The sequence below is a fragment of the Peromyscus californicus genome, unplaced genomic scaffold (genome assembly GCF_007827085.1).
Source record: "Peromyscus californicus insignis strain IS unplaced genomic scaffold, ASM782708v3 Scaffold_4__1_contigs__length_199733344, whole genome shotgun sequence".
In the NCBI taxonomy this organism is placed as follows: domain Eukaryota; kingdom Metazoa; phylum Chordata; class Mammalia; order Rodentia; family Cricetidae; genus Peromyscus; species Peromyscus californicus.
This window is the reverse complement of record NW_026294562.1, coordinates 104,219,331-104,363,509: the sequence shown is the minus strand read 5'-3', so window position 1 is coordinate 104,363,509 and position 144,179 is coordinate 104,219,331. Positions and strand designations below refer to the sequence as shown.

The window sequence follows — 144,179 nt, the reverse complement described above, 5'->3', positions numbered from 1 at the left end:
CAATGACTCCTTGGACCACTCCCAGACATGACCAACTTGCCAAGCCTTTCAGGGCCAGAGGGGACATGATGACCCCTTCCTGCATGCCTCTGACTAACAGACCCTTGGGTCTTTGAAGCATCACAACACAGCCTGTTGCTAGAGCAACCTGCAGACCTAACAGACCTGAGGTTTCTGATACCCCTCACCGATTGCTCAAAGGGCAGCTCTCCCTGGCTCAGCTGGGCTGAGGGGAAAGTGAGTCAGGGGGAGGTGGTTATGTACATTTTAATGCTGAGGAAGGAGCAGAGAGGGTGTTGTGCTCCTCTCTCTGCCTCTCACTCTGTGTGTGTGTGTGTGTGTGTGTGTGTGTGTGTGTGTGTGTGTGTGTGTGTATGTGTCTTCCCTCATCTGCCAATTTTTCTATCTGTGGCCCTAGGGATACAGATTTAAACTGAACTGCCCCTAAACCACCTGTCCCCCATTGTCCAGGGCATCCCTATCACAGATAGGACACAGCCACCAAGCTGGGGCAATGCCAGGAAGAACATGGCACCTCCCATGTTCTCCCCAAGCCCTCAGAGTCAAGTTGAGAGCTTCAGGAGTTGTTCTGAGTAGCCCACCAGGAGACCACAGACCCTTTCAGGCCACCAGTGAGAGGCACCAACAGGACTTGGACTCAGCCCTGCAAACAGGCTTCCTTGGGAAGCAGGCCCCCTTGGGAAACTACTATACTTATACCAGCGAAAGAGCCAAGGGTCCTACCCAGGGCTCCTTGCGGGGGATGTCTCAAACCCTGGTGGAAGGACCACACCCTTCCCATCTGGCTGCCATATTCTAGTGTACTCTGAGGTAGACAATTGCCTTTTGAGGGGGCCCTAGCCTCCCCATTGTGTATCTACAGGTCGCCCAGATGGTCTCCTATTTCCCCAATCCAGGCCCCTCCTCATAGGCCTGAGGAAGCAGTGGCTCTCTGGCCCAAGGACTTGCCTGGGAGCCTCCTCCAGGGCTTTTTTTCTTCCAAGGGCTACAGTGTGGCTGATTCTCAGGTCCTCCCGAGCTGACTGGAGCAGGCCTGAGCCTCTGGAGTCCAGTCTTCATCCAGGGATCTCCCAGGTCCTTCAGAAATTTCACTTTCCTAAATCCCAACTGCCCCTTGTGGTCCTGTGGTCCTGCCCAAGCCACTCCCTCTATCTGGGCCACCTTCCCCAGTTGTTCTAGGCTCAGCCTCTGCCCCTAAAGTGATCCAGGTGCCTCACTGGATAGGCCTTCCTCTGTTCTTGCAGGCATTCCCTTAAAGATGCGGAATAAGAATCCCACCTCAGAGGACAGGTGGCAGTGGCGCACGCCTTTAATCCCAGCACTTGGGAGGCAGAGCCAGGTGGATCTCTGTGAGTTCAAGGCCAGCCTGGTCTACAGAGTGAGATCCAGGACATGCACCAAAGCTACACAGAGAAGCCCTGTCTCGAAATAACAAAACAAAACAAAACAAACAAAATAAAAGAATCCTGCCTCAGAAGAAAGACAGTCCGGCCTGCCTGAAGGCATTCAAGGGCCTGCCTGGCGCCTCACGGCACAGGTAAGTGCCATTATAGTGAGGAAGTGTACTGTGAAGAAATGAGAGAGAGAAGCAGACACAGCTGTGGAAAGAGGCAGAACTGAAGAAGGGAAGGTGATGAGGGATAGACTGATGTGGGTGGCCCAGGGTGACATCCGGGCCTGGCTGCTACCTAGAATCATGTCTGGGTCTGTGGTCATACCACAGCTGGGGTCTATGTTGATGTCCATGACCTTTGTTGCCACCAAGGCCGTGGTGATGCCGGGGGATCTGGACAGCCACCTGAGATCGTGTTGGTGTCTGAGGGCCTTGCTGTCGCTGGGCCATACTGATCTGGGTGGCCCGCACTACCACTGGAACCATGGTGATGTACAGGCCCGAGCAGCTGCCTGGGTCCATGTTCCTCCTGCAGCTGGGGTGTGTAATGATGTCCATGGCCTGTGTTGCCACAGGGGGTCATAGGAACCATGTATGTTGAAATCTGAGAGTTCAGATTGAGTCAGCCTCAATACACTCAGAACCAGGGGCCCAGCCTGCCACACACTTCCTGGTTTTCCTCTTTGTCAGGTGAGGAAACTGAGCCTCAGGACGGCGTACTAACTTGTCCCCAGTAATTTGCAGGCCTAGGATTGCAGGCAATGTGACAGCAAAGCCTGTACCTCTCATTCCACCCATCAAATGGCATTCCACCTCCTTTTGTCCCTTACGGCAAGTGAAGTTCAGACCCCAGCGTTCACCCAGCAGTTGCCATAGCCCATACCTCCCCCTTACAGAATGCCTCTGGAGTCCACATGACTCCTCCCTGCCTTCAGCTCAGGCCCACCTCGGGCCTTTCCTGAGTCTGGCCTGGATCGCTGACTAGCTCCACAGTCTCCAGAAGTAGCTCTGGTAGACACTTCCTTCCTGTTGCTTTTCTCCATATCACTCTTGGCCACAGATGAATCTTATCCTCCTAATGCTAAAGAAAAAGTATGTGCTGTCAACTACTCACATTATCTATTTATGAAAAAATTATATGGCAGACACATGACACACACTTATCCATTCAGGAGGCTGAGGCAGGAGGATTCAAGTAAGTTTAAAGCTAGTCTGAGCTACCAGAAGAAGAAGAAGAAGAAGAAGAAGAAGAAGAAGAAGAAGAAGAAGAAGAAGAAGAAGAAGAAGAAGCAATAAATGCTGTACATATACTGCCAGGCAGACATGTTGAATAAAGTATAAAATACCTGTATGCATAAAAAATAGGCATGAGTGAGAGAATAAATAGTATTTTGGTTTTATTTTCATTTGGTTCAGTGGTAATAGATTCGTCCTAGGTTGGGCTTTTGAGGCAAAGTTATTTCCCTTCTGAGCTACCTCATCACCACCTGCCCTGCCCCCCATGCTTCATTTTTAAATATGATCTTGGTTGAAAGATGTCATTCACTCATTTGAACGTCTAGTACTAAGTTCCATCTGTCTTTTCATTTGCTTTCGTTGGTCTGTGTTTTCTTTCTTTTGAGACAAGATCTCACTATGTAGCCCAGATTGGCCTTGAGCTTTCCATCCTCCAGTAGTAGGCTGCTGTGTGCTGGTATGACCGGTGTGTGCTACTAAGCATGTCTTAACACCTGGTTTAGTGCTATTATGTTAGGAAAAAGGTACATCCCGAAGGGCTATAATGCTGGGAGACGTGTGTTCATAGTTCAAATATTTTATATAGTTGATGTCAATCAGTTGTTACTGGATACTTATCAGAAGGTATAGCATCTTAAATATTTTTGAAAAATTTATTCAAAAGACACTGAAACTCTTCGATTTCAAATAGTCTGCTGGGAACTGGAAAGGTGACTCAGCAGTTAAGAGCACCTACTGTTCCTGGTTTGGGTTCCTAGCAGCCATGTTGGATGGTTCATAGCCATCTACTGTAATTCTAGCTCCAGGGGATCTGATGCCCTCTTCTGAATTCACATGCACACACACATACACACACAAAATAAAAAATAGTAAAAATTACATGCAGGGTGTGGTGGCACATACCTTTAATCCCAGCATGTGGGAGGCAGAGGCAGGAGGATCGCTGTGAGTTTGAGGCCAGCCTGGTCTACATAGAGAGATCCTGTCTCAATATAGAGGTATAGCTATATATTAAATACACAATTAAAATAAAATTGGGCTGCAGAGATGGCTCAGTGGGTTAGAGCACTGGTTGATCTTCCAGAAGACCCAAGTTCAATTCCCAGCATCCACAACACAGTTCACAACTGTCTGTAACTCTAGCCCAAGGGAAGTCAACGCCCTCTTCTGGCCTCTGTGGACACTGACGTACATTCAGGCAAACATTCATAGACATTAAACAAACAAATAAATCTTCAAAAAAAGCTATAAAGGTCTATTTCCCTATTTGCCTGTGTGCTGCTGTGACGGAGTAACAGGTCACCACTTCAACCACAGAATCACCAAAGCGGCCTTGCGAAGCTCAGCTTGACAAGATGCTCCTGGAGTCGTGTGGATTTCTTACCCAGGCATCTGTGTCCTTACCAAAAGATGCCGAGTTTGTATTTGTCTTAATGACTGCTACACAGCGTCCTCTGTCCCCACTGAAGGAGCCAGTGTAGAGGTATCCTCACCGTCAAGGTGGTCAGTCTGTGAAGCTCTTTGCTGTGAGACAGTCAGAGTGTGCTTTTGTGGCTAGGTTTCTGCCAATAATAAGTTCTACAGAGATTCTACCGTTTGTCTTTATAAAATTAGTGCCTCTGTGACGTCTTACGTCAGGCGTATCAGTGGAGGTGTCACAGAAAAGCCAAGCTTTGATGCTTGAGAGAGGGGCCATGTGGTCAACTACCACACGGATAAGATGAGGTTACCAGTGTTGACAGATATCTTAAATATGAGTAGAGCTTAAATAGTTCCTTTTTAAGAAGGTAAATACAAGTAAAAGTTTTAGAACTTTTATCTAAAATAGTTGTGGCTGGGTGTAGTGGTATAGGCCTTTAATCCCAGCGCTCAGGAGGCAGAGGCAGGCAGTTCTCTGAGTCTGAGGCCTGCTCTACATAGTGAATCCAGCCCAGTCAGGGATACACATAGTGAAAGCTTCTCTCCAAGAAGAAGAATGGATTGTACGCTCATCCTTTTAGATGTTTCCAGGCTGTTCATCAGAGTCCTTGGCCATGTCCCTAGCCCTATTTGATCTCTGCCAGCCTTTCTCACACGTGGCTTCCTGTCATTTAGATTCAAGATCTCTCTGAACCCATCACATATTGTTGAATCTTTACCTGACATATCATCCTCCAGTGGTTTGGCTCTGGTTCTCTCCGTTCTTTGATAGCCAGCCCCAGGGTTTCCTTGCACAAAGCCTGATTTGATTCTCTGAGTAATGCATTCTGATCTGCAGTGAACACGTACACTAGGCCAGACTCTGACTCATAGACCCCTGGGGATATAGCAATGAGCCAACAGGTAACTCGCCTTCTCCGGGACCTTGGAGGCGAGTGGAGAAGACACTGATGTTCTGGGCGGAGCCTCATTGCATTACCCACAGGCTGTCCAACACTGACAATGTGCCTCCCAGAGAAACCATCTGACTCTCTGAGGTTGGACACACCTCCAACCTGAACTCTAAACCTAGGCTGGACAGAGCAAAGAGTAGGAACCACACACAGTGGTCATAGTCATCCCAGCCATGATTTCAGACCCAGGTCCTCTAGGTATCTGGTCTAGCCCAAGACAATGTGGCACTTGGAGATCCACCCACCCTGGTCCCCAGCATCCTGGTCCCGCCCCTAGGAGAAGGAACTGGATGGCCCCCTGCTGCTGGCAGGAACCATTTCCATCTCCTGGTGTCCCTATATTTAGCCAGCTGCTGTGACCCTGCAGCCCTCTCATCCCTTCTCCATGGCTAGTTAAATGGCCAGGCAGCTTTGATGGCCTGTTTTCCCAGGCCCTGTGCCTGCTTCCCATTCCCCAGCATCCCCAAAGGGGACTCACTCAACTGGGAGCTTCTGCATCCTAAAATAGCATCATATACATATGTATGTATGTAGGTATGTGATATTATGTATATATGAGTGTGTGCATGTGTGTATATATACATTTGCATACATACATACACACACACACACACACGCACGTGTGCATGTATGCATGCCTGCATGTGTGTGTGTGTGTGTGTGTGTGTGTGTGTGTGTGTGTGTGTGTGTGTTCTAGATGAAGTGGTTGGACACTTACACATGTATCTCCCAGAGAAAGCATTTGGTTTTCAGAGTTTGGATAGATGGACTAGATAGATAGATAGATAGATAGATAGATAGATAGATAGATAGATATCCAACAACACACACACACACACACACACACACACACACACACACACACACACAATATTGTCTGTGTGTAGGGACAGGATTGCCTATGCACTGTATGTCCAAGAAGGGTGAAGACCTGGACATAAATTTCCCAGGTTGCACTGGGGCTGCCCGAAAAAAGCCTATTCTCTCCCATTTCTCAGAGCATATCGGCTATACTGTTGTTTCCCCCAACAAATTGGAAACAACCCATCCTTCCCTCCCCACCTCAAAGTCTGTCTGCACTTGTAGATATCCAGCCAGTCTGAACTTGCAGGGTTCCTCAAATGCAGCCTTGGCTTCAAAGGCACCACCCTCCCTGCCTTGTGCCTAGGGTACCTGCCAGGCTCCAGTTCTCTGGCCTGGCCTAGGCCTGCTCAGGTGGCCTCTGCTGGCTTCCAAAGGCTCCTCCAGGCTGCTGGGTGGAGGTTGTGGGCTGAAGCCCCAGCATGCTATATGACTTCAGGGGTTACTCCTGCCTGGTCCTCAGTGCCCAGTCTGGGGAATGGAGCTGTCATTCATGATCTTCATGAACTCTCCCAGCGGTCTGAGCCTGGGGAATCAGGGCTGGAATAGTCACTTTTGCAAAGACTTCATCTCTTCCTGGTCCTTACACACTCAAATCAGTGGCAGTCGAGTAGGTGTGGATTCACAGGTGGGTGTCTCTCTACACAATAAGAAAGAGGTCCTGGCAAGGCTGACTTCCCAACCAGGGCAGCCTCCACGCAGCCAGCTCCATCTTCTGCCGTAGGGAGCCATCAACCATGTGGCTGTGCTGTTTTGCCACAACTGGACCCGCAAAGCATCTCAGCCTGGCCACTGCAGCAGGGTATGGGCCTGCAGCTCTATGGGGGTCATCAGAGTCCCCAGAGGGAATAGGGGCTCCATGGGGGCAGTCTTCTAGAGTATGGAAAAACCACTTGGGAGGGATTCCAGAGATCAGCAGGTTCCAGGGGAACAATAGGCTTCACCAGGTCCATGAGGCCCCGTGAGCCCTCAGCAAACACCTGACGTGGCTGCCAGCACTCCAACATCTACAGAGTCACGCAAGAGGCAGTCCCAGCCAGGCTGCATGGCCCCTGAAGACAAGGACAGCACACATCCAACTGTGTGTAAACATTGTGGCACCAGGGTGCAACAGCAAATAAAACCAACACAGTCCTTACCACATGCGGCTTGCATTCCAGTGTAGGGAAGTGAACAGATAAACAAACACATCATGGAGAGCCAGGAGCATTGAGGAGAAAACAGAAAGTGAGGCGGAGATCCGGGGGAGCTGGGAGCAGATATTTTTTAGCATGCCAGTCAGGAAAGCCTCTCCCCTCCCGAGGAACTGACATGTGAGACAAGAAGTAAAGGAAGTGAGGAAGGAAGAATGTTCCCAGCAGAAGTGCAGAGGCCTGGGGCAGGAGAATGCCAGGGATGGGACAGCAGTTGTAAGCACTAAGGAAGGCTGCAGCAGGGCAGAGTCACAGGCACGGGATAACAGAGGTGGGGACAGCCCATGCCCAGCAGTGGCCTTGCATTTTCGTTTGCTTGTTTTGGCTGTCTTGGAACTCACTCTGTAGACCGGGCTGGCCTCGAACTCAGAGAGCCACCTGCCTCTGCCTTCCAAGTGCTGGGATTAAAGTCGTGCACCACCACACCTGGATAGTCTTGAATTCTGATTTGTTTCAACCCACTGTAGGAAAAGTTTTATTCTGCAACTGAGAGCCAGCATACATGTATAAAGTAAAAGTGAAGGAAACCATGAAAATATACACTTGTGTATTTTACTTAAGTGAAAGATAGCGCCTGTGCCATCCCAGCACTTGGGCGTTAGAGGCAGGCAGAGCTCTCCAGTTCCAGGCCAGCCAGAGCTACATAGTGGATTCCAGTCTCACTTATCCTGTCTCGATGATGGTGGTGGTGGTGGTGGTGGTGGTGGTGGTGGTGACAAGTGTGTTGCTCATGCATGTGATTTTCAGCAGTCAAATTGAGTTAGGGCCAGCCTGGGCTACAGAGTAAGTAAGACCCGGTCACAAACCAACACAATAATAATGCTGGCAATGACCTTGAAGCCAGGTGTGGTGAAAGCCGTGTAATCACAATACTGGGGCAAGAGGATTGTTGTAAAGCCTGGCTTTACAGCAAGACCCTGAATCAATAGTAAAATAAAACAAAAAAATAAAATAAGACGGCGTTGGCTCTGATTTCCCGTTCCTTTCCTGACCTACTGAGAGGTCGCAGCCAGTCTGAGGAGAGCTGATGGAGAGGCCTCCATGCAGGTTTGTAAGGAAGAGGGATGGAGTTTTTGTTTCCTTTTTTAAAAAAAATTAAACTATAATTTATACAGGGAAAATTACATTTCTAGTGGGTTTTTGACAAATGTATACAGTCCTGTAAAAATTACATTTTGCTTTGCTCTTGTTGGTCTTGTGTGTCTGCTTTTGAGACAGAATTTTCTGTAGCCCAGGCTAGCCTCAAACTTACTACATATCAAGGGTGGCCTTGAACTTCTGGCCCTCCTGCCTCCCCCTCCTGAATTCTGGGGTTGCATACCTGCACCATCACACCTGGTTGATGCAGCCCTGGGGATGGATCCCAGGGCCTTCTGCGTGCTAGACTCTCCCAACTGAGCTGCACCCATAGCACAGATCGTTTTTAAGGGAGTCTGTGGAGGGAGCAGTAGCAGCCAGGGACGGGCCACAGCTGCTGCAAAGGTGGCCAGTTAACAACATGCGTGGTCCATGAAGCTTCGGGTCTATTTCTGAAGGTGGAGCTGACAAGATTTGCTGACATTTTGGATGTGGGTATGAGAGAGAACTCCGGAGTGGCTGACGAGTTCTTGGTGTGAACAATGTGTGTGTGTGTGGGGGGGAGTTGGGGGGAGATCAGGGGTGTGTGTGGCTAGGGCGGGGAGTGGGAGGAAGGACTGGAGAGACTCCAGAAGGAGAAAATCGCAAGCTTGGACCAGTTAACTCTGACACTCAAGAGCTGACTGGGCATGAGGAGAAGCCAGGGAGAGGCCAAACTAGAGATTCAAACCTGGGCCTCAGAGTACCTGTGATGCTAGAGCTGAGCGCCTGCCTGAGGGAGCCCCAGGGGGTTTCTCAAGGACACAGATGTATTAAAGGGTGGATGAAGAAGAAGGCCTGCAATCCAAGCTGCTCAGGTGGCTGAGGCAGGAGGATAGAAATGGTTCAAGGCCATCTTGAACAGCTCAGTGAGACCCTATTTCAATTACACAAAGAAACCAACCAACATTTTTTAAGGGTTGGGATGCATCTCGGTGGTAAAGATCCTGCCTGACATGCACAAGCTCCTGAATTCAAGCCTTGGTACTTCAAAGACTCAGTAACTAAGTAGGCAAAGGTGTGAACTTGGAAGAGCTGGCAGGAGAGTAAGAAGGAGCCTGTGGTGGAGTGGGCGGTGACCCAGGGGCCAGGAAGCCAAGTAGGCAGTTGCAGAGGGAGCACTGCTCTGCTAAGTCCTGTGACTCAGAGGGAGCACTGCTCTGCTAAGTCCTGTGACTCAGAGGGAGCACTGCTCTGCTAAGTTGAGCTGGATAAGGACAGAAAATTGGCCACTTGAGCCTGCTTAGACTTTACTTGTCAGGCAGCGGGGAGCCATGGAGACTCCTGAGAAGGAACAGCTTGAGGTAAACGGTACTTTAAAAAGAATTAGTAACAATTATTTATTATTATTATTTATTATCATTGCCTAAGCACTCTGCCAGGTCCTATGCCAGTTTCACACACGGTAATAAGTGAATCTTCTCCATCATCCCCAATGGATGCTGCTGTTATTTCTGATCTCCAGGTCCTATGCCAGCTTCACACACGGTAATAAGAGAATCTTCTCCATCATCCCCAATGGATGCTGCTGTTATTTCTGATCTCCAGGTGAAGACACCGAGGAGTGCAGTGACCAGCTCAATGTCACATAGATCACACAGCCAGAAGCAGAGCTGGTCTGGAACTCAGGCTGCTGCCTCTCACTCATAAGATCAGAGCCTGGACTCAGACTCAAGCCTTCTGGACTGTTTCCCACTCACTGATGACCTTCAGAAGGCCGTGGGCGGAGCACGGTGATGAGTGCAGACAGTGAACTTGGGCCTGAAGTCTTGGTTTCCAGGAAGCCTTCTCCTCTGTCTCTAGCCAGCCCTGGCTGGCCCTGGGAAGCTAACCCAGCCCTAGGTCTTGGTTCTATTGGTGGATGTGGGTCTGTGCTCTTGAGTGGGCTATGCCCTCTCCAGGTGTGCCCCTCCTGACTCCCATGACCAGTGTCTAGTTTTTTGAGGATTTTGCATGCCATATGGTTCCCATGTGCTGCTCCTGGGTCTGTCTGGGCCCTAAAAGATTTCATTCTAACCTGGAGTAATTGCTACCAGAGGCAGGCATGGGGGGGGGGGGGACCATGGGCCTGTGGCATTGGAGGGAGGGAGGGAGGGAGGGGGCAAGAAGGGAGTGTGATACAGCAGCCCAGAGAAGAACACAGACACTGAGACCCAGTAGAACAAGTGAGGAGATCCCGAAAGCAAGATAGATGAGGCTGAAGCCAGTCCAGGAGGCCCCATCAGACTGCGTGACATCCATGAGAGCAAGACAGGGACAGCAATGGGGTCAGATGGTCAGATGGTTCATTGTATGTAATCCCAGCACTCAGGAGATGGAGACAAGTGAGCCAAAGCTTTGGGATCATCCTTGGCTACATAGCAAGTTCAAGGCCATCTCAGCATAGAGAGAGAGAGAGAGCAAGGAGAAGGGGGGGGGGACAGGGCGGGGGGAGCATGAGCTGAGAAGCGGCCTCCAGGGGAGGAAGACTGAGCTAGCAAAGTGGCATGCACAGACCTGGCACACCAAAGCCTTGTTTCATCACAGCCAGCCGTCCTGGGCGGGCACAGCTATAACCCAGGAGGTGGCTTTTGTCCACCGGCCCAGCCCAGATTCAGACGGCATCTTTCAGAGCCCCCCCTGGCTCCTGAAGTCCCTCCTGTTCTGCAGCCCCTGGCCTCTTCCCTGGCAGTGTGCAGCTCCCAGGTACGTACCGCCTGGTTCTCGGAAAGCAGGTCTCCAAGGGTACCCTGGAGGGAAACCGCGCTGACCCCATGAGCGAGGAGAACCAGCCGTGGTCCTGTCCGCCTCTGTTCTCCCTGCATGCAGCCTGGGCTCTCTGCCCTCTCCAGGGCAGGCCCTTCATCTGCAGCAGGGCTGGAATGGAGAGCACGAGGCCTGTCCAGCCTGCCCAGCTGCATGCCTTGAGTCAGGGGCAAAAGCGGGCCTCACAGGAGACTGGCTGCCCACTGTCCACTCAGCCCCTTGTCTACTCCTCACTCTCTGGGCTCATCCCTAGATCAGAGAAACTCAATTAAGAATGTTGCCTCCACCTGTTCCCATGCTGAAACCCCAACCCTCAAGGAGATGGGCGGTCATGGTGGGGTGTGTCCTTTAGAAGACGGTTAGATTCTGTTGTATGTGTGCCCTTATTTTTAAAAATCCCAGAGCTAGCGGCCACACCAGCCCCTGTGAGAAGGCAGGCTCTCCCCAGACACCTGCCAGCACCTTGGTCTGAGACTGGCAACCTCAGGACTATGAGAGGAAATGGCTGTTTATGAGCTCTTCCAGTTCCGATGCGGTGTTATAGCGTGGCCACGCATTTACCGTGTCAGGGCTAGCGGAAGTCAGAGGCTCAGAGAGGAGAGAGCCTTGCTCAAGGTAGCACAGCTCCTAGATACTGGGTGGGTCGAACCCGTGTAAATCTCACACTCACAGTGAGGCACTCCTGCCAAGCCAGGGAAGATCTGGTAGATGGCTAGTTCGATTTGGTCACTGATGGAGTGAGTCCATGTGCTCCTCCTCATCCCAGACCCAAGAGGCTTAGGAGGAGAGAAGGGAGGGGCTGTGCTGTGTCAATCTAAGACCTACGCCCAGGGGTGATGAGACCTTCGGAGAGAAGCAGCCCCTGCCCAGGTCATTTACTTCTGCTGGCTTAGGGGAAGCTCCAGGTGTGCCTCAGACTATGAGGTACCAGCTAGCTGTACCAGATGTGTAAGCTCGGCTCTGTGGCCCAGGGCAAGCATATACCCTGCACCAGAGGGAGCCTTGTTACCAGCATCTGGGCAGCATCCTCATAGACCACCCAGAGTGTCACTCTGTATGTCAGCTCCACTCACCCGCAGTCCTCAGCCATCATCAAACACGGGGCCAGCGGCTGCTGTGACAGCATTGGCTGACCCAGAGTCCAGCTCAACTGCTAAAGTAAGGAGACTTCCTGGCATTCTAGGTGGTCCTGGATACTACAGTGAAGGTTGACGTAAAAGCAGAGCTGAGGGACTAGGGAGAGGGATCAGCTGACACAGTACTTGCCGTGCAAACGTGAAAACCTAAGTTCTGATCCTTCACACCCATGTCAAAAGCTTGGACACTGTGGCATGCACATGTAATCTCAGCACTGGCACTGTGGGGGGCAGGCAGAGATAGGCAGATCGTTGGACCCTGCTGGCCAACCAAGCTGGCCAAATCCATGAGCTCTAGGTTCAGTGAGAGATACTCCCTTCCTGTCTTTAAAAAAAAAAAAAATTGGAGAATGACTGTGGAAGACAGCCAGCATTGACTTCAGCATTTACACACACCGCCCCACTCCCTGCACATGCACCTGTGCATACACACACACACATACACACACACACACACACACACATACACACACACACACACACACACAGATATGCCCACATATAGACATATATCCCACATGCAGGTGCATACACACACACACACACACACACACACACACACACACACACACACACACACACAGATATGCCTACGTACAGACATATATCCCACATGCATGTGCATGCACACACACACACACATCCCCAACATTCACACACATATACATGCATACCAAAGTAATACTAATAAGAGCAGACCTAAAGCCTCTTCAGAGAAGACACACTGCCACCTCCCGCGGACAGCAGCTCCCATACTCCTGAGGTCAAGTCGATGGGTTGGCACACACCTATTTCCACCAGGACTTGGTCTGTCCGTACATCTCTCAACACGCACTCTGCTCTGGAGGAGGCCCATGGCCATGGCCTCTGTGGCAGAGCTCATGTGCATAGGCCACGCTAACATTCCTTCCTCAGCCCTTCCCTGGCGCCGCAGGGTCTTCGCTGGGGGCTGTAGAATGCTCCGTATCTTGATGCACCATAATTTACTAAGTGAATTCCCTCTTGCTGTACTTTTTGGTTACTTCTAAATTTAGACTTAGTAAAGGCTGTAATGAACACACACCCTTGCATGGTTTCGTTTTTCTCAAGAGCACTTCCCAAGAGTCAAGCTGAGGCAGTCCCCACAGATGTCCTGCTGCACTCACTCGCCTCAAATCCACCTGTCTCTCTCTACCCAAGGGCTCTCCGGCATCAAGAGACCTTGCCTTGTGCAGGGAAGGGCCAGAATTTCTGACACATCTGACAGTCCTCAGTTGGCCATCACCCAACTCACAGGTTCCCAGGGTGCAAAGATGAAGTATGTCTACACACAACCCAGCTGGCTGGAGCCCAGGTGTCAGAGCAGACACCCCCTCAGCAAGTCCCACCCTCACCCCGGGGATGGCTCCCTCCCTGTCTGCTCCCGAGAGTTTCTTGGTATCCCCTCCTGAGTGAACTGCCTGCCCTGCACCCATGCCCTTGGCTCAGGGTCTTCTTTGGGAGAGCGGGCTCAAGCCAAGAGCTATGGATTTCTTTCTTTCTTTCTTTCCATTTTTTGAGATAGAGTCTCACTATGTAGCTGAGGTTGGCCTTGAACTCATGGCAATCCCTTTACCTCAGCCTCTTGAATGCTGGGATTTTAGGCATAAAAGCCACCATGCCTGTCCGGACACACACACACACACACACACACACACAGAGAGAGAGAGAGAGAGAGAGAGAGAGAGAGAGAGAGAGAGAGAGAGAGAGAGAGAGAGAGATTTTAAGGCTCAAGACTTCCCGTTTCTTCCTGGAGCCCTCTTAGTGTTGGCGGTAGAGAGAACACAGCTCTGGGGATGGAAATCAACCCCTCTTGGAGGCTCCAGACTCCAACCAGTCACTTCACCTGAAGGCACCTCAGTGTCCCCATCTGAAAAGGGCCATCAGGCTACAAGAAGGCCATGCACAGTCCAAAGCCTGAAAGAGAGCTGCAAGCCAACTTGGCCTGTGCACCCCGACTCTGCTTCTCCTCCAAGACTGACTGACTGACAGCAGCCAGAGCCAACAAGGGTCTTCCAACCACTGACTCCTTCTGCACGAGACTGTGCAGAGGGCCACACCTCCACAACATCGTTCTATCCCCTGGACTCTGACATAAGCTAGATGAGGCTTATGCCAGATGTACAGGTGAGGGAATTGGGATGCTGCTGGGTGGGGCTGGGGAAGCCTCATGGCTAGTGCGAGGCTGAGCCTCCATCTACAGTGCTGAGCCTAGATCCTACCCTGCATTTCTGATGCTCAGTGTCTATGGCCTGCCTGTCACCCGGACCCTCCTGAGAAGAGAGAGGATTCCTTACATCTGACTCAGACCCTGGGGCCAGGAAGCCACATCCCTTGGGGTGGTTGGGAGGGAGAAAGTGAGGCCAGGGACATTCCCACACAGCTTTGAGATCCCCACCAGCTGGGAGCTGGTTCTATACTCATCTCGGGGGAGGGCAGCTCCCCGACCCTGGCCTGAGTCTGAGGCTCTGAGAGAGTGAGAGGCGGGGATAGGGAGGGAAGGAAGCCACAGGGAGCAGATATCCAGGCTGCTGCAAGCCCCAAAGCCACTTCTCCTGGGACAGGAGGCAAGGTGCCCTAAAGATGACCTCTCCAAGTTCAAGTACTGCTCAGCCGAAGTTCACACTTGCATCTTGTTTTCCAGTAGCCACAGTCTGAAAATAAGAAAAAGATGAACTTAATTAATTTAAATTTATTTTATTTAGCTTAATACATAAAGACATCATTCCAGCGTGTGGTCTGTATTAAAAGTGACACACGACAAATTCCATTCTTCTTCTGCATTGTGTGGTCATCCCGTGCGCATCTTATAATTTCAGGACTTCCCCTTCAGACTGACTATTTTTCAAACACACACCAGCCACTCATGGCTCCTGCACTGGATGACAGGATTATGACAACCCAGGTCGATCTGAGGATTCTGGCTTCCCAGGAAGACAGATATAGGATCTATGGAACTCTGTGCCAGGAGTTTCCTGGGCTGGACACCCGGAGGCAGCAGGCCTCCCAACAAGCCCGTGAGGCAACTATTATCTTATTTGGGAAGAAGGCAAGAGAGCCAGCTCTGAGAAGACAAGAAACTCTCACAAAGTCACGCAACAAGATGGGCGTTTGTTACACGGCTCCCAGCTTGGAGATGGAGCCCATTCCACCTGGCGTGGCTGAATTTACTGACCTCACCGATGCCCAGCCTTGCCAAGCCAGGCATGGCACACAAAGGGAGGGGCCTTCATCCACCTATCCTTCACAGAGAAGTGGGAGACTGAGAAGTGGTGGGCTCAGAGGGCTCGGAGGCAATTCTCCCCCTCAACTTCCCCATCAAAGGCTGCTACAGGTGGTGTCCGTCAGGTGCCACCCCCACCCCAGTGTCAGGTGCCACCCACCCCGTCCTGGCAGCTGCTGGGATGGGGCTTTTCTTACCTCTGCTAGACAAGAGCGTAATAACAGTGAGACTAGAGAGCATTCCATTTAGATTCTCCTCCGTCCCCACCAAGACTCCAGTGTCCCAAAGCCACCACCCTGACTCTGGCAGACCCACCCCTCTGTAGCTCAGCTGGTAGAATGGAAGGGCTACATGGCCGTGTGACTTCCTGAGAGACCGAGGTGTCAGTCAGAACCTGCCCCTGAGGTACATGGAAGTCTACATGCTGTGTTTATCTTCCCAGGACCAAAGACACTCTCCTATGGGGTCCACTTCATTCATCTGGCCACCACCACCCCCAGCCCAGCCCTTCACCTGTGGTCCTGCTCCATCTATCCATGGAGTCAGCCAAGAAAACTCAAGAGGCTGGCCTGCAGGCCTTTATGTCCATGATTCAGATGGGGCACTAGGGTCCAGGAGGGGATGGGACTTGGTACTCACATCACTGCCTGGGCGTTGGTCCTGGAAATGTGTAGCTTTTTCTTCGCTCTCAGGGACAAGTCAGGGCAAGGCCCCTGGAGGACCACAGCACTTGCTGGGCACAGAAGAGGTGGATTCACAAAGCTCATGGCCCAGCCATGTCCCCAGAGCTGGAGTCATAAGTGGCGACGGCAGGGTCCACATGATTGTTTAGAAATGGTGCCTGGGCATCTTCCAGACCTGAGGGGAATGAGCTGGTACAGGGAAGATGGAGTGGAAGCATGGGTGGGGGAGGGGAGGACTAGCGAGCATTTGGCTTTTTCTGGGGCCCCTGGTTTGAGTGACTGTGGGGCAGGATGGGGGTGCCACTTGCTGGAATCTGAGCAGGGCTGGTAGAGTACCAGGAAAGGCAGTGTGGCCAGGCAGGGTGAACCCAAGTTGAGAACTGTGTAAGGTGTGTGCCACCACTACCTGGCTAAGATTTATTACGTTTTCATCTTTGTGAATGTGTATAATCCTTTGTGAGTTTTATATGCACCATGTGCATGCAGGAGCCCCAGGAGGCCAGAAAAGGGTGTCAAATCTCCCAGAACTGGAGTTCATGGTGGTTGTGAGCTGCAGTGTGGGTGCTGGGAACTGAACCCCAGCTGTCTACAAGAGCAGTAAGTTCTCGTCACTGCCGAGCTGTCTCTGCAGCCCCAGCCCTGTGACCCTAAGGCACATGTGAAAGAGGTGAAAGAATAAGGTGCCAGACGGAAGGAGGACAGGACAGGTAGGCAGAAGGGAGTGGGTTATGAGTCAAGGAAGTGTGATGGTAGCCCCCCCGCCCCCTCCCCGCCGCGCCCCCCGCCCCCCGCCCCAGTCACCTGCACCAGCAGCCAACTCCCAACCAGTCACCTATCAGCCATGTGATCTTAGGCAAGTGACCTCACTTTCCACATCTGTGAAATGGGAATTGTATTCTAATACCAGGGTCGTCCCTGTGCCTGTGCATATTTTTGTATGTGGGGTGTAGTGGGGTGACCAGTGAGAACAACATCGGGGCTGGACAGCACGGCATCATCCTTCAGCTTCCATCCATCATCCACAAGATGAGTCCATCTGCTCCCCGTCTCCTTCAGCCCTGCTGGGGCTATACACAATACACTCCTGCCCCAGACTAGCCCACTCGGAGCCTTGCACCTGCCTTCTGTCCCCTAGATAGAGGACCTGGAGGGAGGGGCCTGGCCTCCAGGGTTTGCACAGACTCCAGCTGTAGGCCCTTTCCGAGAAGCACCGCCAGGCAAAGATAAGCATCTCAGGGGTTCTCAAGAAGTCCCTCACACAGCCGAGCCGCTGAGGCACGCTTTGTTCCAACAGGTGCTAGGAAGTGCGTGGCTGAGGGACAGACAGGCTCCCAGTGCAGCACGTCCCACAGCGGTCCACACACACCATCATGAGGTGTTCACTATCAACCCATCGCTTCCTTAAGGATCAGCGCTTCCCCATAGGCCTCACTGCACCTCACAGGCCAGCTCCTCTCCCTCCCTCATTTCACAGAAGGACAGAAAGCTTGTTGTGGCATGCCTTCACTACAGCCACCCCCACCACACACACACACACACACACACACACACACACACACACACACACACACACGCATACACACACGCACACACACACACGCACACACACACACGCATACACACACACACACACACACACACACACACACACTTTCTCCAGGGCTGAGGACACGGGATGTCATCTCATCCTTGTTTTCACACCTATGCCTGGCTCTGATCTCCCACAGACTGGGAAACCATGGCAAGTAGGCACCAAGTCCCATGCATCTCTGGGACCCTCCACCCAGCCCAGTACAAAGTCTGGCCCAGACAATGGTTAATTAAACGTATGGGTGAGTGAGCGAGCACATGGCTGAAAGAATGCCTGAGTGTGTGAAAGCAAACCAGAACCCCAGCCCTCAAGAGACATATGCCAGCAGACAAGTACACAATAGCACTCACGGGGCAGCAGCCCCCGGAGGCACCAGGATCCCTCATCCATCCACACCCAGCCTCTCTGCCCAGGTGAGTTCAGGAGGCCAGTCAGTGACAGAGACCGCCTTAGGGCACTGTGAAGAAAGTCCCCTTTGGACGCTTTCTATACACCAGAAAGAAAGTGGCACAGGAGAAACAGGGAAGGAAGGGGCTGGCCAAAGCCACGCAGCACTTAGTGTGGCGTGGCAGCCTGGTGCTCAAGTCTCTTGCTCTCTGGCCACCAGGGACCTGCCTTCACGGCCAGCTTGTTCCGGCTTCTGAGGGAAGGAAGCAGAGGGTTCTGGGAACAGTAACCAGGGAGGATGGTTGGGGAGCTGGGATACAGGGTGATGATCTGCAGAAAACACCAGAGGGTCTATGTATGCCTTCCTTCCTTTATTCATTCATTCATTCAAAATTCATTTATTGGACAGCCTCTGAGAAGTCTTCCCAGATCACACCTGGGGCAGGGCACCAGGGGTGCAGTGCTGAACCTGACCTGCCTGCACCTGCCCTGGAGAAGCGCCCAGAAATAGAGGGCAGAACTGTTGCCAAGCCATTTTGCTGTGAGTGGGGCTGAGGTGGGCAGAGCAAAGAGTCTGGGGGCAGTTGTGGAGACACGCCTTATTGATTATGACAGAGCTGCTGGGCACCTAGAACCAACACGGAGAGCTGTGGGCTCCAGGAACACAGTGAGGAGCATAGACAAGGCAATGCCAGGGTTCATTTGGAGACCTGGGGATAGAGCTCAGTTCACAGAGTGCCTGCCTAGTGTGCATGAAGCATGGGCTCCAGACTCAGCAACCCAAGAGCCACGTGTGGTATCACACAACTGCAGTGCTTGCCCTCAGAAGGCGGAGGAAGTTCGGAGTCACCCTTGGCTACCCAGTCAGTCTGAGGTGGGCCTAGGCTACATAAGACCCTGTTTCTATCAACCCAACATAATATAATTTAATGAAAAGAAAGTCCATCTAGGACCTAAGGGGCCTGAAGTGCTGGTCAGACATCCAGGAGACTCCAGGCCAGGGAGGGAGCCTGGAAAGTGTCAAGGTAGAGAGTGGTAATGTCTCAGTGCCACTGTGCCTGCTGGGGAGCGGGGGATAGGACAGATAGGACAGTAAGGGCTGACAACCCTGATGGAGAGGAAGTTCCTCCCTAGGGGAGCCCAAGCCACTTCCGCCCCCCACTTGGAGCTGGGCAGTGGATAACAGCTGGCCTCAGGCCTTGAAGCCATGGGGCCTTCCTGCTCAGTCACACAGCACACGAAGGAAATAACTTTATTGGTTAGTGGGTGAAAAACAGGAAATGTACACTGTGACTCGGGCACCAGCCAGGTTTCACTCACATCTAGTTTCTAGGAAACAGACATGTGCCTCAGACAAGGTTGGTTTTTCTCAGCCAGATCTTTCTGGAAACATCAGGCTTTTCTCGGGGGAAAAACATGTCCTGTAGGTCCACCAGACAGTGGGGTGATAATGTAGGTCCTCCAGACAGTGGGGGTGATAATGTAGGTCCTCCAGACAGTGGGGTGATAATGTAGGTCCTCCGGACAGTGAGGGTGATAATATAGGTCCTCCGGACAGTGGGGGTGATAATGTAGGTCCCCCGGACAGTGGGGGTGATAATGTAGGTCCTCCAGACAGTGGGGTGATAATGTAGGTCCTCCGGACAGTGGGGTGATAATGTAGGTCCTCCAGACAGTGGGGTGATAATGTAGGTCCTCCGGACAGTGGGGTGATAATGACACACATTCCACACTCCAGCAGAGGACTTACACTCCCTCACAGCACACCCTGGCAGAACTCTGTGGGGCACAGGGTTAACAATGGCTCTCTGCCTGAGTCCCTACTACATGCTGTATGGTAGAAACAAATTGGATCCATCACTCACCACAATAACGAGAGTAAGACTGTCAAAGTGCCCCCCCCAAAAAAAAATCAACTTGAAGAACTTAGGACAGTTCAAAGAATAAAACAAAGTGCTCTAGATAGATACTAACTGGAAGATTATTATTAGGTAAACAGGTGGAAACATTGCTACAATGTCTATATAAAGTGACCCCATTAAGGATTCCGTCAACCATGAAGAAATAAAACTGTTGAATTCCTATCAGACAGGGCAAGAAGGTTTGATGGACCAAATGACAAAATGTCACCTGTGAGATCTTAACAACCGCAGAAAGAAATGGCCAAATGTGTGGACGCTGAACCAGACTGCAGTGCCTGGAAAACGTAGCCAAACTGAAAGACTTTAAAGTAATTATTATTATTATTTGTGTGTGTGTGTGTGTGTGTGTGTGTGTGTGTGTGTGTGTGTGTGTGTGTTTATGTGCACCAGAGTGTGGATGCCCACAGAATCCAGAAGATGGTGTTGGATCCCCTGGAGTCTGATCCTAACTCAAGTTAAAAGCATGAACAGTAAGCACATGCTTTTAACAGCTGAGGAGTATCACCAGCTCTAGGTAGCCAAATTTATATGAAACACACACAGGCCTCCTCAGCACACCGTAAGCTGCACAGCAAACCTAAGAGACCCCAAAGACCCAGTGTCAAGTGAATCATGCTCTCTGTCAAAAGAATTCAAGAGTAGGAAAATCTAAAAATGAATTGTTTTTGTATTAGGAGAGTAAGGGGCAAAATTATGAATTATGTTAAAAACTGATTTTAAATTAATATCTGTCTATGATTAGTTAAAATTCCCAGCAAGTAAGTAACATTAGAAACTCGAAATTTGATATCTAACATCCCCACCCCCCATAAAAACCCTGTAGCAAACATTTACAATTCTGAGAGTTGTTTGTATCTGTTTCTTTGATTTGTTTGTTTATTGTATATAGCTCAGGCAGGCCTTGAACATGAGATCCTCCTGCTTCAGTCCTCTAGGTGACGGAATTGCAGGTGTGAATCACAGTGTCTGGTTAGTAGTATTGCTTTCAAAAACAGGAATGAGAGCTGTCAAGATACCACAGGGGCCAGAGGTGCTTGATTCCCAGGGCCCACAAGGTAGAGGAGAGAACCAGTTCCTGATGTCTCTGATGTCCACATGCACGGTGGCAGGCACATCCGCACACAGACACATGGACAGATGGATGGATGGATGGGTGGATGGATGGATGGATGGGTGGATGGATGGATGGATGGGTGGATGGATGGATGGATAGATGGGTGGATGGATGGATGGATAGATGGGTGGATGGATGGATGGGTGGATGGATGGATGAATGGATGGATGGATGGATGGATGGATGGATGGATGGATGGATGGATGGATAGATGGGTGGATGGATGGATGGGTAGATGGATGGATGGATGGATAGATGTAATTCAATTTAGTAATGAGAGAAGTAAGTATGACTGGGATTACCATTTCAATTCAACATCATATATCAGAAACTCCAGGAAATTATTAAGGAGAGAGAAAAAAATTGTAAAGATTAAAAACCAAAAGAAAGCTAGCAGTCATTTTCCGGATTATATGTTTTTCTACATAGAAAAACAAAATTACTTTAAGCCAGACTTAATAAGAGTTTAACAATCTGCCCAGTGTAAAATCAACATACAAAAGTCAATTTGCTCCTTAACAATACAGTTTTTACTAAAAAGGATATTTTAAGAAGGATATATGATTCCCCTGTCAATAAAAGTATGTATCTTGGAATAAATCCAATAAAAATTCTAAGACCCTGATCAAAACTTCACTGGAGACTTTGAAGTTATCCTAAATAAACTGTGACATATACCATGTTCATGAATAGTTTGCCTTATGCTATGAAGACATCCTTTCTCCCTGTGGAGACACACAGAGTCTATGCAATTCTCAGGAGATTGCCAGAGAATCTTGTATTGGGAGAAAAACTGACTGTGGGTTTGTTCCTTCAGGATCTGTATAGAAGAGCAAACGTCCAAAGCAGGTTTCCCTGGCCAAGGACCAGGCAATCTGAACATCAATAGGAATGATGGCAAACAGATTGGCATGAAGATAGTGTGTCATAGTGCTGAAGAGAAATCCTTCATCGGTCATCTTTGGAGAAGGCCAGAAACTACCCTATGACTATCTCAAAACTGATGAGTCAAGAGAAAGACACATTCATTCTGACTTGCTATTTAAAGTAAACCTCAAGGAAATGAACTAGTAGTTGTGGAAAGGAAGTTGTTGTTTTCTTTAATAAAGGAACTGTAGCTAATAAATAAAGAACAATATAATCAGAAATCACCGTCTTTGCATTTCCTTAGAGAATGCCTGATTACAGGATGGGGACAGGAAAAGGACAAAACTAGCTTGGAACAGCTTGTAATGCCCAGAGTAAGGACATTCTCAGAGAGTGATGGGGATTTCTTCAAGGAATGCAGAAGCCAGTTTGAAGGCCCCACCCCCACACCAGGCCAAAGTGGAGAGGCTCAGTGCATCCCAACAATAACAGCGAGAGATGACAGACAACCCACTGAGTAAGGCAGAAAGAGTCCATCCCCGAAAAACCAAGGAACGCTCTGGAAACCTGATGAGAAAGAGCTGTTGCCGACCGACTGAAGTTTTCTGCCTTCTGACATCTTCTCTCCAATCTTATCAACCGTTATTTAAAAGGCAGCCAAGGGCATTTGATATATTAGATGTGTGATTCTATTAGATAACCACCATTTATCTATCTGGGGGTGTTGAAGAGCCTGTATCTTTTGGAAAGACTTGGTGAAGTAGTTATGTGTGAAATGAGACGAGATGGTTAATATCATTTGTCTCCAAATATTTCAGGGCTGGGGGTCTAGCCCTGAGCATGAGAGTCAACGTGATTGCTGACAGTATACCCTGGTTTGTTATGCCATTCATCCCAGTGTGTCTCGAAAGCACACAGAGACCTGCTTGGCGCACTCATAATGAACTAAGCCGTAAAGCAAATCTGAACAAAATCCAGTGACACAGTATCATATCAACCATGCTCTCCGACAAAAGAATTTGACAGCAGGAAAGTCTGAAAATGAACTGTTTTCATTAGCAGATTAAGGGGCTAGCACAGGAGAGCTAACAGTAAGGACGTGGGAAACACGCTCGGTTCACTCTTTGCTGTACCTTTAACTGCGCGTGTTCAGCTGCTTCATTCAGTGCATGACAGTCTGCGCCTGTGTCTGTGTGGTCAGTGCGACACAATGCCAGGGGGTGGACGAATAAGCACAACATTTTGGGGGGCATCGGAAACAAAATTTATCTTTAAAATGGGCCATTAGAAATTCTACCAAAGCATCTCATCAGGAATTGGTTGAGTGTGAGTGAGGATCTATCTAAGGTGTGGATCTTTGCAAATATCATTTTAAAAACTAAGCTGTTCTCTTTTTCCACCACGCAAATAGTGTTCTGTTTGCGATGTAGCCCAGGCTGGCCTTGAATTTGCTATGATCTTGAACTCCAGATCCTCTTGCCTCTACCTCCTGAGTGCTGGGATCATAAGTATGCACAATTTAAGATGGATTCATAAGTGAAAAAGTTAAAATAGTATGTGAAGCAAGACAACATCATAATTACTTATAAATACATTGTATATATTGCTGTCTACACTGAATGAGAGCTTCTCACAGAAGACATGCCAAACTATGGATCTTCTCTTTGTTATGGTTTACAAATTTCAAAGTAAATCATTCAAATTAATAGTGATATTAATATTGAGAGACCTTTTATGTAAGGAAACTGTTAAGAAATTGTAAGAAACTGGGATGTAGCTCAGTGGTAGAGCACTTGCCTGGTGTGTGTGAGGCCCTGGGTGTGATCCTCAGAATGAAGGAAAGAAGTGGGGGAGAAAAATGACTGTGTGTGTGTGTGTGTGTGTGTGTGTGTGTGTGTGTGTGTGTGTGTGTGTGTGTGTGTGTGTTTGTGTGTATCCATATAGGTCATATATGTGACATCCCAGAACAGCAGGATGAAGACGGGAGGGCTTTGTTCTGCCAGCTTTTAAGATGTAACCTGGTAACGTGACCGAAGCTCCAGCAACACAGACTGCAAGGAAGCCACGTGCTTGTGCTCATCTGTGATCCCAGGCTTGGGATAAGGCAGAAGTACGGAAAACTCCAGGCCAGTCTGGGCCTACAGAGACACCTTACCGCAGCAAACAAATAGACTTAAACCTACACAAAAATCAATTAGAGATGAATAAAAGATACTTGCAAAAAGTAGTATTAGAATTTTTTTAACAAAAAAGATGGGTGCCTTTCTTTTAGTGCTGTGATTAAAAACAAAACATTATTTTCAAAAACAAAAACAGAAGTTCGCAGCATGCACACATCCCAGGAAGTGCCCTGCACTCACTTTGGGGCAGAGCAGCCGGACTGAGCTGAGAGTCTCCCAGCTCAGCCTGCTTCCAGAGAGGCTGGGGGCAGCAGGAGGCATCCCACCCTGTGGGCTCCCTAGTGTAACAAAGTTCCACACACTGGGATGCTCAAAGCAACAAAATGTGTGGTCTCTCTTCTTTGTTCTCTGTGATTTTGAGATAGGCTCTCACTGTAACAGCCCAGGCTGTCCTTGAACTTACAGAGAGATCCATCCACCACAGCCTCCTTGAGTGAGTCCTGGGATCCCAGGTCTGTGCTGCCTGCCATATACTCATGCACTAGGCTTCCCTCTTACACAAGAGCATCAGTCACTGGGCCTGAGGTGGGTGGGGTGGGGTCGGATGAGGGGTAGGGATGATTCAGTTGGCCAAGTGTTTATCTTGACTTCAAGGATCTGAGTTGGTAAAGCTCTTGCCTTAAAACATAAGGATCCGAATTCAATCCCAGAACCTACATAGAAGTGTCAAGGCCACAGTGGACTGTGCTCATAATCCTGGAGCAGGGGAGGCAGAGACAGACAGATGCCTGAAAGTCATTCACCAACTACTCTAGGCTCCTTAATGAGCTCCAGGCCAGTGAGAGCCACTGTCTCCAAAAAACAAGAGAGATGGGGCCAGAGGAGGAGCAACTGACTCTGGCCTCCACACACACATATACATGTGTGTGCAAAAACAACACCAGTCATCTTGGGCTAGGGCCCTCCCTCATGACCTTAACTTGCTTACCTCTGCAAAGACCTTGTTTCCAGGTAAGATCACATTCGTGAGTACCAGAGTGCACAAGACTCAAATATGTCTTTTGGAGAGACCCAGTTCAACCTATACCTCCAGCTTCATCTTTCTCTTATCAACACTGAGTTGCTGTACACAAGTAGCCCTGGGCTCATTTAATCTACCTATCAGTCTCCAAGTGGGCTTTGGGAAGCCAGTAAGGCCTTTGAGCTAAGAATGGAAAATTGGTCCTGATGGCAAAACCCTGAACAGATCATGTCCAGATACCTCAACGGCTTAGTTTGAGGGCCAAGGGGATGACAGTCTGTGAAAGTGGCTGGTGTGAGCCCAGCTTTCTGTGAAGGAGACACCTCTCACTTCCCAGGGTTCTAGGAGTTTCTTGGGGATAGAGGAAGCTCAGCAGGCCTCCCTGTGGCTGGGAAGCCCCTCCAAGGCAGAACTGTGTTGTATTTTTCCTAATTCCCCCCCATGCATGGTCCCTTCCATTGTCCCATCAGCGTCATGATGTCTGAAGAATATGACCCTGAGGGAAAGGGCAGCCTGACCCCAAGAACAAGTCAGTGGCCTCGGGGAAACCAGCATGAGTTTCCATACTCACGTCAGGAAGCAAAGTCTTGACCCCTAGAAAGGAACTAACGATAAAACCTGGGCTTCTCAGTAGGCGGTCAGCCATGCCCCGGTCCCTCTTCCCCCTCTCTAGAGTCTGGCCCCATTGAGATGTAGGGATGTTTATTTGTGTGTGTGCGTGCATGCAGGGAAAACAGAACGGGATGAAATATGTCCTTGCATCTGGAAAGCTATTTTGAGCCAGGCTGGCTGGGCGGTGCTCCTGATAATGAACCCCGGCTGACCCAGGCTGGGCCCTGGCCTTCTGGCCTTTCTCCCCACCAGGACCCAGAGTTCTAACAACTACACAGCTTACAGGATTGTGGGTTCCAGACCCAACCAGTGGCCTATTCAGGGGTGGTCTTGGGGAAGCCTCTGATGCTCCCTAGACCTGATCTTCCAAAGGGGAGACTGAGGTTTCTGCTGCCCCCTCCTGGGGATCTTGACAGGGGACGTTGGCAGTATGAATGTTGTCAACTCTGTGTGAGACAAACAAGCCACATAGCCTTCCACCCAGAGGTGGAAGGAGGCTCTCTGGGACCCTCTGACCCCCACCAGTGTGCTCCCTCCTTTTCCACTCAAGGGACACACTGCATTTCTGGACACAGCTAACATGCCTTGATTCCAAGCTCACCTGACCCTTTGCCTGTCTGCCACTGCTCTCAGAAATAGGTCAAGCTCCACCCCCACTCCCCCAGTCGGTTGGCCCTTCTTAACCGGACCCCCACCCCAGTCTCCTTCTCAGTGCTCTGAAGCCAGGCTGGCTGGCCTCTGTCCACTCCTCATACTGCTGATGAGTCAGTCGCCCAGGAGCTGAACACGCCCCGTCTGCTTCATCCCCACCACGTGGGGTGCTTCAAGGGCACCTCACAGGGCCCAGGCCTGGCTGGAAGTGATGTTTTCCAATGTGCCTGTCACACAATGGACCCTTAATGCTAGCTTCTTCCTTCCTTATGCACACACACCCTCTTTCCTTTACACAACTCCAATGGCACCCGCATAAATCTCACTCCAGCAGCTGCTGGGGACAGGCACGGTGGGAGGAGCAGGAAGCAAGAGAGCCAGGCTCTGAGCTAGAGACACCAAAGTGAGCCATACCACTCTCTCAGGAGCCTATCTGCACGTGAGGCAGGAAGCTGCATGCTGAGCTCCCATAAGCTCAGTAGAGATGGGGACATGTCTCCTACCAGAAGCAGTTCTGGAAGGGGGTGGTTGGGGAGTGGGGATGATTGCTCAGTCAGTAACGTGCAAACATAAAGACTTGAATTCAACCCCCAGAACCCACATTTAAAAGCCAGGCATGGAGGAGAATGCTTATAATCCCAATGCCAGTGAGGAGGGGACAGGTGGATCCTTGGGACATGGTGGCCAGCCAGCCTAGTACTCCAGCCAATGAGAGACTCTGTCTCAAAAACCATGGTGGATGGCTTCTGAGGAACAAGACCCAAAAGTTATCTCTGGCCTCCACATATGCAGGCTTACACAGGTGCACCTACATGTATACACACACACACACACACACACACACACACACACACACACACACACACACACACACACAATACTAGCAACAACAACAACAAAAATAATCAAAGCAGAAGGCTGGCCCCCTTGAAGCAAGAAGTTCACACAGACTTCTGGATCCTAAAAGAGAGGCAGGAAGGACAGAGATTCCTGGAGAATGGAGGCCACGCTCCCAGTGAGTTTTGTGAACTTCAGAACAAAAATGGGGGCTGGGAGGAGGAAGGGGGGCATTTCAGAATCCCAAAGCCACCAAATGTCTGCTCTGGTGGCTGGTTCAGGGCCAGCACATCAGCAGTTTTGGAGCTTGTTGGAGATACAGGCTCAAGCCCCACCCTAGCCTGCGAGGGAGAAGCTGCACATTGGCAGGGCCTGTGAGTTCACAGTGTGTTATCACAGTCAGAAGAGCTCCACTCTCAGGGATTGCTCCATCGTGGGAGAAAGGCTGAGAAAGGAGAATCCTCTGTCCTGTTTGCCACTGTGTTAGTGACAGCCCTGAGCCTGGATGCCCCATCCAGGGGTCCTTGAACTAGCATAGCCATATCCTGGCCTCCCCCATGCAGGAAGCCATCCTTCTTCATAGGGGGGGTGGAGGGAGTTGTTCACTACAGAAAAGGGTCTGGAGCCTGGTAGTGGTGCTCTTGCCAACTTGAGGATACAGTGTGTTCCTGGAGCCTCAGATCCCCCTGAGACGGGGTGAGGTAGGCAATACAGTCCGGAAGTGCAATAATGGTTTTCTCATCGATGCCTGGCGATAATCTAAAGGGTCCAGGTGCTATGATTTGCCCCTCAACCCAGCCCTCCTTTTTAATGGTGTGTCAGCTTCTGTCGGCTATCAGGGGCCCCAGCTCGACTGGCTGCTGGTGCCTGGAAGCCCACATTCCTGGGCTGTGATGGAGTGTATACTAGAGGCCCAGGCTGGGGATACCCCGAGGTGTGCTTGGCTGTGAGCCCTGAGGCCTGGCTGCCTGAGGAACATCAGAAAGCTAAGAGCTTTCTCTCTTCGTTGATGGGGCCAGGGGGTATGATTAGAGGCTAATGTGGCAGAGTTCGGCAGGACAGAGATCCAGCCAGACCTGGAGACAGGGCCTATCCCTGGTATTGGGGAAGAGAGGGTTGGGGTGAACTGAGGTTCAGTGGCTGACCGGGGGACAGTTGTTGAGCAGAAATACTAAAAATTCTTGAGCTAAAGTCAGACTTGGCTGGGTTTTAATACAAGCTTTGTCACTTTTTAGGTATGTGGTGTGGGGACAAGTCACTGCTGTGTCTGGTCTCAGTGCTCCACAGGAAACTGGTGGTGTAACCCTCCTGAGGCCATGATGACACGCATAGACCTCATAACAGCAATGGACTTAAAAGTACACCCAAATGAAGCCATTAAAACAGGACATTCTTTTGAAAAGGAAAAATGCATGCAAGCACACAGCCCATGCAACACTCCAAGAACCCCCTTCTCCCACCCACTTCTGCTCTTTGCCTGTTGGTTTCTCTCTCAACCCCCTGGAAAATTCCATTCCCAAACTATGCAACCCCTTGTCATCCTCTCCCCAATTCCCCTCTCCTGTGGTGCTTTATGCTGTGACTTTCCTCTAGCAATAAGGAAAGCAGAGAGAAAGTTGCAGAGAATCCTGTATGAGCAGCCATGTCTTACCCGGCTGCTACTGTTATTTAAAAGGCATATTGTTACGATTTTATGTTGTGTGTGTTTGTGTGTCTGTGTGAGAGAGAAAGGGCGGGGGGAGAGAAAGAGAGAGAAGAGAGAGGAGAGAGAAGAAAAAGGAGAGACAGGAGAGAGAGAGAGAGAGAGAGAGAGAGAGAGAGAGAGAGAGAGAGAGAATGAGAATGTGGAAGAGGGCACCAGATCCCCTGGAGCTAGAGTAACTAGTGAGCCATCGTGTGGGTGCTGGGAGCCAAACCCGGGCCCTCCGGAAGAAGAGTAAGTGCTCTTCACTACTGAGTCATCCCTCCACCCCCTAAAGGGCAAAATCTGACCCAACACAAGAGGTGTCCTGGCCTGGAACAGCTCTTTCCTCACGGTTCCATCCTTTCCCTATGGCGGGCATTGCAATGGCAAAGGCATCTTTCCCTTTGAGGATGGAGAACTGAATTGGAGAGTGGGCAGAGAGGAGCCTACCAGAGGGGGGCAGAAGGGGAAGGACCTGGCAAAAGAGGGTAGATGGGTTTCTAAGAACACAGGAAGGGGTTAGCTACTGCTCAGGATGTCGATGCAGAAAGCTGCCCTTCTAACAAGAAGAGCCAGTGCTACACCCTGAAACTTAAATATCTCCCCAGGACTCATGTGGTCAGGAGTTGCCCCCTGGCTGATGGGCCACTGGGAGGCAATGGACTAAAGGACATGGAGCCAAGTTGAAGGAGGTAGGCCACTGGAGGTACACCCTTCAGGGGTGAGTTCTCCCCTCCCTCCCCCACCCTCCCTTTTCCCTCCATCCTTCCTAGCCTCTAGGAGGTGAACAGCTTTGTTCCACCTCACCACAAGATGACAAGACCAGGTGACCATGGACTGAAACCTCTGAACCCATAAGTTAAAATAAACACTCCCAAGTTGATGTCAGTCGTTTGTTTATTTATTTATTTATTGTTTTTTCTTTGTTGTTTTTCAAGACAGGGTTTCTCTGTGAAGCCCTTTCCTGAACTCGCTCTGTAGACCAGGCAGACATCGAACTTGGAGATCCACCTGCCTCTGCCTTCCAAGGGCTGAGAATAAAGGCATGAGTCATCACCACCCAGCTGATGTCTGTTATTTTGTCACAGTCAGATAAACTCCAATTGTAGGCTGCCTTTTCCTTTTTTTGGGGGGGGGGGTGTGTGTGTTCATGTGTGTGCACATGCACGTGTGTGCATGCATGCATGAGTACGTGTGTGTGTGTGTTGGGGATTAAACCCAGGGCCTTGTGCATGCTAAATACATACTCTACATCTGAGTTACATACACCCTCAGCCCCTTGCAGAAGGGTATCGATGGCAGAAGCCTGACCAGGGATTACTGAGAACCCACTCCCAACATCAGCATCCAGTTTGAATCTTAATGACAGATAGATAAACTAACGCTCAAGGAACAGCAAGTCTGTACTCCATTGAAGATGACCACAGTAACTCACGTCCTCACTGAACTGATTCCTCTACACCAAGGGTCTGCCTGAATGGGAGACCCACTTGCATCCCTATTTCAGTCTCTACTGTTCTACAGCCAGTGTTTGACAACCAATCAAAAATAAAAGACAGTTGCCAGGGCTGGAGAGATGGCTCCACGGTTAAGAGTGTTTGCTGCTCTTCCAGAGGACCTGGGTTTGGTTCACAACTACAATTGGTAAACCCAATTCCAGGGAATCCCACACTCCCTCTGGCCTCCACAGGCACACGGTGCACACATGTACATGCAGGCAATACACTCATACATACAAAATAAAGATAAACATTTTTCAAAAAGACAATTGCCAATAGCTCCTCAGACAGAAGGGACTTCATGAGCCCTTTCCATCCCTGCTGGGATTTCAGCTGGCTTAGCCTTGTGGAGATCTTGGGCATGCCATCACAGCCGCAGTGAGTTCATGTGTGCAACAAGCCTGTCCCTTCTGGTGAAACACTGTTTTGCTTCAGTCAGCCACTGTCACTGGCTCTCTTAACCCTTCTGCCCCCTCTTCCTTCATGATCCCTGAGCCTGGTGAGGAAGGGGTGTGATAGGTAGAGCTGAGCACTCTGAAGTCTCTTATGATCAATTGGGGGTCTCAGTATTAGTGACCATCTACACAAATAGAAGCTTCTCTGATGAGGTAAAGAGATGCAGTCATTTATAGGGATGAAGACAAGAACTTAAGGGGCAGTTCAATACTGTGTCCATTTAGCAAAGTAACAGTACTAGGTTTTCTCCTAGGACCTAGGACCTAGCCAGCCATGAGGGTTGGGCTCAGTGGCTAAAGTGAATCAGAAAAGACAAATGGGGGAAAAAAATCTAACAAAATGGGCAGGCTTAAATCCAACCACATCAATAACTACATTAAATATAGGTAGTTTAAATACATAATCAAAACAGAGATTGTCATATTGGATGAAAAAGCAAGATTCAACCCTGTGTTATGTGCAAGAAACTCATTTAGACATAAAGATATAGACAGGGTTGAGTGCAAGAAACTCATTTAGCCATAAAGATATAGATAGGTTAAAAGCAAAAGAATAGAAGGCTGGGGGTGTAGTTCAGTTGGTAGAATGTTTGCCTAGCATGCACAAAGCCCTGGGTTCTATTGCCAGCACCCCCATAAACTGGGTGTGGTGGTGCTACATGCCTGTAATCCTGGCAACCAGGAGGTGTAGGGAAAAGGATAAGGAATTCAAGGTCATCCTTGGCTATATATCAAGTTCAAGGCCAATCTGAGCAACAGGAGACTGTCTCAAACTAACAAACAAAAAGTAAAAGAATAGAAACAGTATGTCATAAAACATTAACCAAAAGAAAATTCAAATGCTTTTAAGATTTTTCTCTCTTTATCATTTGCCTTGAGCTGACTGACTATGAAGTATCTTGGTATAATTTACCAAATCCTTTATTTACCTAATATACCAATAACACATATGCCAGATTGCTTGATATTGTCTCCCAGTTAACTGATGCTCCATTCATTTAAAAGTATATTCTTCAGGCTAGAGAGATGGCTTGGTAGTTAAGAGGACTGACTGCTCTTCTAGAGGACCTGGGTTCAGTTCCCAGCACCCACGTGGCAGCTCACAACTGTCTGTAACGCCAGATCCAGGAGACCTGACATCCATGGCAAAACACCAATACTCATAAAATAAAAAATAAATATTCTTACACTGTCTCATTTTGGATAGTTCTTGTTATGCTGGCTGGACTAGAGCAGCAAGACTCTGGGCCCTCTAGCCCTTGGCCCTGTGAAACAGGAAGCTTTCCAGGTGACTGGCAGGAACAGGCACCATCCTGACCAGCTGAGATTTCCTCTAATCCATCATGCTGCTTCTTTTCTGAGCCTTGGGACCTCCTCGTACGGATGCACAGGTCCCTGCTGACCTTTTAAGGAGTCTGCAGATCTCAGCACAGGTCCTTGCATATCCTTGCTCCCTTGGGTCTCTCCGCACTGTTTCCTGTTTCACTGATGGAGCCCACTAGGCTCTGCCTAGGTTCTGCTCCCTGTGCTGTGCAGTGAAGCTTTCTCCTATGCTGATGCAATTATGGGTGTCAAGAATTCTGGCCTTTGGTGCTTGATGTCCAGCGTCTTGAAAACCATTGTGCCACTCATTGTTGGCCCAGAAGAAAAAATCCATAACCTATTGCTCTGCACTGATCAGAATTAAATGGCAAAGGCCCAGGGGATTATGTTGAGGCATGTTTATAAGTCAGGATGATCAGGAAAGGAGATGGAGAGGGAAAAGAGTGGGACAGAGAGAGGGAAGAGGAGGAGAAAAAAAGAGCAAAGGGAGATCATACTGGATCGTTTGGTGCTGGAGAGATGGCTCAGTGGTTACAAGCATTTGGGGCTCTTGCAGAAGGCCTAGGTTCAGTTTCCAGCATCCAAATGGTAACTCATAAGTATCCTTAGTCCCTGGTGATTTGACAGCTTCTTCTGGCCTGTGTGGGTACTGTATGCACATGGTGCAGGGCACATATGCAGGCAAAACACTCATATACATGAAAGTAATATATCTTTGTTAAAAGAAAAGGAATGATTTCGGGAGGAAATCCTTGAGCAAGCTGGAGGGACGCGGTGGTAGAGAGTGTGACTTTAACAGACACTCTTCCACTGTGACGAACATTAGGCATGTGAGTTCAGCTGTAGGTAGGTCAGAGAAATGGCACAATGGTTGGAAGAAGTGGCTTAACTTGGTTTCCCCAGCAAAACTCCAGACAAGCTTAGGAAGAGCCCCCAGGAAAGATAGTAGGGTCACGACAGAGAGAAGGCAGCAAACAAGGAAACACTTCCAGGAGTTACTGCTGGGTACCGGGGCCTGGTGCACAGGAGGACTCAGCAGGAGCCCCAAGGGGACTTCTGACCAGCTTCCAATAGCTCTCAGTTGAAAGAGGGCATGCCTGTCCCAGCACTTGGAATCCCTGTACTACGGAGATGAAGACTGGTAGATCCCAGGGCTCTCAGGCCAGCCAGTTAAGTCTAGTGGGTAAGCCCCGATTCCCACTAGGAAACCCTGCCTCAAAACACAAAGGGAGACAGATCAGTCAGTAAAGTGTCTGCCTCTCAAGTATAAGGACCATGTTCAATCCTCAGAACCCACATAACAATGCTGCATGTGGTGGTACACCCTGAAATCCCAGCATTGGGAAAAGGCAGGATCTCTGGGGTTCACTGGCCAGGTTAGTCCAGCCTAACTAGAGAGTTCCCAAGCCAATGAAAGACCCTGCCCCCAAGGAAGTGGATGAAGATGACACTCAAGGTTGTCCCCGGTTGTCCCCACATGCATGTGTGCCTCCCATAAAGCATGCATGTGTAGCCCACAGAAACACACATAAATAAGAAATCAACACTGGGTTGTGAGGAACAATGTCTGAGGCTGACCACTGGCCTCCACACACTGGAACACGTGGTATACCCACACAAACACACACCGATGCAGAAAAAAGATTAAAGGGTACAGTGCTTGTCACTGCTTGACTGCAGATGCAGACTGACCTGCCACCTCACACCTGTGCTCACACCTGTCCTCACACTCCTCTCCTTACACCTGTCCTAACATTCCTGTCCCCACATCTGTCCTCACACCTGTGCTCACATCCTGCCACCTCACACCTGTCCTCACACTCCTGCCACCTCACACCTGTCCTAACATTCCTGTCCCCACATCTGTCCTCACACCCCTGTCCTCACACCCCTGTCCTCACTCCTCTGACCAGGAAGGCCTGACCTCACACTAAGCCATAAGAAACCCTCCTTACTAGTTCCTTTTGTCGGATGTTGTCACCGGGTGACTCCATGGTGGCCCATGCCTGTAATCCCAGCACTTGGGAGGCTGACGAAGCAGGAGGAATGTCTCCAGTTTGAGGCAAACCTGGCTAAATAGTGAGACTGAAGCTAGCCTGAGTTACTGTACAATACCCCATCTCAAAACACAGCAGGAGCTGCACACTGAAGCAGGGGTCGGGCTCAACCTCTCCCTCACTCCTGAAATCTCTAGGGCAGGCCAGCTGTCTACTTTAGGTTTGCACTCTAGTCCAGATCTCCTCCAGACTCAGAGGCCTCCTAGTGACAGCACTGAACCCTACTTCTTTTATTCCTCCTCCAAGGCTGCGTTCTCAATGCCGAGCTGGGAAGTTGTTAGAACTATGCTCAGCATAACGGTCTCACAGCAAGAGATCACGAGAGTGCATTTCTGGAAGTTATGTACCATGGTTCAAATGAACAATAACAACATCAACAACGTCCTGTGGCTTCATTTATTTGTGCTGTAGTCACCGGAAAAGTCGTCAACCCCCAAATGACTCATTCCCTGAGGTTCTGAATATGATCCTAAAATCACCACCCATGGTCTTCCTGTCCTTTGAAGTGACAGAACAAATGACAGCAGAGATGGGCACTGTCCCCCGAGTCCAGAATGGATGCTACATAAACATCATCTCAACAATAACATCTCACAACAATAACATCCTCATCTAAAAACAACCCGAACTAAGGATGTTGTTTCTGCTGTTTGCTTGTGCCCTTCAGTTAGGAAGCACTGCACCTGTGTGCAGAGACCAAAGACCAAGATGGTTTGTGGGGTTTGTATAGTCAATTAATGAACTTGCTGGTGCTTCCTTTATGCAGGCCCTGCTCTAAGGGCAGGAAAGTGAATTGGATTCTCAGAGTGAAAGTTGTGGTCCCAGGTGAAAACATCCAGAAAGAAGATGTGGATGAGAAGGCTAAGGGGTGGAATAGGAAGTGTCCTGGGAGGTGACCTGAGATAGAAGATTAAAGAGGGCTTCATAAACAGTTACGGGTCAAGGGCTGGGACATGGCTCAGTCTGCCAAGTGCTTGCCATGTAAGCATGCGAACCTGTTACATCTCCAGCACCCATGTAGAAAACCCAAGCGTGGTGGCATGCATTTGTAATCCCAGCACTGGGGTGCAGAGAAAGGAGGAGGATCCTTGGAGTTCACTGGCTGGCTAGTCTAGCCTAGTCAGAGATCCTGCTTCAAGAAACAAGGTGGGTGCACTGGATGAAGAAGAAGCAAGTGGGGGAAAGGGCCTGTCAGATTCTTCTAGCTAGACAACGATAGCACTATGAAATTAAAACCCAAAACAAGCAGCCCTTTCAATCACGTTGCTAAGTCCAGAGATTCTGACAATACTTTGTAGGTAGGTGGGAGTGTGACAGTCTTTATCTAGGTGGCTTCTTAACTATTCTGAGGCCATTGCTCACGGGCACCCCACATCTGTTTCATTCTACCTTTGGATGCTCTGGCTGTAGCATACCCCACACCTCTACCCACATAGGGAATATCAACCTCATCTGCTACCTCAGCACCAGGGGGTCGCCTTCTTGTAGTTTCTCCTGACTCAAAATACTGCCCCTTCTTCCCAGCACAGACAAGATGCTATGGTCAGGGGGTAGCAAGCAGGAGTCATATGGAACAGCAGGTGTTGATCTTGGTTGGGACAGCTTAAGGCTGAAGTACTTTTAGGAAATCAACTGTGAATAGCCAAGGCAATGAGTTTGCTCACAGAAGAGAGCATACAGGTACATACTTGAGTCACTAGAGAATTGGAGCCAATGCATCTACTCAGCAATGTGCTAACCTGTACAGCTTCCTTTTTGGGAACCCAGCACCAGCCAGACCCTTCTCCTGTCATCCAAGGCCAGTGCACTGGCAGTACTCCCTCATATTAGAAATCCTCCTTAGAGGAATCTCACCAGGAACAATTCCTTACACCGAAACAAAGCCAAGTAAAATGATAGAACCAGGTACAGTGCACAGCTTAGTTCCAGCTATCTAGAAAGGCTGAGGCAAGAGAATCAATTGAGCCCAAGAGTTCACAACTAGGCTGGACAAGAGTGAGATCTCTCACCTCAAAATAAACAAGCAAACATCCCCAAAGCAGCTATGTATGGTGTGACATATGCCTTCAATCCCAGCCCTTGAGAGGCGGTGATGGGAGGACTATGGGTTTGAGACTAGCCTGGGCCACAGAGTGAAACTCTCAATAAATTTGTTTTCTAAAATCTGTTGACTACACTTACCCTTACAACAACGACCTATTTTGTTTGTTTATAGTGACTCACGGGACTGTCTGTGTTCTCCAATTCTCTCCATTCTCCTATAGCTTTTCAGAATTTCATCATTTTCCCAAGGTCATCAATGACTTCCTTGGGGCCAACCTCAAGGACATTGTATTTGATGAACTGCAGAAATTCTTTTTAGGACTGTGAGATGGCTCAGCCACTGGTAAAAGGTCACCAAGCTTGATGGTCTATTTGACACCTAGAACCCACATGGTAGAGGAAGAGAACTGACTCCTGAAAGTTGTTCTCTCTTTGGCTCCCTCTAAATGTAAAAATAACCTGAAAATGAATTGCTTCTTTATTTGTGTCTAGGACACCAGTGTCCAGTTTCACCTCCCACCCTTCTGGCCATCCCTTCCATCTTCTTTCTGGTTCCATCATCCTGACCCCATGTACTGCACTGTCCTAGGGCTCACCCACTCAACCTCTGTCCTTCTGATCACTGGCCTTTCCATTTGATGTCTAGTAAGCATCTTCAACTTAATGGGTGCCTAACTCAGTCCTGCTCTCACTCCCTGATATGAGAACTCCAGGCTTTCCCGTTTCAATGGCCATTCTACTCTTCCAAGGTGCCTGGTTCAAATAAATACCTTGGTGTTGAGTGACATCATTAAAATGTTCTATGCTCCCATCCCCCAACAAGCATCGGAAACCAAGCAGAAACTGTGAGAAGCAGCCTCATCAGAGTTCTGGAAAACAGTTACAGCAATAGCAAATACTCAGTAAAGAAAAAAGGTAACTTCAAAACGTCAGGGTACTTACCAGGAACTGGTGGAGGCAGGCAAGGGAAGCAAGCCGCTGTGTAAAGGGGACCGTTTCAGTTGGGTTGGTGGAATAATTCTAGTGACGGACAGTGATGATGGCTGAACATTGTGAATGCACTAAATGCCACCGAGTTATATTCTTAAAACAGTTAAAATGGTAATCTCAGGTTATGTATATTTTGACATGAGAGAGAGGGGGGACAACTGATGGCACTCTGTGATACCACCCAGCTCATGTCTGCACTGTGGGAGCCTGGTCCCTAGCTCTAGAAACAGCAGAACAGAGGTGCCAGGTACACTCTCCTGTTTTGCCCTTCCTAGGGTTGACAGTGTCCTAAAGACTGTGGATAGCCCACAGATGCCGAGGGTAAGACTTGCTTGGGTCTAACACAGGTAACTCACCCTGAGCCCTGGAGGAAAAGGTGGAGGACAGTTTGCTGGGGAGGCAGACATTCAAAAGCACCTCTTGGGAGAGGGAACTTGAAAACACTCATCCCAAAAGACCTGAAACTGTCACCTCCACTGGGTCCCTAGGATCTCTGGACGTCTAAGTAAGGCTGAACGGCCAGATGAGAAAAGCAATTTACAAAGATTTTTGTCTGTTTGTTTAGCTCCTGGGATCCAAGAAAATCTGTCAAATGTTAGTTGAACACCAGCTAGGAATACAGACTTCAGTAACCACGTGTGAGGAAGAAATCAATCCATGACAAGTACAGGAATAGGCACTAAACAAATGGATTGCTACAGCCTTGAACAGCTAGCCAGGAAAAAACAAAAATCTGGGCTCGGTGTGCATGCCCTTCATCCCAGCAGAGGCAAGCAGATCTCTGTGAATTTGAGGCCAACCTGGTCTACACAGTGAGTCCCAGGCCAGCCAGAACTACATACAGAGACCCTGTTTCCAGAACGAACAAACACCACCACCCAGAGAAACCTGAGAATGTTTAAAAGACATTGATTTACATGACTTAAAAGACAAATGTATAAAAATGATTATAAATCTGTTATTGGGTACATAAAAATATACTTTGTGATAACATGAAAAGAGAGAAGCTACACAGGAACATGAGTTTTGAAGTTGGTATTGATTCAAACTGGATTGCTACATATTTAGAACATTCACTATAATTCCCACAGTAGCCACAAGGGAAACATTTAAATATCCTAGAAGAATGTGGGTAAAGGTACTTCTCTCCAGGCCTTACGTGAGTTCAATCCATGGGTCTCACACAGTGAAAGGGAGGAGAGTCTTTTTAAGTTGTCTTCTGATCTCTACAGGTGCACCATGGCACATGCCCCTCCCTCCTCCTTCCAAATAAATGTCATTTTAAAAGTTAAAAAAATCCCTAATATGTACACCCAAAAATGAGTGAGGAAAGAAGACTATTTTAGGGAACCACTGAAGAGGTTTTTAAAATGCTGCAAGGAACTGAGAGTGACATCAGGAAATGCAGTTTTGTTCTTATGCACCAATACAACTAGATAGTGTGACCAAATTAGTTCACTATGCCTGCCAGCTCTGGTAGCTTAGGAGTCTTTTGACTTCCCCCCCAACACACACACCCCCTTTGCTGTAACTCCACTCTCTGTTCCCACCACCCTGTCTTAGGAGTCTTTTGACTTCACACACACACACACACACACACACACACACACACACACACACACACACACCCTTTGCTCTAAGTCCACTCTCTGCTCCCACCCCCGTCTTAGGAGTCTTTTGACTCCCCCCCACACACACACACCCACCCCCTTTGCTCTAAGTCCACTCTCTGCTCCCACCCCCGTCTTAGGAGTCTTTTGACTCCCCCCCCACACACACACACCCTTTGCTCTAAGTCCACTCTCTGCTCCCACCCCCCTGTCTTAGGAGTCTTTTGACTCCCCCCCCCCCACACCCTTTGCTGTAACTCCACTCTCTGCTCCCACCCCCCGTCTTAGGAGTCTTTTGACTTCACACACACACACACACACACACACACACACCCTTTGCTGTAACTCCACTCTCTGCTCCCACCCCCCTGTCTTAGGAGTCTTTTGACTCCCCCCACACACACACCCACACCCTTTGCTCTAAGTCCACTCTCTGCTCCCACCCCCCTGTCTCTGAGTTGGGTTGTCCCTGGACAGCTAGCTTGCCTCCTCCTCCTCTTTGCCTAAACTCTCGTTTTTCCTTTAGACTATAGCTCACATTTCTCTGAGGGACACTTTCTGTAGGAGCCCCGTTTACAGCCTTCCTAAACACTCAGTATTTCCACCATCATTCTTACTATTTATTGCTAGTTGTAGTTCTTTGATTCAAACGCATTCTTACTAGCTTAAAACTTCCCCAGTATGGGACTCCTCCTCCCTCGACTGATGTTTCCAAGTTCAACCTCTGCAGATGTACTCCAAAGATGCATGGAAGAGAAAGAAGAGGAGGACCCTACAAAGAACCATGGTGGTTGGGTGTGGATTTGCATAGGTAGCAAAAGTCTTCTTGAAACAATCAGGTAATGCAGGGCAAGAACTTCAACCTCTGTTGTCTTCAGCCTTTTGGAACTTATGCTCAAGTAGCATACTGGGCCTCAAGGCCAGACTTGCCTACCTTACAGAAAAACCCTCGACTTGTAAGCATGGAAGACAGAGCGAGCCTTCTCACAAGTCCAAATCTGTGCCCGTTTCTTTTCTTGGTCTAGTACACAGGTTAACTCAGAAGCTTGCAAACCCACAGCACAGAGGCAGCCAACTTCTCACTAGCCTTTCTGGAAAAGGCCTTCCATATATTTCCTCTTACTGATTTGTGAAACACTAAAACAGAAACAAACAAACAACCAACCTGAATTAAGGAGCTCTGTGAGAAGCTGCCTAAGGATGATGAATGTTACACAGTCAAGTTCCTCTGCCCTTCCAGAGGCCAGTCCTCTTGCATGGCACAAACATGCCCTTCTAGAGAAAGCAGTAAGGCATGCCTCAGAGCAATTCCATTTGCAGTGTCTGTGAACTCTTTCCTTTAACTTCTCAAGCCCTTGTTATCTGTGTATAAAATGGAATGGTGTGACTACTCAAAACACATCCAATACCTAACTCCTTGCCTGGCATTTTTACATTACTGTTGGTCCAGCCTTTAGAGTCCCAAGGTTAGATTTTATGTTATGGGAAGTGCAGAGAAAATGCAACTGACTCAAGTTCACATAAGCAATAACCAAAGGAGCCAGGGACTCAAACCCAGGCCACTATTCCTTTGTACCCTGTCTCTTGCCACCCTCTGCCCAAGCAGCCTATTGTGGGAGCCTTAGAAAGCAATGCATTCAAAGAACAAGCTTTCAATTCTAAGACACAGTTTAAAAATATTAAGTAATGCTACATCAGAGAGGAAGAACTAGAGCTGACTCAAAAGATTTTAATGGTGAAGAATTACTTTCCTCCTAATAGTAGTAATGCTTCTTATACATCACAAATTCTCAATTGTAGTAATACCACTGAAAAGAAGCAAAGGGACCAAAGAGATACTTCTCCAGAGATAAACCAGTGACTAAGACACATATGAAAAGTGTTCATCATTAGCTGTAAGGGAAATGAAAGTCACAACCACAAGGAGGTAGCACTGTAGATACTAGGCTGGCTACATTAAAAGAGCCAATAGCAAGTGTTGGCAAGAAGCCCTCATGCACAGGTAGAGTAAATGCAAAAACACCTGGTCTCTGTGGCAAACAATCTTGCCAGTTCCTTAAAAGATCAAAGGTAGTTACTCAAGAGAATTGAACCTTAAAGATAATTTGTGCATTAGCATTTGCAGCAACACTGCTCATAGTAGTCACAAAGTAAAAACGCATGTGCCCATCAGCTGATCATTTTTACAGTGTGACACATCCATGTACTGGAACAGCCATAAGGAAAGAAGCACTGATACATGCTTGTTGCAACATGGAAAAGTCTTGAGTTATGATACCACATGAAAGCCATCACAAAGACCATTTACTGTATTCTATTCATATGAGGTATCCAGAGCAGGAAGTCCATAGGGACAGAAAGATGAGCAGCCCTCTAGGGCTAGAGAGGTGACTGGTGATGCTGTTTGGGGTACTTTTGTTGATTGATGAAACTGTTCTAAAACTGACTTTGGTAATGGGTGTTCTATCTGAAAAATCCTAGAAACCATTGAGCCACACACATTATATGTTTAAGTATATGGCATGAATACTCAATAAAACTGGATCTCTTTGAGTTCAAGACCAGTATGGTCGACATAGTGACTTCCAGGTCAGTCAGAGCTACATAGTGAGACTCATCTCAAAAATAATAAATAAAAATGAAAACTATAAAGTCTTCTAAATTCACCATAAGTTATACCTGTAACAGTAGGTACTTTTTTAAAGTTTACTTTAAACCAAATCTTTTGAAATTAGTAAGTTTGCCCTCAGACATATTATGTAGCAGAGAATAACTGTGATTTCTCATTTTCCTGCCTCTCCCTCCCAAGTACTGGTATTATAGGCATCCACCACCGTGCCTAGTTTTTCTGCGGTGCTAAGGATTGCACTCAGGGCTCTGTGCATTCTAGGCAAGCACTCTACCAACTGAGCTACATCTCCAACTCCAAACCAAATTAGATTTCTAATGGTTTTGTAGAAGTGCATCATTATCTCTAAATATCCTTCAGAGACAGCTTACAATTACTTTTAATTTATGGACTTAAACATGAAACAAAATAATGCTATCAATTTCAGCAAAAGCATATCTGGTGATAGATCCATACATGTTATCATCATTCCACTTAAGAAACGTAGAGAAAGTGGCTGAAGTGATGGCTCAGCGGTTAAGAACCATCTAGAGCCATGGTTGCTATTCTAAGAGAGCCTGGGTTCACTTTCCAGCACTCATGTGGTGGCATACAACTGTCTGTAACTCCAGTCCCAGGGGATCCATGGGCACTGCATGTACATGGTGCACCACACACATAGGCAAAACACTCACATATGTCAAATAAAGGGGAGGGGGTGGAGACCTGGGGAATATGGTCAAAGAACATATACATATATATATATATATATATATATATATACACACACACACACACACACACACACACACACACACACACACACACACACATATATATATATATATATGTATGTATATACACTTACATGCTGGGGCTGAGGAGATAGGTCAGTAAAGTGCTTGCCACACAAACATGAAAACTGGCACTCACAGGAAGAGCCAGGCCATGACTTGTGCTTATAACCCCAGCACTGGGGAAGTGGAGACAGGCAGCCAGTCTAGACTAGTGAGTAAGCTCCAGATCCTTGTTTCAAAGAATAAGGTGGGGGCCAGATGTCTCAGTGGGTAAAGTCATCTGCTGCCAGGCCTGGCTACCTAAGTCAGATTCCCAGGACCAAGATGGTAGGAGAGCCAATTCCCACAAGCTGTGTCCTTCAGCCTCCTTAAAAAAACCAGGAACCAAGAAGATGGTTTCTGAGCAACAACCTCACGGTTAATCTCTGCTGAGTATGTGCCAACTAAAAGAAGAGAAAGAACCCCAGAATCATTGGAGCTCCCCGCTTCCTTCCCAAGCAGGAAGCCCCGTCTGTGAGCTCCAGATGGGTAGGGTTTACCATTTGCTCACTGTAATATCCTTGGTGGTTAGATTATCCTTTATGGACCTGGCACATAAAAAAGGAATGAATAATACCTGCTCAGAAATTCATGCTCTAATTGGAATTAGAACTGTTAAAAGGAAAAAAAATCAATCTTACTTGATAATTCATGTGTGTGTATTATGTGTGGGTGCATATAACTTTTGAAATGTAGATTAAATGAGACTCATTTGGCATTTCAGCTGCTGGAACACAGTAAGGTTAAATTCTGAGAGGGACATGGGTATGCTATCCTGATAGAAGATATGAAACATAACTTACTCAAGTTTGTTCTTGTTTCCTGATCCATGTGTATTCAAAAGATATTTTATTTTATAAAAACTTATACCTGCAAGTAATGGATTGACCATAACAGGGCTTACCCTGGAATACATGGATGCTCTTGGGAGCCCACAAGCCCCTAATATTGTATGCAAAATCTAACATGTGTACTGGCATGTGTACATTTTTGGTGATTGAGTTCATAGTTTAGTCAAATTCTTGAAGACATCTATGACCCAAGAGAGGTTAAATTATTTCTTAGCTAGGAACAGTCACAAAGTGGTTGAAACAAATCTGTACAATAAAATGCTATCCAACAGCTCCATCTATTGGTGAGTAATTATCACCTAGTAGAAATGGGGACAACCACCAAGAGCAAGCTTGTCTCAGGGATGCTCCTGCTGAGACGTTCAGTGTCACTCTAGTGTGAGTTTATTAACTACAGCATCACAGCTTCTTCTTCCCAGGTGTAGACGCAAAAATTAGGAGGTGGGTGATAAATTCTACTTACAGTACTTCAGCACCAAAAAATTGGGCAGTTATGCTGATAAATGTATATACAGTTCAACATTTGTCAGTCTTAAAATGCTTATTTATAGTGAAATTCATATAAAACCGTTAAAAATTTTTCTATTTACACTTTTTAAAAATGAAAAGTATAGTTTCTTCTGCCACAGCTTGTCAAAATTCGTACCCTCCCATCCCTTACCCTTCACTCAACTTGTGATAGACAGCAATCACAAGAACAAAACAGCACGTAAACAACTGCTCCCTAAAAAAGTAAAAACTTAAAAACATTACATTTAGAACTGTAGGTGAACTTTTTCATACATTTCAAAGGGGCTTAAAGAAAAGTAGTAAAAGTTATTCTCAAAGTCTTATCAGTCCCACATAGGTGTGCAACTTCGGTATCAAGAGAGCATCAGTGAACAGAGTTCATTTTCCTTAACACAACTCAACATTTCCTTTGGGCTAGAAAGGTCTTTTCTTCTGCTTCCCACCAAACCTTCTCTAATCCATCTTCTTAAAGGGGGGGAGGGGAGGTGGGAAGGCCAGGCGATCCAGCTTCCTAGGACATGTAGGAAAAGGGATTCAGCCTGCTTGGAAACATTTACATTAAATAAATAAGCAAGTGTGGAACACCACAATAAATTAGTATACAACCACAGAGCATATACAAGCCACCCCAAACACTTCCTGGTTAGTGATCTAATGTTTACCCTCCAGCAAGGACTCTCTAATGCCAGAACTTTCCTAGGTATTCATAAACTAACCATGAACTGAGCAAATGTAAAATGTTAACCAAAGCAACACTTCCAGGGATATGCAAAAACAAACACAATTTTAAAAAATGTTCAGATACATCATTTCAAAAATACAAACTCTTCACATTCTCCTTTCTTTTCCTTTTAATATTCTCTGGTGGCATTTGCGCAGTGAAAAGCAGCTGAGAACCACTCACAGGAAAGTCTCTTTCCACTGCCAGACAAACTTGGCACTGCCTAGCTCCAGTAAGCTGCCAGGTCTCCATGGGTGTGCATCTTTTCCTCTGCTTGCTTTCTTGCTTTCTTTTTCCTCTCCATTTTTTTTAAGTACATTCCTCTGTGAGTTTTATCTTGTTAAAATGCTGCTCCTGCAGCAACATCTCATTGAAACACCGTGTTTCTAGGTCCATAGCCTAAATATAAGCAAAGTGCTTTTTTTAGACAACAAATCATAGGTTTCCCTGGACACTTGGTAACCAAGCAGGCTTTAAAGTGCACTCTGGTGTCTGAACACTAGGACCGCTCAGCAGAGCTCTGAGAGGGGCTGGGCTCAGTTCCATCCTCCGTGCTACTGTCTACATCCTGCTCCATCGCTGTCTCATCGTCATCCAGCTGCTGACTGGTGAAGTTGTTCAGTTCAAGAAGCCCACTGGGCTCCACTACCACGTTGGAGCTGGAGTGACAAGGAATAGCGTACTGGGGAATGGCCTGGAAGAGAAGATGCAGCAGAGTATGTTTATAGTGAAAAAAGGACACGGGAGAATGCCCCCGAACTAAGCATAGAAAACAGAAAGTTTGGCATGGACCAGACAACCTCCACAACAAGCACTGCACTAGCTCTCCCACATGGCAGTCTACCGCATCCCGTGGCAATGTTGTATGGAAACTATCACTCTCTTGGTACAAGTGAGCAAACGTGAGGTGAGAGACATCCGCAAGGTCACACAGCTGCCAAGGTCAATGCTGGATTCAACCTCAACTTCTGTACAACTCAAAGTGGTCTTTGTACTCCTGTATGGGGCCTCTTCCAACAAAGAAGGCTAATGGCCCCTGGAAATTTCGAAGGCAGGCTTTAAAGAATGCTTTCATCTTACCTGAATTTTACCAGGTTTGTTTTCTTTTCTGAGACAAGATCTTACTATGAAGTCCTGGCTGGCTTAAAACCACTATATATCTAAGGCTGGCCTCAAATTCACAGAGATCCACCTGCCTCTCCCTCTCAAGTTCTGGGAATAAAAGCATGCTCCATCACACACAGCCTGAATTATACAATATTTTTGTTCTTCATCTGAATGACTAGTTGCTGACACACAATAAATTTTAAGCCTCTTTGGTGGTTCAAAGAGGAAACCAATTTGTTTAGTCATAGCACAAACACCTTTACTGCAGTTAAGTAGTGAAGGTATTCAAATATAAGAGAATGCCAAAAATCTGCCATTTAAACAGCTAAAAAAAATTACTAAGTGAACACTGGTGGGGCCCCTTGCTAAGTACTTATTGGTGACTTAGGGTCCTACCAGATTCTTTTTTCTTCCTAACTTTTTTTTTGGGGGGGGTTCGGGGAGGGTCCTCATGTATCCCAAGCTGGCCTTGAATAGATTATGTAGCTGAGATGGCCTTAAACTTCTGATCCTCCTGCCTCTACCTCCCAAGTGTGGAGATTGCAAGCATGCATCACCATGCCTGGCTATAGATACCTTTTAACAAGGAATATCAGTTATATCACACCTCTGCTCCTAATCCTGGGCAGGAATGAACTGCATTTTCATTCCTGCTAATACAACGCAGAAAAATCATTTTCAACTAAACCACCCAAATGAGTATGCAATCTAAGCCCCAGCTGTCACAATCCATTTTAGTAAAATCAGTAGCAGTTACCATCTGTTGGACAAACACTGAGGCAGTCCCTGTGCTAGATGCTTAATTTTATTAACCCTTACACAGAGTCTATAAATTAGGCATTACTTATTCCCACTACCAATGAGGAAACTGAGACAAGAGTCACCTTAGCAGTCCAGCCCAAAGTAGTAAATGGCAAAATCAGAAACCCATCCCTTTCCCAAAACAGCCTATCTCTTCAGGTAAAAAACCAGCAGCAACAAAACCTTTTGTTAAGAAATATGTAATTCACTAAATTCATTGTTACAGATGAAAAAATATTTGAATAATTTTGGCTACTTTGACTCATCTTAATTATCAAGTATTTAATTATGTCTCATTTGGTTTAACAATGGTCAATTTGTGTTCTCTCATAGCTTAACATCATTGCAAATGGAAAGCTTATTGTATGAACTTTGAAGCACACAACAGTGGCTCTGTGCCAATTTTAAATTATCCACAGGTCTGTAAATGGGAATTCTCAATGAACTAAAATGGGCTGCTCTGATACTTGGTAAACTATGTACCAGTTTGGAGGAAATAAGAACTGCCAATATCAAGGGAAAAAACCTTAATATCTTGCATTGAGAGATGGAAATCAAACACAACTCCTAAGGACTCTAGTCTGGCCTAGTTTTAGTCATCAATCTTAACCTGTAACACAGAATGACTGATGGCTTTTCGAACAAAGAGGATGAACGGAGACGGTAGCCTGCCGGTGAACTGTCCACTGTGGTGACAACACCTTAACAAGATGATCAAACAATAACTGACACAAGAAGCTGAAGCAAGTGTATGGTTAATGCAAGTTAGATGTAAAAGCAGTCAGAAACACACACGGGGAATGTGTTTCCGCAGACATTCCAGTCAGCTCAAGAGGATTATTCTAGGAACCACAAATTCAGATGAGGAACAAGAAATGTTTACAAAGTGTCCCTGAAATTCAGCTGAACAGAAGTGCAAACAGTCCTATTCCAGTTTGTCAGACCAAGCAGCCCAAAATGTGAGCCCAGGAAATTATTGACCTTTTGAGTGAACTAAGTCAACACACTGCAAGAATGATGTGGACATCAAATCAAGCTAACACACAGGCACAGTCCTCATGGTCACACAGTATGCTGTTTGACCACATATACCAAGTTTCTATGATTATTTTCAAAACAAATAACAACAACAACAAAATTAAATATAAATTTGTATACTGTAATAGTTTCTAAACCAACTCAAAAATAATCTCTGCATTTTGTTACCACCTTGGAGTGACTAGTCTTGTGACATCCCAAAAATGTATCAAACCAACAACCTCCCATCTACCCAAGACGTCTCATTTTCCTTCCGGGTCTTACCTGGATGATAATTTCTGTTGGGCTCTCTTCAGCTTTCTTTTGGCCTACATTCTGAATACGCATGAACTGGCCTGCCGCAGGCACTCCTGCTGCTTCGATCTTTCTGGTCGTTAGGGGAGGGCCAACAGCAGATGGACTTGAACAGGACTCTCTACATTTCGCCATCCCTGCCACCACCACGTGGGTGGAGGGTAAAGCTCCTGCCTCACCGGTGAGCACACTGGTGGCTAGAGCCTTCTTTGGGGGATCCACTACCATATGTTCTACATTTGTATCAATCTGAGCTTCCATCAAAGACATCTGCAAAATGTCTGACACTGCTGTCTTCTCAGAGGCCTGAATGGGAGATATGCTTGTAACTGGTGACGTCAGCTTAGGAACAGAACTGCCACCAGTTATCTTTGTAACTGTGGGAGGCTGGCGCCCCTCAAATGTTATCTTTGTAACAGAGGATCCTTGGGTTATAATTGGCTGCTCCACCTGAAAACAAATTGGGGTTGTGTGTATTATAGCTACATCTCTTTGAGGAAAAACTAATCAAACACTCCAGAAAATATGGTAAAAGAAACATTCGTGCGGTATACTAGGAAGACATTTTGAAGCTCGATGTTTTAGTAAGAGGGCTGGATGGGAAGGATCTGTTTTCTTTTAAGGAACCTAGGGAAAGAGGAGGGGTTGAAAGAACCTTTGTTCAGCCAGCCAAGCTTTGAGGCAGTAAAGGAAAAATAAAAAAAAATCACAGTAGCCTAGTTTTCCTGAGATTTACATCCCGAGATACCTTCAACCCGGTCAAATGATTTCATATAATCTGCTTTTAAAATTAAAAGTGAGTTGAATTTTTTCAATCTTTTCCTTCGAAGTACAATTGTACAAACATATTCTATATATGTATATATATACATATATATATATATACACATACATACACACACACATCAGTCCCATCAATTAGTGCTAATGAAAATTTTCTTTTGATTATCCATATATTTCCTCTGTTATCTAGATGATAAATCTAGAGGGTAAATTCAACATCTAGATGGTAATGATATAAACTAGAAAGGAAGACAGATGGTCAATTACGTTCCTTAAAAGACTGCAGTTCACTTAGCATTACTGCCACAAAAGTAAGCATTTATAAGCATGGAGGTATGGAGCTATCATTTCCATGCACTGCTGATTACTGCTGAAGTGATTTCTTTAGAAACTGCCTAGGAAAGCATACTCTGAGAGTTGTGTTTTCCTCTCTATCAGTAGGTGCGCTTTCCCCCAATACCAATACCAGCATAATGAGGATTTTGGGTTCCCCTTATTTGGAGAAAGCACTGCTGGCTGTGATGACAACCATAAAAAACCTCACCTACCCCCAGCCCCCGTGAACAGAGAAGTAACTTTGCAAGCTATCAAAATTCTGTTACCTGGCTTGCCGGCTGTTTCTCTGATGAAGTGGGGAGAGCCATTTGGCTCTGGGGAGTTTGGGGTTGCACGTAGATTTTTGGTTGGGTTGGAGCTTGCTGCAGTTTAGGAAGCTGCTGCGTGGTTTTTACAGCAAGCACCTGTACCACAGTTTGCGGGGGCTGTGCCATTAAGGTAGGAAGCTGCCTGTCTTTGGCCACCACGGGATGCTGTGTGTGCTGTGCATCTGGCTTGGGCTGTGCTTGTTCCTGCTGGAGAGGAGTCAGTTTCTGATGCCTGATGGAGAGCTGGGGCATCTGTGTGAGTTTGTGCTGGAGTTGGTCTGCCTGCAGGTGGATGGTCTGCTTCTGTTTGGTCTGAAAGCACTGCAGAGTTTTCACTTGCAGCTGAGTCTGTTCCAGCTGGGGCTGGCTAAGTTTCTGCTGCTTAGTTGACTGTGACTGAGTCAGGGCAGACCGGTAAAACAGACCTGTCTGAGGATCCAATGTGTCCATCTCTTCAACCTCACCTTCCTCAGTTCCAAGTTCCTCACTGTGTTTGGTAAAAGCAGTATGACTGCTTAATGCCTACGTAAAAGAGACACAAAGTAAGAATGAAATAAAAAAAAACACATGCAGAGTCACATTTTTCCTGAACTGGAAAATATTAGAGATTCATTCCAATACTTTTCGAGGAGCTCCCAGCTCAGGAGTCATGCTGCAGCCTGTGTGTGAGGGATGCTCACCTGTCTAAAGACAGAAGGCAGCAACTGAGTAGAGAGGCATCCAGAGAAAAACCAAGGCGCGGGAAAGCCCACTTAGGTCACATTATGCGTAGTCCCAAAGGTCAGCTGTACTATCTAGGAGATGTGTCCACCCCGATCCCCACAGCAAGCCTCTCTGAGGAGAGGATGTACCACCAAGGTCTGTGAGTCTCAGAGTCCAGACTCACTAGGCCACAGCTTCCTAGAGACCTGTTTCCTGGAAGGGAGTGAGCCAGGGGACAAGTCATTCCTCTTCATGGGAAAAGAGATTGACTGCCTATGGTCAGCTAAGACAGCACTGGGGGAGAAATCATTCTGAGTGACACTGTTAGAGCCAGCCTATCTGACCTCTGTGTGTCTTAAGAAAGATCAATGTCAGGACCTACCAGTGAAGAACAGGCTAAGATCTGCTACCCACTGAAATCTGAGACAAGTTGCTTTCCTTTGGGACACAACAAAATCCACCTTATCCCTAACTCTCCTGCTGCCTATACCACTATGCCACTATTAACTTCAAAATTGGAACTTGCTCTTAGATCAAGGCTTGATACACACACAGTTTTGATTCAACACCTCTTTACTGTCTTTCAGGTAGGCCACAAACAGTCAGGTTGAACTGCTGGCAGCCAAGTGACAAGGATTGAAGGGAATACTAAGGAGAGACATGGTTGAACCTGATACCCACAATGAAGCTATGTGGCATAAATGTCACTATGGGTTTAAATCATGGTTCTGCCACCTGGAGCAAGTTACATGACTTTGGCTAGTAAGAGGTATGATATGATACACCCATCTTTCAGAATGGTAGTGAGGTGTACTTACAGTTCAAAGCATGGTGCCACATAAAAATCAACTGAACGACATAGCTTTCTTTTTCCTGCCTAGCCTTAATACCAGGGGTTTTTATCTGCTATGAGTTCATTCCTTTCCTGTTGAGTCTTCTTTTATTGGTCACATATAATTAAAGGAGTGAAATATTTCTTTCCCTTCTTGTTCATAATGGTCTTGTAAGGATTCATTATAAAGTATAAAATAAAAGCAAAAATAAACTTAGCATCAAACAGCTAAACAAGCCAAATGCTATTTTGTTCTGAAAAATCTTACTAATACCATTAGTAAATACATCTGTAATAGTAAGAGACACAGGAACAGTGATCAGTTCTGATGTTAGGAGACTCACCTAGACAGCCCAACCCTCCTGAAATCCTAAGAGTCTCTAGAATGTCAAAAAATACTGCTTTCTAATTATTTCCTGGTGTTTAGACCCTCAATTTAGACTATTCATTCCTCACAGATGGATGAGTTACACATACATCATACATTCTACAATTCAGATATGTCTCCTTTTTCAAATAGAAAATAAAATTGAACCTGATATCAGGAATAAAGTGGTTACAGAAGGTAAGAAGAAAAAGAAGAGATACAACCTGTTGCATAATGTGGGTGATTGCTCCAGGGGAAGACGCTGGGATGGACTTTACCACCACTGAAGTCTGTGTCGCAGTCTGTGACTGAGCCACATGTTGGAGCAGGGTCCGCTGGGGCTGGGAAGGCTGTTGGGGCTGGGAGCGATGGCTGACTGAAAACAGAGGAGGTGGTGATGTTTCTCCAGAAATCACCACAGCAACTACAAGCAGTGATCATTTAAAACATGAGTATGAGCTTGTATCCCACAGGGTGGTACTGCAAACTAAAAGGCAGAAGACCAGAACCTGCCCGTCTAGGAATCGGGTGACCCTAAGAGCCTCTTATGAAACTGTTTCCTCATCGGCAAAATGGCAACAACAGAGCTACTGTATGACAGGGAATGTGTAGAGAGGCACTGTGAAAACGTGCCTTTCAAGTGGCACCCTCTTGTGAACTGTTGGGTTTTCTCCAATGACTCTTAGCCCACTGAGGTCACAGGGAAACGATGTATTTCCACAACCCCAGACACATCATTAAGGAAAGTGGGAAAAGAATGCAATCCAAACACTAGCATTGCTCCTTTATATGAAGAGAGACTGCTTCACAGCTTTATAGTTCCTGACAATGTCAGAGGACAAAATGATGCTGCACAAGGAATCCTGTCCGACTCTGTTCCAACCACTCCTGTGAACTTGAAGCCACTTGTTTTCTAGTAAAGCACCAAAACTCAGAGCCTGACTCTGCCTGTGTTTGAATGGGATAATAAAACCTTGCTGTTTTTTCTTACAAGAGGCAAATGAAAAAATGGATTGAAAGCAGCCCTTAAATAAATAAAGGGTCAACAGGAAAAACAGGTTGTTCTGCCACTCCAGTTTTAGCTCAAATAGACCGGCAAGAGTGAAGTTGTAGGAACCAACCCCATTTCCTCCTCTCTCGTCACAGGGCTCATTCAAACTACCCATCCACATAGGTACCAGTCTGCATCATCATTTACCAGCCTCAATTTCTTCTTTTTTTTATTTATTTTTATTTTATATGCACTGGTGTTTTGCCATGGGTGTTGAGTCTCCAGGATCTGGAGTTTCAGAGAGTTGTGAGCTGCCATGTGGGTGCTGGGAATTGAACCCGGGTCCTCTGGAAGAGCAGTCAGTGCTCTTAACCACTGAGCCATCTCTAGTCTCCTACCAGCCTCAACTTCAAGTTTTAACAGTATAGACAACTTGCCACATCCAAACACATACAACACTCAAATGCCTTTAGCTACTGGGAAGGAACCCTTGAACCAAGAATAGGTAAAAAAACAAATCTGTAAATAAGCTAAGGGTTTTGAGAGTATGAAAACTCCTCCAATAAGCCATAACTGTAAGGTTATGTAGCTTATCCCTGCTCCATGCTTAGAAACAGCTGAATGCCCAAGAGTGAGCTCCACCTACAGATCAAAGTATCTGTGGTGGTTTAAGAACTAAACTCCAGCTACAACTATGATCACAAGGCTCTTTTCTGTATACATTCACAAGTGCAGCGCTTCGCTGTAACTATAAATATAGCTATATGTACCATGAGATTACAGACAGGATCACCTGGACTCCTTTTACACTGCACTCTACTACTTCATTGCATTTCATAGTATGCTTTATGTATATTTTAAATTATATGACTTAATATAAAGACCCTATAAAGACCCAGGACTTACATTTAAACAACCACTGAAATCATTTACAACAGGAATAAATAGGAGAAAAATAAATTATGACATTAAACTCAAGAAAGTAAATCAATGAAAATTTTAAATGAAAGCATTCTCAAAAATGAATGACATCTGAAAGATAATAATAAATTTCTGATGAAATTGTCAGATTATATAGACAATTTTGATACCCATACTAGTTTTCATAATTATTACAGTAAGTTTTTCTTAGATTTATTTATTCATTTAATTCATTTATTTGGGTGTATGTGTGTATGTGCACATCACATATATCTAGGTGCCTATAGGGGCTAAAGGAAGGTATTTGATAACCTGGAGCTTGAGTGACAGGTGATTGTGAACCACCCAATATGGGTACAGGGAACCAAACTCAGGTCCTCTGGAAAAGCAGCATCCACTCTTAACTGCTGAGCCATTTCTCCAGCCCCAACAGTAAGACTTTTTAAATTAAAGAAACAAATTGGACTTAACAAAAGATCAAATAACACTATGTAAAACGAATTCTCCTTCAAGAGCCTATAAGTTTTTTCATACCAAATGCCACAAGTGTAGGTTACTAAAGTTCAGTGAAACCCAAGAAAACTAACACCCACCATAGAATAAAACAGGGCCTAGAGCAGCTGGCTTTAAAGTCAAAGCAAATGCTTGGGATACTGTTATGTGTCTAAGAGGTGGCAACAACGGAAGGAGGTCACAGAAAGAACATTTGTGAAACAGATCACACAACCTTAGCTGGCCCACAGGAGCCCCATTAACAGTCATTTATTTCTTTAAACAATTCTTCTTTTTGTTCCCCACCAAAGTGCTCGTTTTCCCATTATTTTGCAGATAACATTTCCTTCCCTTAGTGGAGCTTACCTTCCCTCTACCAGAGCAGAGCAGAGCGCATCCATTTAAGTAGTTCCCCAAATTAATCATCATCTACCTTTCATTATACTACAAATGGATGCACACCACTTACCTAGAAGGGGAAAAGCAACCTCTGTCCCCTCATCAGTGCGTTCTGAAAAGGATAAGTAAGGGAAGAAATCACAGGTCTTTCATCTATTTACTACTTGCTAGTCTAGGCTACTGGAGAGGCTAACATTCAGTTCCCCAGCATACCAGCCTCTGCACCAAATGGCTTTCTGCTAAGTGTCTGTGAAGTTGATAGTTTTCTGTTATCTTCACTGGATTTTCTTTCTGGGCAGTTTTAACCCATCAGTCCTAGTATCTCCTCAATAATGCTGAAGAACTCCCTTTTCTCTATGGTATCTGGAACCTTCAAATACCTGAAACTTGACATTCTCCTTTAATCACTGCTTATACAAACACATGCCAGGAGCTTGCCTCATAGATCTACTCTCCTCACCCCTAGATCATTCACATCCATCAGATCTCAAGCTAATGAAATATCCAAAACAGAAAGCAATATTCCAGGTGTGGCCTCACCTGAATGTAAGACAAAGAATTTCACTTCTCCATAGGTACCATCCCCAAAATCTCATAAGTATTCTGTTGCTGGACCGTAGTTAAATATCTAATTTGCTTTCAGCGTGTGTGTGTGTGTGTGTGTGTGTGTGTGTGTGTGTGTGTGTGTGTGTGTGTGTGTGAGAGAGAGAGAGAGAGAGAGAGAGAGAGAGAGAGAGAGATTGAAGGAGGGAGGCAGGCTGGGGTGGGAGAGAGAAACAGAGAGAGATTGAGATTAAGGTCAAGGAAACCCCAAAGATGATGTCAATCTGCTCTGAAAACCAACAGGAAAAGAGCTAAAATATAAAGATATGTTCTCCCCCCAAATGAGCATCCCATGAAATCCACCAAGGCAGCACTACCTTAATACTAAGTTTTAAGAGGACACCTACCAGTAGTGATGTATTCAGCAACTAGTTCTGACTCTACCACAGCAATGGATGGACTCTCAGGAGAATGTCTCTTTTCCTGGGTCATCTGAATAGGTACTGCCATTTGACTCAAGTCAATAGTGGGTTGTCTTGGTTTAGATTCCAATTTTTCCTTTACTGCATAAAAAAGTCGGGGAAAAGTTAACTTTTATTATAAACAAATACTAAAACCAGAGTTGTCTATGGGAATAATGAACCAGACCTCTGGGATGCCACATTGGCAGTGACTAAAAAGACAATGAACTGAAAACTGCATACTGCTCAGTATGGTTGTATAGCCTACAACCTGCATAACCATACCCAGAAGCCTATAATAATTCATATTTAATCATACTCAGGTTCCCCTAATACTACACTACAGACAGCCAGTCATTTTTCTTTATATACCCCTCCTAGGATATTATTTCCTTTGTACTCAAATTGCTGGTATCCTCAGTTCACAACAGCATGATCTGCTCTAGGGTATATCCCAAAATAGCACTTCCCATTGATTAGTTCATTTGACCTACTAAAAATCCAAGGGCCTGGGAATGTTACCCAGAGGTTGATGCTTGTCCAGCATACACATGGTTGTGAGTTTGATCCCCAGCACAAGGGGAAAATTCATACAGCCTTTACTGAGGGAGGAGGATTGTTGAGTTTAATGCTGACCTGGGCTATATCCAGGCCAGTCTGAGCTATAGAGCAAAGACCCTTTCCATGTATGTGTGTGTGTGTGTGTGTGTGTGTGTGTGTGTGTGTGTGTGTGTAATTTAAGATATGACCACAAAAAAAATGTTACAAGTCTTTAATGACTCTTAAAGAATAAAACTTAAAGGTTTTCACTGTTAGGAAAAAAAAGTAGGTGCTCTGCTCTGTATGTCTAAAATGTCTGATAAAACAGCCTGTAATTAATAGTGGCATATGTATAGATGCATTTTTTTTAACTTCTTACCACTTCCTCAACAAAATCTCTTCACTCAACATTCCAATCTATATAAATGATTGATGGAAATGGTTGAATTTGTCAAAGACAAGCAGCTGAAAAAAGTGCCCAAGGCTAAAAATAATATAAGTAGATTTATAATTTACATCAAATGTAAGTATAAAGTATAGCATGGAATTTACAATAAATAGTATTCAGTAACTAAGTCCACTAAAAGACTGCTCCCACCAAGTACAGAATGTGACAAAGCAGAACAATCATTTTAAACAAAGAAGCCAAACCCCGCTGTGATCCTACAAGCAAAGATGGCCCTGGCCACCATCCTGTCACTGACCAAGTAGGTAACCTTTCTCAATCTCAGCTAGCTTCTCTAAAACATGAAAGGGTTAGATGAGATCATCACTACAACCCCTAAAATAGTCCCTAACTGTTGATCTATTATAGCAGAAAACTCAGTATAACTTCCATAAGGTTGTCCTAGAAGCTATGAAAGATATTTAGTAACTACAAACACTGATAGAAATTTATACACAGATGCTCTAGTGGATAACCTACACAAAAATAAATAAATAAATAAATATGAAAGTAAGGTGAGAACAAATGAGAATGAGAATTTTTTTTTTTTAAATTTTTTTTGGTTTCTCTGTGTAGCTTTGGAGCCTTTCCTGGAACTCACTCTGTAGCCCAGGCTGGCCTCAAACTCACAGAGATCTGCCTGCCTCTGCCTCCCAAGTGCTGGGATTAAAGGCGTGCGCCACCACTGCCTGGCCTACAAATGCGAATGTTTACAAGCAAATCTTATTCCATTTCATTGTGCAAAATTACTCTGATAGTATCAATGAGGACAGCAGGGACCCTTCCATCTGTACTTACAAGTAACAAGCCCACTCTCTTCTGCTGGCAAGAGGATTGTCCATTTTAAATAGAAGTCAGCCCTGTCTACTCGATCTGTCTTCAAATGACAACTCTCCATCTATGCTTCATACTCCTATATACATCTTAAAGAACAATAAACTGTACCAATAATTATAGACAAGTCCAGAGGGGGAGAACTGTACAAAAACTATGCAACAGTGGTGTAGTTTAGCACAACCCGTCTCTAGAGAAAACATGCTTCATTCAGTTGAGCATGTGAATTCATACCTGTTGTCTGTTGGAGTTCTAACAGAGCTTTGATTGTTGATGTAGCTGATTGTGATTCACTGGATACATCCTGATATATTATGGTGGGGCTAGTCTCCATTGCAATCTCATGTTCTGACCAATCCTGACGCCGGGAAGCAATTACATGAACTACAGGCTGGGAATCTGTTTTATATTAGTTAAAAAAAAACAAACCCTATAAACAAAGTTTCTCTTAAAATAAAGCAAATTTTTGTTTATCTTTGTATTTAATGTAAACGTCAAACTTGACTTTTCTAAGAAGACCGTAAGCTACCAGAAGGCATACTGTCTCTCACTTCTGAATTCATTTATTCACTCATCACTTATTTTACACTAGACACCTGTGTATCAGAATCCACATTTAATGGACTTGAAGAAACTCACAGAATAATCCAAGAATGCTCAAAAAGCACACAGTTCATTTGAAGAGACAAACAAGTAAAAAGACAAAGTACAATTCAATATGCTAACTGCTGTCTACACAGGTTTGCATCTATTTAAGTGAATGCTTGTTTGTGTTTACTAAAAACAAAATGTTCTAGGAGACTGATTTTCCCCTAATGCACATGAAAAGGTTTCTATAAACAGCCTGAGTACTTGGGAATATTTGGCTGAATTATTGACAGTAAGAAAAGAGAGACAATCTAGAAACATCATGATGCAACACAAATGTAACAGAGGTGAAAGCTTCAACCTTGTCAGTTACTAGCAAGTTGATTCTTCGGGTCTTAGCTCTACTGTTTAATAAGAACAAGATCTGTGGGTATAACGCATTGATAGTCTGTGCTGCTTAATGATAGGAATACATTCTGAGAAATACTTTAGGCAATGCTGTCATTGTGACAGCATACTTACATACTTAGAAGAATTAGCTTGCTATATCTATATACATGCACGCCCTATACAGCGCACCCTATAACTGTCATCACATATTTATAGTCTACTGCAGAGTAAAAGAAATATTATAAGGTGCATGATGATATATAAATAATCTATAAACTATCAAGGTCAGTAGAAATGTGGTGTTGTGGGGAGGGTAACTGAAAACTCAGTTCTAAGGCTTTAAGTTGGTTTGAAAATAAATTCCAGCACTAATATAAAGGTTTTTTGTTTTGTTTTGTTTTGTTTTTATGTTCAAGCTGTAAAGGCACACATGTAAATACAAAATGTGTGTTGGATTAAGCAACACATACTTAAGAGTTCTCTATAAAACAAACAGGTTGGAGCACTTTGTCTAAGACACTGCATAAGAAACTAGAAAGGATACAAAGATATGTTCCCTAATACTCAGATCTAGATATTGTTATGGGAGCAATAAAAATTGATAGATAGCTTCACATTTTCGAGTAAACATCAAATGATTAAAACAAGGAAAGAGACTGCTTTTCATTGTTAAACCATCAGAAAGGTCTTCAAAGGTGCCTCAAAAATACAAGAAAAAAGCATGGAGATTCACCCTCTACAAACATTACATTTTTGAAAGTCAGGAGGCTGTCCAAAAATATTGGAGCAAGGGAACAATTCTTCTAATGAAACAATTTTCCTGAATAAAATAGTATGCAAGAGGTTTAGAATGTTTAATCACCATTAAACAGGTCATGTGTGGTCACACAGGCCTGTAAGCCCAGAATATGGGAGGTGAAATAAGAGGAACAGGAGTCTGAGATCAGACAGGACTATATGAGACCCTGTCTTTAAAAAACAAAACAAGCCGGGCGGTGGTGGCGCACGCCTTTAATCCCAGCACTTGGGAGGCAGAGGCAGGCGGATCTTTGTGAGTTCGAGGCCAGCCTGGTCTACAGAGCGAGATCCAGGAAAGGTGCAAAGCTACACAGAGAAACCCTGTCTCGAAAAACCAAAAAAATAAAAAATAAAAATAAAAATAAAAATAAAAATAAAAAACAAAACAGACTACCCCCAAAGCAAAAATAAACAAACAAAAACTCCTAAGTTGAAAACAACACACCAAAGACATACAACTTCTATTAAGCTTCTAATCACATGTGAAAGACCAGCTGTTAGCCTATAATGCCAAAGGCCATGTGAAGAATACTGCAATTTTTCTTCATATATTCTAAGAAGATATGTAAGAAATTTTGTTTGTTTAGAGACAGGCTCTCATGCAGCCAAAATGACCTTGACCTCGTTAACCTCCTGCTTCCACCTCCCAAGTGCTGTGATTGGCATACGTATACCACCTTGCTGTTAATATAGTGCTGAGGATCAAACCCAGGCCTTCATACATACCACACAAGTACTTTTTTAACTGAGATATATCCCTAGTGTCCCAATATGAAAAATTTTAACTTGAGAACTGATTATACTAGGGAAACATTATTTTATATAATTTAAGCTCTTAAAAACAAGAATGAGGGCTGGAGAGATGGCTCAGAGGTTAAGAGCACTGACTGTTCTTCCAGAGGTCCTGAGTTCAATTCCCAGCAACCACATGGTGGCTCACAAACATCTGTAATGAGATTTGGTGCCCTCTTCTGGCCTGCAGTCATACATGCTGTATACATAATAAATAAATAAATCTTTAAAAAAAAAAAAAAACAAGAATGATGAGCACAAGTTTATGTTGTGGAACAATCTTTTTGTATACCGTGAAAATGTGTTGCTCTCATTGGTTGAATAAAGAGCTAAATGGCTAATAGCTACGAAGAGGTTAGGTGGGAACTCTGGGTACAGAGAGAACTCTGGGAAGAAGGGCAGAGTTACCAGTGAGACGAAGAGGGAATAAGACATACAATAGAACAGGTAAATGCCATGAGTTATGTGGCAACATGTAAATTGATAAATATAGGTTAATTTAAGTTGTAAGAGCTAGTTAGTAACAGGCCTAAGCTATTGGCCGAGCTTTTATAATTAATAAGAAGTTTCCATGTAGTTGTTTGGGAGCTGGCAGGTGGGACAGAAAATTCAGCCTACAAATAGCACCCAACATGGGTCCACACACAGTCTGAGAAAGTTTTTAAAAAAATGTTTGAAACACAGTATAAAACGCGGCTTCCTGGCAACCAAGCTCTCTTGGGTAGGCTCAGTGCTAGTGATAAACAGAGGCATGACTCTTTTTAGAGGCCCTGCTACTGAGCACTTGTATGGGGCTTATGAGAAGCAGGCAGTATGCATCCTGTATGGTATTGTACTGACTTTAAGTTTTTTGATTACAGATGAATGAGTGATAGCTGCTGAGAGACACTGGATTATCAAGGCTGCTGGATTAAACCAACCTATATATTTTAAAAGAGTCTTGACTCCAAAATGGAAGTCAAAAGATATGTTGCTTTGGGGAAGAGGTTATACTTTTATTTCCACAGAAAACAAAAGGCTGTGGATCCATTCAAGATTGAAGATCAGGTTTGATTGAGGAAGATCCTCTGAAAATCCTGGCTACAGACATAAAAAAATAAACCTAAAAGAACTACAGAACAGGTGATGTATATTTTACCTACTCAAATATAAAACAAACAAAAATCTTTGGCTGACTTGTGTACAATGCACAGTCTATACTTATATTAATACAAATATGTATGTTACCTTTAAAAGTTTATGTATTTTCAGAGTAAGGGAACCAGACACCAATAAAAATGAATGGTCTAAGTGATGCAACATCTCAGAGTGCCTCTGTTGCAGTTTCCTCAAGAGGTCTGCATCCAGAACAGCTTCAAGGCTGCTGGAGACGGTCCAGCCTCACAGACTACTATAGCCAGGACTTAACCATTATCCTGATTTCTCAGGGTCCCCCAAAGATGTGAGCACCTCTAGACAACAGGAAGCAGTCTAGAGAAAGTAACATCTACATTCCCAAGAGATGGGTTATGGATGTCTGTCATCATTTAGGGGATGTTGGTTACAAGTTGTTATTGGTCATGGTCAGAAAAAAAACCTAAACAAAAGAGTTAAGATTCAAGGATCTCTTTCTGAAGGAAAAAAGAGAGATATAATATAGAAATGAGATAGAAGGCTTGATTATTGAATATTCTTTAATCAAAAGAGCAACTATTAATCTCAAAATATTTTACACTGGTATGGATTTTGGTTTATTGATACAAATGTAAAGTTATTTTTATTATACTATATGTATTTCCTGCTTTTATTTGGGGTATTGTGCTTATGCAGCTCCCTTAAAAATGTATTGTATAATTAAGAGATACAGGTTAGTAGTTAGTCATCTATAATAATCAAACTTGTAGTTATATTAGGTATGTTTTCAAGGTTAAACAGATATATGTAGATAGATAGATGGTCTTCCAACACTTCAGATACCTACAGAATATGGCATTTAAGATGTTTAGTAACCTGAGGCTTTTCATGACAGTGAGACATGTCTGCTCCTCACAGCACCAATCTACTTCAGAGAAGATTATGAGCATCGAAGAACCTCCATATGGAGTTTGGCAAACTTTCTTTGTGGCAAAAGCTAGCCATTTGGGCAAGAAACTGCCCTTGCTTAAACTGCTGACAGTATGCTGTCCAAATTGGAAAAATAGAATACAAAAGAAAGCGACTGCTGAACTTTATCAAGACAAGGTAGGATAGTCCTTCAAAATTTCCTGCTTCTCAGAAAAGTCTGTCAAATTCTAGGCTTGTAAGTTGAAGATGGATGCTCCAACATTGCAGAAGAAATTTGGGCGATTGTCCAGGCAGCCAGATGTCCATGTCATTAGGTAAAATTATTTCCTTCTGGGGTCTTTGATGGAGTTAAAGACTAAATAGTTAAACCTATAGTTTTCCTTAGTTATGATAAAAAGTAAATTAGGTATAAAACTTTAGACTCACAAAGATACGATATATAATACAGTATTTTCTCTAAATCTGCCAAATACAAATGGACTGGATATTGTAACTGTAATTCTTACTTGATAACTGGTTTTGTTGTATATAGTTTTACTATGTTAAAGTTAAAACCTTCCTTTTCATAATCAGACAAAAAGGGGTAAATGTTGTGGAACAATCTTTTTGTACACTGAAAATGTGTTGTTCTCATTGGTTAATATAGAGCTAAATGACCAATAGCTAGGCAGGAAGAGGTACAGGCAGGAGAGCCAGACAGAGAGAACTCTGGGAAGAAGAAGGGTGAGGTCACCAGTGAGACAGAGAGGGAGCAACATATAGAAGAGGACAGATAAATACCACAAGTTATGTGGCAATGTTAGACTGATAACAAGCCTAAGCTATTGGCTGAGCTTTTAGAATTAATAAGAAGTCTCCATGTGGTTATTTGGTAGCTGGCAGGTGGGACAGAATAGCATGCCTACAAGCCTATAATCTGAGCACCCAGGAAGAGCACAAATTGGTTGCCATATAATCTGGGCCATATAGTTTTAGACTATCTGGGCCTCTGTCTCAAAAACAAATTCTCATGGATGATATAGGTAAAGAGAGTCTCTGCAACCCAACTCTGAGATACACTGAATATTCAGAGTACGGACTATGTAAAGATAAGGTGGAAATGGATAAGAAGTTTCTCTTCAAAAGAGCTAACCAAATAACATCTCTTCAAATAAAACCATTCCAAAGAGACTGGGAGACTGTGCCATCTCTTTCTGTACATACAGAGCAGCTAACGATCACCAAGTATCTGAAAGCAACCCCAACAGTTATGATAGAAAATGCAAGTGTGAACCTAGGTGCAAACTCTTCATGGTCTCCCCCTCCTCTACTCTTCTGGCTTAGGCTCAGACTTAGGGGTTATTTGATCGCATGACACTAGGAGTCTGATTTGACTATTACTACCTATTTCTGCAATGTGCATTCAGAGGTGTCCAGCCTTCTGAAACTTGAACATGACAATGTGGTCTACAGTGTATTGGCATGTCTAGAACTAGACTTTCATACTTCTCAAGGATAGTGGCCTGCTGCAGATTTTCCTCACAGGTTACTTAATTATTTATTGGATGTCTTCTACATGTTAGGTATCAGAAATACATACTTTAGTATTATATTCAAAGGCAAACCCAAGAATCTCTGGAAGAATACTTCCTGCCTTTATAATTGTCTCTATCATACTTTCATAGTCTCAAGACCTCTCAGTTAGAAGAGAACTTAAAGGTCAATGTTATCATCGACCCTACATGACTCCCACATGCAAATATCATCATCAGAGAACCCACTGCTTTCTAACAGTTCCTTTTCATTTCTGTTTGTACAGCTATGATACACAGTTTTCTTACGTAAAGTAGAAATAGATCTTCCTGTGATTTCTACAACAGTACTATTGTCTGTCCACATATCCACAAAGACCAATTCACTTTCTTCATCTATATCACAGACCTCAACATGTCTAACAGTTCCCAGACCACTCCAAGCCAACCCATCCCCACCAATCTTTCTTCACAGAAAATGATTCCCAGATGTCTTACCTCCCTAAGCCATCTCTTCTATGCTAAGCGTTATCTAGAATCCTTCTATGTTACAATATAAACCTTCCCTCTGAAGCACTGCCCCAATGTTCTAGAGAACATCAATTACACAAATTTTTCTACAAAAAGAGTTCTGTAGTCAAAAACACTGAGGAATATTTTATATTATGTATATTATATATCCTATTTTCATCCTTTTTTTTGGTTTTTTGAGACAGGGTTTCTCTGTGTAGTTTTGGTTCCTGTCCTGGATCTCGCTCTGTAGACCAGGGTGGCCTCAAACTCACAGAGATCCACCTGGCTCTGCCTCCCAAGTACTGGGATTAAAGGTGTGCACCACCACTGCTCTGCTCCTAGTTTTCATCTTAAACAATATATTTTACCAAATAAATTAGCTAATGAAATTCCTCAAAAAGAATATTTTGCATAACCTGTGTATTTTTTTTTTAAATCATCTTCACTCTGACCTCCTAAGATTATGAATCTTCAGGAAAAATGCTGCCAAAAACTGAGTTCTGAATTGAAACAATGTCTGTATGACATTAATTTTCACATTTGCCTCATGCTCAGTTTCTTTAAATCTCTACTCTTCTCCTAGTTCTCTGTTGGTTTGCTTAATATAATCTTTATTTAATACACCTTAAAACCTTTTAGATAGGAAGTGATGGCACATGCCTTTGATCCCAGCACTCAGGAGGCATAGGCAGGCAGATCTCTCAGGCCAGCCTGGTTTACAGAATGAGTTCCAGAACAGCCAGGGCTACAAAAGGAAACCCTGTCTTGAAACCTCCCTGCAAAAAACAAAACAAAACCCCACCCCATCCCAAAAAAAGAAAGGAAAAAAAAATTTTTTTAGAGATAAAGCTGGATATAAATGAAAAAAAAAATACTTTTTAAAAAATCTGAAAATCAGTAAGGCTACCCTTCATAAGTAAGAACGGAAAAACAGAAGGACCATGTAGGAAGGGGAAAAAAGGCACAGTAGCTTCAGAAAACATATGGTGTGATTTTCATGACTGACCTAGAAAAATGTCTTTGATCTAACAGTCTTGCTTAACTCACTGTCTATCAGGATCCAAGCAACAGTCTAGAGCTCCTCCATGGTTAGGAGAAACTACAGAGGTAGAACAATGGTTTGGAATGAGGCAATTAAAATAAGTTTATAAGCATGAAGCTTAATCATTCCCTGGTTGTTATTATTATCCTTGAGACACTAACAGAGAAGAAAATAATAATAAAAAGTACAAAACAAAGTGACTAACATTAAAAAAGCAATATCAGAAGCATAATACGGTGTGATGGACCATGCCAGGGTGGCCAAGTTTCATATCAGGAAGATGCCCAAGACTTTCTACTCTACTTGTGAAGAGACAGTTCAGGAATTAGATATGGGGCCTAGATGTCTCTTTGTGGGGGTGAATATACCAAGAAGGAACCTTAGAAACTACAAATGGAATCAAGGCATTCTCCTGAAACAAAGCATCCTTATTCCAGAGCACATACAGGAAAAACCCTTGAAAATGATGCTAAAACGTAGGTAAGTGATTAATGAGAAACGCTACATTTACGATCTCAGAGTATCTCCTCTCAAATCACTATTAATCTCAAAGAGGAATAGGTTAACTTCACAGTAGAGAAAACTAGAAGCAATCATCCTAACTGAGTGACTACTGTTCACTCATCAATGTGGCAAATGGACATTATGCCTCTCCTGATGAAGCCGAGAAACATTATCTACCTGTGCAATTCCTACTGAATCAAATCAGACAAAACCTAGTTGAAGAAGAGTCTACAAAGTAACTCATTTAAACTCTTCAAATGTCACAGTCAAAGGGGAAAGTAGGGATTAAGAAGCTATCTAGGCCAAAAGAGAATAAAGAATGATGATGGTATCAGAAGTGATAGTTCACACATTTAATGCCAGCACTTGGGAGGCTGAGACAAAAAGATCTCCATGAGTTTCAGGCTAGCCTCGGCTACAAAATGAAATCCTATCTCAAAAAACTAAAAAGGAAGGCAAGACCTTTAATCCAAGCACTCAGGAGGAAGAGGCAGGCAGGTATTTTTAGTTTATGGCCAGCCTGGTCTACATAACAAGTTCCAGGCTAGTCAGGGTTACACAGTGACAAGAAGAGGAGGAAAAAGAAAAGGAAGATGATGGCAATATTGTGATAGTTGCATATAATATAGTTGAGTATAATGTGTGACCCTGAGTTGAAATGTGACTAGGAGACAAAGCAATAAAGAACATCACTTATCGGGCTGGAGAGATGGCTCAGCCGTTAAAGGCTAGGCTCACAACCAAAAATATAAGAACATCACTTATCAATTGGTAGTATGTCTACATGAATTATAAATTAGATAATAATACTATTAATGAAATTACATTTCTTGACTTTGATAATGGTAATTTAGCTGTAAAAAGGATAACCCATAACAAATAGAGACCTAAAAATGTAATTTAGAGGTAAAAGAACTTGGTACCTGTAACTACTCTCAACTGGCTAAAAACCTTTAAAATTGTACACACACACAATGGATACAACAGAAAAGAAACTAGAGACAAAAGCAATAATGCAAGGCTGTGAGTATTGGTCAGTGGCAGAGTGTATGTTTAGCCATGTATAAGGCTACAGGTTTCATTCTCAGAACCAAAAAATACAATACAAAAATAAAACCAGAGCTGGAGAGATAGCTCAGTGATTAAGAACACTGGCTGCTCTCTTTCAGAGGATCTGGGTTTGATTCCCAGCAGCCACATGGAAGCTCACAACTGTTTGTAACACTAGTCCCTGAAGATCTGATGCCCTCTCAGCCTCTTCCAGAACCAGACAGGCACACTGGTGCACAAACACACATGCAGGCAAAACACTCATACACACAAAGAATCAAATTTAAAAAAATGAAACCACCAATTGAGCAAAGAGAATAAAATATAAGCAAACAGGAATGACTGGTAATAAGAGTCACATACTGTAAATAGTTTACATACTGATTTACAATCAGCAGAAAGATAAAACAAATATTAGTAAAATGATTTGTAAAATATTACTATCCCTGATAGCAGGCTTAGGAAAACTATTCACTTTCTGAAGTAAGTACTATATTGTTTACCAAAATCAACAGCTTATTTTTTTAATTAACAAGCTTTCAAAGATCTTATTAAATACTTGCTTTGTGAATGAATGTTACTCATTTTTTTGGAATATGGACTTTTAACCTTTGGCATAATTTTGTTCACTATTAATGAAAATCTTTATGCTGCAATTGAGTATGAATTTTTTTAAAACCTCCTAGTCTGAATTTTAAGCTCCTACAGCACAACAATTAGCCAGGTGTGGTGGTACACACCTGTAATCCCAGCACTTGGAAAATAAAGGCAGCAGGATCAGAAGTTCAAGACTATTCACGGCTGGAGTTGGAAGCCAGATTGGGCTTTATGAAACTCTATCTTTAAAGGGGGCAAAAAAAAAAGGGCAAGAACTGCATTTTACTCAACCTTTATAGGGCCTCACACAATTCTTACTACATAGTTCAAACCGACAAATAATTGTCAACAAATAACATGCAGCAATGTAAACTATGTAAAATGAATGTGAAAGCATCATTGAAGATTAAAAATAATGTGTATAATATGAAAAAAATGTGCTTTCTAACAGTGCTTAAAAAAAAAAAAAAAAAAAAAGGCAGGCATACCAGTAAGGCTAATGTAGAAGAAGCAAGGAGAAGGAAGAGAAGAACAAGGAATAGGGGGAAAGAAGAACATTTGTGCTTAGATGCATCAGAGTGCATAAGCACAGACATAAACATAGGCTAAAGACTCTAATCCAAAATGCTCCATGATCTGAAACTTTCTAAGCAAAGTGACACTACTAGCAGAAAATCCTACACCTGATCTCACATGATGGTCACAGTCAGAACACAGGTGCAGGGGGAAAAAACAAAACCAAAAACCTTACCTCAGACTAAGTGTATAAGGTTTATATGAAACATATATGAATGTCATGTTTAGACTTGGATCCCATCTGTAAAGTCTCTCAGTCTCTCAGTCTCTCTCTCTCCAGCCCCTCTCTTGCACACACACACACACACACACACACACACACACACACACACACAAACACTAACACACAAATACAAAATCTGAAATCAAGATACTTCTCATCCCAAGTATTTCAGACAGGATCCTCAGCTTGTAGCACCCAGTAAGGGCAGTGAGGGTAATTGAGTAACATGAATAGAAGACAATGTCTCAGAGCTTCAGAGTAGACCCTGAGTGTATATTGTAAGAGACTTCCTAGTAAAATGTCATAATGACAGCAATATTGAAAATTATCTCCTGCTGTGGCGTTCATCTTCTAATAAATGGGATAACTACGGATTACCATTTGGAATACTTTTCAGAGTTAAAGGCAATGTTCTTCATAATTAGGCAGGACAGCAAACATAAACTAAGACTCCATACACACTGGGATGTACAGCCACCCACTTACAGCTCACCTCTGGCCACCTTGACTCTTTCTCAAGTTTTAGCAATAATCAATTTTAAAAACACATTCCTTTTCTTGTATACTTCTTCTACTTCCCCCAAACCAAAGAGGAAAAACACAAAAGTTACCATCTAGAAGCTACAGTTGTGCCCAGCTCAACACTACTTACCTGATTAAAAATCATCATCTAAAATCTATCAATGATTTGATGAACATATGACACAAGGTAGGAATGGTAATCTATATCAAAAATAAAATCTCAGCTCAATTACTAAACAGGAAAAAAAAAAATCAAATCAAATCAAAAGAACTACCACCATACAAGTTTGGTTTGGAATCCCTAGAAGTAATAGCTGCTTCAGAACTGAGGCACGATGTCATCAGTGTTTGTGTAATCAGAAGTACAGTAATTCTTACCTTGGGAACTCTGGGAGGACTCCGTGGAAGAGGAACTACTATCTGTGTAACCCTGTGATTCTTCTTTTCCTTCCTGAGCAGATGAATTACCGGCCTCTGCTACCCTAGATGCTTGCTGTAATGTTTCTGTTACCAGTTGCCTTGTTTGTTCACTAACAACTGTAGCTTGAAATGTCACTGGTTTGGGTTTAATGAGAACCTAGAAGAAAATCAGAAACATGCCCAGATGAAATCTCAGAGTGCCATTTAAATGCTAAACTAGCCAGGCATGGTGGCTTATGCCTATAACCCCAGAACTTGGTGGCTTATGCCTATAACCCCAGCACTTGGGAGAGGCTGGAAGTTTATCTCGACTTCAAAGACACCTTTGGCTAGAATGAAATCCTGTCCAAAAAAGAAACAAACAACAACAAAAGCTAAACTTAGAGGTCATTTTCCAGGCACAGAAATTACCATTATGTATATTTATTATTTAGGCTTTGGGCCCAGTATTGCTTACCAAAGACTAATTTAATCCACAGATGAACTAGAGCTAAGCTATGTACAATAATTTAAATGGGACATGCCAAACTGCTACAGTTATGATTCTTCCTTCTTGTTTTTTAATGTGTCTGTGTATGTATATGGTGCCCTCAGAGGCCAGAAGAGGGTTTTGAATCCTCTTCAGCTGGAGTTAAAAATGGTTGTGACCTTCCCAATGTGGGTACATGGAATGAAACTCTGGTCTTCTGGAGGAAAGAAAAGGGAAGAAAATTTCTACCTGAGAATTTTAAATATTCAAAAGCCAAGAAAAGTTACCATATCTTACAGCATACCTGTGTTTTCCCTTGTTGTCCATAGACGATTTTTGTTGGGATGATTTTAGCTGCCGGCTGGACTGTGGAACCTATTCCTTTGGGCTGTGTTACAATCATTTTGGTGATGGGTCTTGTAGCAGTAATGATTGCTGGCTTTGCTCCAGTTGGCACTGTCTGAAGAGTCTTTTCTCCCTAAATTGAAGTCAATCATTATTTAAGATATTTATATGCACTTAAGTGATTAAAAAAAAAACAAACAATGGTCCATTTACTGAAAAAGCACAGAAAGATTTTGCCAGGATGGGAAAAGGACTATAGATTATGCAACAAAGAACACGATTTCTTAAGTGATTAAAAAAATCCTGGACTTAGTTGAAATAATATTACAAGTCATCTGACTAACTTTCTAGCCAAAAAACGAAATTATTTCTGTCGATTAAGTTTTTTAAAATTACCACATCTAAGAATATCTAAGAACTTATACTATCCCATTCATAGAATACCTATATTAAAACAAATGTCTGGAAGAACATATATTAAAATGTTAACAATTGTTATGTCTGAAAGTTGAAATTATAGGTCATCTCCCACACTCATTTTCACTTTTTAATATACCTGAAGTCAATATTTATGTAATAAAAAACTGTGCAGAATATCAACAGATAAACATACACATACAAAATAAATCAAGCATATATGAAATTATAAAGGTATACAGCAGGATATCTATAAAAAGAAGTATGGGGAAGATGAAAAGCGCAAAGAATTAACATTCTTTCTAAGGTTACAGGAAGAAAGGGGAAAAACATAAAGCATTTCTCATGGTTTACTAGTATGTTACTAATATCACTTTAGTCTATTACAGATTCAAGCCTTTCACCATTTTCTGAATTTTCACCTGCTTTATTCTGTCTGTCTGTCTCTCTCCCCCTCTGTGTGTATGTATGTGTGTTGCTAGAAATCAAACCCAAGGCTTCATACATGCTAGGTAAATGCTCTACCACTAATCCATATCCTCAGCCCTTTGTTTTTTTCTGAAGTACTGTTTTTCTGATCACAGTTTTAATCTCAGCATAGTTCTATTTGAATTTAACTGAATTAAATTCAAATATAGTAATTTTACCAATAATTATAGATTAAAATTCATAAAATTAAGAGTTAGCAGTTTTCACATTAGCGATTTTCTTAATTTTTAGCTATCATCATCATAGATGTGTAGCTTTCAAACTGAGCAGTTGATAAACTGAAAGGAACCAGGTGAGCTGTCAAAAAAGCAACCATTGAGAATTCATATCTAAATCTGAGCTTAAAAATTATAAACCTAACTATCAACTACAATTATCAAAAGGAAACAAAGTGTTTCTAATCAGGTGGCTATTTCAACTCTCACATACTGTGTGCAGCAGTGTTCCCAGAAAGAGTTCTGATTTGTCTTCCAACAGCCACCAGTTTGCAAGTATGCGGCATGCTGATCTGTAAATGGCTTGACAGCCTGTCCAAGTACTGTGACCCAAACAAAACCAGGATGTCATCTGAGAAAGTTCCTCTCATGTGTAGTAGGCCTGCATGGATGCAGGTGGGGAGTATAAACGCGTGTTCTGTGTGCTGATGACAATGGTCCCATAGATTGATCTATTCGATTTACTAGCATTGCCTGACAAACTACTGTTCAAGTATCTACTAGACAAAATTCGCACATGACTCTTAGATCTCTTGTAGCAGATAACATACCCTTTGAAGGGGGCAGGCTTCCAAGACAGGGTTTCTCTGGGTAACAACTCTGGCTGTCCTGGAACTTGCTTTGTAGACCAGGTTGGCCTGGAACTCACAGAGATCTGCCTGCCTCTGCCTCTGTACTACAGAATCCTGGCTTTCCTGCTGAATTGCTATGTAAATTCAAAAGAGGCCTAATGAGGACCACTTTCAGTATTATAAAAGACTATGATACATAAGCTTTTATGATCTACTTATATGAAAGATCTCTGTCTTCTAGTGAGGTCAGAAAAATAGCCTGAGTGCTTAAATACCAAGAACAGTAAGAAACCAATGACAGAACTTCCCATGTGTTGTTAGACACTGTTCTAAGCACTTTCAAAACACCCATCATCACCCCAATGTAAACAAGAAGAAATAAAAGATTACAGTGGTTAAATAAGCCACCCAAGATCAAATACAATAATAGAAAGACACAAAGCCTAAATGTGTCCAACTCCATCCTCTTCACAATTGCCTTTGGAGCCTAAAATGGGGGAAATGGAGGGGGAGATAAGGAACAAACCTTAAGTAACAAACCCAATCTAACAATTTTATCTTAAACTCAAATATTTCTTTGTCTAACCTAAACCAAATGCTTATCTACTGGCCATAAGCAGGAATAAAACTGTTCCAAGTCTTCCTGCAGCTAAGCCAGTGGAATTCTCCATCTGAATGAAACTAAGCACTCAAACCATGGTCACAAGCCACCTTGCTATGAGCAGCTAGGAGCAACATGCTTTCACATTACTGTGAAAAATGTCATCCGTTGATGATGGATAAAGGTTATTCTATCACAGCACTAGAGAATCAAGCCGTTCCATCCACTATGGGGTTCTGATGTTCTTAAAAAAAAATGTTTGTATAGATGGCCTTTAAAATGCTTAGTGGAGGGCTGGAGGGATGGCTCAGAGGTTAAGAGCACTGGCTGCTCTTCCAGAGGACCCAGGTTCAATTCCCAGCAACCACATGGCAGCTCACAACTGTCTGGAACTTTGATTCCAAGGGATCCAGCACCCTCACACAGACATACATGTAGGCAAAACACCAATGCACATAAAATAAATAAATAAATTTTAAAAAATGCTTAGTGGATTACTTAGTGCGTTCAAGGTCTTACTTACTCCAGCATTTAGCAATGTTGTGACAACGTTTTTGCCAGGGAGGCCTTGAATGGTCGTTCCTTTTCCTGTAGTCTTTTGTACAACAATCACATTGGGCTTGGAAGTCATTGGGATTGTAGTGATTTTGGTAGTCGTTCCTTAGAGAAGTAGGAAGAAAAGGAGGCCTGAGTTAAGGACTAGTGATACTTGGTTGATCCTGTTTATGATGTATACAAGTAATATGTTTAAACAATGTCACCTTTAGATGACGTGAATGTGGTCCTAAGGACAAAAAAGAAGGCTTGGAATAGTAAATTCTGAATCACCCCAGAATGATAAATACTAAGAATGTACTTTTTTTTAAATTATTATTAAGGTTTTTGAGACAGGGTTTCACTATGTAGCCCCAGCTGGCCTGGAATTCACTATGTAGACCAGGCTGACCTAGAACTCAGAGAGATCTGCCTGCCTCTAACTCTGCGTCCCAAGTGCTGGGATTAAAGGCATGCACCACCATGCCCAGCAAGAAGTGAGTCTTAAAATAATCCTCTTTTGAAAATCTGAGGACCTACACACCAAATTCCAAATCTAAAAATATCACTGTCCATTTCCCCATCAACACTCTTTCCTGAAAACTAAACAAAAATCTTATGACATGTGTTTCCCACAAATCTAATTATTAAATTTATGTGGCCAGCATGATGGAAACGCTCTTCAAAATAGGAACATTAGAGGCAAACATCAAGATTCACTAAATTGTAGAAAAAATTTACAAAAAGGCGTACAAAAAGACAGTTGTGTGTGGGAGTGAACGTGTGTAATCCCAGCATTTGAGAGGTGCAGGCAGGAGGGCTGTGAGTTCTAAACCAGCTTGTACTGTAGAGTGAGACCCTACCTTAGAAAACCAAAATGAATTAAAAAAAAAAAAAAAAGTGAACACAGATGTGTAGACCAAGTGGCAGTCAATATGTGCTTCTGAGTGTGCACAACTCTAGAGACTGCAAGGAGGAAATCGACTGACAGGGTAAAATTGTTTTCAGTCATTAAGATCTACTTTCTTATAATGTAAGTGAGGTAATTCGGTCTGAGAGAAACAAGCATCTCATGCTCTCCCTCATATTTGGATCCTGGATGCATGAAAATACGGGGCTGTGAGGGAGAACAGGTGTTAAGAAAGGCGAGAGGGAAGAACAAAAGGTCCCATGGGACATCAAAGTGCAAAAGGGGCTACTACTGGGAGGAGGAGGGAAAAGGGAGGGACAGGGATGGGACAAGAGGGTAAAGAAACAAAAATAATTTTTGTTTGAAAATGGCGTAATGAAACCTAATTTTCTATAAGATAGAAAAGATCTACTTTCTAAGTGTATAAACCTACTGACAAAAACATATAGTGGCCTTTCCTCTACAGTCTGCTTCTCTCCCATCTATCAAATCTATCTACTACCAAATGTATGCTCTACATTCTAATTGTCCAAGTTAGAAGAGCTGGTACAAACCTTGGATTCCTGCCTTGTCTTGACTCCCTGTACCTGACAACAAAATATGACCTTTTCTTGTCGCTGATGGCTCGGTGTTTAGCACAGAGGGTGGCAATTACTTTGAAACTGTTTATTACATATATGAATGATTTCAGTATATCAGTAACATATCTTCTTTAAAAAATGAATATAATTCATGCCACTGAATTGTGAACTTAAAAATGGTTACAATTGCAAATATTATGTTCATTTAAAAAAATAAGGTGGAATGTAATCACCATATGTGCGTATGAAAAAGACAGCGATGTTCTAAAATAGAAAGTGGTGATGTTGTCATGGGCCTGAGGATGCTGGACTAAAGTCTATCAAATTGTGCAAACAGGCAAATTGTATACTATGTGAATTATTTGTCAATAAAGATTTTATAAAACGTAAAAAAATAAATAAAAACAAACAAACAAATAAATAAATAATGGTGTCCATGCAAGCGCAGTCAGCACTGCTCTCCTCTTCCTCCCTGCTTCCCCATCTCAAGCTTCTCTGTCATACAGTTTTGATATTCTATACCAAACCCAATCTCCTAAATGAAACCTTTCACATCAAGAATCTGAAACAGCTTAAATTGGTCTTAAAGAGTATTCCTAATCCCCACTACATCTAGTTTCAACTTTCACTCTTGAACGTCACAATCTCCATGTGGGCTCACAGGATGGCACAGTAGGCAAAGTCACTTGCCCGCCATGCCTTGATGACTGAATTCAATCCTTAGGCCACACAGGGTAGAAGGAGAGAACCAACTCATGCAAGTTGTCCTCTGATCCCAGCACCCCTATCCCTCACAACAAATATTAAAACCAATAAACAAAAATAGCAGCTTACACTGGTTCAGAGCCTTAATCTACCAATTTAACAATATTAGTTCCTCCTGTTCACAGGCAACAGAAACTGACGGCAAACTCTGAGGTTTCCCACTACTTATCCGACAAATCCCAAACTCCCGTGTGGAACTTTTGAAGTTCTGACAGATTTTAAGATTAGTCAATATACACCCTTCCTTCAGTGTGCTGATTTCATACTGAGCATATTAGTCCCAATTCTACTTTAGCTCCTAAAATTTTCTGGGCCTAAGAAAGCAGGCAGATCATACTTTTCTACAGGCCGGTGTAGTAAATAAGTAAATACAGAATGGGCACTCAATAAAAACACAACTAATATATTCTCAAAAACATTACTAATTATTTTCCATTGGAAAAAATATTAACATTCCTTACTAGAATTTCAAATTAACATACTATATGAAATAATCTTACACCAAGAATAACAAGGTTCTAGTTCTAAGATTTATTCAGAAGGGGCGGGGGAGATGGTTCAGAGATTAAGGGCTTGTTGTTCTTGTCGAGGACCTGAGGTCAGTTCCCAGCACCCATACAGTGCCTCATAACCATCCATAATTCCAATTCCAATTCCAAGGGATCCAACACCCTCTTATGACCTCCATGGGCACCAGGCATGTACATGATGAACACACACACACACACACACACACACACACACACACACACACACACACGTATATATGTAGGCAAAACACTCATACACATAAATCTAAAAAAACATTTTAAGGATGATTAAGAATTTGTTAAATTGGGGCAATCCTGTTAGAAATCATCACAATACACTTGCAATACCCAATGCCTCATCAATCCCGGGTGCCATTCAGCAGGTACATAGGAAAGCACTTGCATCTACCGACTAGCTTTACAATTGTTTTTTCCTTCAACTATACAGTAAATAAGTAGGCCATTATAAACCACAAGACCAAGCTGCTCATTATTCACTTAAACCAACTTTAACTCTTGATTAATTCTAATCCCTCATATATGGTTGTGTGAGCCTTTTTATACACTGGAAAATTATCAAATATTTGATAATGGAAAAGTGTTTTTATAAAAACTACCTCAAGGAAACATAAACTATGCTTTTAAATTAACACCAAAATATAAGGGTCATTTTGTTTAAGATAAAACTTGCTTAGCAACTGGATTTATTTTTATGTACTAAAATATCTACCCCTTCCATTATAAAGGTTTATCAATTCAGGAGACAGTCATAAGTCAAGTCTACCAGTTTAATGAATGGGGATTGGGGGAGTCAATAATTCAAAATGGAGAAAAAGGACTAACAGGAAATAATAAGTGTAACATTGTATTAATAAACTGGAACATCATTCTTTTTTAGAATGACTAGTACTAAATGCATGAAATTCCAGTGTGTATGTTTCACCTAAGGAAAAAACTATGCAAAGCTAGGCTTTCATAGTAGTGGATCTACAGTTTCCACAATACAACGGAACCCGCAGAAGCTAGTTAGCATCCTTGTTTTTCTTTAGTTTTTAAAATTTGTTTTCTTTTGTAGTTCCAGGAATCAAGCCCAGGGCCTTACTCATACTAGGCAACTGTTCTACCTCTGAGCTTCATCTGTAGTCCATTTAGCAGTCTCTCCTCACCCCCTCAACACCCCCATCCCCCGGTTTTTGAAGACAGGGTTTCTCTGTGTAGCCTTGGCTGTCCTGAAATTCACTCTGTAGAACAGACTAACCTTGAACTCAGATCTGCCTGCCTCTGCCTCCCAAGTGCTGGAATTAAAGGGTATGTGCCACCACACCTGCCTTCTGTGGATATTTTAAGAAAAGCACATAAATCTTTGTTATGTGCATTGGTGTTTTACCTGCATGTATGTCTGTATGAGGGTGTTGGGTCACCTGGAAATAGTTACAGACAGTGTGAGTTGCCATTGTGGGTGCTGGGAATTGAAACTGGGTCCTCTGAAGAGCAGCCAGTGCTCTTAATCAATGAGCCATCTCTCCAGCCCAAATCTTTTTGTTGTTGTTTTTGTTTTTTAAGACAGGGTTTCTCTGTGTTACAGTGAGGCTATCCTGGAACTCTGTAGACCAGGCTGGCCTCAAACTCACAGAGATTCGCCTGTCTCTGCCTCCTGAGTGCCGGGATTAAAGGCGTGCACCACAACCTCCCAACCCATTTAGCATTTTTTTTAGGGCACACACTGAATCCTGTGTACATGTTTATGTATCACAGTACCACAGATAGAATCTGGCATTTCAGAGAACCTACCAAAAGACACTATACTTAAAAAGGGTAAAAAATAAATAAATAAATAAATAAATAAATAAATAAATAAATAAATAAATAAATAACATTGAACCAAGTAACAATCACATTTGGATCTCAATGGGCTCTCTGATGATGAATTCCAAAGAGTCTTTTCTTTTTTTTGGAGGTGGGAGTAGCGGGGGATGCTTGTAAACCACAGAGAAAAAAGAACTGCAAATTCAACAACAGTTTAGGCTATATAGCTGGTGTGAGGCCAGCCTGAAATATATGATGAGATCCTGTCTCCAACAGTAACAACAAATTGTGAAAAAACTCAAAACGATTATAGTCAGGTTTGGTGGTGTAAGCTACACCACTCCAGAGACTAAAGCAAAAGGACTGCAAGTTCCAGGCCAGCCTGAGCAACTCAGCAAGAGCCTGATTCAAAATATAACACTGAGTGGGGTGGGGAGAGAAGTACTGAGGAGTGCTTCTCACTGGCAAGGTGTTTGCTGGGCATCCCAAGGGGGGTGGGGTATGTGTGTGAATACTATGGTACGCTGACTTAACAAATTTATTGGCTTAGATCCTACTATCCATAGATTCTTAAATCACTCTATCTTGGTTTCTGTGTAATGTTTTATGCTGCTTTGCCCAAAGAATAATTCAAAAAATAAACAAAAAAGTATACAAACAGCAGCTCCTTGCTAGACATTGAAAGATTGTAAGTCACAAGCAAGTCTTGCCCCAGGTCCTCAAAATGCCCTTAAAGTTAAGACAATTAATTCATCTCTGAAGGAAACAAACTTCTGCATAAAATGAGTATATTTCTACAATCAAAATTCAACAATATTCACTATATATATGTGTGTGTGTGTGTGTGTGTGTATGAAAGTTATCTGATATATATGCATATAAATAACATAGTTTCCATTTGTTCCGTCTAATAAAAATAAAAATACAACTTTTCTAGAAAGTACTATGGAAAAATTAATCTGCCTCCTAAGGTGTTATACAAAGGAAGCAAGAGCTTCACAAAAAAATATATTCACCACAAGATTATTTATAATAACCAATAAGAAAAAAATCTAAAAGCCAAAAACCCCACATCTGTAAACAATTAAATCACTCAACAGTAAGAATATGATTAAATTATGGTACACAGGGAAATATTCATAACCACTGGGTGATTAAAATACATTTACCGATATGGGAAAATATCTAAACTGTTAATAAAAAATAAAATTTTAAATTATAATATAAACATTTACACAAAACATTATGGAATCTTAATGTTGCTTGCACCTTTCTAAATTCCCCAACAATGAGAGGAAAAATTTTTTGTTTTGTTTTAAAGTCTTCTATTCTTACAGCTGAATGTCTGGGAATGTTTTAGCAAAAATAGATCTTTTGTGTGGGGAAGAGAGAAATCAGAATCCACCACCTGCTCATAGATAAAGGTGGAAAATTATCTAAATTTGTTCAACCAGGCTACCAGCTGGTGATATGTAGATTTTTAAAATTACTATACTATGATCTCAATGTCATAGGAGAGCAAGAATATAAAGAAAAGAAAAGCAATATTTTTTTAAAAATAAAGATTGGGAAATGAGAGCCAGAAAGATGGCTCAGTAGGTAAAAGTATTTGACACCAAATTAAACTGTTTTAACTCTATGTCAATATATTCTAGAGTGTTGGAAAGCTGGAGAATTCTAATAATTCTTCTCATGTAGAACCACTCATTCACTTGAAATAGCAACTAACCTTGAGCAGTTCCATCTTTAATACAAAGGTGAGCACATATGTGTGTGTGTGTGTGTGTGTGTGTGTGTGTGTGTGAGAGAGAGAGAGAGAGAGAGAGAGAGAGAGAGAGAGAGAGAGAGAGAGAGAGAGAGAGAATACACAGATATTAGATCAAACCTCTGCTTCTAGGATTGTATACTGACATGACTCTAATCTAGTACAGAACAGCTACACCATGATAAGGTCCCAAAAGAGACCTCATGACATCTAGACACACCTGTAAGCTATATAGTACTGTGAACTCAGATACATGTAAAAATCTGTTCAAGGTCTTAAAAAGCTACCTTCCAATGAAGTCAACTTTCTGAAATGTGTTTGAACAAGAGCTTTAGACTATTTAAAGATACTATCAAATGATAAATTAGAGTATTAACTGTGTTCCTTATATATCCACTTAAAAGCTACAGCACAATGATCCTTCCCTTCTCGTCTCACCCTCCTTAGGTTGGCAAGCACTGGGTTTTCTCACTTACACTTAAGAGTGGAGCCAAAATTAACAGCTTTGAATACAGAGCTTTATGCCAACACCATGCTCTGTTCTGCTTTTTTCCATTCTCTGAGTTATCAGCAACATAAAATACTGCCAGAAACTTTATTCCTTTCATTTTAAAAATGTTAGAACAACTCACCCGGGGCAGACAAAACATGACTAGTCTACAAAAATAGTAGACAGCTAAAATCCACAAGGCTTGCTTAGTCAGATCATTTACATAATTTTAATTAAAAATAATAATCAATGAAAACAAATGCCACATTAACATTCTACTTCAGAATCTGCAACCCAAATACTGTAAAGATTAATGAGCCAATAAAAACCAGGTACTGTTCCAACATACCAATAAATAGGCAGAGAGTTGGTTTTACTATCTCAGTAAAATAATTTTAAAAAGTAAACATCACGAATGGTGAAAAACAAAGATATTCAAATATTTTATGTTTAATAAGCTAAAGTGACATTAGTAACTGAAAATCCAAACTATGTTCCTGAAACATATTCAGATGCAAATACAGGTTCTTCCATTATCCTTTTTGCAAACATTGGACAGCTTCATGTTACCTCTAAATCCTCATGTGTCCATTTGTAAAGTTGGCACAATACCTCAAGTTATATAGAGTCTAAAAGGGCTGACAAATGTGAGACTATTTTTTAAATGAAAAATCCCTATGCAAACATAAACCATAATTTTGCACTGTGACTTAAAACTAAATGCTCTTTCAACTTTAGACTTACCAAAAGCTGTGTTTAATCATTACATATAAGGACTGAAAACAAAGTGTCAAATTTTGAAGCAAAACCTGGTGTTTAATAGAGTCCTGCTGTAGAGAAACTTGGCTTTTCTTCTAACCAAAAATCACCATGCTTTTAACATATTCTAGACATACCTACCAGAAACAATATTACTGCTAATTATCTTGCCTCCCAAGGTAGCTAATGATTTGGGTACTACAGTAATGATGCTACCACTGGTAGTTTTCACATAGGTTGCAGCTCCAGGGGTTGTGGCTACTCGACCTAAGGATGGGCTCACTGTTGGCCGGGTGTAGGTTGCCTGAGTACCTATAAGAAGAAAGTAGTGAAAAGAAAATTTATCAAAAATTTTAACTTATAAAAAGAATGATAATTGTACAATTTTACTATAGCTCAATGTCATATATATCACTTTAACTTGAAAAAGGAATTGTAAGGTGTCAAGACATTCATTTCCAACTTTACAGCCAGTTTTCAATGTGTATAGCAAAAACCAATGCCAAGTTGATTCAAATTAATTTTACATGTAAAACTTTGTGATGTGTTGCATCAAATTACCAGCCCAAGAAAAGGTAGACCCTCCTACCCCTTCTCCTGCTATCTTTATGCCAGAGCACTGTAAGTGTCTCTGTTACAGCTACTTAAGGTCCCTATGTCTGGTTGATACTGGCCCAGAGCAAAAGTTAATGTCACCATTCAGCAAATAAGGCAATATTTATTTAAAATTTTATAACTTTTCCGTTTTTTACCTGCCACTCTCTAAAGAGATTTCCATCTTTTTTTGTTTGTTTATTTTTTGTTTTTTTAGAGACAGAGTTTCTCTGTGTAGCTTTGGAGCCTGTCCCGGATCTCGCTCTGTAGACCAGGCTGGCCTTGAACTCACAGAGATCCACCTGGCTCTGCCTCCCGAGTGCTGGAATTGAAGGTGTGCGCCACCATTGCCCAGTGAAATTTCCATCTCTTAAAGGATCATTCTATCATTTTACTAGAGATATAGTTGAAACTGCCAAGAATTGCCAGGAACAGTTTTTAGACTAAAATTATCTCTATTTACATAATTCCTCAACTTTAACTGACTTATTGGGAAATCGATCTTTCCATCTCTCTCAAAAGATTTTATACCCTTTCCTACTATTTCTATGACTTTTCTCTTTCACAAAAGATTAAAAACTAATCAGATGAGTCTGTTGCAGTTTCTTATAAACCAGTAACTCAGAAAGACTAGTCCTACAAGAAGGATCAGTCTCAGGAAAAATGAAGAGGAAACGGAGAAAAGACTAAGATGGCATTTGCTTAAACTGAAGTGAGATTCAGAGAAAACTGTAACAGACATTTTCAAAATATCCCACCTCAGAAAAAATTACCTTTAGGTTAGGAAGTCACTTACTTTAAAAACTTATAACCACTACAAGCATAAGAGGAACATTAAGAAGAATTAGTCTGCTCACAGAATATATCTGAACCAGAAAAAAAGTCTAGTCCAAAGTAAACATAGTACAGGGGTATAAAGTTTGAATGCTTTGAATTATAACGACAAAACCAAAAACTTCTACTTAAAAAAAAAAAAAAAAAAGAAACCCTGTTGCACTATAAATACAGAAACATGACCCAGTATTGCTATAGGTCTGGCTTTTATGTAGGTTCTAGGGATTTGAACTCAGGTCCTTACACTTGCATTTTAACAAGTGCTTTTGCACACTGAGCTATCTCCTTAGCTCCTGACTGGTTATCATTTAACACTTACAAAGTTCACAAAGAGTGGTAATTTAAAATGCTCTTCTTTTTACTACCTCTAGCACAAATTGATTGCTTGTCTATCTGGGAACAATGGCATGCTTCCATCAGTCTAGGCAATCCTTACTACACTGTAATGTGTAACATGGACTTTTATGAGTAACATCCTTGTGAGTTGGACATGTTTTCAGTTACTCAGCAAATCCTGACTGAGCACCTACATATAGTGAATAAATGGATTTGTTCCCTTAATTCCATAAAGCTTATTGTCCAATATGGATAAAACAATTCAAACAACTAGATAAGTAGAAATTGGAGTAACTGCAATAAAGAAAAATAACAGAGGACTGTGAAAAAAAATATATCAGAGAGAGCTAACTTCAGGGGTCAGGACAGGAGTTGAGGGAGTCAAGAAAGACCTTTTGAAAACTATGCACCTGATAAACCTGTGTGGTGGCCCACACCTATGATCCTTGTACTCAGAAGGTAGGGACAGGAGGATCAAATATGAGTTCAAGGTCATCCTCAGCTACATACAGAGTTCTAGGCCACAGACTCTGTCTCAAAACAAAATAAAAAAGACTTCTTTGTAGAACTGTCTCATTAACTTTTAGATATGCAATGTCAACACACTGCTGGTATGGGAAGTTATTTGATGACTTATGAATGAATGGACTGATGCTTGTGAAACTTACCGGTAGGAGTAGTTACCAGTTTAGTTGTCATAATTGCCCCATTACTGCTAACCACCATAATAGGGGAATTGCTACTGGTGGGTAGAGTTGCAGTCACTGGTTTGGGTAAGATTTTACTCGGTTGAACCTGCTGTGTGATGATTTTAACACCTTTGAAAGAGAAAAGATAAATCTCAGTACAAATAATTTTAAAAGAATGCCACTTAGCCCATTAGGGCAATAGTCACACACATTTATTGAATCTTACTCTAGAGATCCTTTTTTACACTGATGAAACTCTATGCTTTCATTGCTCAAATTCCTCTTTCCTAAATTCTCCCAATTCAAGAATGCAGGTATAATTTTATATTAACAGATTTCTTAAAGGAAACTAAATATGGACTTTTGTCTATGGCGGTGAGCATACGAGCTTTCAAACCAGTTAGCAAAAGCAAATCTGTTCCATACAAATACTTGAGAAGGGACTAGCATAAGGCATCACAAGCAGTCCACACAGCCCTTCCAGATTCTCAGCAACAAAGACTTTTCATGACTCAGAACTGACATAATAAGCTGATAAAAACTTAACAGGCTAAGAACAGTTTTTGTTTGATTTTCTTTTAAATGGCCGTCTCATCTTTTTTGTATTGAGATAGGGTCTTATTATATAACCAGGGCTGGCCTGGAACTCAGTGAGTAGTCCAGCCTGGCCTGGAACTACAGAGTCTACTGCCTTTGCCTCCTGAGTGCTAGGATTACAGATGTGTGCCACCATGCCCAGCTTAAAGTTCTTGTTTTTGTTTGTTTGTTGTTAATACTGTTGAACCCAGGGAGTCAGACATACTAGGTAAGTGTTCTACCACTAAGCTATATCCTAAAGTCGTAAAATAGCTTTCTAAAAAAGCATTTTAATAACTTGCTTTACCAAATATAGAATGCCAAAAAAGGCCACATCCGTGTATTGTAACTATATAAAATATGCATGTGAAAAAGAACTCAAAGGTAATATACAATAAATACAATAAAAATGTTATGGATGTTGGGACTTTTTAACATTTAAAAATTTTTATATTTACAATGCTATGATGTTTACATTGGCATTCCAAACATAAAGGACTCATTAAAAAGTATGAGATCTAGTTACAGTTCTAAATTGGTGGTAACTAAAGAAGAAAATTTTAGTGGCATTTCTCCACCACTAATCTTTTGAAGACATACATAAAACATTCTCATAGAGAAAATTAAGAATTGTATTATTTTTGGTGTAGTGTGATAGTTTATCTTGACTGTCAATTTGACAGAATTTAGAATCACCATGGAAGCAAACCTCTGGGAATGCCTGGAGGGATTTTCCAGTCTAGATTAAGGAGGGAAGATCTGCACTGTTCTATGGACTCTGATCCTGACTAAAAAGAAAACAGGAACCAAGCAGGAGCACTGCCCACTCTCTGCTGCCTCACTTCAGACTCACTGTGCCCAGCTGCCTCAAGCTCCTGCCACCGTTACTTCCCCACTGTGGTCTTCTAACTTCAAGGCAAAGTAAACTCTTCCTTTCCTAAATGGCTTCTTTCACAACAACAGGGAAGTATCTAATACAGGTGGGGATTTAAGCTGAGACATTAAGGAAAGAAATAGTTCTACATATTTAGTAGCTTTAAGTAATTATAAACTATTAGCTAAGAAAGAAATTAAAATTACGGTATTTGGGCATAATTAATTAGTTAAGTAACTTAACTCTCGTGATTCTATTTTTTTCCACAAAATAAAAATCATTCAGTATGTGCCTTATAAGGCTATTGTACGGGTTAAATAAATGTGTAAAGTATCTAATACATGTCAAGAATTCAATAAGTATTGTGGAAATAGTTCTGAATACAATGAACTATAAGCAGTGAGGTTATACAAGGAAAAATTATTTCTAGTGTTTCTTACTAATGAACCATAATCCTGTATAACGCTCACACAGAAAGAAGCTCCAAGAAATAACCACACAGAAAAAAATTCACAAAATCAAAAGACAACTCTACTCAGTCCTATGCAAATCAACTGATAATCTGTATCAAATAATAACATTTCAAGAAAATATTATTTCTCAAAACTGACCATGAAAAAGAGAGCAAATCAAATAAACAAATTTCCAAAGAAGTTCTTAAGAACTCCAACTCTCTCAGAAAGTGGCAGGCCAAAAAAGTTGCCCTCAAAAGGACAGTCATTTCAATGCACTAAACCATTCTGCAGAGCCATGCCTGGTGCAATGGCATGAGGAGCTCTTCAATCTACACAATAGATTGAACAATGGAACTAATGGAAGTTATAAAGCAACCATCATTAAAAGGCTCTGGAGACCCCAGGATGGCTCCACAGGTAAAAGAACTGACATCAAGCCTGACCACCTGAGCTCCATCCTAAAGACCCACACAGTGGAAAGAGAACCCATTCCTGTAAGGGGTATTCTGACTTCCACATGCACAGCATGGCACACATGCATGCACAAATGAATGCTCTCACACAGCACATGTGCACATACACACATGTGCACACAAAATATAAATACAATGCAATAAAGGAGAATGCTCTGTGTGGTGGTTTGAAAGAAAATGGCCCCCAAAGGGAGTGGCACTATTAGGAGGTATGGCTTTGTTGGAGTAGGTATGGCCTTGTTGGAAGAAGTGTTTCACTGTGGAGGCAAGCTTTGAGGTCTCATAAATGCTCAAGCTACACCCAGTGAGACAAACATTTCCTGTAGCCTGCATATCAAGATGTAAAACTCTCAGCTTCTCCAGCACCATGTCTGCCTGCACGCCGATATGTCCTACCATAATGATAATTTACTAAACCTCTGAAACTGTAAGTCACCCCATTAAACGTTTTCCTTTATAAAAGTTGCCATGGTCATGGTGTCTCTTCACAACAATAACCCTAACTAAGACACTCTGGAAAGGGGTCTTATGGCAAATAGCAAACAAACATCTCCCCACCAAACCTAAAAGTTGAAGTCAAGTTCTGTGACATCTGAGCCAAGACCATTTCTCTTTTCCCTCACTCAGCTCAGTAAGTTGGTGATTCTACTCCAAACTGCTACAGTCATAGAGTGCTAGGTCTCTTCTGCATAGCTCTTAGCCAGAGGACATTCTTTTCAGGAAAAACAGGATTTCAGCTTATCCTCACAGTTGCTTAATGCTAACTGAAATACCACAGAGAATAATGCCAATCCATAGTAGAATCCACTAGAATCTAATACCAAAAGGATCACCAAAAACAAACAACAAACAAAAACAAAACAAAACAAAAAACCTCTAAACATTTGGAAATAAAATAGCATAATTCTAAATAAATCAAAGAGGAAGTCCCAGGGGAGGTTTCAGAACAAAAACTTTAAGAAAATGACAATATATAAATATACATAGAATGCTGACAAAATAGTGCTGAGAAGGATTTATCAAAGCATAGTTATATAGACGTAGCAGAACTAAATGCTAAATGTATAGAAAAAAAATCTTTAATCAATAATCCACATTCCAGTTTCAAGAAGCTAGAAAAGCAAAACAAAGCCAAACGAAACAAAAAATATTGAAACCAAAAACTGAAAAATGACAGAAAATGATCAATGAAGCAAAACTATGAAAATCTGAAAAAAAACCTCAATAATAATGAAACTCCCTAGAAAGCCTGATAAAGAAAAATATCATTAGGACAGTCCTTGTAGCCATTTAAAGGATAATAAGAACTGATAGTGATAACTATCATTTTGACAACTTAAACGTGAATAAACTTAAAAACCATAAACTACCAAAGCTCAACAAAGATAAAATGGCTAATCCAAATAGTTTTCCTACCATTAAAAAAAAGTAAGTTCATAATTTAAATGCTCCCAAAATGAAAATCTCCAAACCCAGTGATTCATTGAAGTCCACTAAATAGTTAAGGAATTAATACAGTCTTCCCTAATCTCTTCTAGAAAACTGAACACTTCAAACTCATTCTGAGGCCAGTAGTACTTGATAACCAAACTAGACAAAGACACTGCAAAGACAACTGTAAGACAACTATCTATCAACATCCGCCAAGGCAGATAGATGATCTGAGGAACTGAGTTCAGATCCCAGCAACCACACAAACGCCAAGCAGGTGTGGTGTCCTGCCTATAATCCCAGTGTTCTAGAGGTGGAAGGTGGAGACAAGGGATCCCAGAGCAAGCTGGGTAACTAAACTAACCAAATTGGCAAGCACTGAGTTCAGTGAGAATCCCTGCCTAAACTTATCAGGTAAAGAGTTATCAAGGACACCAGCATCAACCTCTGACCTCCACATGCACTTGCACACATGTGCACAGAAATCTACACACACATTACACATATATATATACATGCATATACACACTCACCACATACACAGATTTAAAAATAAACTCTCTCATGGACAGAGATAAAAACTGAAACCAGCCGGGCGGTGGTGGCGCACGCCTTTAATCCCAGCACTCGGGAGGCAGAGCCAGGTGGATCTCTGTGAGTTCGAGGCCAGCCTGGTCTACGGCGCGAGATTCAGGAAAGGCGCAAAGCTACACAGAGAAACCCTGTCTCGAAAAACAAAAAAAAAAAAACTGAAACCACCGATGTATAAAAAAAAATTATATATCATGACCAAGTGAGGCTTATTTCATATATGTAACTGGTTCAAATAAAAAAAAAAATCAACCTATGTGATCCAACATATCAGCAGCTAAACACAAAAACAAGTCTTTGGTAGTCACAGCACCTAAACGTGAGAGAACACTGACAGAAACTAACATGTAGTAATAATGAAAGGCCCCAGGAAAGTGGAAATGTCACATTCTCAATTCAAAAAGCACCTACAAAAATTCTGTAACAGGCCTCCCCCTCAACGCTGAAAGACCCAATGCCTGCTACTCAAGATAGAGACGAAGGCAAGAATGTCTATTCTAGTCACTCCTACTTACACATTCTAGCTAGTGAATTAAGACAGAAAAGAAAGGAGGAAATAAGGGAGGAATACTGATTGGAAAGGAAGAAAAACACCGTCCTTATTTACAGATGACTTAATGAAATACATCCTGCATACATAGGAATCCAAGCAATCTGTGTCGATACTCCCATAAATAATAAAGTTCACCAGGCTAGGAGGAGGATTCAAGTTCAGTAACTTGCCTACACACCAACAATAAACAAGTGAAATGGAAATTAAAACCATGATATCATTTAGAGTCACTCTAAGAAAATCAGACACTTAGGGCTATAGCTTAAAAAGCATTTATAGGCATTTCCTACTGGAAACCATAAAACACTGAAGATCTAAATAAGCAGGAAGACACACTATGCAAATGACCTACAGGACCAGGAGAACTGCAAATTGAGGATAGCAGCAGACCTCAAGCACATCTTCCAGTTAGTTACCTGACTCCTGTTTGATCTGGATGGTAGGTTTGATACCAGGTGGCAATGGTGACTGCTGGGGCTGCTGCTGAGACACTGAGGAAGGCTGGGCCACTGGCTGCTGTGTCTGTTGTTGCACTTGGTGTAACTGCTGCTTAGGAGACTGCTGATGCTGTTTAGGAAACTGTGCAAGAATCTGGGTAGGGGCACTCACTAAGCTTTTGGGGGAAGGAAGTCTTGTGGATGCCATTTTGATTGCTGATGTGGATACACCTATAGAAAAGTAAAGAAGATTTAGGAAGGAGGGATTTGTGGGTGAGTCAAAACAAGGAGGATTTGGACCATTCCATCAGCCAACTAATATCTTGGGAACACAAAGAATCAAATGTAAAGTCAACTGTTATAAAAAACATCTACTAAGTAGACTAATTACAATGCCCACTCTTGGTTACAGTCTTGCTTCATTAACAAGCTTCTAATTTTTCTGTAACCATCTTACTTGTTTCCATTGTAGTTTAATTCTATTACCATTGTTGGTTGTTAATCTAATTTTTTTCTTCCTTTCTAACAAAACCATATTTTTCCCCTTGAGAATCCACATTCCTGGGCATTGGCATACATGTGCATGGAGGCTTGTCCCTAAGTCAGCTTTAGAGGGTAATTCTCAATTGATCTAAGCTTGCCATGGTACTCCATTACTTTTCCCAGCAACAAGGTAAAGCTAGTTATAGCCAACATGCTATGAGAGGAATCTCTTCCTGGAGAGTATCTAGGTAAGGTCTTCTCTCTTTTCTAGGAAGGCTACACAAAAAGGAATTTTCTCTTTTTCCTTTGGATATTTTCATGGCTGGCTATGATATCTACAATGTACTCATCTAACCAACAGTGAAGTTCTGAAATAATAAAGTTACTTAAAAACCAACACCTATTTACTGGCAGTCATTCATTCAAACACTCGTCACATTTTGCAAATAAATTTAGACACTAATCCAGCCAGATTCCAGAATAATTAATTTATTGTACATTTGGATGCCCAAAAGAATACAGGGAATACCACTAAATCAAACATATTAGTCCTTCTTTGGAAGAATTACGAATGAAGCTACATTGGTAATTTTGACTAAATATGTGCTATGGTTTGAGTATATACCACAGCCCATATGTTGAATTCAATCCCCAATGTAAAGCCTTAAAAAGCTAGAAACTTCATCTAATTTAATGTCTATAGGTTAGAAGTAGAATCTTTAGAACACCATTAAAACTAAGCAGGGTAGTCAGGGAGGAAACCATGACTGAATCTCAATGGCTTTTTAAGAGAAAAGGAACTCAGAGAAGGTACACAAATGCACTCCTGTCTCTTGCCATATGACTGCTATGCACTACCCTGCAGATCTGAAAGCAAGAAAGTCATTACTAGATGCAAGTTCTTGATCTTGGATTTTCAAACCATAAGTCAAAATAAATCATTTTCCACTATAAAGTTACCCAACCTGAAATACTTCATTATACCAAATAAAAAAAAATGGACTAATTACAATATAAGATAGTTAAAAGCTGTAACATGAACTTTAGAGAAAGAATGACACCCAATGCCAGGCATTGGTGGTGCACGCCTTTAATCCCAACACTTGGGAGACTAGGCCAGGCAGATCTCTGTGAGTTCGAGGCCAGCCTGGTCTATAGAGCAAGATTCAGGACAGGCACCAAAACTTTGCAGAGAAACCCTGTCATGAAAAAACAACAACAACAAAAAAAAAACACCCAAAAACCCTTTTTATGTAACAAAGTATAAGTTGGGCCAAAGAGATGGCTCAGTGGGTAAAACATTTGCTGTGTAAGCTTAACAATCTGAGTTTGATCCCCAAAACCAACATAAAGGTGGAAAAAGAGAACCAACTCCACAAACCTAGCTTCTGACCGCCACACTCTGTAACTAACACATGCACACCTTCACACACACACACACACACACAAATAAAAATAAAGGATAAGTGAAGAAAGATAACACATAAAAGTAAGAGTACTGCTTGCTTTGTGTGTTTAAGAAAATACCAAATGGAAAAAAGCAAGAATGGGACAACATACTAGTTTAAGCAGTTACAATTTTTTAAAAAATCTTATAAAATGATTCTTGGGCTAGTGAGATGGTGTAGGAGTGGTTGTCTGTGCTTCACCCCTGAAGCACCACCCCCTAGTAGGTAGGCAGCAGGTAACTGCTAGGTACTAGCCCACACCCGGGGCGTGGCCGAGACAGGGACTGGAGGAGACGGGGATCCTGTAAGAACTGAAATGCATCTGTGCTCGATCTCTTGGCTACCTAGTGATCCTGGATGTTGGACTGCAGACCAAGTCAGAGTTCTCCAGAGAACTGCACTGGACTGTGCCTCACCTGTTCTGGATCCCATAACCAACCCCTTTGCTTGCTGTAAGTTGACTCAAAATAAACCCCTTTTGACTATCAGATAAAGTACGTGAAATTGCCTCATTAATTGCCACTATAAGATAGGTCAGCAGATAAAGGGGACTGCCATGCCTGAAGACTTGAGTTGGATCCCTAGGACCCCTGTGGTAGGAGAGAACCAACTCCCACAAGTTGTCCTCTGACGTGTCCTTCACGTGTGTCATGAATGTGCATGCCCACACAAATACATACAAAAAACGCTTTCACACACAATACAAATAAATTTTTTTTAAAAAGGAAGAAATCATTCCCCTACAATGTTGTTTTATTTTACATTGTTTTATAAACAAAGATAACAAGGATTTACTATTAGCCACGCATTAGTGAAATAATCTAATACAAGAAGATAAAGTGTGCACATAGGACACTCCCAGAAGTCCCCCTTTTCCCACTGAAGACTCTTGCTCCAGTGTTAGTGAGGTCCAGGAAAATTCACAAAGACATTAATCTAGAATACTAAAACCAGGAAATAATGTAAATAATAAATGAGTAATAAATTGCCAACAGCAACAGAATTAAACAACAATGAAAATAACTGAGGCAATTCTAGAAAGTAGAAACACATCAATGATGCAAAACTGTAGGAAAATGCTATCAAATGAAGTCTGAACTTTTTATTACAGAAACATAAACAACACTGCCAGTGTGGGTAAAAGGGTCAATCTGTTAAAAAGAAGTGTATTGCAATACGGCTATGAGCAACTGGTGGACTTTTCAAATGTTTCTACCGCTCTGTAAAATTCCTGAATCCACTGGTTTCAGGTTTTAAAAACTTTAAAAACATTGCTTAGATGCTAAATGTAGACCATCATGAAACTGGTAGGATAGGGAAATTTGACAAGGACAGAATCTCATGGAGTAAGAGAGGAGAATAGAGATGTCTTCAAATTGGTCTAAAGAAAATGAAGGGAGCAATACTAGCAGGTACAACCTAACTGGAATCAACATATATGTAAGCTGAAGCAGGCTCAGGGTGGAAGAACCAAGGTCAGCAGAAGACTGTCACACTATTGTGAAAGGAACTCATTAAGTCCACAAAAAACATGAAAAAAGCATAGAATGAAAGGAAAAAATTTCTTACCACATAAGAGATGGTGCCAACAGAATACAAAATGCAATCAGCCTAAGTAATTAGCGATGGAGGGCTAATTTGGAGGGCAAAAGAACAGACCTGAGAGACAACCAAGAAGCTAGTTACAGCTTCCAATCTTGAGCAAAGATTTGGAAGAACCAAATAAGAAGCGGTCCTCTAAAAATAAACTATTTTCAAATACACACAAAACACACCAATTCACACCTCTCTCTATGATACCAGCAGGCAACTTTTAAACACGAAATTATAAATTATTCTTTCCAAACATTAAAGTGTACAACCGCATGTACAATATGCTACTAACTTTTATCTAACGAAAAGCCTAAAAGTGTGTCTTCTTTGCTTCCATGTTTACAAATGGAAGAACTTAGAAAGGAATGGGGGCAGGGGGATAGAACAGAACAAGGTGCAGCAGCTACAGAGAAGAGAAAATTGCAAACACTTCATTTTCAAGGTAAGGGGAGTGCAAGCCATCACTGACCCAACACACACACACACACACACACACACACACACACACACACACACACACACACACATTCACTCCCTACCCCACCCCCGTTGTCATCAAAATCCCTCCACACAGGGACAGAATTAAATAGTGGCTCACCACTCACCTTGTGCTACTGTTGACATGACCACGGATGGTGTGGAAGACACCACGGCTGTTACTGCTACTGTACTAGAAATAGGTGATGGCGTAGAACTGCTGTTGCCACTGCTGCTGCTGCTGCTGACCAGAGAGGACTGTGGTGCAGTTATAACAACAGGTGGCTTCTGAGTTGTGGAAGCAATGACTGATGTTGGTACAAGCTTAGTGACTGCTGCATAGTTATGGGATTTGGAGAGAATGTTGGGCACGAAGGTTGAACTTGGTGATGTAGTCACTATAATAACCTAAAGGAGGAAAAATAAGTTATTTTCATGTAACTACTATAAACTATCAGTGTATTTAAACTTATATACAATTTAAAACTAAGTTCTGCAGTAGAAAAAACAATTCAACAGAGAGGAATATACAGTTAATTAAAAGCGTATGAACACTTTTCTTTACCAGCAATTATCAAAACTACTTAAAAACACCAATTTTCAGCAAGTATTTTAAGAGGCAGTGTTCAATGTTGTACATGATGTGGTTCTGTAAACATCACAATACACCATACACCATTTAGGGGATAAACCCACATCATCACATGAGAAAGTAATCTGGAGATATGTTCACTTGTAAATACTTATTGAGCATCTACTATGTGCCAGGCATGGTTCTAGATGCTAAGGATAGAAGAATGAACAAAACTTACTTGCATGGAGTTTACATTCTAGTGCAGAGAGAGAAATAAAAAATACATGACATGTAGAAACAAATGGAAAAGACAATAAACCAGGGTAAAGAAAAAAAGAATGATTAGTGTTGATTTTTTTTTTTAAATAAAGTATTCAGTGAAGATCTCTCTGTAAGATGACATCTGAGCAGAAATCAGAATGAGGTCAGGGTATGAACCATGTGCTATTAACACTTAGAAGGGCACTTAGTGGCATGAGGAGTAGGAAACTAAGGCCCCAAGACAAAAGCAAGCTTTGGATGCTCAAGAAGCTTTAAAGATCTAACCGACAGATTGGCATTTATGAGGCACACAACTACTGAGAAGTAATGGAGGACTAGAAAATGTAAAGTCATGACAGTTCTTGTCCTTTCATACGATGCGATGCAAGTGGCATCACTTCTCTATGATCTTCCTCCATAAAATTCACAACCCTAATCCAATAAGGAGAAAAACATCAAGCAAACTCTAGGAGGGGGGCATCTTACTAAAACACCTGACCTGTCAAAGTTATCAAAAAAACAGGAAAACCTGAGAAACTTTCACAGTGAGAGGTATTTAAGGAGACAAAACAGGTAAGTATAATGTGGCATCCTGGGTGGGAATCCTAGAACAGAAAAGGGCAGTAGGTAAACCCAAGGAAATTCAAATAAACTATGGACTTAAGTTAATATTAATAATGCATTATTACTATTAATTAAAACAATGCATCATACTAATGAAAATTATTAACAGGGAAAGAGATGTAAAGTATGCAACTTTTATAAATTTTCTGTAAATCTAAAACTGCTAAAAATTTGAATCTATTTTTTTAAAGTATCTATCTGCCAGATGGAAGCTACAGCGGGGGGGGGGGGGGGGGGGGGGGGGTGATAGTAGAGAAAGACAAATTAAGAAGTTCTTACAAACCAGCAGAAATGGTAGTGACCAACATGTTGGCGGGAGCTGTTAGCTACACCTTATAGGTAAACAAGCAGGATGTGCTCCTAGCTGGGTACAGAAAACAGATATAAAGAGAGAGAAGTCAAGGTTTAGCCGGTAAGGCTGGGAAACCATAGACTTAGCAGCAGTGCATTTCACAGAGAATAGCACTGAATAAAAGAGCCATGACCAGAATCACCCAATGTGTTGAAAAAAGAAAGAAAAGCAGTGCAGAAAGCCTACAGCCAAGAGGGTTAAAAGCAGAAGCTGGATCAAATATGAAAGCCAGACTAAAGTACCTGGATTTCATATTAAGAAATGGAAAGATTTTTAAACACAGAAACAAGATGTGATGTCTATTTAAGATCATTCTAGTTGCCATGAAGTGAGAGGCAAGAGTAGAAGTTACTACAGCAGGCCAGAAAAGAAGTGACAGCAGTTTCTTGGGCTGGAATGTTAGCACACAGAAAGGGGAGTGATCCGATTCAAATTACTCTGACAAGTAGAGAAACTAAAACCTGTGGACAAATGACAACAGCAGGGTTCCTAGAGCAGAACCCAAAAAACCTCCTAGAGCTGATACATACATGATCTTACTTAATTGTCCCCAAATCCCATGACACAGATACTATTATTATCCCCATTTCACAGTGAAGAACACAAAAATGACTTATACTTTGGTAGTATGCATCACAGTTTTATTCTGGAGTGAGTAAGCAGTGCTATAGTGATACCCAGTTCTTTGACTAAAACTATTTATGCCTACCTAGGAGAGAACAAATTGTTTTAAAAAAATCCAAAGAAATTATGGAAGAAATTCTTTTTCAGTTTTACACTGGTCCTAAAGAAAGTCTGAAGTTAAATCAGTCAAAAATTTTCTGAGTGAGTTTGTACATGGTGTCTACATCAAGGAAACATAACTATACCATTACTATACATTTTCAGTATAACAAAGAATTTAAGACATTAGTACTAGTCCATTTACTTTAAGGAGTCTGTTGTTTTAGCAATCAAGACATGTCTTAACCAGCAGACATTTGTAGAAAGTTGGTCAGTATAATCACAAGCAGGCTGGATTAGCAAACAATATGCAATGTTATTGAAAACAACCAAGAAACTATTATACAAACTGAGAAGTGGACCAGTACAGCAATAGGGTCATAAGCCTGAGAACCAAATGAGCCTGCACTTAGATCATCTTGTCTGCCACTTTCAAATGATAGGCCCCTAGACATGTTAAAATCTTAAGGCTCAAATTTATTTTTTCTATAAAATAGGGATAATAATTCCAACTCTACAAAATCATTATAAGGATTAGATGATATAATCTTGTGAAGCATCTACTAGGCACATAGCAGGTGATCAATATTTGACAATTAACAAATGGCACTTCCTAGAAGCTTACTATTCCTATTTAATGTTAGATGGATATGAATAAAGCATTATAGATCACTTCTATCCACAAATAATATTGAATATACTGTGTTTGTTTCATTAGAAACATTTTCTTTCCTTCCCTGTCTAATTCTGATATCCCTGAGTATACAAAGAATTCATAGCTCCCAGATCCAAACTAATTAGGGAACTAATGGCAACTGGGTTTCACTTTTGTCAATCCTGAACCATTAGTCACAGCTTTCAAGAAATACAATGCTGATGACTGCGGTACAAAAGAGGATTCACCAGGCTTGGCAGGAAAGTATGCCATAGTTAGTTAGCAATGTTGGGCATGGAAGGGCAAGTGTGCACAGTTCAAGTATTTGAAATTTCAGAATGAAAGCAGGATTCTAACATTAAGAAAAGAATAAATCTAGGGTCTTTAGGAGAACATTTTAGATTACAGATACAAATGATAAAACATAGTTTGAGATTTCAGTACACAAATGATTTCTGATCTGTAAAGAGGCTTCCCAAACTAGAGTTCCACCCTGGAGAAATCACTTACACTTTAAAGTTGCTTATTACAACAGGGGAGATTAAAAGGTTTTGAAGCCAAGTGAACCACACAGTGTTTATTCAGGCCATAATTCAAATTACTGACCTTCTAGCACTCACAAAAACTCCTTAAGAGTGCTGGGACTTGCACCCTAAGGACAAAATGAAAAATATCAATCAAGCACATGAAAGCATAAAGCTATATTCTGTTGCTCTTTGTATTAGTGCTGCATCAATGCTGTTTTAAATGAGGCATATTAACATACGTGGAAATGTATCTATGCTGAAAATGCACAACCTATTTAAATGTGAATACCGTTTACAAAATCAGAAACAATTACACTTATGTAAAGTCACTTTACCTATAATAATTAATTGCTAAGTTGACTTAAATACAAATTGTGAGAAATCCAAGGTAAATACAATTATGATAACAGCCTTGGATAAAAATATATTTTAAATCCAATTACCCAGAAAACGGAAAACAAAACATGGAAAGTGTATTAATTAGTCCTAACCATACTCTAGTTGTCCAAAAATTTTTAAAAATAGATGGCAGAGAAGGAATGAAGTAAGAGAACAGTTTTACAACTGGAACATAGTAGATGCTCAGTAATTATTTGTGGAATAAATGAGTTTTTTTTTTATTTAATTTGCCTTAAATGTTTATTTTTTTAAACAGAAGTCAATCTAAATTTCTGAATCTGAAAATTCATGGTAAGGCCTATATATGACTTTGGAAATAAATGTGCCTTCTTAAAAGCATGAGTCTAACAACCTCAAATATTCATTCTCACTTCAAAATCCTGAAGATAAAAACAAGAGTCAATAAGGAAAAAGAAAATGAAAACAAAGCATTCAGACTCCACTTACAGGGAACCCCATCTGTTACAAACCTTTTTTATGTAAATCTACCAAAGAAGATTTAGAAAGTTAATGATTGTAGGTTACATTTATAAACACTCATTGTATGGACTATAATTATTTTCAGTGAATAATCTCATCGAATTCTCCTGGTAACTCTTAAGAAGTACTATTATTACTTTTGTCTTAAAAGAAAACAGGTTCAAGCAGTTAGCAAAGGGCCAATGACACAGCTCTGTGGGAAAGTGCATGCCTAAAACGACCAGAGAGTACTAGAGTCAGATCTAGTTATATGTGTATCGATATGTTCATTTATTAATTCATTTATTCATTCAACAAATATTAACTAGCATCTAGTATATGCCAAGGCGTTGTTCTAAATACTAGGGAATAGAGTCATGAATAAAACAGAGGTCTAAGCTACCCTCAGCAGTCTATGGGAGAGATAGAAAATAAACTTGTAATTTATAACTTCAACTACTTAACAAACAATGAATAAAAATGAAACACACACTAGGAACAAAAGAATACAGAAAGAGATGTAGGTACTCTTTTAGTTATGGCTTTCCTACCCTATTTCTTGAATACTAAAATCATTTTTAAGTAGATGAAAAAAAAGATTAAAAAAGCCATAAGATCCAGCAACGAAGGCAGCAAAAACATTACAGCAAGATTTAATAACCTGAAGCATAGTCATATAATAGTCAGTTGGTGTCAAAGCCAGCTCAGAAAGCATAATTAGGAGCTAAGAATGATACAGCTTAGTAGTAGAGTACTTGTCCAGTATATACAAGACCCTGGGTTCCAACGCACGCACGTGCGCACATGCACACACACACACACACACACACACACACGGAATAACCGCAACACCGTGTAAAAAGTGATATTCAGAAATGCTTACTTGAAATCAAGTAAAAATGCAAACATTATGTTCAATAAACACTGAAATCATCAAAAACAGCTAATTTCAACAGATTAGTGGATAAGGTTTAGTGAATCAGTGGATTCATATATTTAGAACAGTTCATTATTACCAGCAAATTAGTAAAATGTTGACTTCCAAAAACACTGCATGTTCTAGGTACATGCTCTGTGTCACATCTTAAATACTCAATCTCACGTAACCCTTATAAAAATCTACTGATTTGGCATTACTCTTGTTTGTTCCTGAGATGAGAAAAGACTCAGAAACACTTATTATCTCAGATACCACAGCACCCTTCCACCATTTACTCCAAAGTACTTGCACCCAAGTTTATAATACTCAAAGCAGGAAACTGGAAGGTTCTTGCCTGATGAATCTAACCACCCTAAGGACAAGTGGCAGAGGAACAAGATAGTTAATGTATCACTTTCATATGTAAGCTGACTGTCAGACACTTAAGGAAATTCTGAAAAGAAAAACATCAAGTAATAAAATGAACTAACAAGTAAGATAAAGAGCATGAAAAAAGAAAACCAAACCAAAAGACTTATGAATATAATCAAATAAAAGAATACAATCATCCTACCAAAAAGCAGGATGTTATTTTTAAGAAGAAAAACAAGGAATATCTACAGAAAAAGGAAGAATTATTAGAAATTTAAAGTATGATGGTTGTCAAGTGTGTTAATGCATGACTGTGATCCTTAGCCCTCAGGCATTCAAGATCATCCAAGGCTACATAGTAAGTCGCAGGCCAGACTGAACTAAACAGTGAGATCATTTCACCAAAAAAAATAAAGTATGATGACAAAAGTGAACAATTCCATGCAAGTAATATAGGATACTGATCAGAGGTACAGAAAATGACAATACACATTTACCCATATTAGGCTCTCTTCTAACAGCTTTACAGATATTATGTATCATACCCAAAGATCTTATAGAAACACTGGGCTTTTTTCCTCTATTTCACAGAGAAAATCTGGGTACAAAGTTTAGTTTCCCCACAGTCAAAAAGCTAGTGGTCACAGAGAAACCCTGTCTTGAAAAAACCAAAAAAAAAAAAAAAAAAAAAAGCTAGTGGCAAGTTGGAATTAAAATCAAGAAAGTCTAGTTCCAAAACCCATACCCCAAGCCACTATGCTACAGTTGGAGGGTAGGAAGAGCATGGCAAATAGGAATGAATAGTATGAGGAAAATGAAAAGATCCACTCAGAAAGTTCCAAACTCTCCATATGAGATCCACAAAGGAAATGTAAAACATCAAAGAGTGAACCCAAGAACTGATGAGACCTGAAGGCATGAGTGGACAGAATAAAAACTCTAACGACACAATCTAAGGGTCCTGAAGTTTTTGCTGTTTCAGTATTCTAAAGAGTTCCCAAAGACAAAACTAGAAGCTAAAAACCATAATGGCACCGAGTATCTCAAAAATAATACTAGAAGCTGGAAACGAAGTGAAGAATGTCTTCAAAAACTCACAGGGAAAAAATTTCCTTTGTCCACCCAGGGTCTCAAAAACCTTCTCAGCAACTAATACCCTGGGAAGCTACTAAAGGACATGCTTTAGCAAAATAAACTAATAAAAAAGGAAGAACAGAAAGATGCTAAAAAGGAAACCCCAGAAACACAGGTTTAAACACAGGTGTAAAATAAGCCTCAGGTCATCAGAATCCAGACTAATGTGAAGACTTAGGATTGCAAGAACATGAAATTGACAGGATACCAGTAACTTGAGGTCAGAAATGAATGCATAACAGCATACAAAGAATAAAAAGGAAAATAACAATTGTTCACTTACCTATACCCCTTCTTTTTCCTAAGAAACACTTACCTCTACTGGCAAAGCAAAAGCTGACTTCCTACACATAAGACCACATAAACAAAGACTTTAAAACTTTTCTAGTTTGTTCCAAAATGGCATTACAATTACCAAATACAACAAAAGTCCAGAAACACATCTGCTAACTGTCACCTTGAGCAAACCATTTGGCACCTAAGCCTCATCTTTAAAATGTGAATAATAATACCTATCTCCAATGTTTTATGTGCAGAATTGAACAGAGGTGTGAGCATTCCCAGCATAATGCCAAGTGCACAGTAAGCACTCAGTACATGACCATCAATTCTAAATCACACTACGTGAAAGAGACAGAACAACTGAGACTCCTTCCACCACATACCTTCTGTGTTGTGTTTGTCGTCTGTGTTGATGGTTTGGTGAAAGTTATTTTCACAGGTGACATGTGGGGTGGTAAGGAGTTGGCAATGCTCTGCATGATGTTGCTCATCTTGGGACTGCCACTCACAGGCACAGTGATGGTCTTCGAGACTGGAACAACGGCCTTTGGAACTTCTTTCAGGACCACAGGAGAAGAACTCGAAGAGTTTGTTCGCCTGCGTTTTCTGGGTTTTTCATCTTCATCTGAACAGCTGACACCTGAAAGACAGGAATAGTATTCCTACTCACACAAAACTAGCATTGCCTCTTATACTTTATTCTGTAAAATGTGTCATCCTTTGCCTCTCCCTTTACTTATTTTTATTTTATGTACATTAGTGTTTTGCCTGCATAGTATGTCTGTGTGAGGGTGGCAGATCTTGGAGTTACAGACAGTTGTGAACTGGCTAATGTGGGTACTGGTAATTGAAGCCGGGTCCTCTGGAAGAACAGTCAGTGCTCTTAAGCACTGAGCCATCTCTTCAGTCCCACCTCTCCCTTTCTTTTATGCCCAATCTACCACTAAAGTTCTACAAATTTCCCTCAGAAAAGTTGTCTCTCTGAACACCCACCATCTTTTCCTTAAACTACCACTCCATTCAGAGATTGTCTCCTGCTTGGATTTTATCAATACCCTCCTAAAAGACACTCCTGCATCTTCCCACTTCTATTCTATACTCGTCTATGCTACAGCAAGTCAGGAAATTTCATAACTGAGATGCACAGCCTAAAATTCCCTAAGTCTGTATTTCCCTATCCTCCCAAAATACCTACCAGACCAAAATTCAAGGGCCCCTATCTTTTCAGACACAAAATACCATTACCCTAATTCTGTGCTCCTCTAAAATCTTGACCAACTAATTTTCTTACCATTGCCCAAAAACGCTTCGGCACCCTCTTATCTGAGTCTGTACATTGTATTTTTCTTTGAAGAACATCACCAGCCTCACAGACCCCTTCTTCATCCTGCAATCATCATCCAGTAAGCCACCTTCTCAGTGAAGCCTCCCCTTCCTCAATGCAGAGCTAATCCACCTCTCTCTGGGCAGAAGGACATAAAGTACTTTGTACATCCTGTTCTGAACCACTTAGCACATGACAATATAACTGTCTACACATCTCCCATATTAATGAGCTCTCAGACAAGAAGGACAAAGTCTGTTTTGTCTCCCTTGGGTTAGTGACTTGCATAAAGTTGGTGAATGAATAATAAAAACTACTAATGATATAGTTCTTGTAATTTGAAAGTGCATTAGTTTGTGAAATAGTTTCTTCATGTTTGAGATTCATTAAGAGTAGTTTTAAAAGTGGTTTTAAAAATCAGTCCCGGAGAGTCATTCCTAAAGACCACATTGGTTAAATCTACAGAAACCTGAGATGAACTTAACGGTTCATGATTCTTGGCATTTTTATAGCCTAAAAACCTCAATTCTTTTGTAGATTTTATAAAATTCATCTGACAAATATATAAAGCAATGTACATAGGAAATTTCTACAGAGCATACATAAGAATTATATAGCATGACCCACGGAATTGGAAATAAAATATAAGTCTTTAGAGCTTCAATTTTTAGACTCTATACTGTTGTTCGAATCTTAGATGGTCTTTTAATAAAAAACTCAGAGCCAGATATCAGGGTGAAAGCTGAAAGATCAGAGAAGCAGAGCAGCCAGTCACTAGTTCTTTCCTCTACAAAATCCTCAGCCCAAAGGGAGTGAGTCTCTGTTTCCTCAAGCCTTATCTACCCTTCTCTGCCCTGTCATATTACTTCCTGGGATTATAGGCATGTGTGCTTCCCAAGCAAAAGCATGAGATCTCAAGTGCTGGGATTAAAGGTGTGTGCCACCACCGCCTGGCTCTGTTTTCTCTCCTATACTGGGTCAATCTCACGTAGCCCAGTGTAGCCTTGAACTCAGAGATCCAAATGGATTTCTGCCCCCTGAATGATAGGATTAAAGGTGTGTGCCACCACTGCCTGACCTCTATGTCTAATCTTGTGGCTGGCTCTGTCGTCTGATCCTCAGGCAAGTTTATTAGAGTACACAATGTATCACCACACTATACAGGACTGGCAATGACCTAGAAGCCTAAAAAAAACAAATGTCACCTCTAAAATCTATAGGAAAATCAAGTTTATTACTATATTGAGACCAATTAAAATCAAATACTAGTAATAAAAAGCAAAGCAAACAAAATACAAAACAATTTTTGAAATAAAATTAAGAGACATTGATGCAAGAAAACCTGGGCATCAAACTGTTTTGTAGAGCCAGGTATGGGAGCACAGCAGCGACCCCAGCACTTGAGAGGCTGAAGCTGAAGGATCACAAGTGTGAGGCTAGCCCGGGCTACACAGTGAGATTCTGTCTCAGAAAAGACTATTATTTAGAGCGGAGTAGAATTGGGAGTTTAAAACTGCAAATAAAAAACTTTTTTAAAGACTATATCAAGTAGAAACATAAAAGGGAGCCTCTAGAATGAGTTACTGAATGTAAGAACTGGATGATACATGGAATAATTCAAGAAAACACTGCAAAGACTGGAATTCTGGGAAAACATTGACTAGTCATATAAGCACAGTTCCATAGGAATCAAAAGATGTGAATACCTAAAGGACAGCACTATGCAAAGGCAGATTTCCCACAGAGCAAAACATGATGGCATTTCTCAAACCCAGAACTGACGAAAGAGCAAATACCTAGTCAGATAGACAGATAAGAAGTCTTCAGAACCTAAAGCTAACCACTGAAAACAGCTTGTGGCCCGATGACTGATTCCAGAAAAGCAGATCTAATCAAAGCTCAGAGTGTAGCATTTTGTCCAGAGGGCCTGGTAACACTGAGACATCACTTACTTTTGACATAAACAGTACTTCCACTTGGCAAGACAACTACACTGGAGGCAGGACTGGCAGGTCTTGGAGACTTAACCGTTGCTACGCTGCCACTTGGAACAGGGGTAGAGGTTGGGGTTGACGTGGTACTTGTGTAGGAATAGCAAACCACTACTGAAGGAATGATATAAAAAAAAAAAAAAGTTTGCTGTTAACTTTCACCGCAGCTGTCCAGACATACAATTACTTTTATTGCAGGCCAACTTTATCATTTTCATGTGATCGGAAGCTAGATGCTAGCACAAGATACTAGACTCAAGGGTTAGAAACTATTTTGAAAATCACTTAATGGGTCTTCCCAAGTATTTACCAGCTTAGCAACAGGTAACAGTGAATGGAGAAGAATGGAGGTACAAAGCAATCAAGTTTAAAACTATTTTGAAAAAAAGAAAAAACATTTCTCATAAGGCAAGAACTGGACAACAGGCACAAACCTGAAGTACTCTTTAATACCAATAGCAGCACCAACAATATTAACTTTCCCCTAACCATAGCAATTTCCAAAGCACTTACTGGAGAAACAAACTAACTCTTCTGTCATTTGCCAACCAAGTGGGACAACACTAACTAAAATAATGGTGACATCAAATTTCAACCTCTTTATCTTTCAATGAAAGGACACAACTCAGGAACACTAAGAACAGCCTGGAGTTACCCTGTACTGAGTGCCAGATACTACACTCAATCTTTTCCACCATCACCAACTCTCACACTACACTCCCCTTAAAGATGAAGAGTCCATAGTTTACAGACAGTAAGACTTGCTAAAGAAAATGCTAGGAAATGACAAACTTAGATCCAAACACCTATTATTAGAAATCCAACTCTCTTCCCATTCTACCAGCTAGCAAAAGGAAAAGGTCAAAGTGGGAAGAGAGGAAATATAACTGCCAACAATGAAGGAAACAGGAACCCAGTAGAGGCTAAGTTTGCACAGATAATTTCTTCCCTGAAAAAACATAGCTTTCTTTGGCAGAGCCAAGCCCAGCCAAGAGTGAAAACTGTTTCACTCTATGCAAAGCCCACCACTAGAAAAGACAAAGCAATTTCTCAAAGTAATCGGGCAAACACATTGTCTTTAGAGTTGCTTTTGATCCGAGCATACTCTCAAATTTTATATCACCTTGGTAAGAGAATTTCAAGATTGTTTAAAGCATGTCAATTACTAGATTAAGTGACAGTAAGAAAGTACTCATTGACTGGAACAGAGAGGCTACATGTACCATTGATTTGAAGAAACAAAACAGTTTTATTTCCTGGAGCCATCAGTTCAGCATCTTTTATCCAGCAAGTATTTCTGTCATCTTGTTTATTCTCTAATGCCATTCACTAAGTCCTTCCACTCACCTTGAACAAGAGACACTCACAAGGCATGGTAGCTCGTGTTTGTAACCTCAGCAGTAGGGAGGCTAAGATGAAAGGACTACCTCAACCTGGGTCCAGCCCGGGCTATAACGTTTGGTTTGGTCTGAAAACCAAACCAAAGCAAACAAAATAAAACAAATGTCAGAAATTCCATCTGAGAAAACTTTTTCAGTGATTAACATAATTTTCCCTTTGAAGTAAAGAAATCTGATTGGATGGAGACTGAAAACCTGGCAGTTTCTAGTTTCAGAATGAAAAACATACCAATCTCATCATTTTTAAGCACTTACTAAAAATAGATGAAAAGTCCTGAGAAGAATTATCTCTAACAGCAGCATTCCTACTCACCTTCTTTGCTTGCTGTCTCTGCAGGCACGGGAAGGGATGCATTGTGCTGGACAGCTGCGTTGGCCACAGCATTTGCTGTTACGGTGAAGGCAGTCTGGGGAACCAGCCGGGGCATCAGTGGTACCAATCGACGCCCTTCAATGGACCATTCTGAAGAGCTATTAGGTCCAGACATACTAAACAAAAGAGAAAATGCTGCTACAAGGGCTTGCACTTGCTAAAAATGAGTCCAACAAACATAACTTTTTAAATGACAAAAAGGACCCTGGATTCTGGAGAGGCTTCATTTTAAGCAAGCAAGATCAAACTTAGGTACAATTAAAATCAAGAAATGCCACACACTGAGGTTCTTACACACTTTATTCTGTAATCTGAGTAACTACAACTGAAATTTTTTTTCTATGCTTTGAAAATAAAATGGGTATTATTTTTGTGAAAATTTGTGAAATTGGGTTTCACAAATGAAAACAAGTATTTCTACTAATAAAATTAACTTTTAGAACTTAATTTTATAATTACACCAAGAAAGTAAAAGCGCTGACAGTGTTAAGAATCAGACTTTCCTTTACAGTTAAAGGTGAAGCCCAATGAATCTTTGCAAAATTTTCTAACTGCCTGCATGGCCAGAGATTCTAAAGGCTTTCAAACATGGAAAACTGAGGCAGTAAACGAGAGGAGTTAGTAAGATGGAAAGCAGTGTATACAACAGCAGGTGTCGCTAATAATATGCACTGTATTTTTATATTATTACCCTTCCTGTTTAAAAAAATAATACAAAATAAAAAAGCAGAACTGCGGACACTAAAAGAAATCCACCATCCTTTTACTTTATTTGTATGGTGTGCCCTGTACTCTAGAAGGCACTGAGGCAACTGGACCTTCTCTCTCTAAAACATTTTTAAGTCTCTCTGCTTTAAACTTCTTGAGTAAGTTTTGTTCCAGAAACTGGACCAGAGGTTAAAATAGCAAAAGGCAGCTGCCATCTCTCTCATTTGGCTTCATGAAACACCCTAATGATTAGTGTCAAGGTTTAAAATTAATCTAGAAACAACTAATTTTCTTCACTAAATCAGAAATATTTCTTCAAGTTTTGTGAAACCACAGATTCTACAGTCTAGCCTAAACAAGACTCTATATCCAATGATTCTTCAGATCCAAGCAAAGTAACCCAAAGCTTTTGTTCAGTGGGCAGTGGAATAATGCCATCCATAACGGTGATGACGGTGATGTTCACAGTGATGGTGTCGTTAAACTCAACTAAGGGCATGCTACATATCAGGCACTGCTCTACATGTCTGAAAATGTGTGTTAACTCAGTTCTCTCAACAATCCAATGAAGCTGATAATATTAGCATCTCCATTTTCTAGAATGAGAAACTGAATCACAGAGAGGCTAAATAACTTGCCTAAGGCTACAAAACTAATAAATGTCTCCTTCAACAAGTATATATCATGCTTCCATAATTATCTGTCCTATTCTAAACACAAAGAATAAAAGTTTTCTAGTGGGCTTTATGAGCAGCTTTTTCTTTATACCAATTGAGCAATTATTGTCTAATTACTGCCAACTTTTGCTGCAGGGAATAAATTACAACTTAAAAGGTATTTAAAACAGACGTGACGACACATGCCTGTAGCCTTTAATCCCAGCACTCCCTTGGCAAAAGCAAGTAAACTGAGTTCAAGGTTAGCCTGGTTTACTTAATCAAGTCCAGGCCAGCCAAGGCTACATAATGAGATCCTGTCTCAAAACACCGGAAGGAAACAAAATAAAACATTATCTCAAAACAGGAAGGAACGAAGGAACGAATGAAGGAAGAAACGAATGGAGAAAAGGATTAAGTTGAAGAATTTATAGAAGCTGGCAAATCCAGTTAGGTTACTGTGAAAACTATACTAAATTCTTTTGCAATTTAAAGCAGTCCTACATAAGATAAGGAATGGTGGACTTCCTGAGGCCCCAACAACCTCACAAATATATTACATAAGATCTATGTTAACACTAGTTCAGAAACAAAGAATAATACAAACAAGAAAAAGATAGAAAAGCATTATTACTGGTTGTTAAATGTAAACTTTCCCAAAGCTAGCACTTTCTGTAATAGCACTTCTATTCTGATATCATTTTATTAGACTATCACTAATAAACTTGTTTAATGTGAGTTTACCACACAAATAAAGTGCCTTCTACACTTACCTTGTGTATTGTTTAAATGGTGGCAGAATTTATGGAAGATTAAGAATATGAAGCACATGGACATATGCTATGGAAAAGACAAAGCTTGCAGTGCAAAAAGACAACAACTGCAACTTTTATAAAGAACTCTAAGTCTTCCAAATGTCCACTCATGCAAGCATGCTCAAATAGTAAGTGAATGAGAAATGAAATAACATGTTAGAATTAGGTCAAAAGTTTCTATTTGCTTAGTGATAAGGTTGTAAATATGTGTTAGCTGCACAAGTCATCTAAGAGAATTTAGAAATTAAACATTGTACCTGAGGGTTCACACAGGTCCCCTAAGTTTGTACACTTGCCTGCCTCTCTACTCATCCAAGGACCACAAGGAAGGTACAAATCCTGCTCTGAGAAAGCCACCTACTAATGAGCTACAGTTGGCAGCAGTTAAGAAAGCTGCATCGTCACACAGAAACACAGTATCTTGGGAATGTCTGATAGTTGGCAGAAGCACAGAGATCTGATATTCCAAACTATCATTTTAATCTAATTGTAGAGACAAAGAGTGGCCTAAGCAAACCATGTGAAGCATTAATATTATTGTACCTAAGAACTCAATTATGCTATCAAAGGACAAACACCATCCCAGTCAAGCCATGAAGCAGAAGGCCTTTAGTGCGGTTTCTCTTGCATCCAGGACCCTTATTCCTTCTGTTCCCCTCCTTTCCTGCTAAATCTTCTGAGCTTCTCATCACCTTTCAAGTACATTCCTTCGGGGCTACACAGCAATTTCAAGTGGGAGAGGGAGGGAGGAGGAGTAGGGAATGCAGTCAGCTCAGATGCATTCCTCTAGCTGTATTTACAGGTCATCTTTGGGTCTCCATTGCTATATCCAATAGCAAGTGTTACTAACAATCCTCATTCCCTGACTCTTAGACTCAACAAGTAAATGCAGTATCTAGTCAAACTAAAACCACAATATAAAACACAGAAAGACCTAAGAAGGTTTTTTTTAATTATATACTAAAGTAAACTTTTCCAAAAACGAAATTCATATATTAAAGAAATCAGAAAGAAAGGGAGGGGCGGAGAAACAAAGGTGGAAAGAAGCCAACTCTCAATTATCCATGCTAATAGAGAGAGGAAGGAAAGGGAGAGGTCAAACAGGTTAAAGAAATCCACATATTATCCAAAAGTTATTTTAGCAAATACCAGTAAATTCTTGCACCAATTATTTTTCAGGCCAACTAACAAGTAGGAAAATGAGTTATAAAAATTTTCACCTCCTCTCCCTTCCCACCCTCTGACTAGAGATATTCCCAAGCAGCAAAAATGGCTAAAGGTCGGGCAGTATTAGGAAGGTGAGGAGGGAAAAGAAGGAGAAGCAAGGGGCATGGTTAATTCATAAATGGAGTATGTGCCCCTGAATAATTGAGAGCGTCATTTTGGAAATAAATACAAGAAAAAGCCTGAAATAATAATAACCTATTTGCATACCTGTAACTTGGTCTTTCACCCAAATATAAGGATAAATTCATTCTTAAAAGGGGAAAAAAGGAAAAGGAGACTAAATAAATGTTATCCTTTAAGAATGACACTGATGCATCAACTTACAACTCATTGCCCACAATCCCATTTGAATGCATCTAAGGTATTCATTGCTACTTGATTATCTAGCACAATTTCCTATTACCAGTTCCCAAATTAGAATTCAGACCCAGTTTAAATCATTCCAATTCAAAAGTCTGAAGCAAATTCAAAAAGGGACACATTAAATTTGAGTGTTTCAACTATGTTAGCCTGACAACTAAACACGAGCTGTCTCTATAGAGAATGTCTAAATTTCTACAATGCATACCTACCACGAAAGAAATCTCAGACTTACAGAACAAACAGCAAAACATTCAAACTACACTGTTAAAGAGGTGAGTACCCCATTCTATGTGTTAAGTAAAATGAGGGACAGTGAAGTACAAGAAGCCAACAGAGCTGTGTAATCAATTCAAATTCTGCCAAATGCCTTATGTCATCACCTTATGGTAACGCACTAAGTTCTTTCTTCTTTAGTTTTACGTCATATTAAAACATAAAAATTAAAACAAATGGATTACACTTTAACATTTTATGAAATATTTCTATTATCACTGAAAGGATTACTTTCTGTTCTTCAGGAGGCACTATCTCTCTGTAACTAATGGTTGATTCTGCTCAGTCCTCTGCCACCCTCTACCCAATCTGTCAGTTATGACGATCTGAAAACAAATTAATAAGAAACCTTTATAATTTTATTGTTTGTTTTTTAAAATATATAATTAAGTTGTATTTATATCTCTTAAAAGAACATATATTTTATAATTTTTTTTGAATCTCAAAATATCTGAAATTAGAGCCATATAAAAATGGTAATGCCTGTTTATAAAGCATCACACATATCAAGTACCATTACAAGAAACCTCCGGGCACCTTTGAATGTCAGGAGGCATGCTACTTGGTATTGAGCTCGGCTTCCAGTGGCCTTAGATTATACAGAGATTACCTTGTAATAGGATTTGACCTAAGTACTTTAAGCTTCCCTAACAAAACGCAAAACAAAAACAAAAAGTAATCAATGGAGTAAACAGTAATCACTATAGGCAGGGTTTCTGAGTATAGAGATACTATTATGATAAAAGACTCAGGGACCTGCCACACAAAAGGAAGACTGTCTCAAAACTACTTTATACTACATCATTTAAAAAAATCAGGGGTGGTAGACTAATGGCTTACTTATGTGCAATTGTTGTTAACCGTTCATCGTTTACTGCTCTCCGAACTTCAGCACGGTGGCGTTCTGTTGAGATGCTATGAAAAAAAATAGCCATTATAGAACTCTGCCAAGCAGGCAGCTCTTCTCTACACTTTTATTAATGTTTAAGTCAACATCTTTTGGAGGCTGAGGATTACTTTGTCTAATGTGTATCTTAAAATGTTTCAAAATCACAGGAAAGGTTTCATACTGATTCTGTGTAACTGAGGATTATTTATCTGAAAATTTCAGGAAGACAAACTCAGCTGATATGCAAATTTTCCCATCTGTGAAACAGCAGGCCATGGTAAGACTAGCAGTGCTTCCTGTTAACTAGACATGGTGCTCAAGGACCTCCTTATCTCATGACTGCTGGCAGGAGGACTGGGCACTTAGAAGAAAGTCTTCTAAAGTCTTTTCTAAAGCTTACAAGTCTAATAATTCTATATTCAATGAATATAATAAAAGCAGTAAGAGTGGCAAAATAACGTGTTTCTTTAGAGTACATGCAATGAAACGTGACTCAACTTCAGCTAGGTGCCTTCTACATTATGTTACCAATAGTAAGACTGTGCATATATTCAACACTGATAAATGAAACCATTTTTAAAGATTACATTCATTATATTCATAAATACCCAATACAGTGAATACCACTCTTCTTGTATTCTTTAGCACTTAACACTAAATTTATAGCATAAACCACAACACTTAAGGACTAAAAGCAGAATTTATGAGGAAACATAAACAAAAACATATGACTGAGAATCTGCTTAATTACATTCCTATATTAATGTTAATTAAACAGTAAGAGACTCTCCATGTTTTCACTTCTAAAAATAGAACAAAATGACTTTAAATGTAGAAAGTAAACGAATTAAAACAGAGAAAGCACAAGATATGAAAATGAATCAAGACAAAGCGCCAAGAAATCCTTTCACTAGACCTGTCCAATGGATTGAAGTGGCACTCTAGCTCAGGAAAAGGAGTCAACTAGATTTAAGGCAACGACTTTATCACCAGCACCCACTCACATGTTGAGGATCTGGCTTACATTCCTCTTTTCCCTCTAACAAATGCCACTCTACATCCTGAAATTCAGTTGCACAAGCTCTTCTTTCTTGCGCCTCTGCCAAAGGACCTCCCACTCCAGGTGCCCAAAAATACCCACCTTAAACCCTTTGATTGGCTTATACGACAGAGACTAAGTGACCCCATCTTCTATAGCAGAAAGCACACAACTGGAACAGGGCCTCTAAGCACCCAGCAAACTGAACACCTCTGTCCTTTAATTTGAGAATGAAAATAAATAAACCCCCATAAAATGCAATTTTTTTTATTCACATCACCAAAACTTTCATGACAAATTACCTAAGGACTTTTGAGAGTTCTCCAAGAAGATCTTTCTTTTCCTTGGTGAGATCGCCCTGTGCACGAAGTGCACTGATAACTCCAGCATATGCCTCCAATTCTAGAAAAAGAAAATTATTTTATCAAGATAAGACTTCAATTTTGAATAATGTGGCCATGCAATATTAAACTTTAGGGCAAGAAATCTAAAAATAAACCAAATGCAAAATTTTAAATTCCTTTCAAAAATGTTATCAAATAAAAAGATTTAAGTGCTGTGGGATGTTCTGTATAGCAAATGTGTTGCTGATTAGCAATAAATAAAACACTGATTGGCCATTGGCTAGGCAGGAAGTGTAGGCGGGACAAGGAGGAGAATAAAGCTGGGAAGTGGAAGGCTGAGACGCAGAGACACTGCCAGCCGCCAGGATGAGAAACAGCATGTGAAGATGCCGGTAAGCGACGAGCCACATGGCAAGGTATAGATTTATAGAAATGGATTAATTTAAGCTTTAAGAACAGTAAGAACAGTTAGCAAGAAGCCTGCCACGGCCATACAGTTTGTAACCAATATAAGTCTCTGTGTTTACTTGGTCAGGTCTGAGAGGCCGTGGGACTGGTGGGTGACAGAGATTTGTCCTGACTGTGGGCCAGGCAGGAAAACTACCTACATTTAAGTGTCACTTTCATCATTTATATGGTTTTCTTATACAATGTCTCACAGAAGTCAAGGGTATAAAATGCTTAGAAAAGAAAATCTAAAGAACAGGTAACCCAGCCAGGTATGGTGGCCACACCTTTAAACTAAGATCTTTACATCTACAAAAACTATCATCCAAGCAATTAAAACATAAAACCTACCATCAAAATGACTAATTAGTCTGGGTACAGTGGTACATGCCTATAATTCCAGCACTCACAAGGCTGAGGCAGAGAAATGGAGAGTTCAAAGACAGCCTAAGATATTAGCAAGACACTAATTCAAAGAAATACAAGCAAGAGAGATGACTCATGCTTGGGATAGATGTATTGGCACTCGAGTTTAATCCCCAAAACCCACTTTAAAAAAGAAAAAAAGGCCAGGCTGTGGTGGCGCACGCCTTTAATCCCAGCACTCGGGAGGCAGAGCCAGGCGGATCTCTGTGAGTTCGAGGCCAGCCTGGGCTACCAAGTGAGTTCCAGGAAAGGCGCAAAGCTACACAGAGAAACCCTGTCTCGAAAAACAAAAAAAAAAAAAAAGAAAAAAAGGAAAGAAAAAGAGAAAAGAAAATGAAAAGCAGATATGGTAATACATAGTTGTCATCCCAGTGTTGAGGGAGGCAGAGATAGGAGGATTCCCCAGGCTTGCAGGCCATTAAGCCAGCCTAGCCTACTGAACAAATTCTAAGTGAAAGACCTTACTTAAAAAAAAACTTTTTTAATTAAAAAAAAAAAAAAAGAATTAGGTGGATGATGCCTGAGGAACAACATTTGAGGTTGTTCTGTTTTCCACATGCATGTGCAGAAAAATATAAATATGCACACATGCACATGTACACACAAAGATACAAACACACAAGTCAGACATGGTAACACATGCCTGTAGTCCCAGTACTCAGAAGGTGAAGTGGGAAGATCGTAAGTTTGAGAAGCTAACTTAGGCCAAACTAGACCCTGTCTCAAACAAAAAAACAACAACAACACAGAACAAAAAAGCCAAAGTATACATACAAATCAAAAGTCTTCAAGCCCTCCCAGCAAAACATGCAGGCCTCTCACTACCAGTGTGATCTGTAATCTCTGTGTAGTCTTCCCACATCAAGTCTAGGTTCTGTGCTACTTTTGGCTAATGGTATATCAGCAAATAGGATGCAGATACTTGCTAAGTACTTGTACTTGTAGCCTTGCTCTCTAGGAATCATAACTTCAACAAGCTGTGAAGAAACCCAGAAAGAATGGCCACCAAGAGAGAGAGGCTCAGCCACTTCAGCTATACCTAGTCCCCTGCTAAGCTTCTGACTGGGGCTACAGGAAAGGTCAGACAACACCAACAAAAAAGAGGATTGAACAAGTAGTAAAACAGTGGGGTTTTTAGCCATTAACACTATGAAACAGAGACACCAGAGCAAACCAGAATGGTGGAAACAAATGTCCAAATTAGAAGTATCTTCATGCTCACATTGTTACAAATATTTGCTATCTGCCCAAAAGAAACGCAGTAAATATGGGTTAACTAATGATAGATACAGGCCTGCAGACTCAAAACTAACCAGTAAGTAAACAGCAGTTTCACTCTGTTCATAGTATTCACAATTCTGTCAAAAGCCAGCATTAGAGGATAAAGAGATAGCTCAACAGTTAAAGAGCATTTGCTGCTCTTCCAGAAGACATGAGTTCAAATACCACCACCCACATGGTGACTCAGAACCATCTGTAACTCCAGTTCCCTAGAATCCAACACCCTCTTCTGGCTTCCCCAGTCACCATGCACACACATGGTGCACAAACATATATGCAGGCAAAACATCCATACATACAAAATAAAAATCTTTTTTTAAAGGAAGCCTTATATAGAGGAATGGGCTGAGTAAATGAAGCAGAAATGTCTAGTTCCACGGAAATACCCTGAGTGTGAGCGTCCTGCATGTTGAGTATATACTGCATATTATGTAGACACCGCATGGAGTGTCTGTCAAAAGACAAAGCTCTGCTTCTCCAAAGGCAAAAAGCAAATATTAAGTTCCAAGAAATACATTTCAGCTCTGAGCAGAGCTGAAAGAAATCACAAAAAAGGAATAACCAGCTGAAAATTCACTATATTAAATGTTTATGCCCCATTAAAATATTCATAGACTGTTCTATTCAACAAATCAATGTTGAGTCCTAATACATACACACTGAAGAGTGTCAAGTCCTGCCCTCAAGTCTTTTAACTATAAAATATGAACAGGTCAAAAAAGTCACCAGGCAATCACAACAGTTTGCACACAATGGTAAAGGCACAGGAAAAAACACGTCATCTGGTTGGAAAATGCAAGTTCTCCTCAGGAAGAGACCTGTCCCTGTGGAGAGTCGGAGGACGAACTTCTATGAAAGGAATAGAGAGCAAAAGCGCTGGAAATGCTTCACGTTACTTCAGTAAACTCCAGTAACAATAACTACTTTTAAAAGTTTTACATTAAAGGAAGTGAACTTGTCTGTAGTTGAACAGTCACTAATTCAAACCAAATTACTAAAAGAATATTGTAAGAGAGAGTACTAGGGAAAATATTTAAAAATTTGTAGGTATAAAACAAAGTCCCTATCCTCAAGATGATTAGATCAAAGTCTAAAAAGGGTATGTGTGTGTTAGGTACATGACTGATAAATAAACAGACAAACTGTCATGAAGGTTTTACCTCACACATGTCAGAAAACAGAGAAAAAGGGAGACAGAAGTCATCTGTGGTTAGACTAAGCAAATCCTTTAATCCCAACTTAAAGAGTTATTTGATAGAACTCAGTAACTGATTATAGAAATGACAGAAGAAAATGGGAAATATTTTAGATTTTGCAAAATATTTAAGACAATAACAATGCCATTAAAAAGAAACAGACCAGAGGAAGAAAAAAGACAAAAACACCATTTCCATTTCAGGTTTTATTGTTTGTTTTTGAGACAGTCTTGCATGTGTAGCTCAGACTAGCTTTAAATCCTGATCCTTTTGCCTCCACCTCCTGAGTGCCCAGATTACAGGCATGTGCAGCCGTGCCTTATTTAAAAACACACTGTTTCAAAGAAAACATAATTAACTGAAGAAATAGAGCTGGCAAGATGTCCTAGTAGGTAAATGAACTTGCTAATAAGCCTGACGACCTGAGTTCAATCCCCGGGACCCACATAGTGGAAGGAGAAAATTTGATTCCTGAAAGCTGTAGCCTGACCTCCACACATACCCCAGAGCATATATGCAAGATCTTTCATGCACACACACACACAAGTAAAATAAAAACAAAATTTATTTAAAATGTAATATATAATTTTTTCTTTTTAGACAGGATCTTACCAAGTAGCCCTGGCTGACCTGGAAATCACTATGTAGACTAGGCTAGCCTTGAACTCAGAAAACCACCTGCCTCTGCCTCTTGAGTGCTAGCACTAAAAGGAGATGCCATACCTGGCTAAAAATGCAATAAAATATTTTAATATGACAAAATTTCTGACATTACAAGTTTCATTTGAAGGTAAACTAAAAAGTCATGCACAAAATTGGGAGGTGGAAATATCCAACACACAGAACTGTGACTCTGAAAACATTACCTCAGCTACACAATTCCCAGCATCCCTGTAAGTAGTTCAGTCACCATTAGAACCTTTACTAACTTCCAAGCTTCTTTCATATTTGTTGACAAGCATGTTTATAGGGATCCTGAGATATCTTAAACTTGGTTTAGTTTCCGGTGCTATTTTATTATAGGGCTAATTCCAGTAGCAAAAAAATATAATGAAGCTGGGCAATAGAGGTGCATACCTCTATTCCCAGCACTTGGGAGGCAGAGGCAGGTTCTGAGTTCAAGGCCAGCCTATCTACAGAGAGATTTCCAGGACAGCCAGAGGTATATAGTGAGAACCTGTCTCAAAAAACAAAAAAAAAAAAAAAAAAGGAAATAATAAATACATGTGAATGCCTCACAAACAAAAGATGTGTCACCCTACTTTTATAAAACCCTAAACCAGGTCCATTTAAACCATTATGTCACTCAATTATACTTTAGTCATAAAGCTCCCAAGTCAGTTAAGTTACAACTCAAGAGTTACAAAAATAAGGCGAAAGAGAGGCTGTCAAAAAGTAGCAAGCATTTACTGCTACTGGTGCCATGAATGTATCATAAATGTCTAGCCCAATTTCTTTTTTTTTAAATCTGTATGAATATTTTGCTTATATGTATATATGTCTGTCTATGTACCATGTGTGTGCCTGATGCCAGAAGAACATGGATTTCCCAGAAATTCAAGGCCCTTAAAACCCAGAAACTTCAGTCCAATTTTACTGTCCTTGTGATCTGTTCATCTAGCAAGTTTTTAATTCTGAAAGAAATAGAGTTCAGCCAGGTGGTGGTGGTGGCACACACCTTTTATCCCAGCACTTGGGAGGCAGAGCCAGGTGGATCTCTGTGAGTTCGAGGCCAGCCTGGTCTACAGAGCGAGATCCAAGAAGGGTAGCAAAACTACACAGAGAAACCCTGTCTTGAAAAACCAAAAAAAAAAAAAAAAAAAGAAAGAAATGGAGTTTAATTTATAACCAACAGCAAGTTACATTAGTGCGTGTCTATAGCCAAGTACCTTTAAAATAGTGATAAAAGTTTACATATAAGTTTAAAAGATTGCCCCCACCCCCCAAAAAAGAACCCTCTTCAAACTTCTAAAACAAGGTTAAGTAGTTTGAAACCCTCTGGGGGGGAAGGGGAAAGGAAAAAAAAAAAGGCAGACATTATTAGCACTAGGTCCACAGTAGATACAACTTTATCTGAGCTACACATAGAAATCACAACAAAGATTTCCTCTGATGGAAAACTTCAGTGACCTACAAATCTGTCTGAAAGTAGCTGCTTAAACACTATATTCTCAGATGTCAATCACAATGATAGGCTTTTTATTTAATTAATAGTCACTTATTTCACTTAGTGCACTAGCCTCAGGCTACAGTGGTGGTAAATAAGACAAGGCCCTTATAGTCTAAAACAGCATTTTTCATGGATTTTCATTTTAAACCAATGATTCAAATGATTAGAGTAACTCTTTTTTTCTCAATATTCCCAAGAATGGCATGTGACCAATACCATTTTTCACACATCAGGAAAAAGTTAGTTCACTATACAAAACACATGCCTTAGCCTTAGGGCTTGCTTCTCTCCCTAAATGCTGCTATAAATGGAAAAAGAAAAACATTAAATAATCAACTTTAAGCATAAAGTGTGTTTTGTCAATTACAATAATTAATTGGGAAAATAGGCAGCTTGCATAAACTTAGAATCCAGAAAAGGTATGACTCACACATACACATCTATTAAAGTTAGTAGTGTGCTAATATGAGACCAAAAACAAAAACAAAAAAACAAAAATATTGCCTAGAGCAGTATCTCTCAACTTGTGGGTCTCCATCCCTTTTGGGGTCAAACAACCCTTTCACAGGGGTTGCCTAAGATCACTGGAAAACACAGAATCATATTCACATTACGATTCATAACAGTAGCAAAAATACAGTTATGAAGTAGCAACAAAAATAATTTTATGGTTGGGGGGGTCACCATGACATGGGGAACTGTATTAAAGGGTCACAGCAGTAGTAAGGTTGAGAACCACTGGCCTATAGTCAAATACTGACTACATAACTTACTATGAGCATTACCTTAGGTTTCAACTTCATATGTAAAACGGGGACCCAAACAAAATGAAGATCTATTGGGGCGTGAATATTATGTGAGATGCTGACTTTAATAATACACAACGGGGGCTGGAGAGATGGCTCAGTGGTTAAGAGCATGACTGCTCCTCCAGAGGACCTGGGTTCAATTCCCAGGAACCACATGGCAGCTCACAGCTGTCTGTAACTCAAAGATCTGACACCCTCACACAGACATTCATGAAGGCAAAACACAAATGCAAATAAAATAAAAATAAATTAATTTTTTAAAAAAGAACACACAATGGCCAGGCTTCCCATTTATCATAGCTCCTTGCATCATAATTCCTGTATCTCACTTACAAATCATTCTAGGCCCTGGGAAAACGGTGAGAAAGCTGAGGACCATGCTACCAACAGCCATGACCCACACAGAAAAAGAAAAGGGTTACAGAAAAATATAAAATAACAAAAATAAAACCATTAAGTAGTCATGTCAGAGCACAGCTGTGGTACTGGCACTTGGGAAGCTGAGGGAGGAGAAAGCCATTTTGAAGACAGTCTGCACTAGACAGTGAGACCCTGCTCAGAACAAAAACAACAAAATTCATACCCAATTTTCGAAGAATTCGTTTGCATTCATCCCTGCTGAGATCCAGAAGGGTTGGCCACACAACAGGCATTGCTGCTTCTGTTTGGTAGCCCCAAAGAGCTTGTCCTCCCTATCAGAAGAAAAACAAATCAAATTACCAAAGTATATGCAAAAGGCCACTCACTTGGAGCTCCATCCACAGGCTATGAAGTAAAACTGAAAAAGATACTACCTCACAACCTTCTTTCATCACCATGCTTGCCAGTTTCTGACAAATAATCAAACCACCATTTGAGAGCACACGGATCCAGCTCAGATTAACAGTTGAAAACCACGGGTTTTAGAGTCAAACACTTGGTTCCAGTTCCAGCTTTACAACATAATTAGTTGTTTTATCCTGGTGAATTGGCCTGTCTGAACCCTATTTGTACACGTTTATGGAAAAAAAAAAAAAAAGTAATCCCACCCGGTTTGTTGTTAGTATAGAAAACAGGGCATATCAAGTTCTTTCATAGTGGCTGGCATAGAACTTGCCAAATAGATTCTACCACCTGTGCAACCTTGGACCAGTGTTCAGTTTCCTTAATAATAAGTTATGAGATAAAATAAGCAAAGGGTAGAGCATGTTATTTGGGTAAATGGAACTTAATAAAGAACTCTTCTCAAGTTTTGGCAGTAAAATAGTCATGAATCCACAAGTTACCCAAAGTTTAGATGCCTGGAATTTCGCACTGAGAATTCCCCAGTCTGGAGGACAATAGGACACAGAACGGTAGTTCACACATTACTGGCTGAGCACACAGTAGACCTTCCTTAAACATCTGTTAAATTGATAAATGGATTGTTAGCACGAGAGGAGGGTGAATGAATGAATGAGCCAGCTTAGGAGTCAAACACTAAACCGATATAACTCTTCTACTGCGTTCCAGGCTCTGGGCTGCTAACTCCAACTCTTAGCCTCAAGTGGAGCCCCCTTCCCCCTATTTCCCATCGTCCTCTGAGCTCAGAACCAACCCTGAGCAAGCCAAACTGGACGGCGCGCCCCAGCTGGCAGGATGACATAAAGAAAGGGGGTGGAGAGGAGGAAGGGGCAGAGCCAAAGGAATCCGTTCGCTCCCCAAACCAGTCCCCGCCTCCCGATAGGCTCTCGGAGGCGGCCGGCGACCGCCCGAATCAGGCACCACGTCACGGCATCCCAAAGCATCCCCTCTAGCGAAGCTTACGGCGGGGCCGCACAGCCAAGGAAAGCCGGGCGGCCGGAGCGCGCTCCGGGGACCGGGGTCGCAACGACTCGGTCCCCCGCTCAAGTGTCAGCGGGCAGCCCGCCCCGCCCCCTCTCCAAACACGCACTCCCTCACAGCAGCAGCACAAGAGCAGCCCGCCCGGCTCCTCGCCTGCGCGCCTCAGCGCCGGTCCCAATGTCAAGCCCGCGCCCCCGTGGCCAGCAGCGGGTCTCGGGAACCTTGGTCAGCGTCCGCGCCTCGCGCTCTCCGCAGTGGCGAGGACAACGGAGAAAAGGCAGGGATGCCGACAGCCAGCCAGACGGTCCGGATTCACCCCGGGGTTCCTAGACCTCGACCTCCGGTGTCCCATCACCAGGAGCGCCGGAGTCCCCCTCAGTCCACTTGAGGGAGCCCCACGATCCCGTTAGGAAACAACGGAGGATGGGGCTGACCGCCCCAAGCCGGGCTCCCAATGGCTGGCTCAGCGCCCCCGTACCCTGGATAACCTGCCAGCTCTTCCCAGGACCCTGCCTAAGAGACACCCACCTGCCCGGCCTTTCGGGGCTCATCTAAAAGGCTCCTCCGCCAAGACTAGGGGACACCAGGAATTAGGTTTGTTTGCGGTGCCTCAGAAGGGGCAAGATGGCGACAGATACCAGAGCGCAGGCGCAAGCGCGCGCGGCTCGTCGGGAGGTGTAGTTCGCCTTTCCCGCCTTTTGAGAAACGGGCACTCAAAAGCCTCCATTCGCGCTGTCCTTTTTCCACCGCGTTCTGAAAGGAAAGGACCGGCCTTGCGGGGCCTACTGGGAGTTGTAGTCCGAGCCCAAACTCCGTCCTCTTTCTGTCGCTGCTTGCCGGTCGCGTACGCAAGGAAGTCTGGGAGTGTAGTTCCTTTTGGCTTCTACATTACCCTCCAGTCTCTAGCTTCGCGCGCCTCTCCTCCCGGCCTTTCCCAGCCAATCGGCTGCTCTTTCAGCTAAACGTGTGGCGTCACACGTACCGGCCGAAATGGTGTCGGTGATTGGACCTGAGCTTCGACCTTCACTCTATCGAGGTTAGGAATGAAAAGAACCACAGCTTGGTCCCTGATGAACGGCTGAGGATTAAGGTCCGGTTTCTCAGACTCTTTGGAGCAATCATCAGCGTCCTTCCACCACCAAGACGACAACTCAAGAGAAATTATTTACGCTACGAGAACTGAGAGAGAGGACCTCACAGTGGCCCGTACCCCCTTCTCGGTGTTAAAGAGTTGCAAGTCGAGGAAGGGAACCCGAGCGTTCTCGACTTGGGGTTACGCCATGTGCAAAATAGAAAAGATAGCGATATCTTGTGATATATCTGCCAAAGGGAAGAAGGGATTTACTTGAGGCACTACGACATGGTAGGTTCACGTTCTGCCTTTGTTATTATTTAACCACACCGTGTTGTGGAAGTCTTGTCCCCCTGCTTTACAGTTACAACGATCCGAAAAATCAAAGTTAGTTTCTGGTATTGTAAATTCCATCAAATTTTGTGGTGTCCTCCCTCCAAATGTAGAACTCTGGTATAACATCGGATGCAATGAAAGTGCAGAAATCCAAAGGAATTGTTAGTATGCATCCTGCTGTTAGCAAATTTCCTTGAAAACTAGGGTTACCACTGGAAGGACATCTAGCTCAGTGGTAGAGTATGCTCAAGAACCAACGGTAACCCTGAAGTTGATTCCTAGCACGAAGCGGGAGAGGGGAGTGAGACAAAAACTACTCTGTGGGAATATTCAGATACACAAAGTGAATGAAAGTTCTTTTCCTAAATGGGTCGCTACGAATTACATTTGTAATCCCAGCACTGGGAAAGTGGAAGAAGGAAGATTGGGAGTTCAAAGTCAGCCTGAACTGCAAGAGGCCCTGTGACCAAAACCGTTTTGGGTTTGTTGTTGTTTTGTGGTTTTGTTTTTAATAAATTGAACCACTGCATGAATGTGAGTCTTTTCGTTCTCTAGAATGGAGATGTAGGTTAGTCAGGAATAAAAAGGACCATTTAAATTTCCTACACGCCTCTCCTGATCTTCCTGTGCACACTGTGAGGTCAGTTGCTTAAGAATACCTTATAAAGTGGTAAATTAAATATTAATAGGAGACTTTGTAATTTACCAGACATTTCTTTGATTTGACCCTTGCAGCATCTCCACCAGGCGGGTGTAATTAAGCTTGCCCATCCTGTGAATGGAAAGGCACAGCTGTTCAGGAACTGGTGAAGCAAGGGCTACATGATAGTACCCTGTCTCAAAAGGCAGTAACAAAGGGCTGGAGAAATGGCTCAGTATTTCAGAGCACTGGCCTCTTCCAGAGGGGCTGGGTTTCATTCCCAGCATCCATGTGGTGGCTCACAACCCTGTATAATCCAGGAGTTCCTCAGGTGCTGCACAGATGTAGTGCACAACACGAACGTAGTGCACAGACATGCAGGCAAAACACCCATATGCAGAAAATAAATTTTTAAAAAGGCAACAAAAACCTAACTCTTGGCCAGGTGGTGATGGCACACACTTTTGATCCCAGCACTTGGGAGGCAGAGGCAGATGGTTCTCTGATTTCGAACTGGTCTATAGAACTAGTTCGAGGACAGCCAAGGCTGTTACATAGTGAAGCCCTGTCTCAAAAAAACAAACAAACCTGACTTTTATGATAAGTCAAATATGAGTAACAACTGTTGGAGTTAATCCTCCATCTTTTACATAAGTCCTTACAATTACTAACTATATCCCTAGTTAAAAATAAGTCCCTGATGCAGGTTTAAAGGCATCCCTAAGGACCCACATAATTAAATGACAAAGCAAGGTTTTAAATTTAGGCAGCCTGGGCTATCAAGAAGGTTCAGCAAGTAAAGACTTGCTTTGCAAGCCTGGTGACCTGGATGCAATCTTCAGAAACCACTCATGTGATAGCGGAGAACTGACTTCACAAAACTTTCCTCTGACCTCCTGCATGTACACACACAAATGATAGAAGCTTTTATTTGTTATAAATTCGGGCAGCTTGATCCAGAGTCTACACCTTCAGCCAATGGTAGTTCTCAAGCTTAATGTTTAGCAAGAATGCATGAAAGTCCTGGCAAAATGCCAGATCCTGTTTCTAACAAACTCTCAAGTAACAATGCTAGTGCTCATACCATTTTACATCTTCCCCTTTTTCTTTTCATTCATTGGTATTTTTTGTTGTTTGAGAGACAAGATCTCACCATGTATTCTAGGCTGGCCTCAAACTTGAGATCCTCCTGCCTCAGCCTCCTGAGTGCTGGGATCACAAGTATGTGCCACTGCGCCTAGCTCTTAAATACATTGATTTTGTAGCTAAGGCTGTAACAGCCTTTCTCTGCTGTCTCTGACTGCTTTGTATTTCCAAATGTTCCCAGTGTCTTTGCTCTTAAGGATCATATTTAGACTACCCTTCTTCCTTACATCTCGTGAAACTTACCCCGGCCCTACCAGTCTCTCTAGGATGAGATAGACATTCCCATGTCCTGACACTTATCACGTTACAGAGCTCAAAACATAGAGTTATGGTTATTTGAAATTCCTAGCTACAACAAGCTCTTTATGGAAAGGGAGCCTAGCACATAATAAAATAATAACTAAAATATATTCACAGCTTTCTCTATTTCAGGTGCTGTTCCATATATTAGCTTCCTTAATTGTACAATAACCTGATAGTAACTGCATTAGTCATAGTACTCTAGAGGAACAGAACTGATAGAATAAATAAATAAATAAATAAATAATATATGGAATTTACTAGAGTGGCTTATAGGCTGTAGTCCAACTAGTCCCAACAACAGCCATCTTCCAACAGAAGGTCCAAGAATCTAGTAGTTGTTCAGTCCATGAGATTGGGTGTCTCAGCTGGTCTTCAGTACACACTGGAATCCTGAGCAAGTAGGCTCTATGCCAGTGAAGGAATAGACTTGCCAGAAAGAGCAAGTAAAGCAAAGACAGCAAGCTTCCTTCTTCCGTGTCCTTCCTACAGGCTGCCAGCAGAAGATGTGGCTCAGATTAAAGATGAATCTACTCACCCCAGATGATCCAGATGAAAAGTAAATCTTCCCACTTCAAACAATTTAGTTAAGAAAAAAAAATCCCTCACGGGTGTACCCAGCCACTTGGGTTTTAGTTCATTCCAGATGTAGTCAAGTTGACAACCAAGAATAGCCATCACTGTAGCCATGTTTTAGTGGATGAAAATAAAACAAGGCACAGGTTAAATACCATGCGTAAGATAACAGATTAATAAAGTAGCAAAGCTATGATTTCAAAATGATTAACTTCTGGGGGAGAAGACTTGCCCTGCTAGACCCTAAGGATCTGGGAGAGTGCTTAGGAGTAGATAGAATACATGCCTTAACTATTCCTTGTTTATCTAAGCAGCTAAGTATTAAAACTGATTTCTTCAAGGTAAGAGGATTGACATGGGGCTAGAGAGATAGCTCATTGGTTTAGAGCATTTGTTGTTCTTGCAGAGGACCAGGGTTCCATCCCCAACACCCATATGGTGGCTCACAGTGTCCATAACTCCAGTTCCAGGGGATCTGGAACTTTTCTGACCTCCTGGTTCACATATATGCATGTAGGCGAAACACTCATACACATAAATTAATCTAAAATGGGGGGAGGGTGTTTTTAATTATGGGTATGTGTCTGTGTGTGGGTTTGTGCACATGACAGTGCTGATGGAGGCCAACAGAGGGCATGGAGCCCCTTGAAGCTGGAGTTACACATAAGTGTAAGCTGCCGGATATGGAGCGCGGGAACTGAACTCTGGTTCTCTACGAGAGCAGTGAACACTCTTAACTGCTGAGCCATCTCTCCAACCCCAACCTGGCTCACTTCTACATTTAAGGAAGAAAAGAGTCCAAAGAAGTAATCTAACAGAAGTCCCATGAGGCTTTTAGAGCAGGACTGGCCCTTCTGACTACAGTTCTTTCCACTGCACTCCGCTGCTCTTAGATTCTTGCCTTGAGAAGTTTGCCCCTCTGATGTAGCCAAGGGATGTACTGAAAACTGGACTACCAACTAAAACAAAATAAGTAAACTATGGAATAATAGATCAAGATAGTGGATTTTGGGACAAAAAAAGAATGCAAACAAGTAATTGATAATTATAATTAACATTCCTGGAATCAAATAGCATCAGAAAGAGCTTGAACAATCTAGAGTGGCTCCAGAAAGGACAGTAAGACATCTGGCCACTACCTCAACTTCAGCCATTCACCCTCAGTACTTTCTGCTTCCTAGATAGCTGGCTTCCTTGGTTTTGGTGGTGGTGGTGGTGGTGGTGGTGGTGGTGGTGGTGGTGGTGGTGGTGGTGGTTTGTTTGTTTGTTTTCTTTCTTTCTTTTTTTTTTCTGAGACAGGATCTACCTGTGTAGACCTGACTGTCCTCACTCTGTAGACCATGCTGGCCTCACACTCAGAGATCTGCCTGCCTCTGCCTCTGGAGAGCACCTCTGTGGAATAGATTTTGGGGTTTTTTTGTTTTTGGGGTTTTTTGTTTTTTGTTTTTTTCCCAAATCCTCTTCTTCCTCCACCCCATTGTCCCTCTACTCTTGCATTCACCATCATAAAAGCCTTCCAGCATCGTTGCTGCTGGTCAGCTACTCACTTCTGTGACCATGTCTTCACTTCACTCTCAAGCTGTTCTATGGAAATCAGTGACCAAGTTATGAACATTCTAAGCAAAGCTTTTTACTCCGGGTTGCTTATTCCTCCCCCCGACCAAACCTGTTCAACTTGAGTGACATTTACAGGCTTCTAGTTAACCACTTCAACTCTGCTTCCTTTTCCTGTGTTTGCTTTCTACTCGGAACCCCACAGTCATTATTTGATACTCGGTCTTCTCACCAGTTCCCATTTGTCTCTGTCCTATCCACCCTAAAACAATCCTCAACATTACATAATTTTCTCCTGTGTTTATTAGTCATTAGTGCTTAATGAATTATCCCAAACCCTAGTGACTTGAAACAATAAATATTTTTGTTTTAACTCAGTTTGTAGTTTCTGACAAAATCACAAGTAGCTCAGCTGGGTGATTTTTAGGGGGAAGGCAAGGTTAAGAAAGGGTCTCGGCCGGGCGGTGGTGGCGCACGCCTTTAATCCCAGCACTCGGGAGGCAGAGCCAGGCGGATCTCTGTGAGTTCGAGGCCAGCCTGGGCTACCAAGTGAGTTCCAGGAAAGGCGCAAAGCTACACAGAGAAACCCTGTCTCGAAAAAAACCAAAAAAAAAAAAAAAAAAAAAAGAAAGGGTCTCATTCCTGTAATTCAGGCTGTCCTGGATCTCACTACATAGCCAGGCTGGCCTGGATCTCACTACATAGCCAGGCTGGCCTGGATCTCACTACATAGCCAGGCTGGCCTGGATCTCACTACATAGCCAGGCTGGCCTGGATCTCACTACATAGCCAGGCTGGCCTGGATCTCTTAGCAATCCTCCTACTTCAGCTTCAAGTGGTCTGATTACAGGCATAACACTGGCAGCTGGATGATTACTGGACATGTTTTAAAATATCAACTTCCATGGTCCATAACTATTTACATCCTGGTTCCTAGCCAAAATAACTCACGTCCCTCCCACACTCCCTTGTATCCTTCACTCAAAATTCCCAGTCTGCTGTCCTCATTATAGAAAGAGGTTTCTGGTTTCTTTCTTTTTTTTAATGAATAAATAAACTCTGTGTGTGTGTGTGTGTGTGTGTGTGTGTGTGTGTGTGTGTGTGTGTGTGGAGAGCTGCATGCCAGAGGGCAACTTTTGGGAATAACCTCTTCAGCCTGGGTTCTGGGGGTCAAACAAAGGTCATTGGCCACATGTAGAATGTGTTTATACCCACTGAGCCATCTTGCCAGCCCACCCTTACTCTTGAGGACCACAATTTTGTCTTCCTACTCTGGTCTAACTAAATTTCCTGGGGTGCATTTACACTCAGTGTAGCAAACAGTTTTCCGAGTGTGTCTAACATTCAATGATAGAAATTGGCATAGCATGGCCACCAGAAACTTCTGTTCCAAACGGGAAAAAAGAGCCAGGACCAGTGGCACAGGCCATAAAGACAACACTGGAAAAGCTGAGTTAGGATTGTCACGCAGCTGAGGCTAGCTGAGCACACCCGCCCTCAAACTGCCCGTCTGATCGAGGCTCAGGTTTTGACCTAGGCATGACTCCCCGCAGCTCCTGACCCCACCTTCAGGACTTTCTGAATTCTGTTTTCCCAGTCATTCTTTTCCACTTAAAAACAAAAGCTGTTTTGAGGCCAAGTGATTTTTCACATACTTCCTGCTCATCAAAGTTCAGGGGTACAAAGGCCCATTTTCATTTTAACCATTCTCTGTTTCTTTTCATCGAAATTTGTAATATATGATTGTTTTTTAAAATGTTTAAAAGTTTCTGAAGAGTCTATATTCTCATTTATATAGCCACTCCAACAAGTTTTATCCAAAGAAACACTTCTCAATCATAGTCTTCCTGTAAGATTGCTGTGGGATAATAAGCTTAATAGTCACAGAATTTTTATTTATTTGAGAACAGGGTCCCATCTGATTCAGGCTAGCCCTTGAACTCCTGCTCCTCCTGCCTCTACCACCCAATTCCTGAGATTACAGGTGTGCTCCCCAACTCTAAATTTCTATCGCTTTTAAAGATGTTGAAGTATACTGTTAAGATGTTTGTTTAAAGGGACTGTTTTCTGTTGAAACACCATGGTGAACCTGAGAGGTTTTGTTGTTGTTGTTGTTTTGGTTTGGTTTGGTTTTGGTTTTTCAAAACAGGGTTTCTCTGTGTAGCCCTGGCTGTCCTGAAACTCTGTAGACTAGGCTGGCCTCGAACTCGGAGATCTGCCTGCCTCTGCCTCCTAAGTGCTGAGATTAAAGGCATTCACCACCACTGCCCAGCAATCTGAGGTCTTTATAGAGGGTTTTATAATCATGTCCTTAACTTTGTCTTTAGACCTTGTTATCCTGATAGAGCCCTAGATTTAATCTCTACCTGCAAGCTGTTTCTTAATTTTAACATCATTTGGCATCTGGAAAGCTGGGAAGGAAAAAAACAAAAACAAAAAGCCTCTTTATTTTAAAAATTAGCCAGTCCTGGTCTCTTGTTCTTGATGGGTTGTTCTTCCCTTTCTCAAGAAGCCAGGTAGCACTTCTAACACTACTTGGAAAACATCAATTCGATTAGCTAGCTCATTAGGTACCTTATAAATGTCCCTATCACCCCTGGTAGCGGTACCGTTATGTTTCCTCTACTACACATTTAAGATTCACATTCCTCCTGCTTCCAGCAAGATTTTCCTCCCTGTCCTTTAATCTCTCACAGATGGCTTTCTCTAGAAACCTCAGGCTTCTGATGACAGTCTTTTTGAAACTTGTTAGGTCAGCCCCAACACCAGTACCAAAACCACACTTTCAGTTCTGGTATAGCATCCTACTTTGGGTCCCCAAATTTGACCTGCTGAGCAACTACTACATAACATCACCACAAAAATTTCTGGCAAAAACCAATAGGATTTCTTTTCCCTCACAAATCTGTAATGTGAGTAGGACTTGGCAGGAATACTAGCCGTAGCTGGAAAGTACAAATTGTCAACAATCACACCAGAATTTAAACTCAGCTCCAACTCTTTTTTTTTTAAATACTTATTTATTATATGTATATGAATGACCTGTCTTCATGAACACCAGAAGAGGGAATTGGATCCCATTACAGATGGTTGTGAGCCACTATATGGTTGCTGGGAATTGAACTCAGGACCTCTGGAAGAGCAGCCAATGCTCTTAACCGCTGAGCCACTTCTCTGGCCCTCAGCTCCAACTCTTAACACACATGCCTTTTTTATAGTATCAGTATGATACAGTTGTCTTGGATGGATGGATATTAAATTTAAAAATCAAAATGATCTGTTGCAGAAGCGTTAAAAGAGAAGGGGTTAATATGAAAAGAAGCCGCATAATAGAGCAGCCACAGACTCCATAAAAAAAAAATTCTGTGGAGGCCATACATGGTAGTTTATGCCTTTAATCCCAGCACTCTGGAAGCTGAGGCATGTGGATCTCTGAGTACGAAGCCAGCCTGATCTACATAGTTCCGATTCAACAAGGTTAGCCTCAAACTAAATATGTAGCTGAGGATAACTTTGAACTACTGATCCTCCTGCCTCAGCCTCTTAAGTGCTGAGACTACAGGCTTGAGCCCCATCCTGGGCTTGCAGTCCAATGGTTTCATTTTGATTTGAATTTGAAATAGGATCTCATTTAGCCCAGTTTAGCTTTCTACATAGGTGAGCATGACCTTGAATCACCGATCTTCCTACCTCCACTTCGGAGTGATGAGATTACATTTGGGCCACCATGCCCAGTGGTGTGCAATGCTGGGGATCCAACTCAGGACTTTGTGCATGCTGGGCAAGCATTCTACCAACTAAGCTGCAAGCCAGCCACAAATTATCCAGGATCTTGAGGCAAAAGACATAAAGATTAGCAACTTTTTTTAAAAAGCAAAATGAGGGGTGTTGGAGCCTTAGTAGTCCTCAGCTAGGAGTGCCAGTCAGAAAAATGTGGAGAGCACTCTGGGATGTCAGAAAACAGACGTCCAACCTCAGATGGAAGCTGTGGACGGTCATTGAGATGGCGTCTTTGCCCTAACAGTCTCTCAGTCTGTGATTTCCACTGTACCTCATGACAGAGTACCAGACTTAATGACACAAGTCATTGCCATGCAAGCCACAATGGACCCCAAGTGGCAAAAGCACTGTCCGGGCTCTAGACTGTGACTTGACACTGATTAATGGCTTGACTATCAGACAGCCCAGGAGAATTGCAAATGAAAATAGAAACAAAGACATCGTCTCACACATTTGAGTTTTTCCCCCTATTTCATTGGGGGAGCAGGAGTTTTTGAGGTTCACAGAAGTGCTAAAATGCCTCAGGTGAGGGACTGATGATAATCTGCAATTATCCAAAGCGAAGTCCAAGGTAGTTCCTAAAGATGGAAACAATAAGCCTGTCAGAAGTGAAAATCAGCTACTATGGGGGAGGGGATGCTAGTTCCAAACGTAATGTCAGCTTGTCTTCACCTCCAAGAGTTTCCAGCCGCTTGTGATCTTCTGTTGGGCTTTGTCAGAGATGAAATGCAAAAAAAAAAAAAAAAAAAGCCCTTCTTTCCAGCCAGCTGGAGGAAAGGCTTGGAGGCAGATTCTCTTTCAAGAAATGCTGAGAACTCATGAAGTCTGCAGAGAAATGGTGGAAGGTGTCCTTTTTCTTGTCAGTTCCAATTAAGGTCTTTCCCTGGCAAACCCCAGAGAGCATCGTAGTTTCCCAAGTGAGCTAGTAAAGAGCAGGTCAGGCATCTGTGGGTTGAAGGGGCTTTGTTCTAATGCTGTGGGCTTTAAACTTGTCACTTTAAGGTCAGTGGTTCAAATCCATGCCTCACTAGAGGTTAAGGTAATAAAGGAACATGCGCTTATGGACAGCCCAGGGAGCGTGTATTGAGACTTGCTTGTGGGAAGGGAGTGGACCAAAGGAAATGAACTCATGTTCCCATGAGTATGTGCAAACACACACACACACACACACACACACACACACACACACACACACGTGCGCACACACATGACCTGCACTGAAGCATCACAAGGCAATCAGTGTTAATAGCAGTTACTTCACCAGCTCACGATCAGATTGAGAGAGGAGCCTAAGGCTTTGGGAACTCTGGATCCTGCTCAGATTAATGAATCACTGCATTCATGGATGTCAAGTTGAATCTGAGAAGGCATTTCCAGTCACAGCGTTCTGCCTGAGTTTCCTGTAAGCAGCCTAGCACCTTCCTTCCCTCTCGCCTGTGGCTGCACCCCTGCCGTTCTTACTCCACCAGCAACACCTTCCCCTTCCCCACAAGTGTTATCTTTTCAAGTGTAAGAGACATTAAATGTTAATCTTTGCCGTGGAAAACTGTAAAACTTTTGTAACAAGGCATTCAAATCTTTTTATCTCCCCCACCTTGAAGACTTTCGTGAAACGTTTAATCCCTCACCCAGTAAAACTTTTGTTGATGTGAAATGACTCCCTTCGTTTCCTTTGCACTGATTCTTTTCAAATGAACCAATAGAGAAAGACGTCAAGGTCGGATCCCAGCCAGTGGAGGAAGACAGTTTCCTCTGCCTTAGACCAAAAGCCAAGGGAACTTGCTGCCCAGCTTTGCCTGCTAGCCTGGAACATGTTCTGGTGTACTCTTCCTGGCCAGCTCTGCCTGCTAGCCTGGAACATGTTCTGGTATACTCTTCCTGCCCAGCTCTGCCTGCTAGCCTGGAACATGTTCTGGTGTACTCTTTTTGCAGAGAGAATTGCCCTGTTGAACTACTTTAGCTTTGTGTGTTCCTTTCTGCGACACTGAAACCAGTTTGTGCTTCTAACAATTGTATGTTAAAAAAAAAAAAATTCCATGTTGTCCAACCCAGTCTTTTGAAAATAATTTTCTTTTTATGAAAAATGTATGAGGGAATGAACAGTCAGCAGAACACTGATTGCTATTCCCATGGACCAGAGTTCAGTTCCAAGAACCCCCATGGAGGCTCAAAACCGGCTGTTAACTCTAGTTCCAAAGGTTTTAACCCCCTCTTCTGGCCTCTGCAGGCACTACACACCACAAGTTGCACAGACATACACGCAAACAAAACACTCATCTGTGTAAAATAAAAACAAAAATCTCAAAAAGAGTATTTTAATTTATGAGTATGAATGTGTGTGCCAGGTGCAAATGGGGGTAAAAAATGTTCGTGGAAATCAGAAGGGATGTGAATTTGAATCCAAACTCTCCTCCTTTAAAGTTTTTTTTTTCCCCCAGCAAGTTGTATCACTTCTTTTGTACCTTAGTTTTCTCCGTACAGAATTTTCTGTGCTGGCGACTGAACCTAGGGGCTCACACACTAGGCTAGCACTAGACCACTGAGTTAAACAGTGTCTGCCCTTCCGGTGTGTAGCTGTTTCTTCCGAAATGAAAACCTTCCATTTTAGAGGCAACTTCTTAAGACATAGGATGTAAAGGGAAGTGAAACAGAGTATTTTAGGACACAATGTTTACAAGAAGGTATGACAAACCGGGCAGTGGTGGCGTTTGCCTTTAATCCCAGCACTCCAGAGGCAGAGGCAGGGGGATCTCTGTGAGTTCGAGGCCAGCCTGGGCTACAGGGCAAGTTCCAGGACAGCCAGGGCTACACAGAGAAACCCTGACTCAAAGGAAAAAAAGGAGGGGCTACAACAAAGGGATGTCCTAAGGGGAGGTGAAACATCCCATCCTACAGAGAAGCTCATTGAGACAGGAAATAACAAAACAGTTTCAGGAAGTCCCTGAAACTGGCCAGATTCGCTAGGCCCCTCCCTCCCTAAGAGTATATAAGTAGTAAAGACTGCTGAGAGAGACTCTCAGATAGACCAAGCTCCAGATAGACTGTTAGCCAAGCCCAGCCACCTGGAAGAAGCAGAGACCCGCAGAATTGCCTCGAAGAAACAAAGACCAGCCATGCTGTCTAGAAGAGGCTGGCACCAACTGAGCCTCCTGGAAAGGACACACTCCAACCTGTGGAGCCGCCTGCAGGCTGTGCGATGCAGGCCATGTTTCCAGTTTTGTGAACTGTCACCGTGCTGGAGGGGACGGTTGGTAATACAGCCACCTTGAGTCACTTCTGTTTCTGTAAGTAACCCCAATGAAACTCCTTGGGTCTCGAAGCTGGGCTTTGGTGGTATCCTCACTTTCGTGTGTCATCCACTCTTTATCTGAGGTAGGTAGACATTTGTTCATGTCTCCTCAGGAATAGTGTCACACAATACCTCCATGTGGGGCTTTTTTTTTTTTTTTTAAAGACATCCTGTGATAAACCATGTAAAGCGCCTCGCTCAGTGATTGGGATATGTCAACTATCAATGGGTAATGTTAGCTCTCTCCACTGCTTTACGAAACCCAGCTTAGTGCTTGGTTAGTGTCATTCCCCCCACACACACCTGTCCATTCTTCATACCTGTTACTATCTTCCCTCCGTTCCAAAGCTCTATCTGCTTTAATGACCTCATCTTGCATGCCATACTGCCTGTGTCTCCCCCCGCCTTAGAACTGTGACTGTGTGTGCCTCTGTTTGTAGAGGATAGAAATTAACACCATTTGTCTTCCCGTATCGCCCCCACCTTAACTGAGACAGGGTCTGTCACTGAGCCTGACACCCACCAATTTGGGTGGACTGATTTGACTAGTCAGCAAGTCCCAAAGATCCCCCTGTCTCTGTCTCCCTAGTGCCATCATGACTGGCATTTTAATGTGCATGCTAGGGACAGAACTGAGTTATCCCCAGACCCTCCCAGGACTTCTCAGGGGCTGGCTGGTCCTGGAACTCATCCCCTTATGTAAGCTGAACATGTCTCAAGGGATGACCTTGAACAACAGCAAAGGAATTGTTTTAGGAACAGCATCTCCTGAATGATTGTCTAATTGAAATAACACTTAATCCTGCTTTCCAGGAGACAAATGAACATGTCTATCTTCTCCCAACAAGCGCTGAATGGTATAAGCAGTAAGGAAGAAATTTCCCTACAATTAAGTGGTTCACAGTTGATTGCTGTCCATCCAGCCCAAATACTCAGAGCCTCTATTTCCAGATGTCTTTGTTTCTTCCACTTCCAGCCTAGCCAGACCAGGGAACATTCCCATAATTCCCATGAGAGCATTCTTATTCCCGAAAGGGTAACCTGATATATCTTTTTCTGCTGATCTGATTACAGAATGAAATACATTCCTTGGAAAAAATGCACAAGAGTGAAGTTTTCTCTCTCTCTCTTTTTCCCTGCCTCCCCAGTATAGAAGGCTCTTGAAAGTGAGAAAAACTGAAGCCAGAAGAAAAAAAAAATCTGTTGTACTGCAAGCAATGAAGAACACATGTAGGCAATGTAACAGATGCCCTGGGTTAAAACCTCGGAGCCTCAGCCGTAAAGGACTCTATCTATACCCTTGAATCGATCTTAGGAAAAGAAACGGAACCAAGAAACAGATAAGGGACTGGGGAGATGGCTCAGTGGGTAACTTTGCTGTATGAAGACCTGAGTTCAAATTCCCAGAATCCACATAAAAGCAGGACGAAGTTGCATGCACATCTGTAATCCCAACACCCCTACAGCAAGATTAAAGAGAGGAGAATCCTCCAAAGATGGGACAGCTAGCCTGCCGCACGCAGCAGCAAGTGACAGAGAGACCCTGCCTCAAACGAAGTAGGAGAGGATTGATACCAGAGATTGTCCTCTGACTTACACATATGCTGTGACACACACACACACACACACACACACACACACACACACACACACACACATTTAAAAATAAAATAAATAAATCCCGGAAGTGCTTTGTAACAATGAAGAACTGGAAGTAATCAACAACCTCAATCCAATTCAACCAGCGTTTTGTGAAATTCTAAATTCAGGGCACTAGAGTTAAAGAGATACCGGTGAAGCCAGACTTTTAATCTTAGTCTGTTGTTCTGTGCACTAAATCATTTTCCTCATTGGGAAAATCATAGCGTTCAACTATGGGAATAGAACAACTATGAGCTAAGATGTATGGGGCTTACTTTAAGAATTCAGACTTCAGGGCTGGAGAGATGGTTTAGCAGATAAAAACGTGTTGTGCTCTTAGAGAGGGCCCAAGGTTGGTCCCCAGCACCCACGTTGGATGCCTCACAACCATCTTAACTCTAACTCTAGGAGATCTCCAAGGGCACCTGCACTCACATGAACAAACCCATATATAGATACACACATTTATTTAAAAATAAATAAAAATCTCATCAACAACAAAGAATTCAGATGTCTCCAGTTGTAGACTGAGGAAACCCTGCTCCAAAGGTAGAGAGAAGCAGGCATCAGTGGAGTTCCCAGCCAGTCCTACCAGCAGAATTCGAGCACCCAGATTCCATAGAAGGGGTTCCATGAGACAAACTGGTGGACATGGCTATAGAAATCTGTAGATTGACAGCTAAATGTCCAACAGCTGGCTGGAAGCCACTGACGATCAGGAGAATCCCCCAAATAGTCCTGCTGTTTTTATTTGTTGAGACTAGGTCTCGGTAATGTAGGCCAGGCTAGCCTTGGACTCAGGTTTCTCCTGTGCCAGCCTCCTGAGAGCTGGAAGTACAGGGGTGGGGCACCCCCAAGCCGAGCAAGGGCTAGGTTCTAACCCAGGTTCTGCTCCCAGCTGTATGACCACATGGCAGTTGCCTCTTCTGGGCCTTGGTGAGTCAGGAGGAGCACTTCTTTCACAGGCCCGTGCCTCTCTAGTGTAGCATTTCTCATGTGTTTCACAGATCTGAAACTTGTGGTTTCCTTCCCATTCGCCAACCTGAGATGCCCTGAAAGGAACGGCTTTCACAGTATCTGACCTGAAAACTTAGGCAGGGAACATGCCAACAAAGCGAAAATCATTTAATTGGAGGGGGAAATGGAAATGCAAACAAGACAGAGCTGGAGCTTGAGTGTTTGAAGCAGCAGGACTGAGAGCAGCTAGTGAATTACCAGCAGAAGCGAGTGCCAGAGCCAGGATGGATCGAACGGGCTCAAATAGCGCACTGTGAGTGCTTCTTCATGACAGAAGCTAAGGATGAGCCCAGGGTGTTCTGACTAAGGCAGATCCAGAGTAATGTGTGAGCAGAGAAGGCATGAAGAACATCTCGGGCCTTGCAGAGGGCAGGGCACGCAGCATAAGGAAGTGTACGGCCTGGGTCCGTGAGACTGCAGAAGGGTCCCAGGCAGAGAGAGGTTCTACTGCAGATAGAGACCAGCAATGCTGAGGGTAAAGATGGGAGCAGACAGAGTCTAGGGGGCTGCAGGCAGGTTGGTGAAGTGGAAAGCGCTTGACAAGATGGGGAAGTAAGCAAGGGAAAAGACCTGAGGTCAGAATGTAAAAGCCTCCAGCTCCAAGCTAAGAGCTTAGATTCACCCAGCAGACAGAGGCTGTAAATCACCTTCATGGTTTCTCCTATGCACTCTGTTTGCCCCCAAATACGGGTTTGAAATGCTTTGTTCTGCTGCTCTTTCAAATCCAGGTCTGGCCAGCCTAGGCTGTCCTTCTGGTTGTCCGGAAGGTTGTTTGTCCTAAGTGCTAGGAGCAAGTGTTTCGTAACTCTGCAAGCTCGCCACACCCTTTTGTCACATGCTTGTGTTCTTGGTTTTTGTTAAGAAGAAAAAAATATTTCCTAGTATCAGTGTCTCGATAAAAAATTGGGACACATAGTCAAACCACCACAGCAGGCATTTCAGGAAACGGGGAAGAGCAGGCCTCTGGTCCTCGGGGAGACAGCACCTTCGTCCTCAGCCTGTTCCCTCCAATTGGTCATCTGCAGGGTCTGCTGTGTAGAGTGACGACTTCACAGGCCCACCTCACTTCCATGAATTCTCGCAGTGCTCACAGACCATCAGGAAGAAATGTGCAGGGTGGGCTGGTCTTAAAGGTGTAGGAGACATGTCTGGCCAGGGCCTGTGGAAGAGAGGCCAGCACTGACTCTTGGAGCCTCAAGGAAGGAATGAATCAAGTACAAAGAAATTGAAAGCACACAGAGAAAGGACTTGCCCAGGCCCCAAAGGCTGCCAACGGCCGAAGTTCTCTGCGGCCAGTAATACCTCAGGGGAGATGTCAGCACAGATCCGTCCACACCCTTATCCAGGGCCAAAAGACTGAGACGCACTTTACATGCAGGGACTTGAGAACTAGTTGGCCTAGCTATACAGCAAGAAGGTCGCTAGGTCCGGCCACTCACCTGCTAACCGTCTCTCCTCACATCCTAGCACGGCCCTGCACTTCTAAGTATCTGCACCCTGCAGCTCTCCTAGAGTCTGGGACGTGCTTTTACACTCTGAACAGCTGGTCGGAGGAGGCTGCCTTAGTCTCCGTGGGGACCTCCCGTCTTCAGCGATGATTCTCTGCAGCTCAGCTCTGGCAGCCTGGCCTCCTCTCCCTGTGTAACTGATCCCAGTGCTCTGGTTCTGTCAGCACCTCTTCTGTGTACACTATGACATGTGTGAGCCCCCAGCTGGGCGTCAACCCTCAATGAAGTGTGAGTTTCCGCCCAGCTCACACAGGCTGCCTTTCTGCAGTAAGCCAGACGCCTGGGACCCACTAGTCTTAGAAACAGTGCTTTCACTGGGGGATCAGGGAAAAGAGATCCCCTAAGCCTTCAGATTGACATCCCTGCTCTCCATCTTCCTCTACAACCATTCTGCTTATGCCTGCATTACAGCACAATGCTATGTATCACGTTTCAAAATCCTTCAGTGGCTTCCCCTTTTCTACCACATTCAAAGCAAGTTATCTGTGTTAGCATGTGGTACCTTCCCCAAGAAGACCACAAAATACTTTTTACTGGCTTCCCTCCTTCTCACTATCAACAACAAATGCTCCAGCTAGAATGGTTCCTGCTATGGTTTTCAGGCAAGGATCGCAGTCCCCCCACCTCTTTTCCCCCTTCTCCCTTGCCAGGTATAGCCCATGTGAGCCTGTAATCCCAGGGCTAGAGAGACAGAGACAGGTGGATTTCCGGGGCTAGCTGGCAAGCCAGTCTAGCTGAATCCATGAGCTCCAGGTTAGGTTCAGTGAGAGATTCTGCCGCATCAAATACTGTGGAGATTGATAGAGATAACCAACCATACACATATATGAGCATGAATGCACACACACACACACACACACACACACACACACACACACACACACACACACCTGGGTATCATTTTTATATTTATTTATTTATTTGGTTGGTTGGTTTTTCAAGACAGGGTTTCTCTGTGTAGCCCTGGCTGTCCTAGAACTCTGTCTGTAGACCAGGCTGGACATCTGGCTGCCTTTGCCTCCTAAGTGCTGGGATTGCAGGTGTGCTCCACCACCACCCGACTTCATCTATTTATTTTAATTATTTAGTCATGTGCTTTAGAGCCTAGACCACAGAGGTCAGACATTATTTGTCTAGAACACCAGGGCCTGGTAAATGCAAGGTATTCAGAGATATTTCTATGAATTGATTGTGCCCTCCATCCTGCTGTGGGAGACTTAGAAAAGGCTACCTGGTATCTCTCATGCCATCTTAAGTCTCCTCAGCATAGGGATGGCATTTAAGCATCGTTTCGTCCATTATTGTGTTTGAGGACAAGAATCTCTTTAGAACATCCCCACTGAGGACATGGTGCCGAGGCATTTCCCACTAGACAGATAGAAAAGTGGCTAGGCCCGCGCAGGTGGAACCAAATGCCTGTACCAAGAGAGGGATTTCCTGCGCCCAGACACCACAGTTACTCTTTATGGAGTAGATTTTTCCTTTTTGCCAGGTGTTCTGAAGCCCAAATGGCAAAGGCCCAGCTTGCTGGTAATGAGGGACCAAAGCCAAGCCAGCCGGTGGTGTCACTTGTTGCCATAGTTACACTGTATTCTGTGGCAGTACCTTTTCATTCTCAAAGGGGAGGAATGTCATAGTTTAAGTGCTGCACATCAAAGATGCAGGAATCTGAAGGTTTTCCTCAGAAATTGGGAGACAACGAAATGTAAACAAAAGATCGAGGTCTTTGAAGCCAGCCAAGTGGGTGGGGCTGTTTTCACTGTCCAGCTGATAAGGTGTGGCTAAGGAATGGTTCGCAATAGTGGTCTGCGATTTCCTGTCTTTGTTACTTTGGATAAATCATCCAACTTCTCTGAGACTTCATTTTATAGTATGTAAAAGAGGCAATGCCACTGGGAGGTGGTGGCACATGCCTTTAATACCAGCACTCGGGAGGCAGATACAGGTAGAGCTCTGTGAGTTCGAGGCCAGCCTGGTCTACAGAGCGAGTTCCAAGGACAGCCAGGACTACAAAGAGAAACCTTGCCCTGGGTAAAAAAATAAAAAGAGGGAATACCACTGTTCTCACTGGTTTATGACAAGTAAGAAAATGTGTGTGCATCAGATAGGATGTCTTCAGCTTCTAGGCATAAAAAGGGCCCAAAATGGCTATAACCATGAAGGAAATTTTATAATCTCACATAACAAGAAGTAGGGGAGTTTCAGGACTAGTGGGTTCACCAAGGACCCAGGTTATTTGCATGTTATGCTCTGCTAACCTCAGCATGAAGCTTGCTTAGGACAGTCAGGACTACGTAGAGAAACCCTGTCTCAAAAAAATCACTTTTAAAAAGGTGAGAAAATCTTCCCTAGATGCCCCTCCCTGACTCTTGCCCCCATATCTTTGGCTAGAGCTGACTAACATCTCATGCTTTAATCAACCACTGACAAGGGAAATCAGGACTGCCTTGATAGCTTGGCTAGTCAGACCGGAGACTAAGTCCATCGCCCAAGAGAGGGATGTCTGAACAACCGGGATTCGATTAGCAAAGAAGGGTTAGAACAGATGTTAGAATAGACCCCAACAGTGTCTGTTACACGTGTAGCTTTGGGATAAATACATTACTATTTGTTAGCTATATATTATGAACTCTTACTATTCGAACTTATTCATGATAAATCTTCCAAGGCCTGATTTCTTCACCTGAAAGATGGGGATAAGATTATCTGGTTTGGCGGTAGTGCTGCACACCTGAAATCCCAGCACTTGAAAAGGGTATCCCCAGCTGCAGACTGAGTTCAAGGCCAGTCTGGACTACATGAGATCCTGTCTCAAAATACAAAAGGAAAAACAAAAACAAGGACCAAAGAGATGGCTCAGCAGTTAAGAGTATGTACTCCTCTTGCAGAGGACTGAAGTTTGGTTCCCAGCACCCATGCTGAGTGGCTCAGAACTGCCTATAAATCCTGTGGATTGGAGGCCAGAGGAGGGCCTCCTCCATGCATGTACATAGACATACGCATACACAAAAATACATTAATTTTTTTTTTTGTTTTTTGAGACAGGGTTTCTCTGTGTAGCCTTAGCTGTCTTGGAACTCACTCTGTAGTCCAGGCTGGCCTCAAACTCACAGAGATCCACCTACCTCTGGTGCTTAATAAGTAGCTACTTAACATAGTTGTATCTACTTGTTGCCTGAGTATTTGAGCTGCAGGCTCCTACAAACGTTTCCTAGGGTTGGCCACTGCCTGTGGATCTCAAAAGAATGATCACAAGAAACAGTTCATACTTAACCTTCTCTAATTGCAATTCTGCTGTTCGTTTGCCAGCCTGTAACCCTGCAGTTGTGTATACCCCATCGTGTTTCCTTTGTAGAGGAGGCTCAGTGAGGAGGTGACCTCTATAAGGTGGTCCACTGTCATGATGCCCTTGCCACTAGAGGGCATAAGGGGCAATCCTGCTTTCCCTATAGAAGCCTGTGATAGCCCAAGACTAGTAACTCCAACCATCTTAGCAGGAGTTCTCATTTCTTGGTGGGTGGGCAGGAAGCATCTTTTGTTTCCTCTGCTCCTCTGCAGCAGCCACCACTATGTCCGGGTCAAGATCCTGGGCTGTCCCATCTCCACCAAGAGCAGCGTGATACCAGGCAAAGCACTTTGCCTGTCTTTGAATAGTTTTTGCCACAGCTGCAAGCCTTATCTTTGCTCAGTTCCCCCGTCACACTTTTGGTGACTTGGAATGGCCTGAATTCTCCCCTTTGCCATTCTCCTGCAGCATCAGTGGCAACCCCACTGCCATCCTCTCCTGGATGACCCTCTAGCCCTTCAGGATTTGTGCCCTCCCCACAGCACAAGGACCCTAAAATACCATTCACCTGGTTCTAACTTTGCAATGAACTCCGGGGATTGTAACTCCCTTTAACGCTTTTGCCTTCACCTCTAGATAGAGAGACCTCGAAGTAAGAACAAGGTCACCCTCCAACACATGGTCACTGCTTCGCTCTCAGAGGACTCAGGAGTCACCAAGTGCTATCACAGCACTGAGCTCTCACCAGTGAAGGGAGGCTCAGCAGTCGCTAGTGAAGTTGCTGTGTGTCTTGTGTGGGGCCCCCAGAGTCACCCCTGGAATCCCAACCATAGCAAAATAGCGTGATGGCTTACTTCCTGGAGAGACTATCCCAGCCAGTGGAGCGTTTCAATAAACAAATAATAAAAGCGTGGAATGAATGAGGGGGTGGAAATGTGGGGTCCCAGGAGGAGCACTGGAATCAGACTTGGCAAGAAGCTGAGAAGACATTCAAAGCCAGAGATTTATGACTGGGAATTTTGTGTTTCCACATGGACCCGCCTGCTCCAGAATAGTTAGCAGACAGGACAGGACACAGTGCCAGAATGATTTGGAGGAGGTAGGACACCTAGATTCATTTCACTTGGAAAGAATTCTGAGTTTGTACATTCCAATAGTCTTTCGGGATTGCAGTTACTAGAATGTACACATGTCCCCTGCCTCCCACTTATGTATGCCCGCTGCCCCCCACCTGTGCCCCACCCCAATATGCAGAGATTCATCTTCTGATGATCTCTGGAAAGGGGCCTTGTTTGCAAGTGTGAGACTTGAGTTACATCCCTAGAACCCATGGGTAAAGCCCAGTGTGTGCCTGTATCCTAGCAATGGTGAGATGGGAGCTGGAGACAGGTGGAGACCGCGACTCTGGCTTACACGGCGAAGTTCCAGGTCAGAGAGAATGCTTCAGACAAAAGGTCTCAGTAGGTACCCGAGGACCAACACCTGAGATTGTCCTCTGATTGCATACATCCTCTACACACATGCATACCCTTACGAATGCCTGCATCATACTTCATGCTTCATGCTTCATACTTCATACTTTATGCTCATTTTTTTTTTCAGGATTTAGGCTTTCGAGATTCTTGTGTTTTGCTTAGTTGTACTAAATGCCTTCATTTCATAATTTTAGGTCCCATTCTTTCTCATTCCCTGTCCTTTCACATGAGGCACCTGAGGCATCTGTGGCTCTGCTAGCCTTAATAATGCTGTGCCAGCAGGATCAAAGTTAGGGTCTGAGTTTCGATTGTATTAGTCCTAAAGATGTTATATGTTTTTAAAAATACATTAGTTGGGGCTAGGTTTGTGGCTCCGTGGTAGAGAGCTCATCTACTATGTGCAAGGTGCTGGACTCAACCATAGCACCACAAAAGAGCAAAGAAAGGGGTTCTCAGAACTGCTAACAAAGCTCCAGCTCTCTGAATATGCCTAGAAGTGGGATTTTAGAACTCAAAGCTTGTAGTTTTATTTTGGTGAGACTTTCAACAGTCAAAGTCAATCCACCTTAAAACCCTATCTTTGAAGTCCCTTCCAGGTGGGAGGTGGTGGCCTTTAATCCCAGCACTTGGGAGGCAGAGGCAGGGGAATCTCTTTGAGTTCGAGGCCAGCATGGTCTACAGAGTGAGTTCCAAGACAGCTAAGGCTACACAAAGAAATCCTGTCTTGAAAAACAATAAATAATAAATTAATTAATTTAATTAAATAAAGTCACTTCCAGCCATCACTCGGTCTCCCAAAATTTTGTCTTCAACAGGCATCTTGTCCCAAGTATTCATAAGCGGTAGTTTAAGCAAGTCTTTCCCCTTGCACGCCAAAGACCATTAGCTGTTGAGAGATGCCATCCGACAGAGCTCCACGTTTGCTGTATGTCCTTGGCAGGTGTGCCAAACGGGTACGACTTAACTATACTGTATGGCTGAGTCATTTCTATAATTAGTCACAAAGGAATTAGGTAGGTGAAAGGGACTATAGTATGACTTCTATGCCAACAGTTCATTCCCCTAGAGGAAGGAAACAGGATGATTGATGGCTTGCCATAAAAGCGTCTAAGCTCATGGCCTGAGGTTCCTCTGCCCAGCACTCCCACACTACATGGAAAACTGCCATCGAAGCCACTGCATTGGCGTCTAGGACTTGCAGGCATTGAGACTGCTCTACCAGGCAGTGGTCCTGCTGACCACTGTGCTGCAGAGAAAATATTCTCTATCTGCTGAGTTGGGTCAAGCTTCTGGTGTGTTGGGGTTCCCTGATATCTTCATGAGGTAGAGGCTCCTCCCCAACACAGCATCCCATCTTACATTGGCAGTGAAGTCATCACTGAAGGCAACCCCAGTCAGATACTCTCTCAGAGTCCTATCTTTGTGGGTCAGATCATCACACCTGCTTAACCTACCCAGTGTCTGTCTCAACAAATCATTGTAGGACTGTGTTGTCTCAGCCATTGTGGCTGTTCACATTTAAATTACTAAAGGAAACTGAAATGTCAGTTCCTTGCACTAACCACTTAATCCAAGAGCTCACTGTCCACATTTGGCTGGGATGCACTGTACTGGTCAGTAGTTAGGCCGTTTCTATCACCACAGAGCATCCTACTGGATAGTGCTGCTGTAGATTAATTAATTCAGGAGCCTGTTTTCAAAGATGCTGGGTGTGTGGGAGGAGCCCAAAAAAGACTTAGCTGGGCTCGAAAAGAGTGACATGGGGTGGATGATGCCACCGTGCATCCACCCACTCATCCATCTACCTATCCAGCCAGCCAGCCTCCAGTTACACTGGTTCATTGGGCCCCACTGCTAAGAACACGCTACTTTAGGAGGAACTGGGGCTCTACTGGTGCTGCTATTTCCAGAGGTACTACCAAAAAGCAAGACAAAACAAGAACATCTTCTGTCCATGTGTTTCCTAGTCTCCTGTCAACACTGCCATCTAGCAAGGGAATATGGGGGGAAAATTCTAATTTGCAAGTTCTCTACATTGCCTGTAATACGGAGGAGAACAAAGAAAACGGGAATGAAATTTTTCTTTTAAGTATTTTTATTTATTCTTTGATAGCTTCATGCGTGTATATAATGTATTTTGATCATATTCTCTCAGTTACTCTTTCTTATTCCTCTCCCACTTCCAGTGAACCCTTTCTTCCCAATCTCTCTCCCTCCCTCTCTCTGGCCCTCACTTAGGGTTACTTGCATGAACATAAACAACTTACCAGTAGTTATACCACTAAAGAAAATGACCCCCACCCCCAGAAATCATTAAACTGCCAATAGCTCCTCTGGGAGGCATGGGGCCTCATGAGCTGTCGGGGATGGATCTTACAATAAATAGACAAGTAGCCTACAGAGGAGGGGTTTTATCAGTGACATAGTTAGGACAGGCAACCTAGAGCTTACATCCATTTCCTCAGCGCTAGAAACTGCTCCGTGCCAATAATGTTTTTACCTTTTCACTGTGTCTTACCACCGAGGATCTTGCATTCCTGGTCCCTCTCTCTTCATGTGACTAGCTGATTTCATGTTTTAGATACCATGTTCAGCATTTCCTCCTCAGAAAGACATTCCATGACATGACCTTGCCAACATTCCTAAACGAGCCCCGTCCCCACTCGCCGCTCAGCCATTCCCCATCACACCACTGTTAGTCTTACTGGTTTTGTTTCTGTTGAAAACCATCCTCTGCGTTTATTAGAATTATCCCTCTCCCTTTACTAGAACGCGAGCTCCAGGAAGGCAGGCCGCTTGCTGTCTTGTGTCAAGTGCTGTGTTCTCAGTGGTAGAGTGGCACTCCATAACTGCATTGCCCGAATAAATTGTTTCCATCTACTCTTCAGTTATGCACTCTTTCCTGTCTCCCCGGGTGAGGTGTTTCTGCTATGCGTCCCCAGAGGACCCACACATTCTCTCATTATAACACTTAATTACAACTACAGTTGGCCCTTTGACAGAACAACATGATGACCGAAGCGGTTGGGCAATTTATCATCTCCAGTCATATGCAAGGCTGGCACTGGGAATTCAGCTATGAACAAGACAGACATGGTCTCTGTTTTTTCTCACGTTATAGGTTTATGAGTTCCACCTCTACAGGTTCAGCCAATCAAGGACTGAAAACAGACAGAGAACAAAGCTACATCCACACTGAAAATGTACAGACATTGTTTTCTTGTCATTGGTTCCTAAGCAACAGAGTCTAACTGTTTACACAGTCCTTCCATTGTGGTAGGCATTGCAAGCACTCTAGATAGGATTTGAAGTACGTGGGAGGATGTGTGTGTGTGAATTATATGTAAATATTATTCCATATTAAGTAAATGATCTTAGCATCTGTGGGCTTAAGTGTCTGCTGAGGTCTGGGGTCGGGTTCTAGTACCAATCCCTCATGGCTACCAAGGGATGCTACACTTTATACTTTACCCCTCACTATGCCATAAACTCAGTGAAAGTAGGGACCATGTGTGTCTTGCTCCCAGGCGAATCCCCAGAGCCAGCACAGCATAGTACTTGCAATATAACTGAACATAATAAATTACCTGACAGATTCAGTCAGCACATTGTTCTGTCAAAGGGTCTAGGGAAAGATTAAGTGATGGGCACATAGAAACTACACAAAAGAAAACAAGATATTATTACCTCGAGGAAAAACTAAAATCTGAACGAGAATGGAACTGAAATCACAGAGCCCTACACAGCTCAACTAAGAAGTACATTTATATAGACACAAGCAATGCTCACAGGACTGCTAGTCACATCAGACCATATTAGTTAAACAGTTCAAATAGCTCTCCAGCCAGTCAGTAGTGGCTCCCAAAGCTCTCTCAGTATCCCTGATGCTGTCTTAGAATTTCCAGGAGTCAGCAACTAAAGAACCTGCCGCACATTTTTAATCCCAGCACTGAGGATGCGCAGGCAGATGGATCTCTGTGAGTCTGAGGCCAGCCTGGTCTATATATTCCTGCCAGCCAGGGCTACATAATGACACTGTCTCAAAATAACTGACTCCCCCCCCCCACACACACAGCATCATGTCACATGCATCTGTGCCTCTGTCCTTTCTGTAGTACGAATCCCCTTCTGTTACCCCCCCCCCCCCCCGCCCCGACACCTTGGAGCTCAGCTCTGTGGAACTGAGAACATTTGTACTTTCTCCAAGACTTGGTTCAACCACTCTCCCTCCATGAACTCCTTCCACTTCTCCCAAAGAGGGTTAGTCATCCTTACAGTGTGTGGTGCCTGGAGGGACTCTTGGTATCCAAATGCTCACTAAGGGGCAATCATCCCCTAACCCCAGCTATGTGCTCTAGTCTAGGTGGTTCTCTTTCTCTTCGTCCTCCATCACACCTTTGTACCGGCAATCACCTGGTTATATCAATTAATCTCCGTGATGGTTCTTGATGGGATTTAGAATCGCCATGGAAATAAGTCTCTGAGCATGCCTGGGAGGGATTATTTCGATTAGGTTAATTGACACAGGAAGATCCACCTTCAATGTAGGCAATACTGGTTCATGAGCTGGATTCTGGTCCTAA

The 144,179-nt window shown here is 42.7% G+C and overlaps 1 protein-coding gene and 1 non-coding gene across 15 annotated transcripts; one reads left to right on the top strand and one right to left on the bottom strand.

Moving 5' to 3' along the window:
- Positions 1 to 31,320: 31,320 nt before the first annotated feature.
- On the top strand, positions 31,321 to 31,393 carry Trnaa-agc (transfer RNA alanine (anticodon AGC)). The gene has a single exon. It is a non-coding gene; the product is annotated as a tRNA-Ala (tRNA).
- A 9,096-nt stretch (positions 31,394 to 40,489) lies between these two features.
- On the bottom strand, positions 40,490 to 118,632 carry Emsy (EMSY transcriptional repressor, BRCA2 interacting). Of its 14 annotated transcripts, XM_052761100.1 has the most exons (22): positions 118,505 to 118,632; positions 116,757 to 116,865; positions 109,803 to 109,902; positions 108,413 to 108,487; positions 107,144 to 107,185; positions 103,471 to 103,646; positions 101,719 to 101,871; positions 98,826 to 99,082; positions 91,290 to 91,569; positions 87,140 to 87,391; positions 81,750 to 81,899; positions 79,459 to 79,629; positions 71,701 to 71,837; positions 68,843 to 69,016; positions 68,028 to 68,226; positions 56,735 to 56,899; positions 54,628 to 54,783; positions 53,748 to 53,789; positions 51,099 to 51,250; positions 48,932 to 49,495; positions 47,517 to 47,996; positions 40,490 to 45,000 (listed from the first exon to the last, which is right to left on the bottom strand). In XM_052761100.1, exons 2-22 carry the CDS (start codon positions 116,824 to 116,826, stop codon positions 44,806 to 44,808), a joined length of 3,990 nt encoding a protein of 1,329 aa, XP_052617060.1. In that variant the 5' UTR covers positions 116,827 to 116,865; positions 118,505 to 118,632; the 3' UTR covers positions 40,490 to 44,805. The 14 variants fall into 14 exon arrangements, with proteins under 14 accessions (XP_052617060.1, XP_052617071.1, XP_052617062.1 ...); XM_052761111.1 differs by lacking the exon at positions 47,517 to 47,996; XM_052761102.1 differs by lacking the exon at positions 53,748 to 53,789.
- Positions 118,633 to 144,179: the final 25,547 nt, after the last annotated feature.

Coding starts and splice junctions, on each gene's coding strand:
- Emsy (XM_052761100.1), bottom strand. CDS start 116,826: ATGCCTGTTGTGTGGCCAACCCTTCTGGATCTCAGCAGGGATGAATGC. Junction 108,488..109,802: donor GAACTCTCAAAAGTCCTTAG/GTAATTTGTCAT, acceptor TTTTTTTCATAG/CATCTCAACAGAACGCCACC. Junction 51,251..53,747: donor GGTTGCTTTTCCCCTTCTAG/GTAAGTGGTGTG, acceptor CTCTGTTTTCAG/TCAGCCATCGCTCCCAGCCC.